Source organism: Piliocolobus tephrosceles, chromosome 4 (genome assembly GCF_002776525.5).
Source record: "Piliocolobus tephrosceles isolate RC106 chromosome 4, ASM277652v3, whole genome shotgun sequence".
NCBI classification, from domain to species: domain Eukaryota; kingdom Metazoa; phylum Chordata; class Mammalia; order Primates; family Cercopithecidae; genus Piliocolobus; species Piliocolobus tephrosceles.
The window spans coordinates 162,956,942-163,097,606 of NC_045437.1; the positions used below are offsets into that span (position 1 = coordinate 162,956,942).

Genomic DNA, 140,665 nt, shown 5'->3' on the forward strand with positions numbered 1-140,665 from the left:
GTATCTTTGGCATCCCATAGAGCATCCTGTGAAAGCTCAAAGGACAATCCACCACCCAGCTTTGTGCTGTGGCTCAGACTGCAGTTCTGTGTAGTGGCTGCAGGGTTGGTTGCTGACTAACTTCCCTCCTCTCATTTTCCCACCCTATTGAAAAGAGAAATGAAAAGAACCTCAGGGTATACAAACGTGTCCTGGTTTCGTCCAAAAGATTCCACTTGTCATTTCAAACAATTTTTCTTCTTAATGATGAAGGGTGATTCTGATTTTTGGATTAGTAGTTGACCTGAACTACATCTATATTCAAGGCAAAAATATCCATTGCTTGTTTTCACTCACTTTTGATCCTGGGCCACACCCAGCTACTTTGATATTGACAATCCTCTATTTCTTTGTGTTGTCACAAGTATATGACCCAAGTGCTCTAGAGTGCCCAGAACTATTTGCCCCACTGCCAAGGTCAAGTGTAGATCTAAGAGGTCCTAAAACAGCTGCCTCTGCAGAGGGCCCAAAGGACAAGAGCTAGAGAGCCATCCACTTGGTGGAGGTTTCCAGCCCTGTGACCAGCAGGTGCCCCTCCTTCTCTTGCAGCCCCTTCAATGACCGGCCGATGTGCAGGATCTGCCATGAGGGCAGCAGCCAAGAGGACTTGCTCTCTCCATGTGAATGTACAGGGACCTTGGGGACAATTCATCGGAGCTGCCTGGAGCACTGGCTGTCATCCTCAAACACCAGCTACTGTGAACTCTGCCACTTCAGGTTTGCAGTCGAGCGCAAACCCAGGCCGTTAGTGGAGGTCAGTAAGTGGGGCACGTCCTGAAAACTTATCTCTAATGAGCAAATGATGTCTGTTTTTATGCCTAGATCACAAGCCCTGTATAGCTTTACAGCTTTACTGAAGCACGGTAATAGCTATGTGAGGGTGTGTGCATGTGTGTGTGTGTGTGTGTGTGTGTGTTTGTGTGTGTCTGAGAAAGAGAGATGTAGACAGACACAGAGAAGGGAGAGCTTGCTAGCTCACTTGGGATCCATCAGTAGAAGGAAAGTAGAAGAAATCAGTATAAGGGGAAACAGCCAATTTAGAGACTTGATCTCCGTTTTTCAATCCCTGTGAAATGGAACAAACAGATCAAACATCTTTGTCTTTGCACACCATCTGCCCAACTTGAAGCAGCAGATAAATGGGCATTTGGGTTGCATATCCTGAGAAGTCTTCATGAAAAAGTATAGCTCTATAGTTTAATGGATATAGATGTAGACGTCCTGGGTTCTGTGATCTCGGGTTTGTTACTTTACCTCTTGGAATTACTATAAGGATTAAAGGAATTAATATTATAAAACACTTAAAAGAATACAGGGCACATATGCAAGTGTTTGAATAAAAATATCTCACTTGGGAAATTACACACAAACTTCCTTCAGCCAGTAACCTAATATTATTGAACTCTTGGCCAGGTGCGGTGGCTCATGCCTGTAATCCCACCACTTTGGGAGGCTGAGGCAGGCAGATCATGAGGTCAGGAGATCAAGACCATCCTGGCTAACATGGTGAAACTCTGTCTCTACTAAAAATACAAAAAACTTAGCCAGGCATGGTGGTGGGTGCCTGTAGTCCCAGCTACTCAGGAGGCTGAGGCAGGCGAATGACATGAACCCGGGTGGTGGGGCTTGCAGTGAGCCCAGATCACGCCACTGCACTCCAGCTTGGGTGACAGAGCAATACTCCACCTCAAAAAAAAAAAAAAAAAAAAAAAAAAGGTTGGATATTGGCAACAGTAAATATTTTAATATATTATGAGCCAGAGATAGCTAAAGGGAGCCAAGACATTGTGTCTATGATTCAGACCTGCTCCTAACCTCCTTATTTCAACAGCTAACTCAGTGAAGCCCTGGAATGAAAACTAGTGCTGGCAATCAAGAAGCGCTTCTTGTGGACTATTTAATAAGTGCGTTAGTGCCCAGGCTTAAGATGCTAGAGAGCTCTGTAGCTCTGTATATACATTCTCTTGGGTTTGACCTTGAAAATTAAATCAAGACCTATAACCGGGGCCTGTTTTAGCTATTATGACTTACTTGGCAAATGGCACAAAACTTATTTGACTTTCCCCAGTACACTCCATGCTTTGCTTAAGAGTCGGGATCTAGTGACCTTTTAATTTAGCCATCTTGCCACTTGACATCCACTTTCAGAAATTCATATTCAGAAAGGGCCTGTGGGGAATTTGGTCTTGTGCCAGATTCATTGGGATTTAACATTTTAGAACTTATCTGCAGAGGGGAAAATATAATTAAATAATAAACAAAGGAGTTGAAGATTTCTCAAGCCTAATGGCAAAAGTAAAAAGAAGCTTATTTCTCCTTTTCGGAAACTTTGTAGAACCTCCTCAGTCTGATATTGCAGGGAAGCAGGTTTCCCAGAGTGAGGAAGCCCTGCTTTGAAATAGACTTCATCCAGCAATCTTTTTAACTAGTGCTTCCCCGGTAAAAATCCCAGTGTATATGCACGTAATGTATAACAAAGTAGGGTGTGTGTGTATCTGTGTGTGCACACATGCATGTATATACCCTAATTTTTCTCAGATGAAATCCATGTGGCAAATCACCTAGTGATCTCTCTCAGTCTCAGAGAGGGTAACATGTACCCACACACAGGGGTCTTCAGAGTTGCTGATGTCAGGTCACAGACTCATTCCTGGATCTTAGGCAACTGTCATTAAACAAGGAAACAAGGCAAATGACCTTGAGAATGTGTGAGGTGCTCTACAAGATTTAGGGCCTTGCCTACAAAAACTTCACCCAAACGGTCACCAGTGATGAAATTTTCATTGCACAAATGGAATGTGACAATTTTCAGAGTTAATGATGATTGAACAAGTTGAAAGTGAAAGGCAAACCTTCCCAAGCTGGAGGAGGCTGGCCGTTTGATCATCCCATGGCAAAATGAACTTGCTGTTTGACCACAAGCAATAAAAAGAAGTTGTCTTTGGTTTCTCAGCTGGAGAACAAATGAGAACCAGGTGCAGGCAGAGTTTTAAACAAATGACATTACTAATTGACTTTTCCCCTCTTATCAGAGGACAGTTTATTCCTAGTGAGCATCTCTTCTCAATACTTTCACCTCAAGATAAACATGCATCTTTTTTTTAAGCAAATCAGCGAAACCTGCCTATTTGGGTTAAGGATTAGGAGTAGTGTTACTTTATTTCTCAGTTTTATTGTTTTAATTGCTTAATCATTACTTTGTTTACCAGTTGGATCTGCCTTCTCATTAAAGCAAGGAAATTCCGTAACATTTAATGTCAAAATCGATGTGACAATAACTGCTCTTGTTGCTCGAGGAGGCAGTTTAAAAAGTCATTTATAAATTTTATTTGTCAGCATCTAAACGCTAACATTGGTTGGAATTACTTTTAACACCTCAGACTTCCAGTTGTCAATAAACCCTCTCAGTCCTTCGTTCTGCATAACTGTTCATCCCCCTTCATGCCACCATTCCTAAGACATTTCTTCACTCCTTTTCTTATCTCTGCAGCCCACAGTTGGATGTTCATTTTTAACTGGGCAGGAACCCAGGGCTGTTGTATATACACTGGCTGCTATGTGAAGTCCTTTTTTCTGCCCGTAAGGGTGAGTTTCTACTCATGATGGCAAATCAATGGGCTGATTTTCATTGGAACCTCCAAACTGGGCATGCACTCCTCACTTAGCCACTGGCCATCTGTGTGGGTTGGTTCAACTTCTCTGAGCTTCCCTGTGAAAGAGGGTGAGCAAAGAGCTCTCCATGACATCTTTTGGTCTCTATTTAAGACTAAAAGTTATTGTTCAAAAAGTGTGTATTCTAAACTTGAACTGGATATATTGTATGACGTATAATTAGACCTCAGTGAGTTGACTGTGTGTGTCTACTTACCTCTCTACCTACTTTACTTACCTTACCTACCTACCTACATGGCCAGTCTAAATCTTTTGGTCTCTTTTACCCTAAATATTGGTGAATCCTTTTATGGTTAGTAGATATCTATTTACTACATTCTACTGGATCATTATTCATATTTTCTTGGTGCAAGGTAAGCCAGTATAACAAGACCTAGTTTCAACCCAAGAGCACTACATTGCAATCATCTGTATTAGTCAGATGTGGATGAATTTCTGATAAAGTCCAACTAATGCAAATCTCATAAGGTCTGAGTCCAATCACACAAAGCTTGAAAGAAAAGCATTCAAACTGTAGATAGCAAAAAGATAGCAAAAAGGAAGAGCGAATGTAACACACATAAAAATACCATGACTTGTTCCCCTGAAATACGTGCTTTGACTACAGCCTTTTGCCATTAATGCATTTCTGATTGACCAGTTTGCCAAGGAAGCCCATTTTAGGACGAGCAAATGGCATGCTTATAACGTCAGTTTCTAGTAATGGAATGTTTGCCACTAGGCTTTCCTAAGACATGTATTCATAACATCCACCCTTGCCCGGAAAACTCATGAAGTTATAGATCAGCTCAACAATGTTGTGATTTAAATGAAACAGCCAGGAAATAGTGGGAATCTGGAGGAAAGGCCTTCTAGGATCTGATTTTCCTCTGATCAGGGAGACACAGTGATTTTTCACAGTGGAAGTGATTAAGTTTCCGTATTCCTATTTCCTTTACACACAACCAGTTGATTGTTAAGAATTGTATGAACAATTTAAAAGCTGTTCCCTGTGAGTCAGAGGTTTAGCTAAATTGAAACTGAGCATGTTTTCACACATAGCAGTTACCCAGAATAATGGGATATAAAGCTAGGGAGATGAGGATTAAGGATTTTTTTTTTTTCAAACTTGTTTATTTATTAATCTTTTTTATGAAGTCACTGGAGGACAATGGTTTTAAAGTGTGCCCAGGATTCAGCGTAATCTCCAGGTATACCATGGGAAGCAGAGTTGAACAGATATGAAGAAACTACTTTGTACCTTGGCACTTGCTATTTAATAGATTCAAGAATTCACTTAGCTCCTAATATATACAGATAGATTATGTAGAGATTATATATATATATATATACACATGCACATATATGTACACACATGAGACTTAGGTGGGGACATTGCTGGACTCTTATTATAGTTGGTTTGTTTTGGTTTTGATTTTTAATATTCATTGAAGTAAAAATACGAGTTTTGGTTTCAGAGTATTCACTTTCATCAGCAAACACTTGTGGCATTGGGGTAATTAGGCAATTATGTCATAAGGGATATAAAGTGCTTCAAGAAGATTTATAGGCATGAGGACCCCACTCCATTCTTTATATGAAGGCAGACAAGCCCCTTTGTTCATTCTAACCCATTAACGCAGCCTCGTGAGTAAGTTAGTTGGACCAGTATCATAGCATGTCATAAGTGCATTGTATTGGATCAGTACTTTTATTGAGGAATTTGAATGCCTTTGGGTGGGACATGCTTTCTTCTGTTCCCCAGGCCTTGCCTTTTGCTTGCACACACCCAGCCCTCCACCATCTTACATTCCTTCCTGCATTTACAGTTGAGGTTCCAGGACTGGGTGACTTCTCTCACCTTTAAAAGAGTTGTCTAATACCCTGTGCATTTCTTTCTACCAACACCTCATCTTCCTTTCAGGGTATTATAGACCAAACCTAATGATCTCTTTCCCATTGTGCCCACATTATAAGTGAGCTGAAATGATTGATTCAAAATCACAAGGGAAATGAACCTCTAAGAGACAGTGTACCAGCATGTACGGTGGTGAGAGTACAGTTATAACATCTTGCACCTGAGTATGCTTTAGTGTCAGCTGAGCACTTTCTTGACCTCTGACAAGGTCGCTGAGCAGGCCATCCCTCGGGCCACCTGCCTCCACGTGTACTCGTGGAACCATACGTTGTGCCAGCAGTGGAGATGACATGTCTGATGACCACACCCCAGCAGTCCTTGATCCTGCAGTCGTCCAGTCTTGAATTTGTTTCTTGTTTTGGTGGCTAATTTGGCAGTTGCTTTGTTACTTAAAGCTTAGATACAAAGAAGCTGTTTGAAGGTATCCATTAAATTCACAGCTTGCTTCATTAAAAATCACTTCATTAAAAAAACAAGCCAACCAAAGTGTTCACATGACCATGCCAGATGGAAGTGAGCTAACTGTTCAGTGTCTGTGTTTTCAGCCCATCCACTGCTGGTAAAGGATTAATTTGGAGGGAAAATCCAGTTCTGTGTATAAAAAGAATTACATGACCAGATTCTATTATTTTCAATGATTCTGATCCTTGCCATGAACTTGGGTTGGATACAAATGAGAACCCACATTCTCAAGAGGACCTCTGTCCACCTTGATAGCAGCCCTCTTCGTCTTTGTGAGGACTTCTATGAGCAGAGACACAAAGATGCAAAACACCAAGAATTGCTTCATATAACATGTTCATTTTAATCTATGTTTTAAAAAATACAGAAGAGGACAAAGAATAATATAACAAACAGGTGTGTATTCACTACGCAGAATTAACAAACATTAGCATTTTGTGAATGACATTCCCTTCAAAGGAATAGCCTGTTGGGGCCAGGGAGAAAACTGTGGTCTTCACTGATTCATCCCTAGGTGTTCTCAAATAGGAGAGGAAATTCAGCCAGGTTTTCCTTAAGCACATCTGGGCCAAGAATAAGAGGAAGTGAACAAAAAAGACAGATCATCTTGAAAGATTCCGGACCCTTTCAGCTAACTCCAAATGTACAAATAATTAGTACAGCAAACGTTGACAGCTATGGAGTTCACTTCTTTGAAAGGCAGACAATTAGAAGTTATTCCACGGGTGTTGGGGTGGTAGAGGTGAAGGTGTCATGGGCTGCTGGCAGAAAGCTTTGTAAAGGAGAGTCTGAGAGAGGAGAAGTGAAATGTCACTGAATAACTACAGCTGGTAATCACCTTTATCCTAAGTCCTGCTGAAATAACAAGGCACAATTAACTCTCAGGAATTGCCCTTTGTTGGGTACAAGGCACCTGGTTGAGCTGAAGGGAAACATAAATTGCAGAAGCCCTGGTGCAGATTTCAGAAGCAGAGTTATAGAATATGCATAATGCTCCCTGCTGGGGGCTCCTGCCAGCCCCCCACAAGTATCTTCAGTTTCAAGTGTCGACAACTGACTTTTAACTCCAAAGAAAGAATACATAGTTTTAAATGAATAATGTGTGAAATATTGTGAACAATACATGATTATAGCTAATCCCTCACACCGCCTAATAATCAGTTGTAAACGAGTGAGCAGAGAGAAAGTACGTTCAGTTAGGCACAGGGAGATCAGTGGCTGTTTATTCACTGAATGAGACCTGCTATGCCTGTTTGTGCAAATAATTTTACTTTCCAGAATAGGCACAGATTTTGATTCCAGTCCAGTGGCATTAATTAATGTGAGTCCATCTATGTTTATCAAGATGTTCACACCCTGGAGTTTTCTTCTTCTTAAATTTTGTTTACCCATTTCTGAGGCAAAGGAAAAATATTACACGCAATATTCTTTGCAGTCTAGTTTTATAGAGTTGGGGGATAGATTTACACTGTGATGGATATGTGAGAAGGAAGTTATGTTGTGCTTGTATACACTTTATATAATCATCTTATTTCAATGTCTCAGGTATCCTTCTCATAGCAGATATTATCCTGTTCTATAGATAAGGAAGCTGCAACTCAGACCTAAGTCACTCTTCATTGATCTTAAATACTTTCAGGCTCAGGGCTAGTAAGCGGAGAAGGCAAAAGAATAATCCAGGTGGTCCAGGCACGGTGGCTCACCCTTGTTATCCCAGCACTTTGGAAGTCTGAGGCGGGTGGATCACCTGAGGTCAGAAGTTTGAGACCAGTCTGACCAACATGGTGAAACCCCGTCTCTAATGAAAACACAAAAGTTAGCTGGACGTGATGGTGCGTGCCTGTTATCCCAGCTATTTGAGATGCTAAGGCAGAAGAATCACTTGAAAACAGGAGGCTGAGGTTGCAGTGAGCCAAGATCATGCCATTGCACACCAGCCTGGGCAACAGAGTGAGACTCCATCTCAAAAAAAAAAAAAAATTAAAGAAGAATCCAGGTCTGTCTCCAAAGCCCACATTCTTTCCACCACACCTGGTGTCCTAGTCCATTCTGGCTACTATAACGAAATACCATAAACTGAGTGGCATAGAAACAACAGAAATGTATTTCTCACAGTCCTGGAGGCTGGAAGTCCGAGGTCGGGGTGCCGACATAGTTGGGTTCTAGTGAGGGTCCTCTTCCTTGGTTGCAGACTGCCAACTTCTGACTATGTCCTCATGTGGTAGACGGGAAGAGCTAGTTCTCTGGAGTCTCTTTTGTAAGGGCACAACTGTCAGTCATGGGTGCTCCATCCTCCTGACCTGATCACCTCCCAAAGGCCCCACTTCCTAATACCATCACCTTGAGGGTTAGGATTTCAATGTATGAATTTTGGGAGACACAAACATTCAGACCATTGCACCTGGCTTCCTTCCTGGCTCTAAAGTACTTTCTTTCATTTGCTCATTGGTATGAACCTGTGCACACACAGAGCTGAGGGTTTCTTTGCCAATACCCAGCCTTTCCAAGAAACTAGATGTGCTTCAGAAGGGGGAAGATGGAGAAAAAATTATGAGTAAAGCCCTTGTTTCCTCTTGACACCAGATTTGTCTATTAAGTCAGAGAGTTAGCAGGGAGGGAAGGATGGAAGGGTGGAGCACAGAGGATTTTTAGGGCAGTGAAACCAGTCTGCACTATAATGGTGGATTCATGTCATTATACGTTTATCAAAACCCATGGAATGTTCAACACAAGAGTTAGCTCTAATGTAAGCTATGAACTTTGGTGACGATGTGTCAAGGTAGATTCATCACTAGTGACACATGTACCACTCTGGTGTGGGCTGCTGACAGTAGAGGGGACTGTAGGGGGCAGGGGGAGACAGGGATGTATGAAAACCCTCTGTACTTTCCATTCAATTTTTCTGTGAACCAAAAACTGCTCTGAAAAATAAAGTCTGTTTTAAAAAACACCCTGAGCTGTGCCAGATCAAGTGCTGGAAGAGTAGAGTGGCAATTCTTTCCCGTGCCTCTCTGTACTCTAGTTGGAAAGCAAAGCTTGTGGCTACAGCACCCTATCAGAAGCCAGAAAAATCATTCCTCATTTCCAAGTGACTTTACATAGCCTTTCTTTTTTTCTTCTCATTTAGTTACTCTTCCTCTGCGTTTGAGTCTTCATTTTACTGAGTCATTATGTCACCAATTCCTTAGGAGGAATCTTTTAACCCAAAATTGTCAGAAACCTTTCCCTCTTTTCACGAAGGGTTGTGAAGGTTAATCAGTCCTCATGTGGCTGTACACACCTGTGAGACAAATTTCTTTAAAAACTACCATCAAGATAATTCAGATTGGTAAACCTTATTTTGCAACCCATAAAGGAAAACACTGATTTTTCTCTTCAATTATTTGTGGCTTTCCCTCAATTCTTTGCTTCATTTTTTTGACAGGTGCAGCAGATTTGGGGGAAGATAAGAAAAGACCCCTGTCAGGTCTTCAGGCTTTGCCTTCCTCCTCATTTTTCACGGAATGTGTGTTTCTGTGGCGTGCCTCATCACTGCCCGCCTCCTTTCCTGAAGAGATAGGAACCCTGTGAGATTGTTTGGGATAAAACGGTTTCTTTGCAACCCATTATTACAGAGTTAGAGGGATAGATTTGCACTGTGATGGATATGTGAGAAGAAAGTTATGTTGAGATTGTATAACATGAAAGAGAAAAAATATGCTTTTGAAGCTTTTAGTTTGGAATACTAAAAAAAAAAAAAGTTTAATTCTTAGATGTGCCACTTATGAAAATGTATAAAGATCTGTTTGTGAAGATTGAGGTCAGATTACAAGAAAAAAATGAAATGTTTTCTACTCATTATTTCATCATTGCTTCACTTCTAGTGATGCTATTATAAATAGAAAGTTGGAATAAGTAGTGAGGTTCAAAGTCTTTTAGGGCTCTGAGGGAAAATGGCTAATATAGCTTATATGAAATGCTGGCACGTAGGAGCAGCAGGAAAGTTGTAAAATAGAATTTATAGGCATTTAAGGACTTATATATATCTGGGAAGAGTCAGTAAAGCAGAAATTGGGAAATGAAGGGAAAATATGCACCATCCTAGAAAATAAGGTGGCCCTTCCTCACAATTCACCACTTCCAAAGGCGTGCTCTTTGCATTATGTAGCTGGTAGGTGATGGGAGAATAGGCATGAGAGATGGAGGTAATAAATGGCTCCAATATTTTTCTAAACACTGATTTATCTGCTAAAAATCTATGACTTTAATGTTGAATTCATTTATCAAAATATACCTACTTCAGCTGTTTCTAAGATATATCTTATATGTATCTGAAAAATCACTCTATTAGATGAAGATGTGGCAAGATAAAGGAAATACCTACATAAGGGAATGTATGCAAGATGGAGGGTTTCTTTAGAGAAATCTATAGGATACTTCAGATTTTCCTTAACTAAAGGGTCTTCCAGTCTCAGATTTTCTGAACAGCTTTATCAAGATATAAAAATTCACATACCATACAATTCACCATTTAAAGTGTACAATTTCATGGTATTTTGTATTTTCACAGTTGTATAGTCATCACCACAGTTGATTTCAGAACATTTTCATCACCCAAAAAGAAACCTCATACACTGCAGCCTTCACTCTCCAGCCGTCCCTTCTATGTCCCCCACCCGCAGCCTAGGCAGCCACTAATCTGTCTTCAGTCTCTATGGATTTGCCTGTTCTGGGCATTTCCTATGAATGGAATCCTACAGTATGTGGACCTTTGTGATTGACTTCCTTCACTTAGCATAATGTTTACAAGGTCCAGTCTCAGATTTTATAGAAAATGTATACTTTCCTTGCTATATTTTTTATTTCTGATTTTATTTTCCTCAGCATCCTGGTTACCTTAATATACTCCTCCTACTACTATTACTAGTAATTATTTCCTGAGGCCTTACCCTGTGCACTGTTCTGGGTGCTCTAATGGTCTCCTATCTGTGAATATAAATGAGGAAGCTCACCCAGAGGTGTCAATGGTTCCTTCCCCTCTTAAACTTTGGCTTTCTCCCTATCACTGTTCATCTTTTACTTTCTTCTTTTATGGATATCATTTGCACATTGAACTTTTTATATTATCTGAATTTTTGCCATTCTTGCTCAGTAAGAGCCCTCTCCTTCCTTTAAGCCCATTAATTTAATTTGGATGCTTTCTTGATTCTGCTGTCCTGTGTTATCTAAAACTATACAGTTAATTTTTTAATCTCACATTTTGCACCCAAGGTTGATTTTTTTATTTTTATTTGAGGAATAAGGAGAAGGTCAGGGTCTAAGGATAAATGATGATTCTCAGAAGGCAACCATATCTGCATTCTTAAATTTCTTGGCCAGGTGCAGTGGCTCACGCCTGTAATCCCAGCACTGTGGGAGGCTGAGGCGGGCGGATCACCTGAGGTTGGGAGTTCGAGACCAATCTGACCAACCTGGAGAAACCCTGTCTTTACTAAAAATACAAAATTAGCCGGGCATGGTGGTACATTCCTGTAATCCCAGCTACTCAGGAGGCTGAGGCAGGAAAATCGCTTGAACTCGGGAGGCAGAGGTTGCGTTGAGCCGAGATTGCACCATTGCACTCCAGTCCAGGCAACAAAAGCGAAACTCAAAAAAAAAAAAAAATTCTCAAACTTCAGAAATTCAATTGAACCGAGGATTGTCTCAAGGCAGTTTAGGGAAATGCTCCAGAACAGTGCCTCTTACCCTTTCCTGTATCTCCGATATGTGTGAGAATCTGATAAAAGCTTGAACCATCTCCCCCAAAATATACACACATCCATTGTCCAAATACGGGTTCAAAGGGATTTTGATTCACAGATTTTCTGAAGGCCTATACCCTAAGTCGAGTACCCCTAACCTAGAAAGGTAATTATGTAAACTATAAAACAGAGATTTTTCTAAAAGTGTCTCTTGCACTCTTAAAATGCCTTAAGTATGAAAAGTGAGAGAAGGTCCCAACACTTCATTGCATTTTCCCTCTTCCATGAGAAGGCCATAGTGTACTTCTGTGGGTACCATGACAGTGGATATGATTTGTTAGTCTTAAAGGGAGAGCTGGTGATTCAGTTATACACATATACAGAGACTGGGCTAGTTATTAACTTGGGTTCCTTAATGGTTGGCTTGGTACTGCCATAGGGACACCTAGGGGTTGCGTGTCTCAGGATCACTCAAGCTAAAAATGTATATGTGTTTCCCAGTTGGAGTAGAGCTTTCCCACAGACTGCAACTCTATTCATCCAGCTGGTTTCCTGCCTGCCCTTCTATAAATGCCAGTCCCTGATGTCATGAATCATGTCATTTGAGCTGTTGCCCCTTACCTCTTAAGAATGTCTTTTCTGAAGACAAGTCTGTTTTATAGCAAAGTGATCTATAAACATTAAACATAATCAAAGGAAGTAAGGCCAGCAAAATAAAGAACATTGCCCTCTGCTCAGATAACACAGCGAGGTGTCTTCATCTGGTAATCTGATATTCTGGGCCCCATACCCAATGAAAGATATCCAAAATGTCCAGGGGAGTGGTAAACACAGATGACTGGACAGAAAGAGAGAGATATGAGGATGCTACTAATCTAGATGTGAGGATGCTGCTGAGGGGCATGTCTGAAATCCTGAAAATCATGAACAACTTAGACAATGTGAACAGGGAGTGCCTCACACATTCCAAATTACTTAAATGGTGGTGGGCTCCCTTTGAAATTCAAAGAGTTTAGAACAAAAATGAGGAGATTTTTCTTCTAATCTCCTCCATCGTGGTGCATGAACTTAAGCCACTGCCTCAAGTGGAGCCTTGAGTAATTCCTATTCCATTAGTTGCTAGGATGTATCTAATGTCAGCCAAATCAGCCAGGCCCTCCTAAATATGTGGGGCCCTTTTAGGCAGCAAGACATTGGACTATAGGGACTGCAAATCCAAGAGTTCCTCTGTTTTCATGGTCCTTCTATTTAGAAGAAATTTCCCCTTTTTCAAAGTGTTCCCATTCTTGCTTACTTTGGGAGCATGTGGTGACATTGTCTGCTCTGTCATCTGTTTTACATGTGCATTGTATTTCCTTGAAATCCCTCCACCATACTCTGCTTGGATAGTTTTCTTACTCACATCCTCACTACAGCTGAGGGACACAGATATGTAAGTGTAATACCATTTGGAAAACCTGGTTTTGAATGTTATTTCTTCCTCTCTATTCCTTCAAACATCCATATTATCAAAATAGAAATGTATTGTTCATATTCCTGTTATTTATCATATTATCATCTTTTGTCTAGTGCGGCAGCGGGGTCTCTTATTTGGTACACTGTCCTGGTACAGTGTATCCCATGATCATGTACTTCTGCTGGAAGTAATTATTCAAATGTTCAGAAACCCAGACTCCCACAGCAGTCTGACAGAGTGGTCATTAGACAACAGTAACCTTCCAGTCTGGAGGCCAGTGAGAATTAAAATGAAGCAAGGTCAGGGGAATGAGAGCTGCTATTTGTGTTTATAAAAGACCATACAGGGCCAGCCACAGTGGCTGACACCTGTAATCCCAGCACTTTAGGAGGCCAAGGCGGGTGGATCACTTGAAGTCAGGAATTCAAGAGCAGCCTGGCCAACATGGCAAAACCCCATCTCTACTAAAAGTACAAAAATTACCCGGGCGTGGTGGTGCATGTGTGTAATCTCAGATACTCAGGAGGCTGAGGCACGAGAATAGCTTGAACCTGGGAGGTGGAGGTTGCAGGGAGCCAAGATTGTGCCACTGCACTCCAGCCTGGGTGACAGAGTGAGACTCCATCTCAAAAAAAGAAAAACCACACAGTATGAATTTATTGTTCCCAAAATAAATAATATCTACTTTTGGTACTATGCATTTTATCAATTTCTTCTAAAAACTTCTGTTTCCTTACTCTCCATTCTATCTCATGTTTCTTGCTTTACATTGATCAGATATGCCACATAATTCTGAAGTATCTTCTCATATTTCAGATAAGCAATCTCCATTTGGCTGTTGATCACTCCTATGCTGTAATGATCTAAAACAATTAGAGAGAGATTATTTTTATTTTGTGTATGTCTGAAGTTATAAGTGAATATATAAAATTATTTGCCATCTAATCCTGTTGTGCCACTGATTTCATCTTTGGAAAAAAAACCATTGGTGTGAGTGTGTGTAGCATTGTTTGAATAATGTCAGAGCCAAATTATAATGTCCCAGGCATAAGCATAGTATTTATGGAGCATTATAGCCCATTAATTGGCTTATTGGCCTAAGTCCTCCAGGGAGCATCACAAATCTCTAAGGTGTCCTTGAATATGACTTTATGCTTCAGCCAGATCACAGCTGTGAGTGTCAAAGTAACTGCTATGCACATGTGTGTGGCAAAAATTACTGTATTTAATGGGAAGAGTCCAAGCAAATGGTCTTATATATGCATTTCAGTTATATTCATTTGATGTCTACCCAAAGTGATCCTCTGGCTTAGAAGGATTTGTTTATTTCTTCAGCTAATATTTATCAAGCACAAATTAGACATTTAAGAAATAGAAATGTAGCTGTGGACAGGCCAGAAGAATCTCATGTACTAACAGAGCTTCCCTGCTGGGGAGGAAGGAACAGAATTAACAAGTAAATAAATAAACAAGATTGTCTCTGGTAATGGTGGTAAAATTTATAAAGGAGTAATCGAGGCTTTGTGGCAAAGAAGAACTGGGGTGAGAGTTTGTGTGTGCTGGTTTGTGAAGGCCCATCTGAAGAGGTGTCATTCAAGCAAAGGTACAGCTGTTAAGAAGGAACCTGCCGTGGGTAAAGGAGTTCCAGGCAGAGGAATGGCCACTGTAAAGGCTCTGAGGTAGGAGCTAGTCTGGTGTTTCTGAGGCAGAAAGAAATACTGCAGGAGAGCATTGCATGAGAGCACAGAGGAGCTAGACCAGGTGCTTAAACTTTTCTGGACCCTTTGGCAATGTGTTGAAGCGCATGGATCCCTTCTCAGAATCATGTTCTTAATTGCATAAGATAAAATACACAGGAATGCAAAGGAAGCCATTTACACTAAAATACAGGTATCAAAATATATAAAAGACACAGTTGTAATATAAATTGTAAATGACACTTTAGCATGTTTTGTAGCAGATCTAATAACTAACATTAAAATAATGATATTTCAAGATATCTGCAACAATTGTAATGTGATACAAAATATCCATATTTCTATTTCTACTGGTGACAAAGTCGCAGGTACTGCTGATGCCACCTAGATTTTCTGCGTTGCTCAGTGGAATCTTCTATTTCAATTAGAGTTTGTGAAAATAAAGATGTGATTCTTATTTCCCATTCAAAATCATAGATCCTGTGAATCCTATCTGTGGATAGGACTCCAGGGTAAAAACACCTGGGCTAAACTACGCAGGGCTCTGTAGGCCATGGTAAGGTGTTAGGTAAGGGTGATGGGGAACCATTGGGAAATTTTAAACTAGACAAGTGTCATGATTTGCTGCTTTATAGAAACTGGATTCTAGGATAACAGGAGTGGAAGGGTGAGAAAGTAAGGAGACTATTACATGGTACCATCTTTTAGGTAAAAAATGAAGAAGGTTTGGAAGGGAATAGCAGTGACCAGGGAGAGCAATGCAAACATATTCAAGATGTATTCTGGAAGAATTGATAGCATTTGCTGATAGACTGGATATAGGGGGAAGGGGAATGAAGAAAGGGAGAAATAAGGATGGGACTGAGGTTGTTTATGAGAGCCACCAGGTGTTGGTGTCCCCACATGCTGGTATGGGCCACCCTGAGAGAGGAATCTGTTTGTGGGGGAGTTGGAATGGTGGATGGTGAATCTCATGTTCTGCGGTGGATCTTGTAAAGCTTGTCATGTTTGCTGCACAAATGGAGACATATCAAGTAAGCAGCTGGGCACACAAACTTGAAGCCTAGAAAAGGATTGGCCTGAAATCCTTTAGTTAAGCCTGATGTTTTGAACTAAAATGAGAACTTAAGAGTTCTATAGCATTCCTCTGACAAGAGAGACTGCTTCACCACTCCACCAAAGCCACTGCATCCTTACTCTGTTGAGGTAGACTCCCATTTTTGACTCCACAACAGAGCTAAAGAACATCATAAAGCCACACAGCATTTGGGGGAACCAGAATGTGGGGCAACTGGAAGTGGTGTCCTATCCCCTGCCTCCGAGCCCATATCTTATCCCCAGCAAGGTGCTGCCTCTTGAACTTTATCCATTGCAGGAGGAAACAAAAATTGGGATCAAGATTTTATGTAGTGTGAAAGTAAGTGAAAAGAAAGAATTGAAAGAGCATTAGGCTAGAGGTTTCAAATACTGGCTCCTCACCATATAACCTTGAACAAGGAACTTAACCTCACTGAGCCTTCATATCCTAATTCAAAATGGGAACAATAACAACACCTGGTGTTACCAAATTCAGTACAAATATCTGGTACATCATAGGCACTCAGTACGTATTTTTGGTTGAATTGGAGTTGTATAACTTTTAAGAAGACATGTGGTATATACACTTCTCAATTATTTCAAGGTAGGTTCCTTCTAGAAAAAAAAAATATATATATATATATATATATGGTAATTGTGACTAAAACAGCACAAGGGATCTTGAATAATTTACTGGGTTTCTCATACGACTTCATGACCTATGGAAAAATAGATGTTCCATGGTTACTTACATCTTAGGAAAAAAAGCTTGAATTGAAACTACAGGTTTTTCATCTTGTAGCAACAAAACAGTGTGTAGATATTTCTCTTGGAAACCTAAGAAGAGCAATATGTAAGAAATGCTATCTCTAGTCTGGAAGGCTAAAAGCAATTAACTTGACAATTTGATGTTTATATGCCAACAAAGTTTCTCCTTTCCAATCAGTTTAACTAGTCTAACTAATACGTAAGATCATTTCTGGTCAGGCCTAGTAGCATCTCAGATGTTTGTTCACTCATTTTTCTTTTTTTAATCAAGACTTATTTTTTAAATCAAGATTTTATTTGTAAATCAATACTCTTGTTGCCCAGGCTGGAGTGCAATGGAGCAATCTCAGCTCACTGCAACCTCCGCCTCCTGGGTTCAAGCAATTCTCCTGCTTCAACCTCCCAAGTAGCTGGGATTACAGGCATGCACCACCACATCTGGCTCATTTTGTATTTTTAGTAGAAATGGGGTTTTACCATGTTGGTTAGACTGGTCTCAAACTCCTGACCTCAGGCAATCCACCTGCCTCGGCCTCCCAAAATGCTGGGATTACAGGCATAAACCACCACACCCAGCCTATTCATTCATTTTTGTTAAACATCTCCTATGTTCCAGTGCTGTTCTTAGATCAAGGCATATTAAAATAAACAAAATTGAAGTGGGTAGCAATACATGGGCAACTAAACAGACAACTAAAGAAATAGCATCGTTTCGGAGAGCATTCTGTGCTCTTGCAAATATAGCTGAGTAATATTCACAGGTACTGGGAGTGTTTTCCATGAGAAGGTGCCGTTTGAGCTGAGACCTAAATAACGAGAAGCTGAAAAAGAATATGCGCAAAGGCTGAAAATGAAGGGAGAGATAGCAGGAGACATGGGAACTGGTAGGAACGGATGAAGTCAGGGCTTATAGCACCAGGTAGACAGTTTGGATTTTATTATGACCATGGGAGAGTTTTGAGCAAGGAAGCAACCTAATTTGATTTATATTTCTAGAAGCTCACCCTGACTGTTGTTTTGGGACTGGACAGTAGGGTGGCCAGAGTGGAAGCAGGGAGGCTATTGCCTCCCAAGTAGGAGATGATGGTGACCCAGCCTGGGATGTCAATAGTGGGGCAGAGAGAAGCAGCCAGACTCCAGGTGTATGTCGTAGGCAGTAGCAATAGTACTTACCATGTCCTGGGCAAGTCCCTTAGCCCAGGAGGAAAGACACAGAATGGAACAGGGTGACTAAGCGACAGGGGTGGATGGTCATTTACTGATATGGAGGAGACTTAGGGGAAAGGAGTTATGAGGTACGTGCTAATCAGGAGTTCTGCTTTGGACAGATTAAGTTTGAGTTGTCTATTAGTCATCTAAGCAGAGATGTTGACTGGGTCATTGAATGTGCATGTCTAGAGATTTGGAGAGAGGCCAAGGCATGAGCAAATACTCTGTAAAGTTCTCCTTTGAGATGCGTTGTTACAAGCCTGGTTTGATGGATATCTGAAGCATGCATCTCCTTAAGGTCCCCTGGAGTCAGAATTTCCTTCTGTGCGTCTTCAGCTATCCTGGAAACTCATTGACAGACTGTTGAGTTCAGGGATTTAAAACACTAGTAGGAGTTTGTTTTTATTCTCTGCTTTGTTTCAAGTTAACTGTAAAGCATGATTTTCAACTTTCATCTTGAATTTTAAATCATGCAAGAAACCTATCACTTACCTTCTGATCATTACACTGCCACCCTCACATTCCGGCTCCCCAGATAAGCGAGAATTTAGTGTAGAATGTGTTGGGCTTGCAGAATAAGACCCATCTCAAGAAAGGCAAGGTTAATAACTCTGCCAAGTGTCAGCTTAACAGGAGACTCGGGCAGATAAACCCAAGTGAGTAAACATTGTGAGACCATGCCTTTTTTTTCTTCCAGCTCCATAAATTTATTATGGTTTCCTTTCTATCAGTTTCTTTCATTCTTGTGGTGGTTTCTCATTAAGGAGATTCATGGGGAAGGTTGTAATCGATCAGAGCTATTAGCCACCAGAGTGTAATCTGGTTCTAGTATAAACTGACCTGCACAGTGTCCTGTCTACCTTTGGGATTTAAGCTGATTAACTCAGAGCCTGGGAGGCAGAGTCTAAAGTTCTGTAACACAGCACCTCCAGCACCTCCTCTTCCCCACCAACCAGTAGGGGATTTAACATATTGACACTGTAATTAAATCCAAATCCACACTTAACCCAACTTGAAAGTAGCCACTGGTACCTGGCTTACCTTAGATGTACATTCACAGCCAGTGAATGATGCTGTGGCAAGGTAGTAGAGTGCTGCTTTAATCCCCTCTTCTGTCTCAGGCCCTTCAGTGTTGATTATGATGGGGCTTTCTGGTTTATTTGTTGTACTTATTTCCAAGAAGTGATCAATCTCATGGTTCAGAAACAAGTTAAGTGATTAGAATGAGATTTCTACAGAAAAATAGGCAGCTGCTGGGGCTTTCAACAGCATGATCTCTGTACTGCATGTTTTTGATAGAACCAGAGAACAAGATGCCGGAAGGGTGCCCTTGGCTGCCCACAGAACCCCTGGCAGCCGTATGGGTGGGTCTACCAGGAGAAAAATGCCACAAAAATTACTAGTCTCAATCATTGACCTTGCCTTTTAAAATATAGTTAACCACCAAGTATAAGCTGAGGACTAAGATCAAACTTAAGACCCTTCAAGAATGGCATTTGAGCTGCAAAAGCTGTCCACAAGTGGGCAGGATATGTTATTTGGTATCTCACACCAGAGGAACTTCGGTAAGTAAATATTCCTTCTTGTACTGATAAGTACAGTTAAGGTGTAACCTTTTTCCTCCCCTTCCATCCAGCTACTTCCTGACCCCATGCTTTACTAAGAACTATGATATAGAATAGTTAGGGGCACAGTCTTTGGAGCTAGGCTTCATGAACCAAAGCCACGACCAATCTTGTGTAAGTTATTTAAATTCTCTGTGTCTCATTTTCCCTATCTATAAAATGGCAATGATAATGATTCTAAGATTATTGAGGAGTAAATGAATTATTAGATGTAGCATATAAGATAGTGCTTGGCATATAGTAGGGGCTGAAGAGACGTAAGCTCTTCTCATTCATTTAGCATGAGGTGCCTGCTATGAGGCAGACCCTGTGCTAGATACCAGTGATGTAAAGGTAAGTTTGAATAGGAAGACAGACACACGAACAAGCCTGCCTTCTGCCTCTTCCTGTTCTTTATTAATGCTTAGGAGACGAGGATACTACTACAGAACAGGTATAATAGTCAATGTATATACCCCATAACTGATAAGAAAGGTAGAAGGTATAAGAGCCAAAAATGTAATAGGACAATAATCGAGGAGGTCAACCCCTTGTCTATTATGAATTAGGTCACAATGCATGATAATGTAGCTGAGATTAAACACCCAGAAATTAGACCTCATCGTGGTTTGGCAAAAGAATTGACACAGACCAGAACAAGAGCCTAAGAAAATTTTCTAAAAGTACCATGATCACATCCTGGCCAGCCAACTAAACATTCAGTTACCAGATGTACCCAATAAAACAGCAGGACTTAAATATGTCCCACCTAGCTGAAAAGTTAAAAAACCTTGCAGACACAAGCATACACACACAAATGCCATTTGGTACAAAAAGAAAACGTTAGTAGGAAAACAAGGAAGAGACCTGTGAGGCTCTTCCTCATATGTCTTTAAATTTCACCTCTGATACCCACTTGCTATCTCTCCTTAGGTGAGTTATTAAACTTTCTCCTCCCTGGTGTTTATATCTATGGACTGGGGATACTGTTATCACCTACTACGTAGGACTGTTGTGAGGACTCAGTGAGATATTGTATAATAAACTCCAAGCTGTAGCACTGAGCCTGCCCCAGCCTTCTCTCAGTAATAGCTGTTTTGCTGTTTTAGTTTGCTGTGCGCTAGCTAGACATCTACCTCCCCTGACAGCCTTGTCTGTCCTTCTCTCTCTGTGTGTGTCTGTCTCTCTCCCTGTTTTGTACACAAGTAATATATACACATATATTTATACAAGGAATCCATGTTCATTTTACAAAAACAAGAAAATAATGTACAAAAAAAATTTTAAACCACTCACAGTGCCACCACCAAGAATAGCTGTTATTTTGCTAGGTGTCCCCCTGTTCTTTATGTGAATACACTATGTGTGTGTAAATGTAAATGTCTGTCTCTGTGTAAATCTGTCTTACATATATAGGATCATACTATACATTCTGTCCACTAGAATTTTTTTCTGCTCAGCAATATGTCATGCCAGTAAATATAAAATGTACATTAGCATTTGAAATTGCTATTAATATATAGTATTCTATGTTAAGTAAATTCCATAATTTATTTAGACAATTCCATATTGCTAGAAACATAAGCTGTAATCAAATTTTTCTCTGTTATAAACTTTGCTTGTATTAATATTCTGTATTGATTTATGGATATATCTGGATACTTAGTGGCTCTTACCATAGCCAAGGGTAGTTTTCTCTTTTCCTCAATGAGGATGGATGATTGCTACTGATCTTGCTCACAAACCTGCCTTTGTATAATAGATAACATTTGGAGCTCTGCAGAAGATACATAATTTAACATGATAGTACCATGTAAAGTACTCCATACCTAAATACAACCAGCAGCAAACAACACAAAGAGTAAGCTGAACTCCCCAAAACTAGAGTTAACAAGGTACAGAATTCATCTTATTGGGTGATCATGGACATATAAATACGGAAGATCAAAGCACAATTAGAAAACAGGAAACTGGGAACAAGCAATTATAATCTCTAGTTTGTCTTTGCACATTTATTTTGCATCAGGCAGAGATAAACACTGATTCATAATTACCTCCTCCCCTCCTTCCATATCTAAGTCATTTCATTGGGTAATGTCAAGGGCCACATAAATAAGTAAAGTACTGAATTAGTTTTAATAAAATGCATCCAGAATTCCCAAGCAAAAGAAAGGAAGGGAAGTCTTAGCTAATGAGGTCAGCATTTCTGTGTACATAGGTAGCATATGTATTCAGGGCCTACTGTTCCAAAATGGAGGTACAGAGAAGAGTACACCAGATGTCTATCTGCTTCCAGGGAAAACCCAAACCATGAGGAGAATTGGGTTGGTTTGCTATAATTTGGTCACCATTGTTTAAGAATCTGGATGTCTGAATGTCTTGCAATTTTAATTTTTGAATATTCACTAACATCTAAATAAGAGTAGAGATCTTGGCCGGGCGTGGTGGCTCAAGCCTGTAATCCCAGCACTTTGGGAGGCCGAGACGGGCGGATCACGAGGTCAGGAGATCGAGACCATCCAGGCGAACACGGTGAAACCCCGTCTCTACTAAAAAATACAAAAAACTAGCCCGGCGAGGTGGCGGGCGCCTGTAGTCCCAGCTACTCGGGAGGCTGAGGCGGGAGAATGGCGTAAACCTGGGAGGCGGAGCTTGCAGTGAGCTGAGATCCAGCCACTGCACTCCAGCCTGGGCGACAGAGCGAGACTCCGTCTCAAAAAAAAAAAAAAAAGAGATCTCGATCCTCTTCTCAGTTCAGCTTCTCAATCACCTGGCACCAACATTTAACTTTACTGAGCCTCTGTGAAATTAAGGTACAATAATGCCCTATTTCTACTCTCCACTTGATAGTGATATTCCCAGTACTTAGGCAAGAACATGTTAATTAATAAGAGCTCTTTGAATTTCTTTGAAGCTGCTGAGATGTCTGAGGTGGCATGACAACACATGCAGGATTAATATCATTTGCACTTATTTTGGTATTTACATTAAATATTTATAATGCAGTATTTAAATTCACAGACAAGTCAGCTCCCCATTATCTATGTTTTAATATTTATTTCTGTCCACTTTTGAGGTGAAACTGACTGTATTCACCATCTCAACCCATGTTTAAGGTGGATTGTCTCTGAAATGTGGAATGTTGGGGATTCATGCAAACATTTGAGGAAGGGCACCTCCCAGAAAACTTTCTTTGGTGCCTTTTACCACCTGCCCCTTTTACTCAGTCATTGGGGTTTTGCCAGGCCTTACACTGCTCTTTCATCAACTTGTTTCCCTCTTTGCAGCTTTTCTATTTTGTCCTTCCATCCTTGAGCATGGCCTTCCCCTCCCTCTCCTGTCAGCCCCACCCACTCTTGTCTCACCCATCATGGTCCTTCCCTTCCTCCCAGTGGTTTTGTAGGATTTGCTGCCCTGGCCACTTGGGCTGTCTCCTCGGTGGCCAGTGCTCCTGTTTGGCAAGCCAGCTATGTGGCACTGCTGGGCACGCATCAGCAGACAGTCAATGCTAGGTCCCTGTTTGTTGGTAGGGACGAAATGGAAGACAGAGTGTGCTAGTGTCTCTCCTTACCCCAACCCCATCGTCTGTGTTTGACCCCACCCCTTCTCTGGACAACTTGGCCTCTGTCGTTACTACATGGAACAGTGAGATGGGAATGTCAAATTATCTGTAGAGTGTTTCAATGCTAATCTGAAGAAAAGCTATCAGGCCTCATTAGCCATGTGAATTGACACCAGTATGTAAGCACTGAATTACATACATTGTCGAATGGATTTTGGAAAGCATTATAGCAGGCATTAAGCAGGTACCCAAATGGGAGGACAGCCATCCTATTTTCCTAACTGTAGAAATTATCTTTAGTCTTTCAACAAGCATGAGGTTTTCCCCATCCTTTTGGGGATTGGTTCAGTCAAGATGGTAGCATAATCGAGATGTCAGAGATGGTCCTCAGTGAGGAGGTTCAGGATCCAAAAGCCAAGAGAGGGCATTAATGAGTTAATGGCGTCAGGTGAGTCTTATTCTATGTTGGCTTCTCCCCAAGACCATCCTCAGGCTCAATTATTCACTAAAAGGAGTCACAGGACTCAGAAAAAAACTGTTATACTCATGGTTATGGTTTATTACAGCAAAGGGATACAGATTAAAAGCAGAAAAGGGTAAAGGTGCATGGGGCGAAGTCCAGGATAAACAAGACACAGGCTTCCAGGTGTCCTTTCCTAGTGGAGTCAAACAAATGTGCTTAATTTTTCCAGCAATGATTTGTGACAACATGTGCGAAGTATTTGCCAATCTGGGAAGCTCACCTGAGCCTTAGTATTCAGGATTTTGACTGGGATCAGTCACACAGACATGCAATATCTGCATGACTGACCTCAGCTACTCAAACTCCAGCCTCCCAGGGCAAAAATAGGTGTTCACCATAAATCACATTGTTGACATAAAGTATCTGATCATACTAGTATTGTGGTCCAAGGCCTCTGGCATGCAAAATACTCTTATCAGGCAAAATATTACTAGGACTCAAAGCTCATCTCTCAGGAGCTGGTCAAGAGCCAGTCCTAAAAATAGGCCTGTCTTGGGAATGTGCAGGGCTTGAGCAACCCAACCCTTTCCTGTACACATTCCCAGGGTCAAGACACTGGAAGACTTTGGACACATGACTGAACTTCTCCTACCTCAGCTGTTACCTTCCAACAGTAACATTCTCTCTTCCTTCCACATGGTATCATTGTGATTCAGAATAGTAACGACTATTTTCACAAAAAGTAGGTCATCTACAGCAAGGAGACTATAAATTATTATTGTTATTTGTATCATATCATTATTATTCAGGGGGTGGGGCATAGGAATGAGCCCTGAACGCTTCCTTGTTATCTCATAACAAGACAGAAATGCCTTTTCCCAAGGTTCTGAAGGCAAAGATAACTTCAGAGCAGCATTTCTCCACTCCACACTGGCATTTAACCTTCTCCCTTGCTCTTCTCTGTCTCCCTTTACCTGGCAGTGGCTGAGAAATCCTGGCCCCCAGCATGAGAAGCGGACTCTGTTTGGCGACATGGTGTGCTTCTTGTTTATAACTCCCCTGGCCACCATCTCAGGCTGGCTGTGCCTGCGGGGCGCCGTGGACCACCTGCACTTTAGTAGTCGGCTAGAAGCCGTCGGGCTGATTGCACTCACTGTCGCACTCTTCACTATTTACCTCTTTTGGACACTAGTAAGTATGGGCCGTGGCTGGGGTTCAGGCCATTTGGGGCTGGCAGCCTCACCGCTGGCACAGGCCTTTCCTCTTGTCTGTAATACATCTCACCTGCCTGGTAGAAAGCAGACCTTCAAATGCTGGCAGGAGCGTGAGATTTGGTTTATGACTATGTGCCTTTGTCTGTGTGTGTGTCTGTGATGCTAAGGCAGATCACATAAAGAAAAAGCTCAGCTTCTGGGTGTCCATCAGTCAAAGACAGACATACCTTGGACGTTTCCCTCCTCTAGTACTGTAGGACTGCATCTGTTATGAGGCATGGCATTTTCTTTCTCTTGTTTATATTTCTCACTTTTGCTGGGATTGTAGTATATTATGAATGATGCACTTGGCTGCTGTTGCTGTCACTGCCTGCACAGACCATGAATCCTCCCTGCTGGTTATTTTCTTCTTACGTCCTGACACAGCCTAAAGTCTTTGTTGGACGTGGAGGCGCACTTTGCCTGATGATTATTCTGTGTGTTGGGATATTGACTCTGCTGCCCATAAAAGCACTAATTTATCTAGCTGAGAAGCTGCCACCAAAGAAAGGCCATTTCTCAATAAGTGTTCTCGCTCTGTATGAGGAAGAATTTTTAAATATCCCTGTTTACATCCTTTTAACTTTTAACTTCATGCAGTACGTTGATTGCTTGAGTACTAGTTGACAGCACCCACAAAATGCAACATTTGATCTCTCTCTTTATGCTTTCCTCTGGGAGCTGCAGGGAAGGACATCACTGTCTCCTAGAATATTTTCAGAAGCTGGGCCCCCTGCTTCCTGGCATTACTCTCCTGTGCCTGCTCGTTTCTAATCTGAGCACGTTCCATTGTTATTCAATATGTATTTCCTGTCTAAAATGTACCAATTCCCATATCCCATAGCACAGTGTCAGCATGTGGAAGCTGCTTCTAGCACACACTTCCTCCCTTTCTCTGTCTCCCAGACTCTGTTCCTCCAGCTGCCACTCCCAAGACCCTGTTCATTTCCCTCTTCTTCATCATATGGCTCTTCCAGCTCTGTGCCTCCCCTCCAGTGAGAGTGTTCAAACAGTAAGGAGATACATTTCAGTTTCAGTAAAGAGGGAGTGTTCTAATGCTAAGAACTTACCTGAGTCTTACGGTTGATTTAGACATTCTGTTCCCAGGCTAATGAAGCCCCAAGCAAAACTATTATTGCCTCCTTTAGAAGTCTACACTTCCGGCCAGGCGCGGTGGCTCATGCCTATAATCCCAGCATTTTGGGAGGCTGAGGTAGGCGGATCACTTGAGGTCAGAAGTTCGAGACCAGCCTGGCCAACATGGAGAAACCCTGTCTCTACTAAAAATACAAAAATTAGCCGGGCGTGGTGGTGCACGTCTGTAATATCAGCTATTTGGGAGGCCGAGGCAGGAGAATTGCTTGAACCCAGAAGGCAGAGGTTGCAGTGAGCCAAGATCATGCCACTGTACTCCAGCCTTGGCGAGAGAGTGAGACTCCACCTCAAAAAAAAAAAATAGTCTATGCTTCCAAAGTACGTCCTGGTTCATTTTTAATCAGGGAATGAAGCTGTTCCAGAAGCTTCCATTGTGATGGGAGAAGGGTTAGAAATAAGAAATGAAGGAGTCTAAGCAGCACCATCTAACTCTTGGTCCACAGCACCACCCTGGGAAAGTCATCTGACCTCTGTGAGGCTCAGTGTCCTCATCTGTCAAGCGGAAATACTGGTAATGCCCATCCTGCCAAATTCCCCTGGTGTTATGAGATTTAAGTCAACGTGTATATGGGAAAGTACTTTGGAGAATAATATAAGCTGTTGCCATGTTTAGAGGTTTTCTAGTCTACAGTTCTTTTTAGAAGAGTGCCTATGATGAAGGATGGATGAAGTGAACTTAAATGCTGGGCTTTCAAAACCAATGTAAGGCCTTTCTGAAATCCTGCTTTGTAAAGCATACACTCATCTAACAAGAAAGAAACAGGGTGATAGGTGGCTGGAAAGGAAGGAAGAGAGAAAGAAAAGAAAGAAGGTTATCTTGAGAAAAAATGGATGTGACCTTGTTTCATCTCCCATCTCAGGTGAAAGAAAGGTTTGGGTGGAAAAGGTACCTAGACTAGGCTGTTTCAGGAAAATGGTAACATACTTCATTCCAGAAATATTTCTCACGGACAGTGCTAGGCATGCATTTAGAATCCAAGGGCCCTGTGTTTAAACCCAAGATTTAGCATCCTAATAACAGTGTAAATTCAAATAGGATACTTAACCTCTCTGTTCATCCTTCCTCTTATACAAAAAAAAAAAAAAATACAGGAAATAATTGATAACCACTGGGTCAATGGGTTATTGCAAAGAGTACGTGAGATAACATCTGAGAACATACATGCAAGCACCTAGCAGAGTGTTGGCCCCAGGCTCCTTCCTGTGGCTTCCCTGCTCTGTCAGCTTCCACCCTCCCCCTGGCCTTTATAGAATGCAAAGTTAGGGTAGGGCAAGAAGGCATCTCTCCCCTTTGACTGGTGTGAAAAACGTGCTGTGGAGTCAGCTCAGCAATAGGTTACTGAACATAGAATAACTCCATCCCAGATAAATGCTGTACTGAGCAGCCCTGGCAAGAGCCATAATTCAGAAGCTGACAGCACTTGGAAACTGCCCTGCAGCAGAAACCCATTGTAAACAAGCTGTCAAGCTTAAGGAGAATACGCTGTGAAAATGTCTTAGGTAAACAAACACGGTGTCAGTCCAAGCCTGGCTCCTCAGAGGAGCCGTTCCTGGAAGGGCCTCCCTGGTACTGTGAAGAAGGACAGGCGCTCATGCTGCACGCCTGAGAGTGCCTTGGAGTTTCTCGCAGGCACACATGGTGATGCAGGTCCAGCCTTAACACACCCTCAGGGAGTCCCACCTTCTGGAACCTGCTGTGTTCCAGGAGCACACCTGGGCCCCAGGAGGCCAGGGCCTTGGCCAGCTCCACCCTAAGAGCTCAGGTAGAGGTATCCCAGAAACATCACTGTCCATGTCACAAGTGATTTGAAGCCCGTGGACAGACACAAAGACAGCTGGCTGACAACTGAGTCCACATTAAACATGAAGAAATTGTCGGTAATGGACTTGGTGTTAGTCCCAGTTTGGAGTTTGGAGGAGAATTGAGGCACCGTGTGTAGGAAGTCTTTCCACTCACTGCATCACTGGTGCAGCCAGTGTCCAGCACAGAAGGGAATGAACGAGCGACCGGGTTCCTCAAAGGCTGACTCCTGGTCCCATGGTTTGATTGTTTAAATTTTTCTTATAAAAGGGGAACCGCCAATGGAATGTTGTCCCAACAAGACTCACTGTGGGGCTGCTTTAGACACATCCCCTACAAGGCCTACGAGCAGCTTGAGGGTATTCAGCGGTATTTCCCCATGACCAATTCACTCCTATACTCCTTTTCCCCAGTGCAGTCAGAGATAGGTGAGCTGGGCACATTGCTGGGGAGGCTGTTTGCCAAGGCCTCGTCCCACTGATATCCCTATATCCCTAAGTCACACCGTCACTTCCAGACAGAAAGGGCAAAATCAAAATATATAATCAGATATCACAGATTTCTGTGTGGCATAATAGCATGTAGTTTTTTTTTTTTTGAGAGGGAGTTTTGCTCTTGTTGCCCAGGCTGCAGTGCAGTGGCGTAATCTCGGCTCACCGCAACCTCCGCCTTCCGAGTTCAAGTGATTATCCTGCCTCAGCTTCCCTAGTAGCTGGGATTACAGGCATAGACCCCCATGCCCAGCTAATTTTGTATTTTTAGTAGAGACAGGGTTTCTCTCCATGTTGGTCAGGAGGTCTCGAACTCCCAACCTCAGTTGATCCGTGTGCCTCGGCCTCCCAAAGTGCTGGAATTACAAGCGTGAGCCACTGCGCCCGGCCGCCTGCTGTGACTTTATAGGACACCTTTGCCCCAGCCGCAGTCACCTCCCTTATGGGAAGAGTAGATGCTAACATTTTCTAACCCTTCTCATAGTATTCATGTGATCACAGCTTTCTTTGTACAGCAGACTTGCCCATGATAGGAGGTTAGTTAGATGAATAAACTAAGAAACTTCAGGAAGCCCATCCCATAAGGAGTAGTATTTTTAGAATAGTGGCCTTAGACTCTCTTCCTCCTCTCTCCTAAACTCAAAACTTTAAGAAATATCTAAGTGAAATTCCTGACATTATTGTTTTAGCATCTTTTTATTTTATGTTTTCTTTTTCCTCGCTGCCTTATTCTTCTTCTAAATTAGACCTCCTTTCTTTCCAGTTATATTGCATTGCAGGGATGCAGTGTCTTGGAGCATCTAGAGAAGTAGCATTAACCCAGGGCAATGCAAACCTGTGGTCTCCTTGGCGTTGTGCTCAACTGCCTTTATTTTCCCTGACAAAGAAGCATCTTCTTATGATGCTGGCTTTTTATTGATTGAATTTGCCTGCAGACTGTGGTGATTAACCACAATTAAAATAGATTAATGTATAATAAGATCTCATCTGTTTGTCTACACAAGTGGGCTGAATTTTAAAATTTTCTGGCCAAAGAACCAGGAGACCTGCTAAGTCGTTGACTCCCTGTGTTCCTTGAAGCAGTGCGTCTCAGGCTTGAATGCACATGCGGATCACCTGGGGATCTTGTTAAAATGCACTCTCTAATTCCTTAGGTCTGGGTGGGGCCTGAAATTCTGATATTCTAACAAGCTGCCACGTGATGCAGCCTGCTGCTGATCCAGGACCTCGCTGAGAGCAGAGCCTTAAAGAAAATAGCCCAATCCCTCTCTGTCTCTCTTTTTCATCTTCTTCTTTTTTTTTTCTGTTACCCTGTATCTAAAGGGTGTCACAAAATTCTTTCTTATATTTAAGACACACAAAATAACAGGCCGAGAACACTAAAATGTAAGCTCTGTGCCCTGTGCTAGGTATTCTATATGCATTACATCAAGTATCATTATTCACATCTTACAAACAAGGGAACTGAAGCTTGTTGACAGCAAATAACTTCCCCAAGTCATGCAACCACTAAGTAGAGGATGCAGATTCCAGGCCCATGTGCCTGGCTCTGGAGCCTGCTGCCTGCACTCATAGCTACTTCTCCAATTACTAATGCCAGTGTGTGCAGCTCTCAGCATCATGGATAAGGGGACTCTTTATCTGAAATCCAGCTTTCCCGTAATGTTCCCAGATTCCAGACTTCTTATATTGCCAGAGTTCCTTATTAGTATAATACTTGTCTGCATTCCACCTCTTTCCTGCCGTTGGCCCTGAACAGCTGGCTTCCCAGCCTGCCTCTCCTATATTCATGAGTGACACCAAGCAGCAGCAGGACAGAATAGATACAAGAGAATCAAGCTTGAAAAAAAAACAAAACAAAATGATCCACTTTGGCATGTTTAGGGACTTTTAAAGAAAAGCACATCTGTGTGAGTTTAAAAGCGTATATTTTCATACTCAACTCTCTCTGGCACTCAGCCTGTGACATCTGCTTTCTAGCCTCAGAAATTTGAATAAGTGGCCTTGAATTTCATGACCCTGCCGTGAAGACTAAAAAGCCCATTCTGATCAAGGGCCTGCACTTTCATCTACTTCCAGAAACTCGAGCCCAAGTCATCAGACCAGCCTACTTTCTGACCACCACAGACCTCTAGTGGGATCAACACAACCCATCCACTCCCAGATAATTAAACAGCCCAGACCTGATTTGTCACTCCAAGCTCATGGGCTCCTTCCTTTCCAGCACTTACCTACACATCAGACTCTGAATTTCTTGGACAGTCCATCAATGTTTTATGCCGGCCTTCTCCAAAACAGACTACAGGTTTAAGCATCTCATTCCAATGTATGTACATAAAAAGCGAGCACCTCGGCCGGGCACGGTGGCTCACACCTGTAATCCCAGCACTTTGGGAGGCCGAGGTGGGTGGATCACCTGAGGTCAGGAGTTCGAGACCAGCCTGACCAACATGGTGAAACCCCGTCTCCACTAAAAACACAAAAATTTGCCAGGCATGGTGGCACATGCCTGTAATCTCAGCTTCTCAGGAGGCTGAGGCACAAGAATCACTTGAACCTGTGAGGCGGAGGTCGCAGTAAGCTGAGATCATGTCACCACACTCGAGCCTGGGTGACAGAGCAAGCCTCCATCTAAGAAAAAGAAAAAAGGAGAGGCTTAAGTTTGAAGCAGTGTTGCAATCAGAAAATATAGGATGCTTATTCGCTCATTCATTCACTCAGCAAACTCTTTTGAGCAACTTCCTAAGTGCCAGGCACTGTAACAGGTGCTGGGCATGCAAAGATGAACACAACACAACCCCTGCTCTCAAGACGCTTCTAGTGCAGGGGGAGAGAAAAACATGCACAGTGCTGTTCAGGACACTCAGTGCCATGTGGGTAAGCTTGAGGCACAGTGGGCACCCAAGGGAGTCATGTCCCACCCCCTCAAGAAGATTTATTAGGGGAGTTAGTTCCCATGCTGCGATTTCCTTACTGGAAGCTGTAGAATGCTAGAGCTGGATGCAATCAGGAATCACCCATTGGGGCCATCAAGCTGTTGTGCAGGTTGTCCACAGGACAGTACAAAGGGTGTCCTTCATATCATAGTATGAATGAGATCCTTTGAGTTATGCAGAGTCTAACTTGCAGGAAGGTACGTGAAGCCCTAGCATCCCACTCATTTAACAGAGAAGAGCCTAGGCACCTGATAGACACATTGCCGAGGTCACACAGCTGGGCAAGGGCTGGCATTGTATCCACCACTAGTCCAAAAATAAATCCAAACTCAGAAAGAACCTCATTTTCCCATTTATATCCTGAATTTACCCAGTATGAGGAGGAACAAAGGAAGCCACCATGCAAGCCCTACCCATGTGTCCACACATAGGGTGCTCTTTGGCTGCTGCCCAATCTCTCAACACTCACTGCATGCCAGAGCCATTTTGCCCAGGGTTCTTGCCCTGCTTTAGTGCTTCCAGCTCTTTGAAGCTCTTTCAAAGGACATATTTGTTTCTTGTATTGATTATCCACTTCTGCTCACTTGAATTCTTTTCTCTTCCTTTTCCTCTCCCACCCCCAGGTGTCATTTAGGTACCACTGTCGATTGTACAATGAGTGGCGTCGGACCAATCAGAGGGTGATTCTCCTCATTCCAAAGTCTGTCAATGTACCTTCTAACCAGCAGTCCTTGCTGGGCCTCCATTCGGTCAAGAGGAACTCGAAGGAGACAGTTGTTTGACGTTTGTGTGGTTGGTTGGTTGATTCATTTTTTGGGGTTTGGAAGTGTCTGCACTGGGGTCATGCACTGAGCCACCCCCAAGCCCTTCCTTAAGCCTGTGGGTCTAAGAACATCCAGAGCGCGTTAGCACATTACCCCGAGCAACGACCTCCGCCAGAAGAAAGCAAATGCTGTTTTACTTCAAATCATGGATGCTGCAATCATATGATATTTGCTAAGCTGCCAAACATGTTTATTTAGCAGATACTGTATGGAATTTTCTGAACACCTCTTTAACGTATGAGGAAGGTTGTCCTGCTACGGATGCAATTCAATTCTTCCTTTTTTATTACTATTTCAAACATATATACATATATATATATATATAACTTAGATGATAATCAAAATCAAAAAGCCAACATAAAAACTGGTTTCTTGGTTTGGTTGGGTCTTATTTGAGTTAGTTTATTTGTTTCTCAGTTTCTCTTATGGATTCTTTGGAGTACTTTGGTAGCCTGAGTGGTCTTTTTCATCTTTTTCTGTCTGTTACTCAAGGAGACAGCATAACAGATGCAGAACAAGTCATATTTGAAGAATGTTTTGTACTAAACTTCATTTAATTATTCAGTTTTTAAAGGGAAAAAGGGCGTGGCAACTCTCCACATAGTGAGCTGTTTATTTAAATATCATTAAGGAGAAAAAAAATATGGTGAGACGCTCGCTCCTTTCAACTTGTTTGGTACTGACAGCTGATAGAAGCTATTTTCTAATAATAAATAATCCAGTGTGTGAAAGACAAAACCCACTGATTGCAATATTCTTTTTTAATCGTAAAACCTGTGAAGTTTCTCAAAGCAGGTTTTAAAAGGAAAAGCAAAAAGGTTGGTGTTCTCACTCCCATCTCGTTTAGTGCATGTCTTAATTCTGCATTCATAATGAATTGGAGGATCATTAGACATTTCTAGGAACCCTAGACCTGTTTTGCATATCAATTAGCATTCCCATTGCTCTATTGAATTTCTAGCTTGACAGGTAGATGTGGCAAAAAAAAAAAAAAAGCCTGTCCTAGCAGCCCTGCACTTAATTCTAAGACCCCTTTGTCTGATTTTCTTAAAAAGAGCCCCACACAGTGCCTTCCCCCAACCATGAGCCAATTCTGTCACAGTCCGAAATAGACTTTTTCTAAGGGTTTCGTGTCCCTCTTTTATCCGTCGCAGGGTAAAGGGTCTGATCCGCAGCCTGCATTGTGCGCGCGCCGAGGCAGGAGCGGATGTCTTCTGAGGAGAGCGCTGGCCGGGGTTGACTCTCAGGCTCCCGGCTGTCCGCCCGCCCACACACAGCGAGGAGGGGCGGAGCCCTGCTTCGGGAATGCTTAAAATATGGAATTCTAGAACATGACCCACATTCTGAGTATCACTCCAGCATCTGCCCTGTGCTCCCCAAGTGGGAAAACGAGAAGTGCAAAGGAACAGGCAGCGAGGAGGGTAGCGATTTTTGTCTGCAAATTGATGGAGTTGATGCAGGTGTCCCCTTTGTCGAGGAGCCCTCCATTCACTGGCTGCCCCCAGCGCTGCCTGGGGAGGGAAACAGCTGTACTGCTCTCCACCGCAAAACTCAGATGTGTTTTATGGCTTGTGACAATAGATTTCCTCCCCACCACGCTTCACTTGGACACTTCAATTCCAGTAATATCCGTCTCAGCCCTTCTGTTTACTCCGCCCTGCTCACCCCCCTGGGCTGTCATTAGCTGCACCATCACCAACAGTTTCTTAATTGACCTTTTTAAAATGCTGGACACCACCGGCTGCACACAGCTGCCACACATTAAATTTCCAGAGCAAATAGTCCAACTTGGTAGCTGGTGAATTGCAGCCCTGTAATATACTTGATAAATGACGTCCACTCAGCCTTAGTCCCTGAACTGTCAGGTGAAGGAACCGTGACGCCTCTCAACTGAATGCCACAACATTCATGAGAGGACCATCTCCCTTCTCCTCCCTGCTTCTTCCATGAATTAAGGAAACAAATTTCCAGGATGATTTCCTGTCAAGGTTGGTTGCAGAGAATTCCTGCCATCTTGGTTCATGAGATGAGACGTGACACCATCAAAGGCAGCCAGGTCCCAGGCAGTTCAATGGGGATCCTGAGTTAGGAAGGGTTTGCACATTAATACTGTGCCTGTGCCACACCTCTTTCCTTCGTGTTTGCATCCCTGCCCTATGAAGTAAAGCAGAGTCCAAGATGCAAGGAGTAGATTGCGTGTGGGATGGTGGCAGGACACCCCTGGCAGCCAGGCAGAGCATCAATGCCTCCCTTCCCAGGTCACCAGCTTGGGACCTCCTTGTGAGAGGCTCTGATCTCCATCGGCATCAGGGCCCATAGGGGATTCTGAACTCTTGGAGGATATTTCATCCCCTCCAAGCCATGCTCCCTGGAAAGGGCTACACCTCCTGCAGGAAGGGGTGCCTTTTGTGCATGGGTACAGAGGCACGGTGCAGCTTACCAGCACCCTTGCTAGCCTAGACCTCTTCCTGTACTTCTTTTTGAAAGATCAAGAATGAAGAGGAAGAGATGAGGAGTGGGGGTCCTTTACCTAAAGGACCCTGGTGGTTCATTGCTTCTCTTCCACGGACTTTTTAAAAAACTCCCTCTCTTCCACACTCCTTGCTGTGATTCTGCCCTAATCATTTTTCTTGAGAATATCATGTAGAGATAAATGTGTGTCACACAGTGAAGCCAGAAGGTGAATTAACAACTAAGACAAATCCAGCATGCTCTTGCCTGCCCTGCATGTGTGCTCATTTGGGGAAGGACAGAGGACACAGGGCATCGACAAATTCTACAGCTCCTCAGAGAACAGAGCAGAGACTCAGATGAGCTGCAAAATCCATTCAGGAAAAATAAATGGCATGATTTGGAAGTTACTTTGATTTGTCTTTCATTGTCCTAGTCTCCCCTGCCCCAAGTGCCTGGGCCCTGCCATGGATTAACACTTTCAGTGGGGCTGTAGCCATAGGCATTTCATTTTCAGTGAAAATAATTCATCTGGGGCATGGAGGAGCCAAAGGAGAAAATGGAATTGAAATCGCAGCCCAAATGACCCCACACTTGGGCAAGCAGCCAGCCTCTGGTTCCACTTCCTCCTAGGTCCTTATCGTTCCCGTCGGGACACTGACCCTGGCTGGGCTCTGGGTCTGCACCTGCACTGTGCATCTTTCTCCCACGTTTGAATCCCCTCAGCCTTGCCTGACACTCCACACAGCTTATGGAGCTGCCCACAGCCCACACTAGGAAATGCCCCATGGCCCAAAGAACCTGAGGAGGAAAGACAGCTAGGAAATGAAATCAGGAAATGCTTCCTTTCCGCTTCAATCCAGAGTGTTCCTAGAAGCTTCCTGAAGGTCTGCCACACAACTTGTAGTCCCTAGTGCTAGAAGAGAAATGTAGAGTTGTGATTCTGATGCCTGAAGTAAAATGGGAGTTGAGCCAGTACATGGGGACAAGGTTCAGGCTTATTTTAGGACAAGCAGTTAGGGACCATGATGGACTTGGCTTGACATCATTCTTCCCAGCCAAGCATATGAGGACCTGCTTTCTGCAGACAGACCACGTGAAGCCTGGTGCTGCTGAGGTTGGAGTCATGAGAAGTTGGTCCTATGGCTTGTGATATCTGGACAACTGCTAACTCTCTCAAAATGTGTCGGTTCTGCAGAAATACATGGGCTACGATCCACCGATTCTGTTATTTTCTTTGTTTGTTTGTTTGTTTGTTTTTGAGACAAAGCCTCGCTCTGTCGCCCAGGCTGGAGTGCAGTGGCACGATATCTTGGCTCACTGCAACCTCCGGGTCCTGGGTTCAAGCGATTCTCCTGCCCCAGCCTCCCAAGTAGCTGGGATTACAGGTGTGTGCCACCACGCCCAGCTAATTTTTGTATTTTTTAGTAGAGACAGGGTTTCACCATGTCAGTCAGGCTGATCTCGGACTCCTGACCTCATGATCCGCCCGCCTCGGCCTCCCAAAGTGCTGGGATTTTTCTTTTTTATTGCTGCCTTCAGATGATACATTTTTTTGTTTTGTTTTTGTTTTTGTTTTGTTTGTTTCACAAAAGTCCCAGTGTCTAGGAATTGGCTTTAGGACATTTTGCCTTCCTCTTGCTATTTCAGTCATTCTGGGGTGATCCTGACTCCTCTTCCCAACACGATAGAGTAGAAGAGAACCAGCTAGGGAGTAAGGCTACATGAAGGTTTTTTGTGAGGTTTTTTTTGAGACAGGGTCTCACTCTGTCACCCAGGCTGAAGTGCAGGGGCGCAATCTCGGCTCACTGCAACCTCTGCCTCCCAGGTTCAAGATATTCTCCCACCTCCACCTCCCAAGTAGCTGGGATTACAAGTGCCCACCAACACGCCTGGCTAATTTTTGTATTTTTACTAGAGACAGGGTATCACCATGTTGACCAGGGTGGTCTCAAACTCCTGACCTCAAGCAATCCATCTGCCTCAGCTTCCCAAAGTGCTGGGATTACAGGCATGAGTCACCATGTACCGCCAAGACTACATGAGTTTGAATCCTGACTCCACAGTGTCCCCGCTGCAGATTGTGTACAAGTGACCCCATCTATCTTAGCCTCAGTTTTTGCTTCTGTAAAATGGGGATAGTATCTACCTCATACAGTCCTTGTAAGATTCACAAGGCCTAGCTCCCCCTTCATAATGAACAGTGGTGCCATTCCCTTTCTATCCTTCCACTCACTGTTGCTACCGTCTAGGTTATTTTGCCCTAGCCAGGATTTCAAAGAACAATTTCAATAATCAATTTGAAAGACCATAAACAAATTGTTTTAACTCTTATTCAAAAGGAAGTGGGATTAATGTAAAATAATCAACAGATACTTATTGTGCCCTGTGCTTGGGAATAAAAAGAACTATTAAGATAACTTTCTGGAGGTTGAAATTACTGATTTGATTGAGATCTTTGAATTATGGGTAGATTTTTGTTTTCCTTGTATTTCCTGATACCCAGAACTAGGGTTAATTGAGAATTCATTACAGATAAAAATGTGCTGGTTCTGGGTCTAGTGCTACAGAGGAAAACGAATATAGCCCATCCGTTGTCTGTGTTCCCAGAAATGAGACATTCGTGAGTCACTGAGCTCATACATCCAGTGCTTTCTTGAGGCTCCGAATTATCTGCACAAAGACAACAGAAGTAGAGTTGGCTCAGGGAACCCTGCTTCGTTATGAGACACTCTTTTTTGGAATACACTTTTCATCTATCAGTCAGGGCCATAGTTTTCCCATCAAGGAAATGAATATATGAGTCTTTATCAGAGGTTTTAGCTTATCTGTGAACATCATGTGCAAAGAATTAAGTTAATCTTACATTCTTGGGCATGACACTATTTCTGTGACCATTAGGTCCTTGTTTTTTATTCCACAAATACGTATATAGTGCCAGGCCCTTCCCATGAGCCATGCAATATCCAGTACTTTGATTTTTTTTTTTTTTTTTTTAGACCCAATCTTGCTCTGTTGTCCAGGCTGGAGTGCAGTAGGGGGATCTTGGCTCACTGCAACCTCCACCTCGGGGGTTCAGTCCGTGGCATCTGTTTCTAGGGCCCTTTGAAACGGCTGTGGGGGCCCAAGGCTCCTTTCTTAGCCTCCTAAGTAGCTGGGATTACAGGCGCGCGACCATCGTACCTGGCTAAGTTTTGTATTTTTTTTTTTTTTTTTTTAGTAGAGGCAGGGTTTCACCATGTTGGTCAGGCTGGTCTCGAACTCCTGACCTCGTGAACCACCCGCCTTGGCCTCCCAAAGTGCTGGGATTACAGGCGCAAGCCAACGAGCCCAGCCCTATCCAACACTTTAAAAATTACCTCTTGGCCAGGCGCGGTGATTCACGCCTGTAGTCCCAGCACTTTGGAAGCCTGAGGTAGGCAGATGGCTTGACCCCAGGAGTTCAAGGCCACCCTGGGCAACATGGTGAGACCCTGGCTCTCCACAAAATACAAATATTAGCCAGGTGTGTCGGTACGCACCTATGGTCCCAGCTACTCAAGAGGCTGAGGTGGGAGGATCACTTCAGCCCCGGAGGTCGAGGCTGCATAAGCCGAGATCGTGCCACTGAATTTCCTGCCTCGTCGATAGAGCGAGACCCTGTGTCAAAAGAGAAAAAAATAAAATGACCTTATTTAATCCTCATAACCTTATCTAGTGCCACGTAACAGAACTTAGTGGTCCAAAACAACCACTTTATTGTATCTCATTATTCCACGGGTTGATCTGGCCACAGCTGGGCAGTGCCTCTGCCAGGTGTCTTACACAGTCCAATGGCACTGTGCTGCTCCACGTGGCCTGCCTCTCCACGTGGCATCTGTTCCTAGGATCCCTTGAAACGGCTGTGGCGGCCCAGGGCTCCTGCTTAAACACGGGACTAGGCAGTCCCAGGGCAGCACTTACTCTGTATCCTATTGGTCAAAGCAGTCACAGGCCCGCCTCTTGTGGGAGGAGCTACATGCAGACAGGGTGGGACAGAATTTTTTGGAGCCCGTCTTTGTCTGTCAGTTACCAGCCCATTTTAGGGACGGGGACACTTAACTAAAGAGGTTGTTAATTGCCCAAGGTAACAGAGCTAGTAAGAGGCACAGCTGGGATTCAGACCCATGCAATCAGAGCATGGACTCAGCCACTAGTTTTAAAAATTTTCTCCTTCACTTCTAATCTCCACTCCTGTCTCCTTCCTTCCTCCATTAGGCACCCACTCTCTAATATGTTTGATATTATAAATTGAATATGTATGCATCTTTGCAAAACATATTGTTTTGTGAGTATATGTCTTAATTTACATCAACGATATTACAACTATTTTTTTTCACTGAACACTGTTTCTTAAGATGCCTCCATGTTGCTGCGTGTACTACCTCATTGCTAATGGCTGCTTGAGATTCCATTTTACTTTTCCATTCCCTTAATGTTACCTCCAGCTCCCTGACCGAGCCAACAGTGCTGTGATGGACATCCTCGTACCCATTCACGTATGAGCCTGTCAGAGAGTTTCAGTGCATCAGTATCCATCAGTGGGACTGCTGGGTTATTGGACGCAGACATACTTAACTTCACTATTTTGGTATTGTTCTCCAGGAGAATTTCACTTTAGACACCCCTCCCTGCAGTAGTAGCTGAGTTTTCCCATGTCTCCATATCCTTTCCAACACAAGCTGTTATTTATTTGTTCATTGTCGCCAATCTGATAGTATAAATCTGTGTTTTATTGTTATATTGCTTATTTGTTCAAATTTACATTTCTGATTTTTTTTTTTTCCTGTTGGGTTCCCTATCTTTTCCTTTTTAGTCTCCCTAGTCAGTTTGATGTCAGACCAAGTCATCTCTCATTTGTTCAACCCTCTCTTAATTTTGTCTATGGTATTCTTTGTTGAACAGAAATCCTTAATTTTGACATAGTCAATTGTGAGTTTTGCTATGTAGTTTGTACTATGGGTAGTCTTATTTAAATTTAAGAAGTCTTTTCTCATTCCTGAAGCACAAAGTTATTCTCTCATATTTTCTTTCTTTAGCTTTAGTCTTATCTTTCACCCTTAGGCCTCTAATCTGTCTGGAGTTCACCTTTGTATATGGTATAAGATAGGGATCTATTGTTATCTCCCTAAAGCAGGCAGTTTTTTCATTATCATCCACTAAACAATCTACCCTTTGCTCATTCGTTTGTAGTGTCACCTGTATCATATATCCAGTTCCATATAAACATGGGTCTCTTTTTGGGCACTCAGTTATGGCTTCAGTCTTTTTTGTCTGTTCCTGCATTATCTCACCATTTATCTTACTGTGGTTTTTTTTTTTTTTTTTTTTTTTTTTTTTTTTTTTTTTTCTTTTCCTGAGACAGAGTCTCGCTCTCTCTTTCCCAGACTGGAGTGCAGTGGTGTGATCTTGGCTCACTGCAGCCTCTGCCTCCCGGATTCAAGCGATTCTCCTGCCTCAGCCTCTGGAGTAGCTGGGACTACAGGCATCCACCACCACACCCAGCTAATTTTTGTATTTTTAGTAGAGACGGGGTTTCCCTATGTTGGCCAGACTGGTCTCGAACTCCCAACCTCAGGTGATCCACCCGCCTCGGCCTCCCAAATTGCTGGGATTACAGGCGTGAGCCACTGCGCCCGGCCTTTACTGTGGCTTTACAGCATGTCTCAGTACCTAGTGGAGTGACCAACTCCTCCCCAACCCCATTACAACTTCACTCTTCTTTTTTTCAGAATTGACTTAGTTATTTATGATCAAGCTTTTTATTCTTGTGTATAAATTGTAGAATTGTTAAGTAGTTGAAAAGGTCTTAATGGAATTTTTATTGGCGTTGTAGTGAATTTATAATTCATTTCATTAAAATTGACATCTTTACAATTTTTAGTAATCCCATATAATGATCATAGCATATCACCACATATTCAGCTGCTTTCTGTGTCCTGTAATAGCGTTTTAATCTTTTCCAATAAAATTCTTGTGTGTTCTTTGTTAACTTGATTCCCAAATTTTATAGTTGGTGCTGCTATTATACATGATATTGGCCGGGTGCGGTGGCTCACACCTGTAATCCCAGCACTTTGTGAGGCCGAGGCAGGCGGACCATGAGGTCAGGAGGTCCAGACCAGCATGGCCAATATGATGAAACCTCATCTCTACTAAAAATACAAAAATTAGCCAGGTGTTCTGGCATGCGCCTGTAGTCCCAGCTACTTGGGAGGCTGAGGCAGAAGAATTGCTTGAACTGGGAGGTGGAGGTTGCAGTGAGCTGAGATCACACCACTGCACTCCAGCCTGGCAACAAAGCGAGACTCCGTCTCTAAATAAATAAATAAATAAATAAATAAATAAATAATATCTATCTTCCATTACATTTTCTAGTTAGTTAGTGCCATTGTAGATGTACACTAGTTATGCTGTATCTTTGTTGAACTCTGCAGGAGTCTCATAGTTTGTTGAGCCTGACAGTTTGTTTACACCCAGCTAGGTCTGCTGTCTCCTGTGTTAATGTAGTGACCAGGCTCTCCACAGCTCTCCCATTGCTGTCTAGTTAGCAGTTGTGTTTGCTGGTTTTCCAGTCTTAAAGGGTGTGTTCTGTTTCTCCGCCAGTGTGATTTTTTTCCTATATTCTATTTCCTTTGTATTCTAATACTCTGTGTTTTAAAAATTCTTTTCAAGAACATTCAATAATAATTACTATGTATAATCAATAGCTGTTTATAAAACTGTATAATTATAATCAATTACATATAATTCACAAAACATTGAGAAAGTTGTGTGACTCTCTACTTTTCATTTGCCAATGTAGTATGATACATTAACGTTGCACCATCCTTTCATTCCTGGATAAATCTTAATAAAATTTCCTACATCTATCTGTACTCATATATGGAAAACCAAGAGTTCACAGTGACACCACCAATTCCAATTCAATACCACAAAAGTGAATTTTTTTGCCATTTCCATATTTCTATCCCCTTTTCCTAACAGTGAGAAAACTTGACTTTCATTGTCTTTGATTTACTTGCCTATTTAATCAATTCCTCTGTGTGTAAGCCATCGCCCGGCTTCATAGCCATCCCCTCCCCAGCACGGAAGGCCTCCTCACCACTCTCGAGCTCTGACACCCTGACCAGGCTACCCCCAACCCACTATGAGGACACCCTCCTCATCCCAGTCCAACTCTGGAGCACCCAGTGGGTGTTCCTCACCTTCATTCAGCCTGCAGTTATCCTCTTCTTCATTTGATGTTTTATTTCCATCCTCTCTTTTACTTTTTGTCTAGGAGGGGAGGATTAATGGTGTATCCACTAATCTTTTTGAAGAGTAAATTTAGAACTTTCTTAATCTTCTCTTTCTCTCACCCTCTTTTGTCCTCTATCTCATTGATTTTAGCTTTATCTTTATGTTTTCCTCCTTTCTTCTTTTATTTTATTTATTTATTTATTTTTTATTTTATTTATTTTTTTTTTTTTTTGAGGCGGAGTCTTGCTCTGTCGCCCGGACTGGAGTGCAGTGGCCGGATCTCAGCTCACTGCAAGCTCTGCCTCCCGGGTTTACGCCATTCTCCTGCCTCAGCCTCCCGAGTAGCTGAGACTACAGGCGCCCGCCACCTCGCCCAGCTAGTTTTTGTATTTTTAGTAGAGACGGGGTTTCACCGTGTTAGCCAGGATGGTCTCAATCTCCTGACCTCATGATCCGCCCGTCTCAGCCTCCCAAAGTGCTGGGATTACAGGCTTGAGCCACCGCGCCCGGCCTCCTTTCTTGTTTTAATTCACTCTTGTTTCAGTCTTTCTTTTTTTAACCTTTGGATGAGTGATTTAAAGCTATAAATTTTCTTCTAAATACTACTTTATCTCACACAATTTTTCAAAATTTTCATTGTTTAAATTTTAGTTCAAAGTATGTTTTTTAAGTTTCTCTTTCTTCCTTCTTTAACCCAAGAATTGTTTAGTAGCGAGTTTTTTAGCTTCCAGCAAATGAACAGAAGGGAGGATGTTATTCTTTCATGCTTTAATTATTTTAATTATTACACTATGATCAAAGAACTATGATCTCTATGATGTAGATTCTTTGAAAGTATGGCATTTTTGTGGCTTAATACAGGATTGATTGTTGCAAATATATATGCATATATATGCTACATATATGCATACATACTATATATGCTACATATATGTGTCTATAAATAAATAAACTACAGTTTATTAGGTAATTTACATCTTCACTTTTTTCATGCTTTATCTATCAAACTCTAAAAGGCGCATATAACATTTTCTAATTACAATTGCTGATTTATTTATTTCTCCCTTTAGTCCTGTTAGTAGCTACTTTATGTATTTGAAGCTATGTTGATATGTTTATCTTTATTATTATATCTTCTTGACATATTGTTTCTCTTACCAAAATATAATATCCTAATATTCTGCTTGTCCACTTCGATGTTTTAAAATTCTGTTTTGTCTGATATTAATATTAAATATTTCTATAACCTTTCTAACTCAGGAATAGAAAACCAAACATCGTATGTTCTCACTGATATGTGAGAGCTAAACTATGAAGACTCAAAGGTGTAAGAATGATACAATGGACTTTGGGGATTTGCAGGGAAGGGTGAGGGGGCAAGGAATAAAAGACTACAAATACACTGCTCAGGCAATGGGTGCACCAAAACCGTACAAATCACCACTAAAGAACTTACTCATGTAACCAAATACCGCCTGTACCCTAAGAACCTATGGAAAAATAAAAAATAAAAAAAGATAAAAGAATACTAGGAAAAAAATTAATAAACATTTCTATAACCTCTTAAATCTCCTATAGACAACATACTGTTAAATATTATTTTTAAAATTTAATTGGCAAATATTTGTCTTGGGATTGATGAGTTTAATCCACTTACATTTATTTTACTATCATGTTGGTATTAATTCTACCACCTTTTTTCTTTCTTTCTTTCTTTTTTTCTTTTTTCTGAGATAGAGTCTCAGTCTGTTTCCCAGGCTGGAGTGCAATGGTACAGTCGACTCACTGCGACCTCCACCTCCAGGATTCCAGCGATTCTTCTGCCTCAGCCTCCCAAGTAGCTGGGATCACAGGCAGCCGCCACCACACCCTGCCGATTTTTGTATTTTTAGTAGAGACAGGGTTTCACCACGTTAGCCAGGCTGGTCTCGAACCCTTGACTTCAAGTGATCCTCCCGTCTTGGTCTCCCAAATTGCTGGGATTACAAGCGTGAGCCGCCGCGCCCCGCCCACTACCACCTTTTTTCATGTCTCATATTTTGCCTGTGATCTCATATTCTCCTGGGGATTTTGACTACCTTTGCTAGTGATGAGTATTCACGGTGAGAAGAGCTGAATCCCTGGTGGATCAGCAGGGAGGGCGGGGCACACACCGAGGGTGGGAGATCCTCTGGTGTTGCCGTTTGGACTCAGCCACTCCCCATTTGCCACAGGTTAGCATGTGACCCTGCCCTCGGGGAACCTCCACATACCTCCATCCTAGCGGAAGTTCCATCTCCCTGAATCGCAGTCAGCTCGCCTTTGAAGACGAGAAGGCTGGGGAAGAGGAAATTCCGTGCGGCTGGCAGATCTGCCTGCACATATTTTGTATGCACCTACCCGAGTGTGCGTGGAATGCAGCCCTAATCTTACCCCGCTGCCCGGGAGCCACCGGGCTGCTGTTGCTCTCTGTTGTTTTCTGGGGTGTGATGCCTCCACGGAGAAGCATTTCACAGGAGGGAGACAAGGACGCTGCTCTCGGCCCATACCGTCCCCTGGCTGTGGTGTCCTGTTCTCCACCCGCACCTTCTGTAGACCCCGTGTTCCCTCTTTTGTTTTGTTTGGTTTTTTTTTCTCAGACTCACTAACCATTATCTCACTTATTCAGCGCTTGCACGAGTGACTGGGGAAGGGGACCAAAAGTCAGGGTAAGTTTGCCATACTATCTGCCATCAGCCCTTCTCCAAAAGTCCTTCTTGGAATCCTGCAGTTGCTATGGGGACAGGCCATGGGAAAGAGACCAATAACCTTGGCTCTGGTGCCTCAGCCCCATTCAGCCAGTTTCTCTCTGCTTTATAGAGTGGGGATCTGGGCTAGATTTAATTGGGAGGAAAAGGATTGCGCTCTTAAAAATGATACTGTTGAAATTTGTTAAGTCCTTTTTTGTTCTAAAATTCTAGGTAGCCTCATCTGGCTCCCTGGTTCATGGGAACTCTGTGTTTACCAAAAGGCAGTGAAGTGCTTGGTAGGAAAAAGCCTGCACCGCGCGGGTCTGTCTTACATACAAATGACACCCACACAGCTCTCCTGGCTCTCATCCCTTCCCTAGTGCCAGAAAGGAGGCAGCCTTGACTTTCACCCAGCTGCAAATAAGTAACGCTCAGTAGACATCTGAACTGTGTTTTACTCTCAGATAGGGCTTAAAGACTGCTGATGTTAGGAATTTTTGTTAAGCCAGTCTTGAGATTTGTGAGAGAGAATGTCTGGAAGCCACCATGAGGGCAGCTCTGCAGAACACCGGTCCCAGTGCAGCCACGGCCAGGGAGGTCAGGCAGGCGGCAAGAAGGCCTGCGGTGGGGATGTCCCCAGCAAAGGGTCGGCTACATTACTTTACAATGTAAGAACTGGAACTGTTTTCCTGGCCATTAAACAGTACACTCAGACAGGCTTTTGGGCACATGGCAATTAACTTTGCTAACGTATAAAATGTCACTGGGTTTTCTCCATCACTGACTTTCTGTGTCACTCCCCCTCTCTGGTAACTGCAGGGGTGAAACTTTGTTAGATACCTCTGGTTTGGCAGCTGAGGGTGCCCACGGCTCAGCCATGTCCATAAGATGCCACATAGTAGGTGCCCTGCTCACTCAAGGCTTGCCTCTATAAGGACGTCTCAGCCACTAGGGCCAGAGAGGCCAGGCTGAGCTGGCCCAGAGATGGAGACGAGATAAGGAGAGTCTAGGGAAGCCATCTAAGTCTCTGTCATCTGGGTATTGGTGGTTCTATTCCAGAGTCCGTGTGAGGGCCCAGGACTCCGTCCTCCTGGGCAACATCTTACAGCGCAATTAGCAGTCCTGAGGTAGGAGGTCTGCTATGTGAGGAGAGATTCCCCAAAGGCAGGCACCATTCTGGACAGTACGCCAGGGTCACGGGGCAGCTCTGGCCGGGTCAACCTTTGCAGCTCCACAGACTCTTGGCATTAGGAGGAAAAGGAAAAAAAATCTAACATTTGTTAGTAAATCTGCTTCATCCCAGATGAGAAGGACTAAGAATCAGTCTCAGCCATGGTCTGCAAAAGACAAGGGACTTCAGTTTTCTTGTTTTCGGTTTTTTTTTTTTTTTTTTTTAAAGACAGGGTCTTGCTCTGTTGCCCAGGCTGGAGTGCAGTGGTGAGATCACAGCTTACTGCAGCCTCAACCTCCTGGGCTCAGGTGATCCTCCTACCTCAGCCTCCCGAGTAGCTGGGACTACAGGTGTATAACACCAAGCTTGACTAATTTTGTGTGTGTATGTGTGTAGAGAGTGGGTTTTGCCATGTTGCTCAGGTTGGTCTCAAAGTGGAGATCTCACCACTGCACACCAGCAGTAGATCAAGACTCTGTCTCAAGCATAAAATAAAAGAAAATTAAAAATGTACTGTGTACTTGAAAGTTGCTTTAAAAAGTAGATGTTAAATGTTTTCACCACAAGAAAGCTAGCTTGATGTAATCATTTCACAATGTATACACAGGTCAAAACATCACATTTCACATCATAAATACATCTATTTTTGTCTGTTATACCTCAATAGAGTGAATGGGAGAAAAAAGAATATTATGTGACATACACCGCATATGCAAATATTATCTTTAGTATATTCTGAAGAGTAAAATTGTATTACAAACTAAAAAAAAAAAAGTCATGCTATAATGCTATGTCTGGGATTCACTTTAAAATAATCCAGTGGATGACAGAGTAGAGGGTGGAAGTATGGATGAAGTAAGATTGGCCATATGTAGGTAATTGTTGAATTCCGGTAACAAGTATATGGTGTTCATTATACTACTCTCCAGTTTCACATAGGCTTAGGTTTTCCATTTGTGAAGTTACTTGTATTAAAAAAAGAGAGAGAGAGTTGGGCACCACTGCCTGATACACGTTCTCTCTAAAAGAACTCACTGCTCTGCAGGGACAGGGAGCTGAGCAGAGCGGAGCCTGTAGCTCACAGGCTGTAGGCTCAAGGTTGGTCATTTTCCACAGAGATGTTAAGTATATGAAGTCAAACATGATCAGAGTAGTACAGTAAGGCAGTGGGCTGACTGTGCAGTAACTGTAGGTAGGGGGAGGGAAGCAGAGGTCAGAGAAGAGGCCTCAGGCTCAGTGCCAAGAATGATGCTTTTGGTCACGGACAGAAGGGCTTCAGAGCATCCCGTTAAAAAAGCAAACTCACATCCTGCTGAGATTGGAGGGTGCCGATGAGGCTGTCACCCATCTGACAGTGCTACAGTGATGGAGGCATCCCACCACACTCTAGAAACAAAAAGAAGACAAATGTCAACAAGATCCTCTGAAGCCTCGATTCTGCTATTATCAAGTGTGCGTGTGCACATGGCTTAGTTTGAGGCAGGGGATGCAGGTTCCGTGATGAGAGGGACGGTTCTCATTAGCTTGTTCTCGAGGCTCTCTTTGTGCACCACAAGGTTAATACAGGAAATATGAAAGGTGCTCAGACTGCCAGGAGCAGCTGCTTGTGGGCAAGTCAGCCCTGAGTAAAGCTTCCCCAGGTGCACACCGTGACTGTCCTGCCAATTGTTCATAGCACCAGGCATCAACTTACTCTGGTGGCTGATGGGGGCCACTAGGAGGGCACATGCTCTGCAATCCATCCCCACGTGGGCCATGGAGGGTGGACCCTGTGTCACAGGGCGGAGCAGAGTCTTTGCCACCCAAATGACGAAAAAGGAGAAAAGCTTGTGAAACAAAGCCCTCCGTGGCCCAGGTGAAGAAAAACATCTAGACAGATGAGCAAAACGTGGTTCCTCTCCTAGCGGAAAACTTATCATTTTAAAAGGTTATTCTGACCCAGAAAATAACCCTCTTGCCCTCCCCCGCCCCCACCCCGCATACATACATCATGCATGCACACACACTGAAAAACTCCTGTGGCACAGACACAGTCACACACAGCATTAGAAGAATCCTGGGCCAGGTCAACTCTGTTGCCAGTATCAGCAAGTCTCTAAGTGAGCCTTCTAAAACCCTGTGATCCCCTCTCTTCCCTCTCCCACACCCCTGATGACAGCTCCTTGTGGCTAAGTTCAGCGCCACGTAAAGAAGTGCCTGCAACAAGCTTGCTTGAGGAGGAAAAACAAGGCGGCAGGTGTCAGAAGCAAGTCACCCCCGGGAGAAGTTGGGGAGAAGTGGCCACATGCCCCTCTGGGGTCAGGATTAGAGCTAAGAAAAAGACTCATTTGTCTCTACAACTCCCCAGTAGCTCTTCTGAACATAAGAGGGGTCACAAGCCCAGACAGGGTCAATTTGTTATGAAACAAATCAACGGAGGGCAGGCAGCACATATGCTCACATTTCCTGCCTCTCCCATCTCTTCTTGGAACTGAATGAGCCCCTTCAAACAGCAGCCTTCTGGAATCCTGTCAGTTTCCTCATTTTCCCCGGAGACAGTATCCGCGCACTAACTTATTTCCCAACTATAACCATCCAAAATCAGGCCGGGTGCGGTGGCTCACGCCTGTCATCCCAGCACTTTGCGAGGCCGAGGCAGGCAGATCACTTCAGGTCAGAGTTCAAGGCCAGCCTGGCCAACATGGTGAAACCCCCTCTCTACTAAAAATACGAACTAGCCAGGCATGGTGGCATGCACCTGTAATCCCAGGATTACAGGAGGCTGAGGCAGGAGAATCTCTTGAACCCCAGGAGGTGAAGGTTGCAGTGAGCTGAGATCATGCCACTGCACTCCAGCCTGGGCAAGAGTGAGACTCCGTCTCAAACAAAACGAAACAAAAAAGTCATTTGCATCAGGTCATCCATTTCCTACAGAGTCTGCTGAAGAGCGCACACAGAAAAATTGCCTAAGAGCAAGGTGCCCTGGAGTCCACCGTTAAGGGGCTGATCTCATTACCGTAGTTTAGGATTCGGGTGCCAAGGATGACAAAAGGAACCGCCTTCCTTTATTTCATAATTCAGTGTTTCCCAACCTTCCACTGTGCATTTTGGGAAAGAGTTGCCAAAACCCCATAGTTATTTCTCCCAGCAACCTGGGTGGGGAAGGGAGGAAAGTCAGCTCGGGCTGGGCCACATGTTGCTCTGGCGTGCCAGAGGCTTTGTCCGCTGGGGATACTTCAGTCCCCTTTCCCAGCTGAGGCCTTAAACTATTTGTTTAAATGAAAATCTGAAATAAAACTACAGCTATCATCAAGAACAGGCAGGAGATCCTGTCAGCTTAGTTTCATGGATCAAGCAGAGGGTCAGTGTTCAGTGTTTGTGCAGAGCACAGGCGTGATTTTCCAGCAGCAGAGGACAGCCCCGTGCAGCCCTGTGAGCTGGGGAAGGTGGACAGAGGTTGGCCAACTGGCAGGAGCCAGAAGATTTTCTTCATGTTTGGGTCTCAATGGAAAACTCGGAAGGGACTGCCAAACATGTTCCGGGAATCTTCTCCACTTCCCAGTTGAGCGCTGAGCACTCGGGGCACCTCCACAGTCACAGTCATCTTCGGTTTTTAACAACAGGGGCAAAGGTTCCAATGTGACCGACCTGTCTCAAGTACTGACAGTATTCACAAATGCCTCCTTCCTGCCAGAAATGCAGAGGGGCCCAACAGGCACCCGGCACCTCCACACAGTGGAGACAAGCCACGTGACTGAGTGTTTAAAGCAAAAAGAAGGGAAATCAAAGCATTGAAAAATGATTTGGAACAAACAAGCACGACGGAGGCTACTTCGGGGGAAAGCTGACGTTTGTCTAAAATGGAAAAATCCAAATGCACTTTCCAAAGCATCAAGCTGGGAATAGTCATTGTCCCTCATATAATATTCAATTTTCAAAAGGAAAAAAAGCAGATGTTGCCATTTATTTAACTTAGGTGTTGCTTTTACTTGTCCAAACCAGGTATATGGTGGAAGAGGACGTGAATTATGATTCCCTCAGGTGGGGATCTCTCTTGGAAAGCACTAGGCCCTCAAACTCTAAATTAACCAGGCACTCCCACGTTCTATCCCAAACCCCATCAGAGCAGGGAGAGCCAAGTCTCAGGGAACTTCAGGGGAACTCTGGATTCCACGCAGTTGGCTGAGCGATGTTCTCGGCACACATCAGCATGCCGTTTCCACGAAAGCACTCTGGACTGACCTGGACTCTTGAGTTTGGGGGCCTGTAAGTACCCAGGACCACTCAGGGAGACCAGGGAAACAGACTGAGGCTGCAGGACTGTGGCCCCTCTTCCCCCACTGTTCTATCTGAAATCAAGTTCTGGCTGGAGTCTGGACGAATTCTTCCAAGGTCAGAGCAAAATGGCCTATCAGGACCACCAGCTGTATCCCTTAGCTAATGCTCTGATTGATGATGGCCAGTTTTTAATAAGCTCAAATCGTCTTAATGGGAAGTCAAATAATTAATTTGGACCTCTCCCTTAACATCCACAACCCTGGAGCTGTTGTCATGACTGCAAAGGTGAGAACTTCACCTTTGAAACTCAGCCTCCTACCAGACAATTCTTTCCTAAGGACCATTTCCCATAAGAGACCAGCGCTCCTGAAGCCTGCTGTGTGGTGCCTTCCTTTTATAACAGCACTTGACCACAGTTGTTGCTCTGCACATCTGTGTGAATATTTGACTGATGCCCCTGCCACCCCAACCGGGGTCAGGCGGAGATTTCTTTTCACTCACCATTGTGTTGCCAGAGCACAGCATGGCACTTAAGAAGTCATTTCTAAATGTTTGTTGTGCGCCAGGCACAGTGGCTCATGCCTGGAATCCCAGCACTTCGGGAGGCCAAGGTGGGCGGATCACCTGAGGTCAGGAGTTCGAGACCAGCCTGGCCAATATGGTGAAACTCCATCTCTACTAAAAATACAAAAATTAGCTGGGCATGGGGGCGCACACCTGTAATCCCAGCTACTTGGGAGGCTGAGGCAGGAGAATCACTTGAACCTAGAAGGCAGAGGTTGCACTGCACTCTAGCCTGGGCGACGGTGAGACTCTGTCTCAAAAAAAAAAAAACAAAAAAAGTTTAATTAATATTACTATTTATTAATAAAATGAGTAAAATGTGGTATTTCCAGTATTCTCAATGGCCTTCCTTGTTTAACCACTCAGTTGACTAAACCCAGGAAAAATGTGAATTCTGACTGGCACTATTTTTGCTGGTAGACTTACAGAAACCAGCAATAATTAACAGCCCTGCCATTGTACAACAGGAGAGCCTCACCTGACTTCCCATCTTAATTCCCCTGATCAAAAAATTTTAAGTTAATCAGTTTTGAATTCCTATTTCTTTACAACCTACTATATTGGTATGACCATCTTACATGGTCTCATTTATTCCACCATCTACTCTTTGTAATAGGATCTTTAGTTCCAATTTACAGATAAGGAAACTGAGATGCAGGATTGTTAGCTTTTTTTAGGCTCACATCACTAAGTGACGGCAACTTAGTTGTCATTAACTACTTCTCTTATCAGGCGTTTTCCATTCACAGAACTAGTTCAAAGGCAAAAACAATGCGCTGTTTATTCTTTCTACATGAAGTCTCTCTATGCAGAAGGTCCATCTATGTGGGAACGTACAAATTTGGGACATAAGCCATGACTATAATTGAATTCTCTATCATTAAAAAATCATTTATTTTATCTCCTTTCCAATCAAAGCTAAATCACTAGTTCCAATAATTCCTGTTATTCACAGGCTCCCCACCCTCCCCGCCCTCCCCACCCTCCCCGCACCAGGATAACTTGGATGTACTTGCATACCCTCTGGGTCGTTTTCAGCACTTCCTAGACACAGTAGTAACACATTGCATCACTGGGGTCCAAACTGCTTTCACCTACTTGCTGTGGGGTGTGTTAGCTTACCTAATGGTGACTAACCCCCTAGAGGAGACTTTTAAATCAGAACACTTACCTCCCTCCCTGATGTCAGGGAAAGTGCATCCTCGAACAGCCAGTTTAGGAAAGGTCGACCAGGGCTGTGGCTTTCTGCCTTATCTGAGAGTTTATGATGCAATAGTGGGAGGAAGGCAGGTTGAGCAAGAGCTGGAGCTGTGGAAAATGGAATCTTTTTCCTGCTCCTAAGTCCATCTTCATACGCTGAGAGGTGCAAATCAGCTAATATACAAGAAAGCATTTTCTAAACCTCACCATGAAAACAGTATTTATTACATTTGCCATTAATTTGAAGAACATTAAAAACAACAGAGATTTTAAATAGGGATTTGGGGATTATCCGACAGTTGGAATTGTTCCCATTCATTTCGACAATGAATAGCACCGTTTTCATTAGGAAACTGGCGATGTAAATTATTTTCTGACAGCTGCCCGGGATAGCAGAATAGGCATAGGCATCAAGGATAACAGAACTGTGATCAGACTGAGTTCCTCGAGAAAAGAACTGGCTGTCGTCTCATCTTGGTATTCTTGATGCCTTGCTCGGCAGTGCCTGGCACAACTAAATCTCCCAGTGAATGGTTGGTGAAGGAATGAACAAGTGAATAAATGACAACCTGTAGGCCTGTTATCCCATCTACAAAACAAGGGCAACACTAATAACGCAGTATTGTGAGCTGTAAGGTAACGTGTGATGTGACAACTCAGGCAGAGTGAACATTCAATAAACGTTTGCCCCCTTTCCTTCCACCCCGCTGCCTCTTGCTGGGTCTTATGTTGCTTTTCTGCCCTCCTATGTGAAAGTGTCCCATGTGTCAGAGACCAGCACGGGCCGGTGTGTACTCCTCACGTCAGAGCAGCACTGCGTTTCCAGACCCTGCCCCTGTTGGTTTCCCCAGTGTTCCCCAGCTGTAAGGTCCGGTAAGGGCCCAGCTTCAGGTCCCCTCTGGGATTTCTGGTATACGGTCAGCCTGAGTGACCCAATGCATTCACCTCTAGCACCCACGCCCTTCTTTCTCCAGGGAAGGCCCCCACCTAGTAGGATTGTGATAATACGCATTACTTTTCCTGGTAATGAAATGCAACATATCTCGGGGTGGAACCCAGGCCTACTATTTCTTTTATGACACAGTATGAATGTTTTCAGCTCTTGAATTTTTTTTTTTTTTTTTTTGCAGAGTTCAAATTTCATAACAATTTTCCTCTTAGCAAGACAAAAATTTTTTAAAGAGAAATGATCTGATTCAGTAGCCGGGAAAACAGTTCATAGGAAAATTCTGTGAAAATTCTATGATCCCAGAAAGAGCTTGGGTTGAGTCCCTTCCTGGCGTCTGCTGGTTGGAAGAGGCAGCGTAACAAGGCAGTGAAAGCTGGCAGTGAAGAGGAAGGCTGGGTCACGACCCCAGTCCTGGGAAGAGAATGAACTAGCTGCCAGGGTCACAGTCACACTGCTTGCTAAAGGGCAGGGGGAGAGGGAGGCTCATTGGCCTAAATGTGGACAATGGAGAGAAAATCAGAAGAGAAAAACAAGTGATCTGGGACTGTTTGTGAAACTAGATAAAAAACAGGTCATCTGCAGATCACTCTCAACCACTGCGTTAGGAAGCCAGAGAAACACATTCAGCCGTCAGACATTTGTGTCCCTCTGGTCACAGTGGACACTTTAAGTAGCACTTGGGGCTAAACTTAAGTCATGGGACACAGGACTAGAGAAGGGGCTGTGGAAACATCCGCATGTATTCAACAGACCAAACCAGACAATTTGAGAGTCATTATCCAGACTGAGTCACAAAACACTGAAGAAAACTTCGCACTAGCAAAGGGACCTCCACCCTATCACAGTGACACAGTGAGGTCTGCCCCCAAAGACAGATCCATGCAGAAAACCAGCAGATGCTGCAGTGGGAGGATTAGGGCCACCAGCTGGAAGCCAAGTGGGTCACAAGATAAGTCTTAAAAGGCAAGTGGGAATTTATTTTTCATCAAAAAAAAAAAAAAAAAAAAAAAAATCAACACTAGTATTTAAGAAAATGACATATAAATGCAGAGAAATCTTCCGGTTTGACAGACTGCAGCTCATTTGGAGTAATACGCAGCCAAAGTAAGTATTTAAAAACCCAAAATGGAACAGAAGCGGCATTTCTCTAAAAGCAAACTTGGCTGGCATTTAAACTGAGAATTCCAATTCAGATTGGTGGAGGAAGCACTCACATCATAAATCTGGGTGAATATGTGTTTTATTGTTATTAAGTAATTAAGCTACTGAGCAGGCTGTCTCCCTAAATTGAGAGGTGTATTTTGTCTCTGGAGAAGTGTCAGGAGAGGACAGGATTTACGTGCTGTTAAAAGTGAAAGAAAATGCATTATTGTGGCAGTGCGGGGTAGGAGGGAGGCGGTGCGGGGTAGGAGGGAGGCGGTGCGGGGTAGGAGGGAGGCGGTGCGGGGTAGGAGGGAGGCGGTGCGGGGATTCTACATCAGACCCAGAGTGTAGATCCGATGCATGGCTCCAGGGCAAACTGGTTACCGATCTGCCTCTAAGATTGTTCTCTGTCCTCACTCTGACCCTCCAGGACAGCAAAGCAGCATCCACTGTTCCCCGTTAATCCCTCTCCCCATTCCATACTGCTAATGTGAAGCTGTCTCCCCGAGAACTTGAAATATGACTTCTGTGAGTTCTGCATGTATTTTGCCACGTATTTTCCTCATTTTCATCAATCTGGCTCTGAATGTCCCCTCCAGTAAGGCAGCCAAATAGAAGAAACACAAAATTCTAACAACTACCTCCTTCAGTACCTTTTTTTCCATGGAATTTTTTTTCCCCCTAATTTGGTAGACAGGGAAGGACAGTCAGTCCCAACTTCAGAATTCTGGGTTTTCCTGGATAAACACCGCAGATCCAAGAACCTTGCTTCAGGGACTCAACAGTTTGAACCCTACGAAACATCCCCTCTGGCAGCACCTCCTAAGATTCCACGTTGTTACTTCATGCAATGGAATTAAAAAGAAACAATCTGCATTTTGTTTAGAAGCCAATGATCCAGAAGGTATGGATTATTTAAAGAGTCTGTTCAATTTCTCTCATTTTATCATGTGTTTTGGCAAGAAGGGGCATCCAAATAAATGTCTTTGTAATTTAGGATATGATGAAAAGGATGCTGGGTAAGATTGAAACTCAGGAGGAACATGATTTAGAATAATCCTCTCTCTTAAACATACACAGACACACACACACTCATGTACGACAGCAGATTAAAATGACACGGACGACCCCTCCTCCCACGACAAGATTGAGAAAATGGAACGAAATTTTTGTTTTAATAGAGCCAAGCTTTAAAGAAAGAACAAGAATGTCCAGGTGCCACAAAGAACTCAAAATCTGGAATATAAGCCTTAAGGGCTGGTAGTTGGGAATAGGAAACGGCTTTGGGTCCTTGCAAGGGAGAGAACCTAGAAACCCAGAAGTGAGATTGTTGAACAAAGCACAGAACCTTACATTGCTCCCTGCAGCCCCACGCTACCAGAATACTGCCTGTCAGCCTAGAGCAAAGACAAACTACCGGCGGGGTAGGGGCGCAGCGCTTTTCGGCAGGATGAGGAAGCTACGAGAAGAACAGAAGAACCGTGCATGTAAGTGTCACAGTAGATTTGTATTACCATGAGGTGCGAAAGTGACCCAAAAATGGTCCTGGGACTCTGGCACAGGAAACTCCCAAATTCCTCTGCAGCAATACCATCAAAACCCTGGGACACAGATCACTCACAAAACAGCCCTTGCTAGAGATGTGTTCACAACCCTAAAAACTCCATGAGGGCCTGGGTGACAGAGCGAGACTCCGTCTCAAAAAAAAAAAAACCTCCATGAGGAAGCCAACTATCATTGGGAGAGTCAACGGACACAGCTAACAGAAAAACTGGCATTCCCCAAAACTCACGAAAATAGAACTGAAACTATAAAATAAATATGGTTAAATGATTCATAAAAGAATATAAAAACTATAATAAAAAAGTATGAAAAAGATCAATTTGAGAAAGAATCAAAGACAACTTCGGAAACAAAAATAAAGTCTAAAAAGCTCAATGACTGAAATAAACAGAGGAGACAGGGCTGAGAACAGAATCAGTGAGATAAATACAAAGGAGTTAACTGAGAATATAGCATGGAGAAACCTAAATTATATGAAACAGGACAGGTTCAACATAGGTATAAAAGAAACCCCAGAAGAAAAGAATAGACAGTGGGGATGAAATAATACTCAACAAAATAAGAACATCCAAAATTTTCTTAATGAAGAACACAGAGATGAGACCTGAACAAAGGGAATAAAAATAAATTCGTATCCAGGCGTGGCAGCAGGCGCCTGTAATCCCAGCTACTCAGGAGGCTGAGGCAGGAGAATCGCTTGAACCTGGGAGACGGAGGTTGCGGTGAGCCAAGATTGCGCCATTGCACTCCAGCCTGGGCAACAAGAGTGAGACTCTGTCTCAAAAGAAAAAAACAAATAAATAAATTATAATAAATCCAAACCTCAACAGAGGTGAAAACAAACACTGAAGACAAAACAAGGGGAAAACGTGAATCATGCCTGTTATCAAATAGTTAAATAATCCAAAAATGTGTATACATGCTGTATGCCTAACGTCGATTTCATGCAGAGATGCTGATTTTAATATACGGAATGGCAGCGTGCCCTCTGGCTCGCTCATGTTCTGCGGGAATGGGCTTAGGTGCAGCTCAATTTCAGAAAACCTCAATTTAGTCCAGTTTGTCAGTCTAAACAGACTCAGGAATCTACTACTGCCACACATCCAGGGGCACTAAACTATGTTGAGCCCTGCAATTGTACTCTCAATTTCCGAAGCATACACACTATTCTACTATGTTACAACTGCCAATTTTCCTTAATGCCCAAATTAATTAAAGTGTTGGCTTTTATAACCTAATTTATCCAGCAATAAAAGCACCTAGAATGTATTTTGATGACAAGAACCCCATCTTGTGGCAAAATGTTTCACAGCTGAGTTTGGCTGTGTGCTGTATTCCCATTCTCACTCTGAAGATAAATCTGCGTTGAGAAGTTATCATTTGATCTGCTTTACCAGACAGAATTTCTAACCCAGCATTTATTTATCTTGTGTCTGTGATGGCACCAAAGTATGCAGTAAATCTGTGCAGCACAGTAATTCTGGGGCTTTGTGAGTTATTTTCAAGTGAAAGCTGGTCGTCTTTGTGCAGCTTACTGCAGGAATATTTTAAGAGAAAAACAAACACTGACTAGGGTTAGCTTCTGAAATACAATCTGCCCAGTCTAGGAAGGGTTCAGGTATCTGCACTTCCTGTAAGATGAATTCACTTAACTAAAGCGATCAAAACAAAACCTCCCCAAAGCCACACAAAATGACACTACAATGAGCACCATATATAATAAAGCTACCGCACACACAGCACACTTGTATTTCATAGCATTCATGTTATTCCTCTAAAAGGTGGTTTTTAATCAATTTCTCTGCCCTTCCTATTTTAAAAGACAGAATTATATTCTAAAATATTCTCCCCATTTTTTCTTTTACTAGGAATGTCCAGCATGGAAAACCATAACAAAATGCTCTCTAAGAATACAAAAACATTACCTGGACATGGTGGTGTGTGCCTATAGTCCCAGCTACTTGGGAGGCAGAGCCCAGGAGAGGCCAAGGCTGCAGTGAGCTAAGACCACGCCACTGCACTACAGTCTGGGCAACAGAGTGAGACTCTGTCTTTAAAAAAAAAAAAACAAGGAATGTCTTCCTCAATATTTTCTACTGTCCCTATTTGGTTTTCCTGAAGAAATTTTGAAAGGCCTTATTGTTAATAAGCTAAAAAATGTAATAAAGCATTGAGCATGATATCTGACTCAAAAACATTAGTTATGATTACTGCTTTTATTATTGTTGTTATTGACAATTAAATACAGAAAGACCCCAAAATAGCTTATCTTCCTCAACTGGCAAAGACTTAAAGAAAAATCCAGTTCAAACAAGTCAAATTATATTTTTATCAAAAGCAAAAACTGAAACAATACTTTTCTCCCCTCAAAATCTGTTTTTAAAGGGTTAAAAAGGACAGTACATCAATATTAAAAGAGCTTTTTTTATTTGTTAATGTCACATAAGAAATTTAAGCAAGTTACACTATCTTAAAAAACACAATGGATGCATTTTAATAGAGAAACCCTCCACGTCCCTCCCCCACCCCCTCATGAATTAAGAATCTAAGAGAAGCAGTCACCATAAAACCAAGTTTTGCGGAATCCATCATCCAGAGTGCTTAGGTTAATATTGCCTTCTTACAAAATTTCTATTTAAAAAAAAATTGTAACCTTGATTGCTTATTACAAAAAAATTCGGTACAAAAGTTCAGTATATTGAAAAATGCGTCCCCCTCCCTCACAGCACCGTTTTATATATAGCAGAGAATAATGAAGAGCAGATTGCTGGTCTAGATGAAGCAATCTTCAAATTACACTGAGACTCACAGTGGTTTATTCACCCTCCCCTCCTCATCAGAACTTAAAAAAAAAAGAAAAAACACACGTACAAAAAAAGTCAAAAAATGTGAGGAACCCCTTCCAAACAGTACACAGTTATTAAGTTCAGTGTCAATAATTCACATCTTGCAACAAACTGTACGGACATGATTTCTTTTACAAAACTTTCAGTGTCAAAAAGGAAATTAAGGCCATCAGATTTGCAGCTTAAAAATTCACATAAAGGAAATATAAAAATACTCTGTGCTTCTGAGAAGGCTCTGCACTGTATACAGGTAAGGATTACCATACTTCTTTATTTTGAGGAAGACAGTTGATGAGAATTTTACATAATTGCACAGCTTCTATTGGATGTTCTTGGGGTTCCCTGATGAGGAAAACAGAAGGAAAAATTAATACTAAAGAAACAGATGACAGTATTTTAAAATAAGACAAAACCTTTTAACTGCAGGGATGCTACAAAACCAAATAAGGGCCCTTTATCATCTCTCATCTTTTCTAATCTTTTTTTTCCTTTTTGTTTGTTTGTTTGTTTGAGACACAGTCTCACTCTGTTACCCAGGCTGGAGTGCAGTGGTGCGATCTTGGCTCACTGCAACCTCCACCTCCTGGGTTCAAGCGATTCTCCTGCCTCAGCCTCCCGAGCAGCTGGGACTACAGATGTGCATCACCACCACACCCAGCTAATTTTTATAATTTTAGTAGAGGCGAGGTTTCACCATGTTAGCCAAATTGGTCTTGAACTCCTGGCCTCAAGTGATCCACCTGCCCTTGGCCTCCCAAAGTGCTGGGATTACAGGCAGAAGCCACTGTGTCTGGCCTCTAACCTTCTTTTTGGACTTTTTTCTAGAATACCCACCCCCACCTCCAGCAAATTCCAGAACAGTAATTGTCAACTCTGGCTACACATTCAGATCCTGAGAAGTTTAACAAAAAATTCTGATCTAGGTCCCTTGATCAATCATATGAGAATTTCTCATTTTACTGGGAAAGGGTAGCTATCTATATATAATTTTAAAGTAATTCTAATATGCAGCTCAATTTGAAAACCACTGTTCAATAACTTCCTTTGATAACTTAAGAAACAGGAGATCAGTGGATCAGCTTTAACAACCACATCGCAGACTACGGCTTGCTTGATCCTGAACTTACACACCCCAAGCCATCTGCAGTGGATTTGTCCTCCAAGGTGAAGTCAACGTGGCGCCTCTATCCATTTCTTTATCACTCATTAATTTCGTACAACCTCACAATATGACTTGTGACTCACCAATGACTGAACTAAAACTAGTTTTTTGAAGGTCACCAAACTACTTCTAATCAATTCAAAACGTGATTGGATTCATCCTCAAATATGAAGTTCACACACCTGTTCTGCCCTTCCATCTTCCCTCTTATGAACCTTGGTATCATTATTTTCTGTGATCACACAAACTAAAAACCTCATATATCTTTATTTTTTTTCTTCTCTCACCCTCAAGTTTAGTCACCAAGCCTTAATAAATCTCCATTAGATATTCCCTTAGTGCTTCTGGAATCTCCCCTCCGGAGTTAGTCCCTCTGATTCAGCTTGGCCAGTGGTATTTTAAAATGCAGTCTTAATTTCTCCTTTGTTCCAAATTGTACAGAAGCTACATCCCTAAGCATTCCAGACTATGCTAGTTTAATCCCAATCTTTCAACTTCATTTCTCTCTCACAAAAACCCTACAAAATAACTGAATGAACGGATATACTTGGTGCATTAAGTCTCTTTTTTTTTTTTTTTTTTTTTTTTTTTGAGGTAGAGTCTTGCTCTGTCGCCCAGGCTGGAGTGCAGTGGCGCGATCTCGGCTCACTGCAAGCTCCACCTCCCAGGTTCATGCCATTCTCCTGCCTCAGCCTCCGGAGTAGCTGGGACTACAGGCACCCGCCACCGTGCCCGGTTAACTTTTTGTATTTTTAGTAGAGATGGGGTTTCACCATGGTCTCGATCTCCTGACCTCGTGATCCACCCGCCTCGGCCTCCCAAAGTGCTGGGATTACAGGCTTGAGCCACCGCACCCGGCCGCGTTAAGTCTTTACACATCCTCTGTAGTGAGTTAAAGATCACCATGAATTCTTTGCCATTCCTCCCACCAACAGGGGGAGACTATTTACCCCCACTTTGAATCTGGACTGGCCTCGTAACTTTGACTAAGAGAATGTTGTAGAAGGGACAAAGGGCCCAACCTTTAAGAAACTCAGTACTCTCTTGAGATTGAGACTGTCGTGGCCAACATGGTGAAACCCCATCGCTACTAAAATATAAAAAATTAGCCAGGCGTGGTGGCACATGCTTGTAATCCCAGCAACTTGGGAGACCGAGGCAGGGGTATCTCTAGAACCTGGGAGGCGGAGGTTGCAGTGAGCTGAGATTGTGCCACTGCACTCCAGCCTGGCAACAGAGCAAGACTCTGTCTCAAAAAAAAAAAAAAAAAAAAAAAAAGAAAGCTGGTACTCTCCACTTACTCTGTTAGACAATTGCCATGCTGTAAAGAAGCTTTGGCTGAACTCTTAAATTGTAGAAATCCACACAGAAAGAGACCTAAAAGATATTCCAGCCCACGTCAGCCTCTGAGCTGAACGCAGCCTGCTTGATTGAGTTCAGTGCGCAGCATGTGGAACAGAAACACTGCCCAGCTGAGCCCAGTCAAACCACAGAATTATGGGAAGTAAGAAATCAACTGTTTTAAGCCACTAAGCTTTAGGGTGGTCTGTTAGTGAAGCGACAGATAATTCCAACATCCTCACAACACCATCATCTGCCTTCTCTCCAATACTCAAATAATTACCCATCCTTCAAATCAGTGGACAAGCATCACCTCCCAGAGTTCTTCTCAACTACTCTGCTGGCCTGGAGTACCTCCTCTAGCATCTGACATGCTATAACTCATGCTGAGCCACTTGTCTGGCGCTGTGAGTTCTCTCTTACATAATTATTTTACTTCTAGTAATTATGATGTTTCCTATTTAAGCACAGAAAATGGAACTTGTGCTTGTTTCTTGTAAGCTAAGTGCAATGTATATGTTTTAAAATATTCCTCCTAAACGTATGAGAAGGTATCTACGTAAAAAATTCATGCTACTTCATGCAACCCACCTCAAGTGGTTCTCAACCCTGGGGATTAAATACATGAGACAGTGTTTATTTAGATCAGGACTAAGGCTAATGAAGCAAAGCAGACTTCAGACTAAAAATCTGGAGCCATGGAGACAAAGTCTTATCAGGATAAGGGTAGACACTTTGATTAATGATCAGACTCAAACAGCTTGAGAATATAAACTGAAGGCTCATTAGTTATTAATAATTCCAATTTAATTATAATTAAAACCAAGTTTGGAGTTTCTTTATTTCAAGGGCTCTGAAAAGCCCAACCATCAGCTAAAATCTATCTTGCAATTAGATAATGATTAGGAACTTAATAGAGCAAGAATTGTGTTTCACACTGAAGTTGAATATTACTTTGTTTTTTTAAAGTTTATATGCAGATGCTTGCTCTAAAATTAGTGATCTGAACTTTTTAATCATAGAACCCCACAGAGTAAACAAGTTTGGGGGCAAAACATCCAATCCATAGACATGTTTTACTATAACACATAATGCACATTAGAAAACAAAAGACAAAACTGAAATTTGGTAGTATGAGAAAAAATAAAAATAAAAGTGTCAACATATTCTTCCAGTACCCTAAAGTATCACCTTGAATATCCCTTTGGGGAATACAAACCCCACTTGGTAGATAACTGCTCTGGTTCATCAACTGATAGGGGAAAAACCCAAACACACTCTTGGTCTTCATGTAATTCTGTTAATAAAATTTTAAATAAAATATATTAAATAAATAAAGTAATACCTGCTGGTGGAAAAGTTCTTCCTCAACAACCACTCCAGCTGCTTCTTCCTCCTCCTCCTCTTCTTCAGGTATGGTTGTTTTAAAGACTGTACTTCTTTGAGCAACCTCCTAAAAACAACAGTAGTTTAATTTTAAGTTTAAAAACACACTTAGAATCACCACGTGCGGGGAGAGGGACCTTTTCTTTGCTTAAGAGACAGCATTTCTTGCCAGGCACAGTGGCTCACGCCTGTAATCCCAGCACTTTGGGAGGCCAAGGAGGGCAGATCACCCGAGGTCAGGAGTTCCAGACCAGCCTGGCCAACATGGTGAAACCCTGTCTCTAGTAAAAATACAAAAATTAACCGCGCATGATGGCACGTGCCTGTAATCCCAGCTACTCAGGAGGCTGAGGCAGAAGAATGGCTTGAATCAGGAGGCAGAGATTGCAGTGAGCTGAGATCGCGCCACTGCACTCCAGCCTGGGCATTGCAGCAGAATGGCTTGAATCCAGGAGGCAGAGATTGCAGTGAGCTGAGATCGCGCCACTGCACTCCAGCCTGGGCATTGCAGCAAGACTGCCTCAAAAAAGAAAACAAAAAGAGACAGCATTTCTGTTTATTATTATTACCATTATTCATCCCTTTTTTTGGAGACAGAGTCACTCTGTCACCCAGGCTGGAGTGCAATGGCATGACCTCGGCTCACTGAAATCTTCACTTCCCAGGTTCAAGTGATTCTCATGCCTCAGCCACCCCAGTGGCTGAGATTACAGGCATGCACCACCACGTGCAGCTAATTTTTATGTATTTTTAGTAGAGATGGGGTTTTGCCACATTGGCCAGGCTGGTCTTGAATTCCTGGCCTCAAGTGATCCACCCACCTCAGCCTCCCAAAGTGCTGGGATTACAGGCATGAGCCTCCACACTCGGCCCCTGTTTATTATTTTTAAAGGGATGGGGTCGGGGGAGCAGTATATCAGTAACTTTTGGTTACTGAACTGAAATTTCTGCATAACTAGTAGCAGTTCTTATACCTTCCATATTTCCTACAGGGGAGGAAGTGCCATCCAATTTGAAATACCTGCTGAGAAGTTTCCACTGCTTTGTATCCTATTCTGTTACTAAGAATTCTACAAATTATTTGACATACTAAATTCTTTATACAACTCAACATTAATTCAGCTTAAAGATTTTAGATCCTGGCAAAGAGAAGGTGCTAAATAAATGCTAACCAAGGAAGATAGCCCATTCTGAGTCTCTCAATTAGCCAATAACTTCAATTCTGTGACACTGGTCTATCTTTACAAACAGAAATAGCCATTTCACAAATATTAGTGTTTTAACCAAATTAGTAATAAAAAGAAATGTGATTCCTTAGATCAACCACCATTCAGGATGTCAACTAAGAGAAGCTGGAAGCCAACTGTGATCTCAGGGACCATCAGCAACAGGACCACCTGATGAGTGAGAAGAAAGCACAAGTGATTCCCTTCAGCAACTGATACCTCTTGAATGAAACAAAATCAAGACAGATGAACACTGTACACGATTTACCAATAACGGACTAGTGAGGTTCCAATGTATTCTGTACAGAAATAGGTCTCCTATCATTCACTAAAGGTATGGCAGAAAGTAACTGTTTCCATTTTCTACTAAAAAGGTCAAATACAGATGACTTTCCTGTGGAAAAGGCTGACTTGGCACAAATGCAGCAGCGTTTTTGCTTAAGTACAAGGCTAACCTGATGATCTGGCAGCAAGTAAATGAATGTGTCCTCATGAGTGCTGCAGAGCATATAATTTCATTCTGTACCCTGTCCTAAGGTCACTCAAGAAAGAGAATGCTACAGGGGAAGACAAAATATTACTTCAGTAAAAGCTTATCTAACACAGACCAGCTAGTTTACAATGGCAGAGAAAGAAAACCAAAACCCAGTGTCACAGAAACGAGACTTCGATTTGAAATATGCCCAAGAATGTGTTTTGTAAATAAAGTAAGGTGGCAGAGTAGTATTTTGTGGATTTTTTATTACTCTTGCAGGACCAAGGAAGATGGGCCATTCTGAGTCTCTCCATTAGCCAGTAAGTTCAATTCTGTGACACTGGTCTATCTTTACAAACAGAAATAGCCATTTCACAAATATCAGTGTTTTAACCGAACTAGTAATAAAAAAAAAAAAAATGTGATTCCCTATATCAACCACCATTCAAGATATCAACTAGGAGATAGCAGCATATAAAGCAGAAAATAAACTATTAAAAAACTTTGAGAGTACCCAGCTTTTCTCAACTCATCTTGAAATGAGGAACGAGTCAAATAAAATCTTCTATAACAAAATTACCACATTCCAGCTTCTAGAAGCTCGTGGTATACATCCCATATGCAAACACTGGCTCTTAAGGCTCATGATGTAACTTAAGACTATTAGCCTCAGTAAGAAGCTCAAAAAACAGCAATCTGCCCATCTTCATTATTATGAATTACCTTAACATAACTACTTTAAGTGTAACTCTGCTGTTAAGCACTTTTCATTTGAAAACATGCAAAAACCAACTAATCTAATACAGAAAGCCTGTATAAAAAATGCGTGAGCTAATGTCTAAAAATCTAGGTGGAAAAATAATAATTTAGAACCAAAAAGCTATTGGGAGGTTTAGACCAAGGAAATTGTTATTAGTCAAGATGCTACTAAATAAATGTGTTTACCCCACGTGTCCTGAAAAGTCCACATAAATGGTCTTACATGACAGGCTTTACTCTCTCTATAAAAAGTAGCATTGGTCTGCCCCTGCTCAGAGCCTTGGGCACCTGAAGGTGCACTGATCTGTGCAGTGGTGCCGGGAGCCGGCTGCACCTGCTGATGCTACTCATCCCTGCACAGCTCTGTGCTCAGTCATATAATGCTGGAAGCCTGGCATCAGCCACGGTAGGAGTATTTACACCACAGAAATCAGCAAATGCTACAAATCAGGGCGATCTTATGTGGATGAAAGATGATTTTTATATTTTATATATTACATCCCTACATACATAAGTAATCATTCGCACATACAAAAGTTTCCATTATATCTATATTCTGGAAAGTTTGGAAGGACTGCTTAATTTTTTATTTCTCTCATAAAAAACATCTTTTCTTTTTTTGCCAAGGTGACATTTGCTGTTTTTAACCACCCAGTGCCCCTTCCCTCCTGGGTAAGAGCCCCTCGGTTTACCTGGGTGCACACCCCCCATGGAGCACACGTGTGTTACAAGCAGCCCAGTCCGATGTGGCTGTAGAGGGGAGGAAGAAGGCTTCAGCTCTAATTCCACCCTCCCAACTCCAGAAACTGGTTTAGAGGCGGGCACGTGACCCACCCTAGTCCAGCGTGAGTGAAGCCCAGGATGGGTGCCTCACAGGGGATGAAGTTTAGCTTCCCTCCATAATCCAAACACTCAATATTAGATTATTTGGTGGGCTGGACTGCCCATTCTTTTAACAAACTTCTACTGCCTTCTGCTTGCTAGGCTGTTCTGAGAGAGTTCTGTCAGGAACGAGGAGAGAAAGTGGTATGAATACAGGTCTTACTTCATTAGACAGTCACTTTTGGTATGGATTCCTTTAATTGGGTAAGACCATGCTTATCTGTCAGTAGTACCGGACCACACTACCAACAATCTGTAAACTCCACCATAAAGACCATTTTTTTGAAAGAGCACCTTCCCACAAAAAGCAAACAGAAAAGACGTACCTCTGGGAGCAGCCGGCAGCTATCCTGCGTCCGTCCCCAAGGGAGGCAACCAGGAGAGAGAGAACAGACAGATCCCCGGGGACACGCTGTGAGCATGGATCAGGGCCACTATTTAAATTTTTTATTATGTGAGCCCCAAAAATTCCCATTATTTCTAAGCCATTTTAATTGGGTTTTCGGATATTTCCAATGCCCCAGCAAGAGGAAAAAATACATAAAAAACACAACTGACTAAGCCAGTTACCAACAACCTTACTGCAAACTAAACTAGTCTTCATGGCGGGGATTGTCTATAGATCGTTGCTAATGTGGTCCGGTCCCTACTGACAAGTATGGTCTCACTGCATTGAATGAATAATGTCTACTGAAATAAGACCTGTATTCATAATACTTCCTCTCCTCAATTCTGACAGAACTCACTTAAAACAGAGCCTCGCAAGCCAAAGGGAGAAGTTTGTTAAAAGAATGGACCAACCTTGGCCGGGCACGGAGGCTCACGCCTGTAATCCCAGCACTTTGGGAGGCCAAGGCAGGTGGATCACAAAGTCAAGAGACTGAAACCGTCCTGACCAAGATGGTGAAACCCCGTCTCTACTAAAAATACAAAAATTAGCCAGGCGTGGTGGCACATGCCTGTAATCCCAGCTACTCAGGAGGCTGAGGCAGGAGAATCACTCGAACCTGCGAGGAGGAGGCTGCAGTGAGTCAAGATCACGCCAGTGCACTCCAGCCTGGGCAACAGAGTGAAACTCCTTCTCAAAAAAAAAAAAAAAAAAAAAAAAAGAATGGACCAAGCAACCAATCAAATAATCTAATATTCAATGCTTGAGTTATGAAGCGGAGCTAAGCTTCAGTTAGCTTTACTAATATTCATCAGTAATGCTAGCAATACTGTCTGAAGATACATCTCATGTCATAGTATCTGCTACGTGGTTCATGTCACTGTATCTATTTTTAGGGGGCATTTAATCCTACTGCTCCATTCCAAATACCCTCCTATAACAGTGTCTCTAACTTGGAACACATTTTCACACAGAAAAAAAAAAAGAAAGAAAGAATGACTCGATTCCATGGGTCACGAAAGTTCATTTAATCTGCCACGTACCCCTTATAACAGTGCTTTTCAGTCTTATCTGAGCAAATCACTACTCTTAACAATGTTTCACAAGAGACATGTTTACAGTAAGGGATAGACGGGAAGATAGCCATGAACAGAACTTTTTATGCAGGCACCTCAGACTCCTATAATGAATGCTGCTATTGCTTTATTTCTCGGAACGTAAGCCATGGTCCAAGTCTGATTTTTTTTAAAAACTGCATCCAGTAAATGCTTCCTGAATTCCTGTTATGTGCCAGGCACGATGCCAGGATGTACCAGAACAGGCCCTTGCCCTCAGTGTGCTTCCTCTAGTGAGCGAGAACAATGTGATGAGCACCACGCAGGTTAGAGGCCCGCCTGTGCACTACGTGAGCAGACAAAAACCCCTACGGGGACGCTGTGATTTGACCCACTGACCACTCCATCTTTCGCAGACACCTTCCTCCCTTGGTTTTCCTGACATCACACACTATTTTCCTCTGACTTCACTGGCTTCATCTACTACCTCCTTTGCTCTTATTCCTAATGTCAATATTTTCTAGGGCTCAATTCTGGACCCTCTTCTGACGAACTTTATTCAGCAAGTCCTGTAATTTACTTTATTTATTTGAGACAGTCTTGCTCTGTCGCCCAGGCTGGAGTGCAGTGGTGCAAGCTCAGCTCGTCACAACCTGAGCCTCCTGGGTTTAAGCAATTCTCCTGCCTCAGCCTCCTGAGTAGCCTGAGGCACGCTCCACCATGCCCGGCTAATTCTTGTGTTTTTAGTAGAGACGGGGTTTCACCAAGTTGGCCAGGTTGGTCTCTAACTCCTGACCTCAGGTGATCCACCCACCTTCGGCCTCCCAAAGTGCTGGGACTACAGGCATGAGCCACCGTACCAGGCCTGATACCACAGTTTATCTTTGTTACATTTATCAGAAAGTCACTTTATCTTATTCCCTGGCTCCCTTACTCTCTTTAGAATGTGGGCTCCATGATGCCAGAAACCACGTATGGCTTTTTTCCTGCTTATTCCTAACACAAAGTGGCTGGCATATAGCAGATACTCAGGATTTTCCAAATAAATGAATAACCCTGCACTTGTAAATATGGTTAGCTTCCCTACCAGGTTTGCCAGCCTAACATTCCCACTACATATCTCCTTTCAGCACCACTCAGACTGAAATGCATACCCAGTCAGGTTGTAAGGTACAAAACAGCAGCGCCTACCAGCCTGGAAACTGGGTGAAAAGGTCAGAACCAGTAAGCATGTCAGAACAAGGTTATGACCAATGGCTCCCTTGCAAGGCAACTTACAGCTCTCATGGTAGGCAAGATGAAAAAGCAGTATTACAACTAAAAGGAAAATGAGAAGTACAAACCATCCTGAACTCACAACACAAGCTCCATTAACTTGTTTATGGCAATAGCAACAAATTCTAAACAGAGGCTCAGTGACGCTTTGTACAGCACCAGGATAAGGTGATTCGCTGGAGAAAGACAAGCAGGAAGCCATGTTTTACTGGCTTCAAAGCACACTTTAGCTGCTTTAGACTACTATTGGTAGGGGTATATGCAGTGTGTTTACATGGCAGTGGAGAAGGTAAGGTACTTTGACAAGGATTCTAAGACTGACACACTGAAAACACACACTCCAAGCAGATGTACGTTCCACAGTCTTCAAACTCTTCAAACTCACAGTTTCATGAACATTCTGAGAGCTAGTAACAAGGTTAATAATGTAAGCATTTACTAGATAAATGTACTATGCCAGACACTATTCCAAGCATTTCCCAAGTACTGTCTCATTCTTATTATTAGCTCACTGATACTGTGTCATTAATATCCACTTCTAAATGAGAAATCTAAGAGAGGTAAAGTAACCTGCCCAAAGTCAGAAAGCTAATGTGCAGTGAAAACAGAAACTGGACACAGACAGTCTATTCTGGAGCTTGTGCTAATAATCCGTACTCTGTAATACACTCCTATTTATTCCTAAAATTTAAACACAGCTTCAGTTCCATGTACTTAGCAGCTTTGGTCTGTTTATGCAATCGGTTACTGCACGTTTCAATCTGATCTTGATTATACTTGCACAGTGAACTTTCAAGTGAAATTAACACTGTGGTGGTCCTGATAAACTGGTCATACCTCTCCCTGAGAATTTTTCAGTATAACCTTCACATCTTCGCCAGTGCCCCACGAGTTCTGGTTCTTCCAGATGAGGTCAGTGGGGGGGCTGGCTGTGACACCAGCGTTTGCAGCCCAAATCTGTAAAAAACAAAGGATATCAGTACACCCAGAACCCAGCTCTCCCACATGGCAATGACAGCAATGCGACGAGACTCAAACACTTGAGTCTAAAAGTCTGAGAACTATGCCCCAGCTACAGAGTGCTATACATAGCTATGTGGCCAGAACTCACAGAGCTTCTCAGGCCTCAGCTTCCCCATCTGATAAGAGGATGACACATAAGGCCCTGAAGTAAAACTGCCTACACTCACATCCTAGTTCCTTTACACACCAGCTGACCCTGAGCAAGTTACCTTCCTTTAGTCATCCATAAAACACGGCAGAAATGGCACCTGTAACAGGTGGAATTATTGAAAAGAGCAAGTGATAACCCACACTCAGTGGCTGGCTAACTCAGTGAATGGCAGCCTCAGCATTCTATTACTCTATGGGTTTTATGGGCCATCCTTCCATGTTAGACAGCCTTCTGTGACTCCCTCTAATAATGTTCTCTGGCTGCCTACAGCAAGAAATAGAGACCTTCTGCAGCAAACAGCCTATCTAGAATAATCTTATGGAAACTGGTACATCTCCAAACAGAGACAGTGTCACAATACCCTAGAGTATCTGAGACTGCACTCCAAAAAGAATGCTGGAAATGGATAAATCACTCGCTGTTCAAGGGAAAATATAATTGCTGTTGAAATACGCCAAACAAAGAAATTACATTCTCCTTCTCGTGAGCATGAAAATTCTTTCTATATATCTACTGGCAAAAAAGAATGGATACAGTAAAGAACACCTGGCAGTCAGAAAGCCTAGGTTTGAATTACAGACAAACCACTACACCTCTAGGAAGCTCAATGACTCTAGCTACAGGAATACTACTAGCCCTGATCTTTTAGAAAGATCATTTAAAAACAAATAGAAACAGAAGTTTGTAATTCATACATTGTTATATAACATAAAAGACTTTATGACTGCAAAAGGAAAGCTGAAGATGGCAGAGACAAGTATACTTCAATGGGGGCCGGGTGTAGTGGCTCCAGCCTGTAATCCCAGCACTTTGGGAGGCCGAGGCAGGCAGATCACTAGAACAAAGGAGTTTAAAACCAGCCTGGGCAACATGGTGAAACCCTTTCTCTATCAAAAAAAAAAGAAAGGGTGAGGAGGGGGGGTGGTAACAGGAGAAAAATCTATGAATTACTGATTAGGAGAGAGCCCTTACTTCTTAGATGTTCACCTGAAGAATCCGGATCTTTCGGCCGGGCGCAGTGGCTCAAGCCTGTAATCCCAGCACTTTGGGAGGCCGAGACGGGCGGATCACGAGGTCAGGAGATCGAGACCATCCTGGCTAACATGGCAAACCCCGTCTCTACTAAAAATACAAAAAAAAACTAGCCAGGTGACGTGGCGGGTGCCTGTAGTCCCAGCTACTCGGGAGGCTGAGGCAGGAGAATGGCGTGAACCCAGGAGTCGGAGCTTGCAGTGAGCTGAGATCCGGCCACTGCACTCCAGCCTGGGCGGCACAGCGAGACTCCGTCTCAAGAAAAAAAAAAAAAAAAAAAAAAGAATCCAGATCTTTCATCAGCATTATAAATGGAAAGGGGCACAAGATATTAACTGGGATGAAACTGAAAAAAAGAACTGAATCTGGTCCAACATTTAGACGATGTGGAATGTTAGTGTTTTCCTAATTGTAAGCATTATTTCTCACTAGCGTATATGTAATCACATAGTTGGTTTATGCTAATAATCATCATCATAAAATGTCAATATCCTTGCTGGCTAATTTAACCTAAAAATAATATGTCCTATAGCCATGTCATTTAATACGGCAGCAAAATGTGGCTTGTTAGCACTGAAAATGTGGCCAGCCTGGAATTAATGTGTTGTAAGGGTAAAATACACAGAAGATTTTGAAGACTTAGCTAAATTTAAAAAACAAAAAACGTAAAAGTATCTGACTTTTTAGACTGATTACATGTTAAAGCAATATTTTGGATATATTGGGTTTAATAAAATATAGTTCTAAAATTCATGTCTTTATTATAACGTGGCTATAAGAAAATTTAAAATTACACATGTGGTTCTCATATTTCTATTCTAGAGTTTTAAACTGATCTTTGCTTTTGCCTCTGCAATTTTACAGAAAGACCACTTAGCACTACCATGTTTCAAAGAGCTGCTTATCACATTTAATGCCAGTTACTGAAGAAAAAAAGTATCACATTATTTTATATGATAATTGAGTTCTCCACTAGACCTCTAGAATCCATGTATTTAGTCCCTGAGGTAGTATACCCAGTAGAAAAAGTAGATGATTGGCATAAGGCTTCCATACTACTTTTGAGATAGAGAGCACACTCAATTCTGAATCCTCTGAACTAAAATGTCAGATTCTTTTTACCACAGTATACAACTTCCGTAAGACATGTAATAGGACTGAGCAATTTTCTCTCACTATAGTGATTACTAAAGAGATCAAAGAATATTGTAGTTAGGATAGTTGATCCCATTTTTACCCATTATTACCAAATTAGCATCTGCTATTTTCACAAAGTGGCATCATGCTCTCTGAATATACCTTTTGAAAGAGAAGTCTGAGCTTTTGATGGTCAATAGTAAGGTATGTATCAACATAAAATTTTAAACACATTTAAAACACAGGTTTAATATTTTTTAAAGAAGAATATACAAAAGGAAAGAGACTGTCACCTCTACATTCTTTTAGGATGAAAAGAGTGACTTCTTTGAAATCTGTATCAAAGTTAACATATTTTATCATTAGCTAAATCTATCTACTAAGTAAAAGCAAAAGAATCTTTTATTTAGCACCGGGCGCGGTGGCTCACGCCTGTAATCCTAGCACTTTGGGAGGCCGAAGCGGGTGGATCATGAGGTCAGGAGATTGAGACCATCCTGGCTAACACAGTGAAACCCCGTCTCTACTAAAAACGCAAAAAATTAGCCGGGTGTGGCGGCGGGCACCTGTAGTCCCAGCTGCTCGGGAGGCTGAGGCAGGAGAATGGCGTGAACCCGGGAGGCGGAGCTTGCAGTGAGCCGAGATCGCGCCACCGCACTCCAGCCTGGGCAACTAAGCGAGACTCCATCTCAAAAAAAAAAAAAAAAAAAAAAAGAATCTTTTATTTACTCAATGAAACATACTTCTCTAAAAAGTAAGCTAATAACATTTCCGTAACTATTAAAGATGCAGTATTTCAGAACACACCAATTAGAAATCAAGACTCAGAATGCCACTTAGTGATAATTTACAAGGGCGCCTATAATCTAAGGACTTTTATTCAAAACCTACGTTCCTACCCCAACCCCAAAGATAGCTAAGGGTGAAGTAGGGCCTGAACACCAAAATACTACCCAGATGATTTGGAAGCTCACCCAAGGGTGGAGATTGCTGTTATAGACATACGTGAATGCTAAATTCTTAACAGTTCTTTATGCCAAGCAGTGTCTCCTGAATGACACTGGGCTACAACTATCAGTCAAGAGATAGCTTTTATATCTACCGGAATAGACAAGATAAAAATCATTCAAAGGTCAATTCGTCACTACTCTCAATAAGACAGAATTTTAAAAATCTTTTATAGCACTTGTAATGACATAATATAAAAAGTGCTTTAATGGCCATTTCTAAAATGTTTCTCTTTTAGCCAAAAAACTTTTTGAGTTACTTTGTTAGTTAACACAATGAAGTTAAATTAAATGATGACTAGATTCACTTACTGTAACAGTCTGGCCTGCCTTCAGCACATATCTTGAGGTATATTTGTAACTGACTGATGTGTCTCCAATTTTTCGGATCATCTCCCAGCCTCCCATTGGTTGATCCTACACACAGAAAGCAGGGAAGGAGGGTGTTACTTCAAAGATACAGAAAATTGTGGAATAATCAAATAAATTAATCCATACAGGCAGTTAAACTAAGACCACTTTATGTCATCTTCCCACGTTTCAGGTTTTCCTACTATAAAAAGAAAACATGATTTTGTCATTTTGTCAAACAGTAACTTCAACAACGAGTTAATTAGTAAGGTACTTAACTTTCAAGAGGACAGAACTGGAAAAAAAGGGTATGAACCAAATTAAATCGTCAAATTCACTGCTAGATAAGGTGCGTCTTTCAAATTTACAATACTACCTAGCTGTCATAATCACAATTGTAAACATCGAGTATTGGATTACTTCAAGCTTTTAAAATAGACACATAAGCTTAGAGACAGAAGAAAATCTGTCATTTTCCTTTTGCATCGGTCCCACTTCTGCCCACATTCAACTCTCATACATGAAAGCATACAGGGCTCAAAAAAAGGGTCAATGGGCCTGGGCCGTGGTGGTTCATGCCTGTAATCCCAGCACTTTAGAAGGCCGAAGCAGGTGGATCACCTGAGGTCAGGAGTTGGAGGCCAGCCTGGCCAACATGGTGAAATCCTGTGTGAAAATACAAAAATTAGCAGGCGTGCTTGCGTGCACCTGTAATCCCAGCTACTCAGGAGGCTGAGGCAGGAGAATCACTTGAACCCGAGAGATGGAGAAGCCAAGATCATGCCACTGCACTCCGATCTGGGCAACAGAGCGAGACTCAAAAAAACAAACAAACCAAAAAACAGGCTACAAAGAGACCTTAGAGGTTATTCTCTTTAGCATCAAAACTGTTAGTGCTTGTTAGTGCTACTTCACTCATCCAAATTATGTATTCATCCACATGCAAGATAGTTTTAATAACTGTGATGAGAAAAGACTAATTTTCAAAACTATTTTTAGCAGATCCTGAATGTATGTTTCAAGAAGAGACGTCCATCCCACTGCCGCCTGCAAGCTCCCAGACCACGCCTTCCTCTAATATCATCTCATAATCCATCGTGGCCTCCAGCTCCCTGATGCAGAGCTAGGGAAGGCCTACACTAGTGAGCTCCCGAAAGCCCCAGCCCTAAATTTCAGAAATCTCTGCCATGAATACTTCATGTTTACTTTTAAACATATTTCGGAATAAGGCTTCACGCTATTTTTCACATTAAGTATTAGCATTTGTTCATTTATTTACTTGCAGGGCAAAATACTCCCTTAATATCTGAGTGCAGGCTCTTATCTCCTTCTTTCAGTAAGCTTTTTATTAAGTTAATAACTGAAAGAATATCCACCATTTTCATCCAGTTGCTCCAACTTCTTCACAAATCTGGCTAGGGCAGAGAATAATAATAATTCATCCTCAGAACCACTGTGATAAAAGGAACATGCTTTTCAAAAAACCCCTGACCCTCTAAAGAAGGGTTAATGAAGCAAATCTTTTTTTTTTTTTTTTTTTGAGACGGAGTCTCGCTCTGCCGCCCAGGCTGGAGTGCAGTGGCCGGATCTCAGCTCACTGCAAGCTCCGCCTCCCGGGTTTACGCCATTCTCCTGCCTCAGCCTCCCCAGTAGCTGGGACTACAGGCGCCCGCCACCTCGCCCAGCTAGTTTTTTGTATTTTTTAGTAGAGACGGGGTTTCACCGTGTTAGCCAGGATGGTCTCGATCTCCTGACCTCGTGATCTGCCCGTCTCGGCCTCCCAAAGTGCTGGGATTACAGGCTTGAGCCACCGCGCCCGGCCAATGAAGCAAATCTTTAAACTACTAGGGTACCCACCTCTTCCTCCTATTTCAATTTTTATTTTATTTTATGAATTTAAGTAAAAAGGACATAAACGCTTATTCCATGAAGACTTAAATGAATCCAAACAAAAACTAAGGAGCTATCACAATTGCAAGAGAACCTAGCAATCCGCAAAGCTTTGCTAGAAAAAAAAGGGGTCTATTTTATTTATTACCTGTTCAGAAGTGTTCTTCAAGCGGATAAATTTCCCATCAACATCAATTTCTTCAATGCAAACATTTCCAGTGGCTGAGGCGGAATGAGAGATGCTAACACTACTACTCGCCTCTGATTCTTCCACATCAACCCTCTTCCGCTTTCCTCTAGTTGTACGTACACTGCGACTTGAGGATGCCCGGGATACTGTCACACGGGAAGAAGGGCTTGGAGACAGCTTCAACCTATAGGGGAAAAATAAAACAATTCATTTTTAAAACACATATGCTCTTCTTGCCTTAAAAAAAACACACACACACACACACAAGGGCTGGGCACAGAGGTTCATGCCTGTAATCCCACAGCACTTTGGGAGGCCAAGGCGGGTGGATTGCTTAAGGTCAGGAGTTCAAAATCAGCCTGACCAACATGGTGAAACCCCATCTCTACTAAAAATACAAAAATTAGCCAGGCGTGGTGGTGGGCACCTGTAATACTAGCTACTCGGGAGGCTGAGGCAGGAGAATGGCTTGAACCCCAGAGGCAGAGGTTGCAATGAGCCGAGATCACACCACTGCACTCCAGTCTGGGTGACACAGTGAAAACCTGTCTCAAAATAATAATAATAATAATAATATCCCACCCATGCATTTCTAAAGCAAAATATTACTTACAATCTGTTAGCCAAAGCCAACGTTTACCTTAACTAATGTAAGCTTCTTCATAAGCTTACGTTTATTTTGCTTATTTATTGTTATTTATTTTTTTAAAAAATAACAATCTGAATGTTTTCTCTAGGGACAGAAGTAATATAACCATAATGCAAGAAGTTTGGTAAATGGGCAGAAAGTCACCTGATCTACCGCCACCCACCACAGCCACTGTTATAGTTGGTGTACGTTTTTCTCTTTTCATACCTGTATTTTCTTATTATCACAATGGATATATATTAAAATTATCTGGCTTTTTATCCTAAATCAGCCACTTTCCTTTTGGAACGTTTTTTTTTCTTTCTTTGAGACAGAGTTTCACTCTTGTCACCCAAGCTGGAGTGCAATGGCACAATCTTGGCTCACTGCAACCTCCACCTCCCGGGTTCAAGCAATTCTGTCTCAGCCTCCCAAGTAGCTGGAATTACAGGAGCCCACCACCATGCCCAGCTAAGTTTTGTATTTTTAGAAGAGATGGAGTTTCACCATGTTGACCAGGCTGGTCTTGAACTCCTGACCTCAGGTGATCCACCTGCCTTGGCCTCCCAAAGTGCTGGCAGGAGTCACCACACCTGGCCCTTTTGGAACTCTTTTCTGAGAACAGGCGTCAAAAAGATTTATACATTGACCAGATTTAAAATATATATAATATAAAGCCAGCCGGGCGAAGTGGCTCATGCCTGTAATCCTGGCACTTTGGGAGGCTGAGGTGGGTGAATCACTTGAAGTCAGGAGTTTGTTTTTTTTTTTTTTTTTTTTTTTTTTGATATAAAAAAACTCAAAAAAAATTTATTTTAAAGCATGTTACAAAATGTGTGTGCCATATAATGACATGTATGTAAATTTTAAGAACAAAAAACCATTTATGTCTTGTTTATATAAAAGTGCACATGCAGGAGAAACATTACCACTTTCAAAGGAAGAATGCACACCAACTTCAATATGATAATTTCCCTGAGAGAAAGGAGTAGAGTGGGTACTTCAACTGAAGTCAGGAGTTTGAGACCAGCCTGGCCAACATGGTGAAACCTCGTCTCTACTAAAAACAAAATTAGCCGGGTGTGGTGACACACGTCTGTAATCCCAGTTACTCAGGAGGCTGAGGTAGGAAAATCACTTGAATCCAGGAGGTGGCAGCTGCAGTGCAGCGAAATCACACCACTGCACTCTAGCCTGGGCGACAGGGTAAGACTCTGTCTCAAAAATAAATAAATAAATAAATAAATAAATAAATAAATAAATAAATAAATAAAATGTAAAGTCTCTTTCAGCCAATTTGGTATTTTACAATACATTAAATCACCAAAACACTGAAAATCTCAAAGGAAATCCATCCTGACGCAGTTCAGCATTTAAAGTAATAATAATAAACTAAGAGTACTTGAGCAACATTTTCTGTGTTGCAGTAGAAATATGATCTATTACCACCTCTATTCCTAGGTGTTAAAAGAAATGACCAAGAAAATAAAGTTCTTTTAAAAATGCTATTTATTTTTATTTAAATAAAAAGGGTGAGGGGCAAAAAGTGGACCATAAGGTAGGGTGACCCTTAGGTTCCTTACCTCTCTTCTTCGCCTTCTAAGAGTTTCCTGTAAGCACTGATTTCCATGTCCAGGGCTAACTTTACATCAAGAAGCTGTTCATAGTCATTCAGCTGTTGCTGCATTTGATCCCTTATTTCCGCCATCTCTCTCTCTTTGTCTGTCAGCATGCGACGAGAGTTGTCTTTTTCTTTAGCAAGCAAGTCCTCTAATTCTTGAATCCTTTCCAAACATGCTCTAGACTTAAGATATAAGGAAACATACTTTCTAGGAACATTCTAACATTAGCACCAGGCAGCTATTTTAAACCATTTCCTAGACTGGAAAACAAGTACGACCCTATGGAATCTGCAATTCACTAGAATTCAAGAGATTTTAAGAAATTAAAACCCAAAATTCCTCAAATACAAAACACAGACCTCAGGAGAGTTTTGGCTGATAAAAGAATAAAAGACATATTACATAAATGTAAGTTCTGTAAATACACATATAATTTTTCTGTACTTAGCCAAAAAAATTTTAAGCTGTGGTTTTGGTAAAAGTCAAGTCTGGCTCCCTTACAAAGCCTTTACTTCCTAAAGTATAAATTAAAGAACTTAAAAAGATATAAACACTGACTGACAAAATAAACCTAAGAGTGGGTAAAAGTATCTTTTAGCAGACTGCTGAGGAATATTCAGAAACCAGGGCCAACGGACTCTGGTTACTATGTGGAAGGCACTACCTACCGTCCTGTTAGGATTGCTGGGCTATCTCATGTTCAGTTAGCACACAAAGGACACACAATATACAGTGATTTGTAAAGTATTACTGTGAATATAGAAGTTGTACATTTGGCATAAAAAAATTAAAAATCACACATCCTACATCAGAAAATTCATCTTAGAAATCTTGTGGCTCGGCCGGGCGCGGTGGCTCAAGCCTGTAATCCCAGCACTTTGGGAGGCCGAGACAGGTGGATCACGAGGTCAGGAGATGGAGACCATCCTGGCCTACACGGTGAAACCCCGTCTCTACTAAAAAATACAAAAAACTAGCCAGGTGAGATGGCGGGCGCCTGTAGTCCCAGCTACTCGGGAGGCTGAGGCAGGAGAATGGCGTAAACCCGGGAGGCAGAGCTTGCAGTGAGCCGAAATTGCGCCACTGCACTCCAGCCTGGGCGGCAGAGCGAGACTCCGTCTCAAAAAAAAAAAAAAAAAAAAAAAAGAAATCTTGTGGCTCGCTGGTAATTACTCTTCTGTGTTTCTCCATGACAGAATTCATCTCAGTAGCCTCAGAAAGTGACAACTCAAAAAGACTGATGGATAGCTTAGGCCCTCAGAATCACAAGTACCTGCAACAGAGCAGGACAGAATGGGCATCTAATGCGCAAAAACTAAATCTAGAAGGTTAGAGATAAAAAGGAACTACCCAATACATAAAAACTACACTCTTGCTAGTAAATTTACTTTTCACAGTAGTACAGGTTCAAAATTTTGAAACTGCTTTAACATATACTGGGGCTGAACAGTTAAGTAAACAGATGATAAAAACCAGGTTTCTCACTCTCAGAGAGAAAAGATATAGGTACGTCAGAAAGGAAGCCAAAAATGAATCCTGTGGTACTAGATGCAAGTCAGAGACATCTGTATGAATTCATGTTTATCTTAATACAAATGATTAGACAGAAAAAGTCATAAATATGTATGTGCGTACACATGGGTTAGCATACATAAAATGTTACCTACTTTTATCAGTGAGAGGGCCAAGAAGCAGTAAGAACACTCAGTGCCCAGATCTTAATTTCTATATACCATTCTCCAAGAACCAGGGCTCCTTGGAGAATGGATAATTCTAGGACTGGAGCAGGGAAAATGTAAGATAAGCCTAGAGCATGTTATAGTACCAGAAAGCAACAAAGTGCTCCCTCCAGAATGTGGCGCTTAAGTCCTGCCCTTTACCCTTGAGGGTAGGCTGGACTTAGTGACCTATTTCCCATGAACAGTGTATAGAAATGGAAAAATAGTAGCGCTGTTGACAGTGGAGAAACCTGACAAACACTATCTTAAACCAAACATCACCAGTGATGTCATGTGGTCATCACATATGTGCAATCCCTGATACAATGTGACAAAACGGGCACTTAAAACCCAAAACCCCAGTCTAATCACGTGAAAAGCACCAGACAAATCCAAATTGGGGAATAGTCTACAGGATACCTGGACAATCCTAATCAAGACTCAAGCTCATAAAAAACAAGGAAAGCCCAAGAAACTGTCACAGACCCGGGGAGGCATGTGGAACCTGGAACAGAAAGAGGATAACACAAAAACTGGTGAAATCCAAATAGTCTGGAGTCAAGTTCACAGTAATACACCAATGTCAGTTTCTTAGTTTTGACAAATATGCTACGGTAACATAAGATGCTAACAACAGGAGAAAATGGGTGAGAGAAAAACAATAACTGTCTATAGTACTTTGCCAACTTTTCTGTAAATCTAAAATTATGCCAAAATAACAAGGTTATTTTAAAAATAATCAAGAGTCACTCTAAACCTGTTTGGGGGCAGAGGGGTGCCCTGGTTCACGTGCACACACAAAAAAATATTTTTAAAGAAAAAAAATTGACCAATCAATTAATTAAATTCCAGAGTAGTAGTATAATAACTTGACATTCTATTTAGACAGGCACTCCTCTTAAGATGGATATTACAAAGGTAGTCCCTGAACCTCAGAGAACTTGCATTTAACTGCATTTGCAAAAATCATGCTATAAATGGAAAATCCATTTCCCCGCTACCATGTTCCTTGTATTTTCTTTTTCTCCAAAAGAAAATTTAAAAAGTCATGTAAGTTCAGAATGCCTCCCTTCAATCTCTTTGCTTTATTTCATATATCAGAAGTAGAAGACAGAATGGGCAAAAAGGTAGAATCTAAAGGAGAGCTGATGAGAGATATAAACTACCCAAGATTCACAGATAACCTGAGCTGAGATTTATAAACCCAGTGATGTCTCTGACTGCCTTTGATGTTGTAGAGCTCTTTAAGACGAAAAATCAAAATCTAGGTATAGAAGTTTTAAAGTTACTCTGAATCATTCTGTATTTTAAATAGAAATAATTAAATTCTATTTTCAGTAGCTGCACTTACGCTTGTAGAGTAAGATATAAGGAACACAGTATGAGAAGTTAAACCTAGATTCTCCTTTCGAATTCTGCCATTAACTACCTATGAGGCTATAAGTAAGCTGTAACTTACCTCACTAAACCAGTTTCCACATAAGGAAAATGAAGAGATCTAACTAACTAGATTACCTCTCATATCTTGCCACTAACCCTGAATTTTATGACTTCTGATGATCTTGGGGTTAACTTTTTTTGTAGTATGTAATATAATTGTACTGGTTTCCTAAGGTCTAGCTGCAGCCAAAGTCTCCAGAATCTGGGTGTTAGAAAAACAAAAATTAGAGGTGTTTTTAAGTACCATGCTGTACTTTTCTCTAAGGCAAGCAGACTCTAACCAATCAATTCATTTGGCCCCAAGTCAAAAATCTAGAAATGCAATAAGCAATGTAAAATTTTTAATTCCAAAACATAACACTGGTACCATCTATATATTATTTAAATATATCTTGTAAAACCAGTATTTTAAAAGCCATGTCAATTTCAAGTAAAATTTAAGAAGCACGTTAACTAACCTGAGTTATTTAATCAAAAGGAAATTCTTTTGGCCTAATAGGCAGCATGATGAAACTGATATGACTCAGCAACAAACATGATTAAACAATAGGAAAATATTCAAAAAGATAACATTTTTCTTTTTGATTATTTTTCTAAGGCTAAAATTTATCAACTAATAAAAATATTCCTCAAACTATACTGTTTACCATAAAGTCTGTTACCAATAATGAAAAGAGGAAAAGATTGACCCCCAGAAAGAGAAATTAAAAACTACTTTGGCTGAACTATCTGCTAACGAGTTAGCTCCTGGAAACCCCCAGTGCACTGCCTAACAACATTACTTAAAAACCACTAAGCTAAGGTTAACAAAAAAAACTTGCAGCCAGCACAGTGGCTTACGCCTGTAATCCCAGCATTTAAGGCAGTAGCTCACACCTGTAATCCCCTCCATTTTGGGAGGCCAAGGTGGGCAGATTACCTGAGGTCACGAGTTGGAAACCAGCCTGGCTAACATGGTGCACCCCGTTTCTACTAAAAATACAAAGAATTAGCTAGGCATGGTGGTGCGCGCCTGTAATCCCAGCTACTCAGGAGGCTGAGGCAGGAGAATCACTTGAACCTGGGAAGCGGAGGTTGCAGAGAGCTGAGATCGCGCCATAGAACTCCAGCTTGGGCAACAAGAGCAAAATGCTTCTCAAAAAAAAAACCACTTGCAAAATGGGAATTCAATTAACAGGCAAACAGGGAAACAGCCTTGAACCTGGGTCAGAACACACAGCTACCAAGTTTCAGAGCCCACTACTACTTATTAATAACACTAGACTACTCTCAGTCTCCTCATCCAAAGTACAGTGAAGATCAACCTAAAGACAAGATTTGTATTAAGTAAATCAAATGGATTAAGCAGCGGCCAAAAAAAAAAAAAAAATAGTAGGAAAAAATAAAATCGAGGGAGAGACAGTAACTAGTAGACAACTTACTATTAGCAAATGGAAAAGAGTAGTAAATGCCAACTCAGTATAAGAACAGAGAGGCCCATTTTTGGAAAAGTACCTGTGAAGACAGTGATATAGGCCGGGTGCAGTGGCTCACACCTGTAATCCCAACACTTTGGGAAGCCGAGGCGGGAGGATCACCTGAGGTCAGGAGTTCGAGACTGGCCTGACCAACATGGAGAAATCCTATTTCTGCTAAAAATACAAAATTAGCAGGGTGTGCTGGTGCATGCCGGTAATCCCAGCTACTAGGGAGGCTAAGGCAGGGGAATTGCTTGAACCCAGGAGGCGGAGTTTGCAGTGAGCTGAGATTGCGCCACTGCACTCTAGCCTGGACAACAAAAGCGAAATTCTGTCTCAAAAAAAAAAAAAAAAAAAAAAATACAGTGATACAGTTTGTGTGTTTGTGTTCCCATAAATTTCATGTTTAAATCCTAACCCTCAAGGTGATGACATTAAGAGGTGGGGCCTTTGAGTGGTGATTAGATCATGAGAGGAAAGCCCTAGTGACTGGGATTTGTGCCCTTATAAAAGAGGGCCAAGGGTGCTTCTTCAACCATGTGAGGACAGAGCAAGAAGGCACCGTCTATAAATCGGGGAATAGCCCTCACCAGGCAGATACCCAATCTGCCAGTGCCTTGATCTTGGACTTCCAGGCTCCAAAACTGTGAGAAATAATTTCTGACATTTCTGTTGTTTATAAGCTACCAATAGTAGTTTGTTATAGCAGCCCAAAAAGAGTAAGACAGATGGTGCAATGGAAAAAAAGATTATCTGTTAAATTTCTAAAAGTAAATCTTCTTCGAAGAGAAAGAGGTATAAAAGGAAAAACTGGGAACCAGCAGAGAAACCCATTTATCAGTCTGCAGCCTCTGGGCAAGTCATTAAACTCACCTAGATCTGTGGTTATATGGAATGAACTCAGAGGTGCTCCCGGCTCTGCTATTATATGAAAATTTTCAAAACACTATCAGCACAAAAAGGTTTAAAATAATTTAAAAATCTGTGCTGTAAGTAACAAAGTACATGATAGGCAATGTAAAAGCCCTGATGTTAACTAAATTATTTTGTATCACCCCATTTTATATGGCTCATTTTTTTTGAGACGGAGTCTTGCTGTGTCGCCCAGGCTGCAGTGCAGTGGCGCGATCTCATCTCACTGCAAGCTCCGCCTCCCAGGTTCATGCTATTCTCCTGCCTCAGCCTCCTGAGTAGCTAGGACTACAGGCGCCCGCCACCACGCCCAGCTATTTTTTGTATTTTTAGTACAGTCAGGGTTTCACCGTGTTAGCCAGGATGGTCTCGATCTCCTGACCTCATGATCTGCCTGCCTCAGCCTCCCAAAGTGCTGGGATCACAGGCGTGAGCCACCGCGCCCAGCCATTTTCTGCTTTATTTCTAAGTTCCTGCAATAGATGTCATCAGTTTTATAATTAGAAAAATATTTTACTAAAAATGGTAAAAAGAAAAAGGAAGGAAGAAAAGCCTAATCAAGAGTAAAATAAAGTTGATTCTCATGTGGAAAATCAAAAACAAGACTTTCTCCCCTGATGAAACAGAATCTGAAGTTATTTCCAAAACAATTAAGGTGACGAGTTAATTGCTGAATCATTCTGAATGCAGTATATGGAGTATATGTAGTTTGTGTCCACACTGACAAAATTGACCTGAAGTAGTGTCCATGCCTGCTTAAGCAGCACCTGAAGCACACCGGCACACCCTGGTAGGCAGCCAGTCAACAGAGTCAGCGATAATGCCATTTGTCACTTAGGCGTACCAATGAATGAATGAGTTACTAAATTCTTACTGGAATATGCAAATTAAAGCTACTTTCCTGGATCCTAATTATTATATACTTTAAGCACTACAGAATCTGTCTAGAAACACAAAGCATTCACCACCCACAAAGAATTTTTGCATGTTTTTCTTCATTTCAGTTTTCAAATGATATAAAAAAGGAATGTGTTGAGAGTAACTCTGTAGAGATGAAGCTATTAGACAGGTCAGAAGACCCGGGTCCTAGGGTAAGTCCAGTGAATAAACTAACAGGCTCCTTCCTCAAGGTCAAGTCCCGTAGCTCTATGTAATCTACTAATTAGGAGCAACAGTATCTACTCAAAGGATGTGTATGCAATACAAAATGAACAACTCTAGAAAAGTACTGTGAAGACCAAAGTGCAGGATGACACCATCCTCTGCGATAAACAGAGGGAGGAGTGACATCAGCCCAAACAAAGCAGGTAGGTGCCCATGGTGAACGTAACCTTCAAGTCTAACTTCTTACATCAAGATGCTTATTTACCTCTTTCTGTAGATTAGAAAGCTGGGATGAAAGGCTCTCGATTCTCATGCGGCTCTCCATCAGCTCTTCCCTGGCACTGTTGACAGTAGAAGTATTCATCTCTGATGACAGTCTGGCATTCTCAAGCTAAAAGAAGAAGCAAAGCATAGTCAGTCTTATCTAGAACTGAAACAAATAAGGAAGCATGATTCACCTCAAGGCATTTCAAACCTAACTCCTGCTGGTAACTGGTTGATGAAACACAGGAAAAGCATCATGCAGTTTGCTAACATGGTGTGAATGATGGTAATTCTGTGTGACTTCTAGAGTCACTTCCTAAATAACGAGCTTTAAGAATGCTAATATACGTAGGCCTTTACCCAAAGCTTATTACTTCAATATTTCATCTATTAAACCTTTAATGTCTAAGATAACACTGATAATAAGGAGACTGGGCAGTAGCAACTCAACTGTGGTGATGTTTGTAAAGAAAAGAAACATCACATATCCCTAACCCACCAAATCCAATACAGTATATAAATCAACAAGCAGAAAATACTAGTTTATAGATTCATTCAAACCAGATAGAAATGCTTCCTTTCAGAAGCAAAAAAAAAATAGCTCCTTGAGTAAAATACAAATCCCGTAACACCACTGTGTATGTGTGTCTCCTCCCTGGCTCCCTGTGAGGCCACAGTCTGTGATTGATCCTTACTTTAGCTCCTTCACTGTTTAGCTCAATGTGTGATACTGGATAAATGTTATACAACTGAAGTTACTGCTTATAATAAGATCTTTCACTTTCACTAATTACTACTTCATACAACAGATAAAAAGCAACATGAACAGTTTAAGGCCATGCAATGAAAATTTTCAATAACTCTGTGACTCTACTAAGTCAGCCACGAAAAAGTCTTTTTAATCAAATCATATAAAATTTAAAACATGAGGCAAAATCATTTACCAGGGAAAGCCTGTACTCGTTGGTGATTTTTATGAATTCTTTCATGGTCAGCTAATGTAAGTGGGAAGTTTCTACAATATATTTTTAAGTGAATAATAGTGACAGAGGAAGAAATAGCAGAGACTTTTCCATTTGGCCCTTATGTAAAAAAGCCCGAAGTGTGGTAGTCTCAATCTACGCACAATGATGACATGAAAATGAGATCTAATGCAGTCTGACATTCATTCACTACTACATGGATGTGTATGTAGGACAGCATGATCAGTACTTGTTATTGGAGGAAAGTTATTTCACATGGCTTGGGACAAAAAGACAAAACCTTACCTCTAATAAAATTGGAACAACTCTACATTCTTCTAGTAATTTTTAGTAACATTTAGTTTATAGAAACTGCACTTTTTAGAAAAAGCCAATTTTCTATATATTTCATGGAGACCAGGGGAATCATTTTTAAAAACTAGAACAAAACAAACATCAAGCCATGTTCGCCACGGGAATTGTGAAGTAATGATTTTAAGTGTTCAAAAGAATCTTCTGAAGAGTGCTCACTTTGGCATGGTAAGTCTGCTCCAGCTCTTCCTTATACAGCCTCACTTGGGCATCATGTTGCTCTCTCATCTCATGAAGGGCCTGAGCCAGCTTGTACTCATACTCAATTTGACGCCCAGAATCCACCTCTACCAAGCGCGTTTCATGCTTCCTTCTGGTCTCGTTAATCTCCTGAGGAAAAAAGAAACAAAAAACATAAAGCCAAGTTACTTACCATGGCTGCACTGGTACACATCTGAGTGACATCACAGCCATCTGAAGTTTTACACATGAACCTCCTCCTGTTTGTCCTCAGGCAGTCATCTGAATAAACACTTTTTTGCCTCTTAGTTTTCAGTTGAGAAGGTTTTTGAAATGGAACTAATGACAGAAGTGGTAGCATCTCAAGCCTTAGGAACTTTCTATTCCTTTTGAGGAGCAGAGCTATTTATTTTTCTGAAGCCAAGGAAAGGCCTGGGTGGCCTACCAAAACTACAATGCAATCAAGGATTTATAGACAGTAAACAATACTAAACACTAAGCAAATATTATTTTTCTAAGTTTTTCACTGATAATCTTAAGAACATCTCTGAAAAAACGGCACATGGAAAGTTAAACTTAACAGTCATGATCAATTCAAATAAAGATTTATGTATAATGAAACTGTTTTCTTTTTTCTTTCCTTTTTTTAGATGGAGTATCACTCTGTCACCCAGGCTGGTGTGCAGCGGTGTGATCTCAGCTCACTACAACCTCCGCCTCCCGGGTTCAAGCAATTCTCCTGCCTCAGCCTCCCGAGTAACTGGGATTACAGGTGTGTACCACCATGCCCGGCTAATTTTTGTATTTTTAGTAGAGATGAGATTTCCCCATGTTGGCCAGACTGGTCTCAAACTCTTGACCTCAGGTGATCCATCTGCCTCAGCCCCTCAAAGTGCTGGGATTACACATGTGAGCCACCGTGCCCAGCCATAAAACTATTTTCTTAGACATAATAATAGGCAGGACAAGCTAATTTACATGATTGCTTTTAAAGCTGGTATTAAGCTATCATTATCAAGTGACACAGGATCTTATTAACAATATTAGTTGACTGACTATATATGAAAAATTTACCATTAAAGAATAGAAGTAGTTGTCATGATCCTTTACTCTGTTTTAAGGAAATGTCTAAATAAAATCAGAATGGAAGGCTGGGTGTGGTGGCTCACGCCTGTAATCCTAGCACTTTGGGAGGCCGAGGCAGTCAGATCACCTGAGGTCCGGAGTTCAAGACCAGCCTGGCCAATATGGTAAAACCCCGTCTCTACTAAAATACAAAAATTAGCCAGGCATGATGGAGAGTGCCTGTAATCCCAGCTACTAGGGAGGCTGAGATGGGAGAATCACTTGAACCCAGGAGACAGTGGTTGCAGTAAGCCAAGATCGTATCATTGCACTCTAGCCTGGGGAGCTGAGCTAGACTCCGTCTCCAAAAAAAAAAAAAAAAAATAGAATGGCATTATCTGAAGAAGCCACAAGAGGGAAGTATAACCCACCAAAGTTGCTATTTGTGTATGTTTGTGCAGGTATTTTCCTGTGCATTTCTTCATCTTTCTCTTAACTACTACACAGAAGCATGCACTTGACAAAATCAGAAAAATCAGGAAGGTTCTACTATCACCCTCCCAGAGATCACATCTATTTCATGAAGCAAATAATACCTAAATCATGAAAACACTGAAGAGAGCAACTGCTAATAGTTGCTCTTTGTCTACCTCCTTCTTCCTCTTTTGTCTTTCTCCTTCCTTTTTCCCCCAACTGTTCATAATAAGGAAGTTACATATTACTACTGAATATATATCATGAATGTAAAAAAAAAAGTTAAGGCCAGCATAGTGGCTCACACCTGTAATCCCAGCACTTTGGGAGGCTGAGGCAAGTGGATCACCTGAGGCCAGGAGTTTGAGACCAGCCAGGCCAACATGGTGCGACTTACTAAAAAACAAAGGAAAAAAAAAGTTGTGAGGGTGTGCACCTGTAATCCCAGCTACTCATGAGGCTGAGGCACAAGAATCACTTGAATTCGGGAGGCACAGGTTGCAGGGAGCCAAGATCGTACCACTACACTCCAGCCTGGGCAACAGAGTGAGACTCTGTCTCAAAAAACTTTTTTTACATTTTTTTTTTAAAGTAAAAAAGGCCGGGCGTGGTGGCTCCCACCTATAATCCCAGTACTTTGGGAGGCCGAGGCGGGCAGATCACTTGAGTTCAGCTGTTCGAGACCAGCCTGGTCAACGTGGTGAAACCCTGTCTCTACTAAAAATACAAAACTTAGCTGGTCATGGTGGTGCGTGCCTATAGACCCAGCTACTCCAGAGACTGAGGCAGGAGAATCGCTAGAACCCAGGAGGTAGAGGTTGTAGTGAGCCAAGATCACACCACTGCACTCCAGCCTGGGCAAGAGAGCAGGACTCTGTCTCCAAAAGCAGTAAAAAAAAAAAAAAAAAAAATTAAGAAGACTGTCTTAACATCCATTCTGAAAAAGGCAAAAGCCAAAAATTCAAAGATGCTATGCAAACACTCTAAAAATATTAAATTACTTTTTACTGATGCTATTTTTTATATAGAACCAGTGACCTTACAAAGAAAAAAATACCCTACTTCTGGTTGTCTACACACAACATCAGAAATAAATAATGATAAATCACAATTTTTACAAAACAAAAATGCAAGTCAATCTCAACTCAATATAAAAATATCTGCTTTAACAAAGCAACACTAGTAACAATTACATGACAGCACTTGCTACAGTATCCAAAGAGTTTTCACACACAGTATTCCACTTTGATCCTCACCACTCCTTGAAGAAAAAAATAGCAGTATCAGTATTTCATTTTAAATAAGAAACTGACGCTAAGAGTTGTCCAAAGTCTGACTGCTTGTCTGGTGCACCTTGTACTAATACCTATTTTGTTTAAAGCTTGTCATTTTAAAAAACAGATTTCTATTGTTTTTCCTCCAAATAAAAAAATGGTTTGCTAACTGCTACAATGAATTCCTATTTTATTATTAGTGACTGTTTTCAAAATTACACTACTTCTAAAAACATTAAGCCTAGCAGATTAACAGCATGTTTTCCCCATGAGTTGATTCCAACCCTCTCCAATTTTCATGAAATATACATTCCCCTTTCCTCAATTGTATTACTTCCTTTGTTTGACAACAGTTTTGCCCCTGTCCCTTGACCACAGCAGTTAAGGCTTGTAAGTGATATTTTAAGATTTCCACATGAGTGGGCCGGGCACGGTGGCTCATGCCTGTAATCCCAGAACTGTGGGAGGCCGAGGTGGGCTGATCACAACAGGAGATCGAGACCATCCTGGCTAACACGTTGAAACCTAGTCTCTATTAAAAATACAAAAAATTAGCAGGGAGTGGTGGCATGGGCCTGTAGTCCCAGCTACTGGGGGGCTAAGGCAGGAGAATAGCTTGAACCTGGGAGGCAGAGGCTGCAGTGAGCCGAGATCACGCCATGCACTCCAGCCTGAGCGACAGAGTGGGACTCCGTCTCAAAAAAAAAAAAAAATTTACACAACTATAAATGCTGTAAGTGGCCGCATTTCCAGATGTGAGCCATAGGAGAAGGCAAACGTGATGGTATGTAACCTCTGTGATTAGCTTACAGAAGACAATGTGGCTTCTGCCTTGGTAGCTGGTAGCATATATTGATGTTCTCGTGTTTTTTTCTCTCTCTCTCTCGCTCGCTCGCTCCATCTCTCTCTCCCTCCCTCTCTCTCTCTTTCTTATCACTGACCCTTAGGGGGGCCATATCATGAGCAGCTCTATGGAGAAGACCATGAGGTGAGGAACTGACACTTCCTGCACACAGCCCTGTGAATGAGCTCAGATGCCATTCCTCCAGGCCAGGTTAAAAGCTGTACTGCAACTTCATGGGACCCTGAAACAGAACCACCCAGTTTAGCAGCTCTGATTTCTGACCTTCAGGAACTGAGAGATTAATACAAGTCTCTGGTTTTAGGTTGATGAACTTTGGAAGTAATTTGCTAGGCAGGAATAGATAACTAATGCTTAAACATGTTGACAGTAATTAGCTGCTGTGACCAAGCCTTTATAAGTTAAGATGAAGTGAGGCTGGACGCGGTGGCTCACGCCTGTAATACTAGCACTTTGGGAGGCCAAGGTGGGTGGACCACGAGGTCAGGAGATCGAGACCATCCTGACCAACATGGTGAAACCCCCGTCTCTACTAAAAATACAAAAATTAGCTGGGCATGGTGGCGCATGCCTATAGTCCCAGCTACTCGGGAGGCTGAGGCAGGAGAACCACTTGAACCCGGGAGGCAGAAGTTGAAGTGTGCCGAGATCGTACCACTGTACTCCAGCCTGGTGGCAGAGCAAGACTCCGTCTCAAAAAAAACAAAAATAAGATGAAGTGAAATCACACCTGTTTACAGTAACAGCTTGAGTTCTTAAATGTGATCTTTCAGCAGCAGTAGCTTAAATAATCTACCTGCAAAATTTCTCCCCATCCCCAAACCTTATTATTTATTTTCTTTCTTTTTTTTTTTGAGACGGAGTCTGACTCTGTTGCCCAGGCTGGAATGCAGTAGCACGATCTCAGCTCACTGCAAGCTCTGCCTCCCAGGTTCACACCATTCTCCTGCCTCAGCCTCCTGAGTAGCTGGGACTATGAGTAGCTGGGACTACAGGTGCATGCCAACACACCTGGCTAATTTTTTTGTATTTTTAGTAGGGACGGGGTTTCACTGTGTTAGCCAGGATGGTCTCGATATCCCAACCTTGCGGTCCGCCCGCCTCGGCCTCCCAAAGTGCTGGGATTACAGGCGTGAGCCACCACACCCAGCTTTATTTCTTTATTTGATATATTTTTGTGGCAAAGAAATCATAAAGAAAATATAATTACATGTTTAGCTATGACAAAGTCATTCTAGAACCCCTCCATTCCTTTACAAAGTAAAATTATATATAGTTACCTCTTCATACATGTTTTTGCGAAACTCCAAGTCCTCAGTAAGGCTCTGACAACGATTCTCCAAATCCACTTTAAGTAAAGTTTCATCTGCTAACTGTTTTTTGGCAGCAGCTAAGGAGGCTTCCAACTATTACAAGGAAAAAGAATTGTGATAAAAATTACATGGCAATCATTTAATAATGAACTTAAGATATCTATGGATCAAATCAAGTGTTAAAATTCCTATAAATGTATCAATGTATAATTACTTCATTTTAACATTTATCACAGAACTGGGTGTTCATTTGCTGGCCCCACCCACAGAGTATCATACCAAATCACCCATCAAACTGTTAATTGGCAACAGGGAACAGAACAGAGACGTATGACTCACTCACATTTCAAAAATCAAACTAATTATTTTAGCTAACCACTTTCACTTTTTCCTGTGTGGAGAGCAGCATTATGGTATCTCTTTTCTTACTTATTTCCTAACAAAATAGGCTTTGACAGCAGAGACAGAATGAATGTGCATACAATAGGGAAGAAGAAGGGAGCCACAAGATCTGGACAATACAGATATAACGCCTGGGAGGTAACAATGTTTTGCATGTTAGCTACCTCAAGACTTTTCTTCAAGTAAACCATCAGAAAAGAAATAAATACAATTTCAAAAAGAAAATACATTTGAAAATCAATCAATCGGCCGGGCGCGGTGGCTCAAGCCTGTAATCCCAGCACTTTGGGAGGCCGAGACGGGCGGATCACGAGGTCAGGAGATCGAGACCATCCTGGCTAACACGGTGAAACCCCGTCTCTACTGAAAATACAAAAAACTAGCCGGGCGAGGTGGCGGGCGCCTGTAGTCCCAGCTACTCCGGAGGCTGAGGCAGGAGAATGGCGTAAACCCGGGAGGCGGAGCTTGCAGTGAGCTGAGATCCGGCCACTGCACTCCAGCTCGGGCGACAGAGCAAGACTCCGTCTCAAAAAAAAAAGAAAATCAATCAATCAAATAAACTATGGCTTAAGGCAGATGAGGCAATTAACCTGCCACATATGGCTCAAGAGTAGGCTTGACCTTACCTGGGCAATCTGATCCTTCAGATCCTCCAAATCTCCCTCTAAACTTTTTTTGTCACCAAGTGCAGTAGCAAGAGCTGCATCTTTAGAATTCAGTGCTGCTTCATATTCTCGAAGCTTGATCTGGGCGCCATTGAGATCAGATTCTTTCTTAGCATAGCTGGAATAGATTTAAAAAGCACAAGACATCAAACCATACTGATGACTTGAGGTCTTCTCCCTCTCTGCTGAAGGGACAAACAAAGTAAGTAGTTTAAATAAAGGCTCCCATCACCTATCAAAATTAGAGAAGCAATTCACAGGCATTGGATGTAGAGTTTTTGTTGGCTAACATTCTCTTTCAATGTCACGTGATTACTAATGACTATGGGTCAAAGACGTCCATATAAAGACCAATGTACCAGAATCCTGCTTGTCCCTGAGTGAGACTACACATCCCTCTTGTTCCATCAAGAGGCACACTAACACAGAATATTTCTGAAGAAATGAAAATTCATTATTTTTTAATACAAAGCATATTATAAGCCAAAACGTACAGGAACTATAAGTCAGGATATCATGCTAGGCACAGTGGCTCACATCTGTAATCACAACACTTTGAGAGGCCGGTGTGGGAGGACCGCTTGAGAGCAGGAATTAAAGACCAGACTAGGCAACATAGCAAGCCCCTGACTGTACAAAAAAAAAAAAAAACAACAAAAAGGAGCCCGGCACGGCGGCACACACCTGTAGTCCCAGCTACTCGGGAGGCTTAGGCGGGAACATCGCTTGAGCCCAGGAGGTTGAGGCTGCAGTGAGTCATGATTGCACAACTGTACTGCAGCCTGGGCAGTAGACCAAGACCCAGTCTCAAAAAAAAAAAAAAAAAAAAGAAAGAAAGAAAGAAAATCAAATTACACTAAATGAGAAGAAAGTTATTCTAAAAAGTAATTTTATAACCCAATGCATGATACTGAAACTTTCCTGATATTAATAAGAACTAATTGACCCCAAGCTTGCAAGTACCTCCCATTTTGTTACATAGAGTTAACAATAAATAATGGCCTCCCTAATATTTTGCATAAAAATTATTTCAGTTTATACAACTACCAACCAAAAAACTGAGGTTCAGGGCCGGGTGCACTGGCTCATGCCTGTAATCCCAGCACTTTGGAAGGCTAAGGCTGGCGGATCACTCGAGGTCAGGAGTTCGAGACTAGTCTCACTAACATGGTAAAACCTCGACTCTACCAAAAAATACAACAATTTAAGCCGGGCATGGTGGCGCCTGTAGTCCCACCTACTCAGGAGGTTCAGGCAGGAGAATCACTTGAACTTGGCAGGTGGTGGTTGCAGTGAGCCGAGATCGCGCCACTGCACTGCAGCCTGGGTGACAGAGGGAGACCCTGTCTCAAAAAAACCAACAAACAGGTCAGGCACGGTGGCTCACGCCTATAATCCCAGCACTTTGGGAGGCCGAGGCGGGTGGATCACCTGAGGTTGGGAGTTCAAGACCAGCCTGACCAACGTGGAGAAACTCCGTCTCTATTAAAAATACAAAAAAGGCATGCAGGCGTGGTGGCGCATGCCTATAATCCCAGCTACTCAGGGGGGCTGAGGAAGGAAAATCACTTGAACCCAAGAGGAGGAGGTTGCGGTGAGCCGAGATTGTACCCATTGCACTCCAGTCTGGGCAACAAGAGCAAAACTCAGTCTCAAAAACAAAAAACAAGCTGAGGTTCAAATTGAAGTTTCTTTTTCTCTAAATATCACTTTTTTTTATTGAGACGGCGTCTCACTGTCACCTAGGCTGGAGTGCAGTGGGGCTGATCTCCACTCATTGCAACCTCCGCCTCCTGGGTTCAAGTGATTCTCATGCCTCAGCCTCCCAAGTAGCCGGGATTACAGGCGTGTGGTACTAGGCCGAGCTACTTTTTTGTATTTGTAGATGGGGTTTGTCTATTTTGGCCAGGCTGGTCTCCAACCCCTGGCCTCAAGTGATCCGCGGGCCTCAGCTTCCCAAGATGCTGGGATTACAGGCATGAGCCACTGCACCTGGTCTCTAAATATCACTTTTTTTTTAAATGGAGTTCTAGATAATAAAATTATAGTTCATTTGGATATAGTTTGCCCAATAATTATATTTTAAAGTATTTCTCTCATCCAAATAACTGTTAACAGTAGTTACAAAGAGAAGCCTTAATAATATCAAAATTACTGCCAGGCTTGGTGGCCCATGCCTGTAATCCCAGTACTTTGGGAGGCCGAGGCGAGTGGATCACCTGAGGTCAGGAGTTCGAGACAAGCCTGGCCAAAATGGTAAAGCCCCGTCTCTACAAAAAACACAAAAATTAGCAGGGCATGGTGGGGCGTACCTGTAATCCCTACTACTTGGGAGGCTGAGGCAGGAGAATTGCTTGAACCCGGTAGGTAGAGGTTGCAGTGAGCCGAGATCGTACCACTGCACTCCAGTCTGGGTGACAGAGTGAGACTCTGTCTCAAAAAAAAAACAATAATATCAAAATTATTAATACCTGTTCTTAAAACTGCTATTGTATTTTTCTTGGAGAAATAGGATTTAACTAAAAAAACTGCTATTGTAGAAGAGTACTTTTACTTACTAATGTTTGAGGACTGGTTAAAGGAGGAATCTTTAATAACAATCTCAAAATAATATTGTAATATTAAAACAAAGTGAAGAAATAAACTGGCCAAATGACGATCACATATGAAACGATTTAACAGCATTCACTTTTTATTCATCATAAAAGCTCAGCAGTCATCTCACATGCTTAAATCTCATGCTTTAAAACACCACAAGATGGCAGGCTTTAACTGAAGACTAGTCCAGAAGAGGGAAAAATTAACTGTTAAAATAAAATTCCATACTGTAATAATTTACAATCAAAATGCCTAGTTCACACAACTGCTGGGTCTCCACAGGAATGAACTGACACTTGTGAAGGAGCCTCTATTTTGTCCCACTATAAAATTACCAGAAGGGCTGGGATATATGTCATAATACATACGCTTGAAAATGAAACCATATTTTAAATGCAGTATTACACAATACTTACAAAAGCTACTGACTCAAAATTAATTACTTAACGATTACAAACAGTAATTTTTAAAGCTCAGGTCATAATGTGGTACTTCTCAATGTGATGCTGCCTCATGGCAGGAGAATGACCTGTGCCTTCCAGGGACCAAAATGGTCCAGCAAGAATGATACCGCATAAAGCATATCAACTTTACAAGTTATTGTATGCAGCAACCTGTAAAATTGGCATATTTTATGCAGTATCGTTCTTGTTTATTTGACTTCACAGATTTAATAGGTAATATAAGCAAATAGCTCAAAACTCAGGATGTCATACTACCAAGTGAAAGATACTGCGGGCAACATCTTGTGGAGTGTAGAAAACACAAGAAGTCAAAAAATAATCCAAGGCAGTACACCCAGATGACTAGAATATGGTGATTTCTTCCATAAAAATAAAAACCAAAGAAGATAAGGAGGACAGGGGATAAAGAGAGTATTTACTTGCGGTACCCCGAGGGCCACCCAATGATGCCAGTGGAAATTTCATAGGAGCTTTAATTTCAGTCAAGACTAATGCTTCCACTGTTCATTTTATGTCAAGTTCTTAGTCACGTAAAACACTGTTCTATGAAAATATAAACTGTTCTGTTATAAATTATTTCCTGGCAAAGTGTCATGGCTCACGTCTATAATCCCAGCACTTTGGAAGGGAGACTAGCCTGGGCAACATGGTGAGACCCCATCTATACTAAAAATAAAAAAAAATAGCCAGGCGTGGTAGCACATGTCTGTAGTCCCAGCTACTAGAGGGGCTGAGGCGGGAGAATCACTTGATCCCGGGAGGTCAAGGCTGCAGTGAGCCCTGATCGTGCCACTGCACTCCAGACTTGGTGAGGCAGTGAGGCCCTATCTCCAAAAAATAAAATGTGTGTGTGTATATATATGTATATATGCCTGTAATCCCGGCTACTCCAGAGGCTGAGGCAGGAGAATTGCTGGAACCTGGGAGGCAGAGGTTGTGGTGAACCGAGATTGTGCCACTGCACTCCAGCCTGGGCAACAAGAGTGAAACTCCGTCTCAAAAAAAAAAAAAAAGATACAGTGTAGGGTCCAGTATCCCCTCAATCCCCATCCCAACAGTCCTAGTTTTCTGCAAAACAGTTTGAAAACTCCTGACCATCAAGCAATATTCAAGCTCCTTGGCATGGCATGTCCCCCTACAAAGCCCTGCAGGTCTAAGTGCTAAAGACCTTCTGAGCCTGGGACTTCACTCTCCCCTGCTCCGTGCCATGTATTCCCACTCCTAATTCCATCTAATTCATAACCAACTGCCATTCAAAACTAAGACCAAGGATGGAACAAATGTCATCCTTCCTCTGTAATGCTTCCCTGCTTTACCTCTCCTAGCAGAAAAAAGTCATTTACCTTTCTGGGCTCCACAGCACTTTGTGCGTCATTCTCATATGGTGCATGGTACATACATCTTTTTAAGATTTAAGATTCCATGTCTGTCTCCTACACTGGAATGTGGGTAAAATGAGATTACCTTCAGATCCTCAGTGCTTGACAATGTCTGGTATAGGGTGGGCATTCTCAATAAAATTTCTGTGTTAAAAAATGAAAGAAGCAAACCACAGGAAAGCAGCACTTACAATTTTACTTTAGTGTAACAACTCAGGAAAAGATAAGTACTCAGCCTCTGTTATAGAGGACCAAGGTTATTCTGAGACCCAAACAGTCAATCTAGATCTGCCCTGCAATGCCTGTACAAGCCACCACAGCCTTCACAAGCAGGTGGGCGGCAGGCATTGTACCAGGCACTGAAGAGAACTCAAGAGTCAGCTACTGCCCTTGGTGCAAAGTAATTTATAGTCTCTTCTCATAGGAGGTTATGAACACACTTTTGCTTTTTCTAACCCACACAAATGTACAGTGGCATTTATATGCACTCTTATACACAAGTGCACAGGAGTTTAGGGACGGGGGGAGAGGCTCAGTCCAGGTCCTTAATTTTGAGATATATTTACTTAATTCAGCAAACATTACTGAGTATCTACTATGTACTAGCAGGAACAGAAAGATAAATAAATAAGACAGGGTCCCAGCTAAGTGCATTTTTAGTTTTTCCCTTCCTTCTTCTGGACCCTCAGTACCTTTACTGCTCAGGGTTAGGCACTACGCCATGTCACCACACATGTGTGTAGCTGTCTAGGTGGCATAAAGGCTTATCTTGCAGATGCTGAAGTAAACTGATGAAAAGGGACTTGTGAGGCTACCTGCACTGGGAGCTCAGGGCAGACAGTTCTTGAAGCTGTCCTTACACTGTGAGCCCTTTAACTCCACAAACAAATTGTCCTGTGTTCATATGTTTTTCCTCTTCCTCCTTAGGCCACAATACTAACAGTGAAAAAGTCAACACTTCATAAAGTGGCTAATAAAGAGAGAAGAATTGACTACTATCTCTACCTCTTGCACATACAGCACTTACAGTGCACTGATCATACAAATCCCTTATTTGAGGACGTGCTGAGCTACCTCAAGAGACTGAAAACCCTTTGAGGGCAAGGCCCATGACTTATTATTCCTACATCTTCTACACAGAAAATTCAGATAATGACTTTTTTTTTTTTTTCTTTTTCTTTTTTGAGACGGAGTCTTGCTCTGTCACCCAGGCTGGAGTGCAGTGGCCGCACCTCAGCTCACTGCAAGCTCCGCTTCCCGGGGTTACACCATTCTCCTGCCTCAGGCTCCCAAGTAGCTGGGACTACAGGCGCCCACCACCTCGCCTGGCTAATTTTTTGTATTTTTTAGTAGAGACGGGGTTTCACCGTGTTAGCCAGGATGGTCTTGATCTCCTGACCTCGTGATCCGCCCATCTCGGCCTCCCAAAGTGCTGGGATTACAGGCTTGAGCCACCGCGCCCGGCCTGATAATGACTATTTTGGTAAATGTCACAAGTGCGCGTGCGCGCGCACGCACACGCATACACACACACACACACACACACACAAAACTTCTCTTTTTTCATCCTATGTAAAATGTATCACGTCTTTCCCAGGAAGGAAAAAAAATCCCACACACAGACACACACTTCTCTTTTTTCATCCTATATAAAATATCATGTCTCTTCCAAGAAGAAAAAAAATATTAATAACTGATGCTTCTACAATCTCTAAAATTCATACCATACACATAACATGCAGAAAGTCATTCCAGGCCTGCAGTAACAATAACTACTTGAAAATGAAATAGGGGACCAGGCCCGGTGGTTCATGTCTGTAATCCTAGCACTTTTGGAGGCCAAAATGGGCAGAATGCTTGAGTCCAGGACTTCGAGACCACCCTGGGCAACATGGTGAAACACCATTTCTACAAAGAATACAAAAATTAGCTGGGTGTAGTGGCCTGCGGCTGTAGTCCCAGCTACTAGAGAGACTGAGATGGGAGGATTGCTTGGGCCAGGGAGGTTAAGGCTGCAGTGAGATATGGTCATGCCACTGCACTCCAGCCACTATCGCTTGGGGCAACAGAGCAAGATCCTTATCTTAAAAAAAAAAAAAAGGAAAGGGAATTAGTAAGCATATTCCAACCATAAACACCTGAAAAAATAAGACTGTACACTTAAACAGGGAACAAAGAATTAGTGTGAAACAAATCAATAAGTAAACTTGCAGGGACAAATACAACATAATCTGAAGCTCATTACAGAATAGTTTTAATTAATTTGGGTAATGCCAAATTATTGCCCACCTGTTAACATTCTCTCGGTCAGTTTGCATCAGTACCTATCCCTAACATTTCACTTCAGGCCCATGCTTATTCAGAAAAACAAATATATTATAGGAGATGAAAGAGAAAAGCCATTTAGTTTTTTAACTGTAATCAGCTAACAGAAATCATTCTATACAAAATTGTTATTTCTAATCAAAGCCACAAAACAAGGATTTTTAAATCCCTTAAAACAGAACCACTGTATATAGAGAGCCAAGCCAACTAGCCCAGCTGGCTAGGCTCTGTTCCTGCTTTCATATACTGTAAGATTCTTCTGAACAGCTGTCTGGTAGCAACTGAACACCACTATAGTGCAGTATTCAAGTGACTATCACACAAAACCACTTCTTTGAAACAAACAAACAAAAAAATTCACCGTAACATAAACAGGCACAGGAGTGTGGAGCAGACTCTTGCAGATTAAGTCTTAATTAAAATGACTGATTCATTTAAAAATAAAAAGAAAAACCGATAACCACTACCTTTGTCACTCATCTACAATGTGCTGACCTGGGTGTAAAGTATTTCTGAAACTGTTCCAATATCCATTCTCCAGTTTGCTGGGTGTTATAAGGCAGCTATTCCTAAAGCAACAGAAGTGGTAGCTTTCTGGTCCTGAATAGTAGCTATATACTGTTTTTTTTTTTTTTGAGACGGAGTCTTGCTCTGTCACCCAGGCTGGAGTGCAGTGGCCGGACCTCTGCCCACTGCAAGCTCCGCCTCCCGGGTTTACGCCATTCTCCTGCCTCAGCCTCCCGAGTTGCTGGGACTACAGGCGCCTGCCACCTCGCCCGGCTAGTTTTTTGTATTTTTAGTACAGACGGGGTTTCACTGTGTTAGCCAGGATGGTCTTGATCTCCTGACCTCGTGATCCGCCCGTCTCGGCCTCCCAAATATACTGTTTTTAAAACAGTTCACTGGTTCCATTGGTGGCCTCACACATAAAAGCTCCCAAAGAAGGACAGTTCTACAACAATGTTCTGAGCATCATTACTGCTCCCCTAGCCTCTCTAAAAATCGTTTCTAAGCACCTAAATCTCATATTGTTTCCCTTTCTGTTTAAAATCCCTAAGTGCTGCCGGGCGCAGTAGCTCATACCTGTAATCCCAGCACTTTGGGAGGCCAAGGCGGGTGGATCACCTGAGGTCGGGAGTTTGAGACCAGCCTGGTCAACATGGCAAAACCCCATCTCTACTAAAAAAACAAAAGTTAGCCAGGCGTAATGGCACGCATCTGTAATCCTAGCTACTCAGGAGGCTGAGGCAGGAGAATCGCTTAAACACAGGAAGTGGAGGTTGCAGTGAGTTGGGATCGTGCCACTGTACTCCAGTTGGGGCGATAGAGTAAGAATCCATCTCAAAAAAAAAAAAAAAAGTACCAAATCCATCAAATTTAGACAAAAACAATGCTATAGAGCTATCAAGAGAACAGGCTGGATGCAGTGGCTCACACCTGTTAACCCAGCACTTTGGGAGGCAGCGATAGGTGGATCACTTGAGGTCAGGAGTTTGAGACCCGCCTGACCAACATGGTGAAACCCCGTCTCTACTAAAAATACGAAACTTGGCCTGGTGTCATGGCGGGCACCTGTAATCCCAGCTGCTTGGGAGGCTGGGGCATGAGAATCACCTGAACACGGAGGCAGAGGTTGCAGTGAGCCGAGATCGTGCCACTGCACTCCAGCCTGGGCAACAAAGCAAGACCTAGACTCAAAAACAAAAAAAGAGACATCAAGGGAATAAAAAAGGCTAGGCACGATGGTTCACACCTGCAATCCCAACACTTCGGGAGGCTGAGGCAGGACTACTTGAGCTCAGGACTTTAAGACCAGCAACATAGTAAGACCTTGTCTCTGTGAAAAAAATCAAAAAATTAGCTGGGTGTAGTGGCACACACCTATAGTCCTAACTACTCCAGAGGCTGAAGTGAGAGGATCACTTGAGTCTAGGAGGTTGAGGCTGTAGTGAGCCAAGATCATGCCACTGCACTCCAGCCTGGGCAAGGGTAACACCCTATCTTTAAAAAGAGAGAGAGAGAGAGAAAGAGAATAAAAAGAAGCTCTTAGAAATTTAAAACACAATAGCAAAAATTGGAAAACAAAATTGAGAACATCTCTTAGTAGAGAAAAAATATTTTTTAAAAAAGGGAAGAAAACCAAAGGATCAATGTAAGAGATCCAACATTTGAGTAACAGGAGTTCCATATGGTAATAAAAGAGAAGGAAATAATTCAAGAAAATTTCCAACAACTGAAGGACATAAATTTCAAGATCAAAAGAATTCAATCAGATGATCAACACAATGGATGAAAAGAGATCTACAACAAGGAACATCCCTGTGAAATTTTAGAACTGGACCAAAAGAAGATCCTACAAGCTTTTAAATTTTTCACTCATCATTACTTCTGTAGCCAATGAGAGCTAGAAAACTAAAGAACATGGCTTCATTTTCTTTCTCTCTCTCTCTCTCTCTCTCTCTCTCTCACCAGGAACTCCTGACCTCAGGTGATCCACCCACCTCAGCCAAAACATGCCTTCAAAAGTCTAAGAAAAGAGCATTTATCACCTAGAATTCTATACCCAAACTATCAATGCTTATACAATACAACTAGACTGGAAAAAAACACAAGGTATCCAAAGGTAATTTAATGAGATAAAATTCATTTAAAAAATGATCCTAAATTATTTGATGTTTTAACAACTGGCATAGACTCTATATAATTGTACAAAAAAAGTAAGTGGGAAAAAACACTATTCTTACAGGTGATCAAAAGGTGTGATAGCGAAGAAAAACTAATCACAATATATGACTGAGTTCTGCTGGGGACTATAAGTATTTCTGCTATAACATATGTGCTTCTGACAACTCTTGCATTCTGTACAGATTAAAAATAACACAGCAGACCAGATGTGGTGGCTCACATCTGTAATCCCAACACTTTGGGAGGCCGAGGCAGGCAGATCATGTGAGGTCAGAAGTTAGAGACCAGCCTGGCCAACATGGCAAAACCCACCTCTACTAAAAATACAAAAATTTGTAGGGCGTGGTGGTGCACGCCTGTAATCCCAGCTACTGGAGAGGTTGAAGCCCAAGAATCACTTGAACCTGGGAGGTGGAGGTTATAGTGAGCAGAGATCACACCACTCACTACACTCCAGTCTGGGCAACAGAGCAAGACTGTCTCAAAAATAAAATAAAATAAAATAAGGCCGGGCACAGTGGCTCATGTCTGTAATCCCAGCACTTTAGGAGGCTGAGGCAGGCGGATCATCTGAGGTCAGGAGTTCGAGATCAGCCTAACATGAGAAACCCCATCTCTACTAAAAATATAAAATTAGTTGGGTGTGGTGGCACATGCCTGTAATCCCAGCTATTCAGGAGGCTGAGGCAGGAGAATCACTTGAATCCAGGAGGGTGCGGTAAGCCAAGATTGCGCCATTGCACTCCAGCCTGGGCAACAAGGGCGAAACTCCGTCTCCAAAAAAATAAAAATAAAAAAAAATAAAAATAACAGAGCAAGTAGAAAAAATAGTGTTGGAATAAATAGACCACTCAAAACCTATGCACTCTGAAACAGAGCACCAGCAATAACATAAAGAATTAGTATCTCGGCCGGGCGCGGTGGCTCACGCCTATAATCCCAGCATTTTGGGGGGCCAAGGTGGGTGGATCACCTGAGGTCAGGAGTTCGAGACCAGCCTGATCAACACGGAGAAACTCCGTCTCTCCTGGACAAAAAAAAAAAGAATTAGTATCCCAGGAGATAATCTGGACAGCCCAGGCAGTCAGTTTAGTGTGGCTAGAGCTGCGTCAAAAGATGTTTTAAAATGCACCAAAAGAAGGCCGAAAAAAAGGCTGGGCACAGTGCCTCACACCTGTGATCCCAGCACTTTGGGAGGCCGAGGCAGGTGGATCACTTGAGGTCAGGAGTTCCAGACCAGCCTGGCCAACATGGTGAAACCCCGTCTCTACTAAAAATACAAAATTAGCCGGGCGTGGTGGCGCATGCCTGTAATCCCAGTTACTCAGGAAGCTGAGGCCAGAGAATCGCTTGAACCCAGGAGGTAGAGGTTGCAGTAAGCCAAGATCACGCCACTGCACTCCAGCCTGGGTGACAGAGCAAGACTCCGTCTCAAAATAAAATAAAATGAAAAACAAAATGCACAAAAACAACAGAGTGGAAATGCTGGTTTGGAAAAATTTAGACAATAGCAAAACAGAGCTCTGAACACAAGAATAAGACTGGCTACAAAAGCAAAGCTAGAGGTGCACCTCTCTGGGGGAGAGAACCTTGGGCATGGGCACTCACTTTTAATTTTCTTAAAACAGAGGTGAAAGCAGAGCTGAGGATCTTCTTTCCTTCTGAAGATTAATACTATACTCTAGCTATTCTAGCTCACCTTTACTAGGATTTACTAGGACAAGGCACATATAATGCAACACAACTTCCAATTACAATAATATCATCTCTCTATTTACCTGTCACATATGAGCTAATTATAGAAGTATTTGTGTCAGAACACACTGAATCAATACTTTAGATACCAAACAATGACCTAAACTAAAATGTAATATATGACTATTGGGAGGATAAGGAGAAGAAAAATGTGTTATGAAGACAATAGAATAAAAGAGCTCAATTCCTTGTTGTCCATAGTACAAAGTCAACACGGTCGCACTATCATCTAGATACAAGAATAAATAGCAAAGGAGCACCGAAAATAGCTGAAAGTAATTCTTCTCATGAGCAGCCTTGGAGAACTCTTTTGACTCCTTAAATTATGTGAACACACACACACATACCACACTGCTAGAAAGTTATAGGTTTTGGTTTTTTTCCCAAGGTACATTCATATTAGAAAACTCTGAATCAGAGAAGTCAGGGAAGACATCTCTAAAGAAATGAATATTGAGAGGAAACCTGAGGGATAAGTAACCCAATGATGACGGAAATCCAAACAAAGGAGGCCGGATGCGATGGCTCATGCCTGTAATCCCAGCACTTTGGGAGGCCAAGGCAGGTGGATTACTTGAGGTCAAGAGTTCAAGACCAGTCCTGGCCAACATGGTGAAACCCCATCTCTACTAAAAATACAAAAAAAAATTAGCTGGGTGTAGTGCAGGTGCCTGTAATCCCAGCTACTCAGGAGGCTGAGGCAGGAGAATCACTTGAATCTGGAAGGCGGAGGTTGCAGTGAGCCAAGGTCACACCACTGAACGCCAGCCAAGAAGACACAGCCAAGACTCTCAAAAAAAAAAAAAAAAAAATCCAAAGGACACCCCAAATGCAAAGGCCCTATTTTAAGAGGAGCACAGTAAAAGGGACTGAATAAAGGATTTCATGGCTAAAGAGATGTAAGCAAGTTCAACTGTGGTATGAGATGAAGCTGGAGGGTCAGACTGGGGCCAGCCCATGCAGTGAAAGAACTTTTAGGTAGGATAACCTGGGCAAATATGTCCCAGATGGCCCAGGACAAGTTCCATTTATGCAAACTGTCACTGCATAATCATTAACAGCTCCCTCTTTCACACACAAAAGTATCCCAATTTAGATGCTAAATTATATGGTCACCCTACTATTAGCAGGGTCTTAGTCTTAACCCTAGAAGCTACTGTTTCAACCAAAGGGGGTGAAATGATCACATTTTAGTACAGAATCTTAGAGGGATAAGAGTTCTGGTCCCCGTCCAGTGTTTTGTTACATAAACACTGAGTAAGAATCTAGTTTAAATTGAACCTTAAGAATGCCTCCTTCCTGCCAGACATGGTGGCTCACACCTGTAATCCCAACACTTTGAGAGGCCAAGGCAGGCGGATTGCTTGAGCTCAAAGTTCAAGACCAGCCTGGGAAACATGGCAAAACACTCTCCCCACAAAAAACTAGCCAGGCGTGGTGGCGTGTGCCTGTAGTCCCAGCTACTCCAGAGGCTGAGGTGGGAGGATCACTTGAGCCTGGGAAGTCCAGGTTATAGTGAACCATGCACCACTGCAATCCAGCACCCGCCACAGAACGAGACCTTGTCTCAGAAAACAGGCCAGGCGCAGTGGCTCAAGCCTGTAATCCCAGCACTTTGGGAGGCTGAGACGGGCGGATCACGAGGTCAGGTGATCGAGACCATCCTGGCTAACACAGTGAAACCCCGTCTCTACTAAAAAATACAAAAAACTAGCGGGACGAGGTGGCGGGCGCCTGTAGTCCCAGCTACTCGGGAGGCTGAGGCAGGAGAATGGCGTGAATCCGGGAGGCGGAGTTTGCAGCGAGCCGAGATCCGGCCACTGCACTCCAGCCTGGGCAACAGAGCAAGACTCCACCTCAAAAAACAAACAAACAAACAAACAAACAAACAAACAAAAAACCCCATGTATCCTTCCCTTCACTGCCAACATTCTTGAACAAGTGTTCTAAACTCATAATCTTTTTCCTCTCAGTCTCCCTTTAATTATGGCTAGGGGTTTCCTCTATTAACCAAAGGCTCTCCTCTCAGTCAACAATCACCTAAGGCACCAAAGACACCAATGACAATGGATTATTTTTAGGCTTCATCAAACAAAAAACTCTTGTTCCATGACTCAACTCTCTTTTCTCACCTTTTAAGACGAAGTGTCCCTCTGTCACCCAGGCTGGAGTGCAGAGGCACAATCTCAGCTCACTGCAACCTCCTCCCACTGCAACCTCTGCCTCCCAGGTTCAAGTGATTCTCCTGCCTCAGCCTCCACAGTAGTTGAGATTAAAGGCATGTGCTATGACACCTGGCTAATTTATGTATTTTTAGTAGAGACAGGGTTTCGCCATGTTGCCCAGGCTGGTCTCAAACTCCTGGCCTCAAGTGATCCATACGTTCAGCCTCCCAAAGTGCTGGGATTACAGACATGAGCCACCACGCCCGGCCTCACCTCTCTATTACTTATCATCCCCACTGTGGGTTTTCCTTTCTCTAGCCAGTCCTCATATGCAAGTGTTTTCCATATCTCTTGAGTACTTCAAATTGCCAACTGACATTGCTACCTAAAGTCTGGCAAACACCACTAATTCACTGACTTAAGAGTCCTCCAGGGCCGGGCGCGGTGGCTCAAGCCTGTAATCCTAGCACTTTGGGAGGCCGAGATGGGCGGATCACAAGGTCAGGTGATCGAGACCATCCTGGCTAACACGGTGAAACCCCGTCTCTACTAAAAAATACAAAAAACTAGCCGGGCGAGGTGGCGGGCGCCTGTAGTCCCAGCTACTCGGGAGGCTGAGGCAGGAGAATGGCATAAACCCGGGAGGCGGAGCTTGCAGTGAGCTGAGGTGCGGCCACTGCACTCCAGCCTGGGCCACAGAGCGAGACTCCGCCTCAAAAAGAAAAAAAAAGAGTCCTCCAAACCTGTTCCTTCCCCACCAATTTCGGTTAAGAGCAATATTGTCTACCCTGGCACCCAAGCATGGAAGCAGTCACCCTAGACTCTTCTCCCTAGTCCCTTATGTTCAGTATCTCTTAAATCCACCTTCTCTCCTTTCTTCCACCTGCCTCAGTTCAAGGGCTGCCTTGTTACTCCCCAATTGTTCTTACTACTGTTTGTACCTCTCCTCTTTTTTTCCCTCCACAGCATAGCCAGAATGATCATGTCACAATTCTGCCTTAAAATCTTGGGTCTACTCATTACTTAAAATGCAATCCCCTTCCCCACCCCATATATTACATATATATATATATATATATATATGGCTCCAGTAGGCCAGGTGCAGTGGCTCACACCTGTAATCCCAGCACTTTGGGATTAGTGGCTGGGCGTAGTAGCGGGTGCCTGCAGTCCCAGCTACTCGGGAAGCTGCAGCAGGAGAACGACATGTATCCGGGAGGCAGAGCTTGCAGTGAGCTGAGATTGCGCCACTGCACTCCTGCACTCCAGCACTCCGAGGTGAGTGGATCACCTGAGGTCAGGAGTTCACGACCAGTCGGGCAAACATACCGAAACCCCGTCTCTACTAAAAATACAAAAATTAGCCAGGTGTGGTGGCAGGTGCCTGTAATCCCAGCTACTTGGGAGGCTGAGGCAAAAGAATCACTTGAACCCAGGAGGTAGAGGTTGCAGCGAGCCGAGACCATACCATTACACTCCAGCCTGGGCAACAGGAGTGAAACTCCGTCTCAAAAAAAAAAAAAAAAAAGAATATATATACCTATATAGATATATGTATATGTATACATACATACACACACATATATATGGCTCCAGTTATATGAATTAGTTGACATTCAGGACAACTCACTCTCCTAACATTTTCCATTTAGAAGCAAACGCCTACTTACCTCCCAACACTTAGCTCAGATTCCCCTGGTATGTCTTTCAAAATTTCACAAGGCTCCTAGCCTGCCTTAGGTAGCAGTCCTTGTTTCGCCACAGCAACACCTGGATGCTGGTGTCATAGCACTTGATATATTTTATTAGTATACTGCACTTACAGTAGCACAATCCAGTAGTGTTGGTTTTGTCTTCCCCACTAGACTTGACTACTTCCCCACTAGTAACTTGATAATGGGGACTGAGTATCCCATCTCTCTATTCTCAGCATCTGATTCAAGACCTGGCGTATAGTACCTGTTCCACAAAAATGTGTCTTGAATAAAAAATGAAAGAACACTCTGTCATGAGTATTAAATATTTATTTAGAGGTTTTAATTTCTTTTAAATTATTAAGGCATGGAATAAAGTGGGAAAGTAGCTTTTTAAGAAGAGAAAAAAGATAAAAGCGATCTTTCAGTAATTCATCTTCACCTTTCTTTCAAACAGCTGTTTCAACTACTGACAACTACCCTTCTGACAAATCCAAAATTACCTTCCTTGAAGGCTACAAACTATCAATGTGAAAAACATGCAACTAGTAGCATTTCCAAAAGTAGCACCCAAAGGGATCTGAAAATCAACTATCCTATCTGAGACTTCAAGTACCAGCCATAGATAATGATGCTCTGAGCCTGCTTCACGTGGGTAAACTAGAGTAATACCTGTAGAACAGTGTTGTACAGATCAAATAAGGTTATGTATGTGAAAACCCTATCACAATGCTAGAAGTCAGGCTACCATCCTTTCTAGCTTCCATTACTCTGCTAAGTAATCACAGGCAAAATATTTAACCTCTCCGAGCCTGAAGTTTCCTCACTCATCAGCAGTTATCGTAAGCTTAAAAGATAACGTCTGGCCGGGCGGGGTAGCTCAAGCCTGTAATCCCAGCACTCCGGGAGGCCGAGGCAGGCGGATCACAAGGTCAGGAGATCGAGACCATCCTGGCTAACACAGTGAAACCCCGTCTCTACTAAAAATTACAAAAACTTAGCTGGGCATAGTTGCAGGCGCCTGTAGTCCCAGCTACTCGGGAGGCTGAGGCAGGAGAATGGCGTAAACCCGGGAGGCGGAGCTTGCTGTGAGCCCAGATCGCGCCACTGTACTCCAGCACTCCAGCCTGGGTGACTGAGGGAGACTCTGTCTCAAAAAAAAAAAAAAAAAAGACAATGTCTGTAAAGCATCTACTGTAATGCCTGGCAAACAGAATTGGCACAAAATAAATATCAGCTCTTTTTTTCCTGCATCTTTTCCCCCACACCCCAAAAGGGAGTCTTGCTTTGTCACGCAGGCTGGAGTACAGTGTTGCAATCTTGGCTCACTGCAACCTCTGCCTCCCAGGTTCAAGCAGTTCTCCTACCTCAGCCTCCTGAGTAGCCAGGAGTACAGGCGCTCATGACCATGCCTGGTTAATTTTTTTATTTTTAGTAGATACAGGGTTTCACCATGTTGGCCAGGCTGGTCTCAAACTCCTGACCTCAGGTGATCCGCCCACCTCGGCCTCCCAAAGTGTTGGGATTACAAGCATGAGCCACTGGGCCCAACCTAAGGGTGATTTTTAATTTTCCTCTTGGTGTTTGTGTTTTCTCCTTTCCTATAATAAATATACATTTCCTGTGTAAAAATTTTAATTTTTGGCCTGGCGCCGTGGCTCACGCCTGTAATCCTAGCACTTTGGGAGACCAAAGTGGGCAGACTGGCTGAGCTCAGGAGTTCTAGACAAGCCTGGGCAACATGGTGAAACCTCGTCTCTAGTAAAATACAAAAAAAACAAAAAAAACAAAAAAAAAAACAAGGAAAAAAAAATTAGCCAGCATGGTGGCATGTGTCTGTAGTCTGAGGCAGGAGAACTGCTTGAACACGGGAGGTGGAAGCTGTAGTGAGCTGAGATCATGCCACTGCACTCCAGCCTGGTGACACAGTGAGACTCAGTCTATTAAAAATAATAATAATAATTTTTAGGCCAGGCACGGTGGCTCACACCTGTAATCCCAGCACTTTGGGAGGCCAAGGTGGGTGGATCACAAGGTCAGACGATAGAGATGATCCTGGCCAACACGGTGAAATCCCGTTTCTACTAAAAATAAAAATTAAAAAATTAGCTGGGCATAGTGGCAGGCGCCTATAATTCCAGGTATTTGGGAGGCTGAGGCAGCAGAATTGCTTGAACCCGGGAGACAGAGGTTGCAGTGAGCCAAGATTGCACCATTGCACTCCAGCCTGGGCAACAAAAGCGAAACTCCGTCTCAAAAAAAAAAAAAAAAGAAATTCAAATGACAGCCAAAGCACAATCTCCTTATCAAAGAGGTACACTGTAAAAAGGGTTTAAAACTGATTTTAAAAACTTCCCTGATCCTAAAAATAATTGGGAACTTCAGCTATACAGGGTCCCATTACTCAAGTGATACCTGAGGCTCATTCTCAACATTTGTACATGAAAGAGACTTACACTAATGGTATTTTTAAAAAGTCTAAAGAATTTCTAACTCAGACATATCAGAGGTGACACCATCTATACAAATGAAAGAATAAATATAACCAGCAACTGTGTAAAGACAGGAAAAAGAAAAGACCCATCATATTTTAATAGTGCTTTATCTTTCATTCCGCCTGTTTATTTCCTTGAATCTGGGTATGCAAAATATTACCTAGTCTCAACTCCAAAAGATCTTGCTTTATGAAATATCTTTTGAAAGCATGGGAAGGAAATGTCATGACAGTTTAATTATTTGGGACCTGCTTCCTAGACTTTTAAATCAGTTTTAGGGGTTTGGTCCTTCCAAGTGTTCCCTTGAAAATTAAAGTAACATTTAACATAACTCTGTTATAAAAGAACTATAAAAAGCAGTTTAACTAGTTTTATAACTCTTATATTTTAAGAGTTATAAAAATATAAAAGTTTGATAACTCATATTAAGGCTAGGGTGTATACTGTCAATCTGCTTCAAACAGGGCAAAATCAGTACATTAAAAAAAGATATAGTAAAACACAGGATGATGAAGGTTTGTTTTTTGTGGTTTTTTGTTTGTTTGTTTTTGTTTTGAGTCTCACTCTGTCGCCCAGGCTAGAGTGCAGTGGTGCGATCTTGGCTCATTACAACCTCCGCCTGCTGGGTTCAAGAGATTCTCCCGCCTCAGCCTCCCGAATAGCTGGGATTACAGGCGTGCGCCACCACGCCCAGCTAATTTTTGTATTTTTAGTAGAGATGCGGTTTCACCACGTTGGTCAGGCTGGTCTCGAATTCCTGACCTCGTGATCTGCCTGCCTCCCAAAGTGCTGGGATCACATGTGTGAGCCAAGGCACCCGGCAGAGGTCTTCGTTTTTCAACTAATCATGCTATGTGCAAAGAAAACGCTCCTAAAAAAGATTAGCATGTTTTTGACCGGGCACAGTGGCTCACGCCTGTAATAAAAATACAAAAATTAGCTGGGCATGGTGGCAGGTGCCTGTAATCCCAGCTACTTGGAGGCTGAGGCAGAAGAATTGCTTGAACTCAAGAGGCGGAGGTTGCAGTGAGCTGAGATTGTGCCACTGCACTCCAGCCTGGTGACAGAGTGAGACTCTATCTCAAAAAAAAAAAAAAAAAATTAGCATTTTTTATTATTTTAGGTATGAAAACCAAAGTACATGAGTATTAAAACAACCCTGAAGATTTTGTTTCACCTATGGGCATTTCCTAAAGTTCCTTCTATAAATGACCAAAATATGTAGAAAGCCAACAGAGTAAATATATAAAATATAGGATAAACTGCCAACCCCTTCTTCATTAAAAAATAGTTTGTCAGATTTACATATCATTATGCTGCATAATTTGAGCTAATAACAAGCCAGAAAAAAGGCCTAAATTTCTTAACTCTCCCTGAGATTCAGAAAACTACTATTTACATCATAATTACACAGATGAGGAAATAAACGCTAAAGGACTTAAAAGTACTGGTGGGGTACGGTGGTTCATGCCTGTAATCCCAGCACTCTGGAAGACCGAGATGGGTGGATCACCTGATCTCTGGAGTTCGAAACCAGCCTCGTCAACATGGCGAAACTTCATCTCTCCTAAACGTACAAAAATTAGCCAGGCATGGTGGCAGGTGCCTGTAATCCCAGCTACCCATGAGGCTGAGGCAGGCGAATCGCTTAAATCAGGGAGATGGAGGTTGCAGTGAGCTGAGATCGTGCCACTGCACTCCAGCCTGGACAAGAGAGCGAGACTCTGTCTCAATAAATAAATAAATACAAAAATCCACAATCTTTTATCTATACTTTCAGAGTTTGAAAACCTAAAATTTTGTTAACACATTTAGTGGCAAAACCTGACCTGAAACCAGGTCTATTTTCAATCTGTCTTTCTCCACCTGCCATGACAATATCTCTCCCTCAGAAATGTTTCATGATAGAGTGCTAACTCTTATCTACCCTAACTCTATCTATAAACCCCACTGGGGGTGTCATGTTCAGTATGTGCATCGTATTACCGTCTTAAATTGGAATTGCTTTTACTTCCAAAGCACATCTGGCCCCCAGGGTTTTACAGAGAAGAGAGGGGACCTGTATCACTGAAGGAAAATAAATGTCTGAATCCACAAAACCAGTTATTGAAGATTGATATAAACACTTAACTTTCTGTTACATCTGTGTTTCCCATATAGTTAACAGGGAAATTCTGAAACAAGTCAATTTCTCTGTACTTTTTGTTTAAAGTTTTGAGTGATGGCATTCATCATCATTCTTGGAAACTGTTCTCCCAAAAAAGCTTTCAGCAAAATATAACTAGGCTTGGACTGAATCAGAGTAACTGTACCTTGCATATGAGATCTGTTTTCCTATGGATTCAGACACCACATGCATGGAAACTGTTGCCAAATTCTCTTTAGACCAAGCATTTCCATGCTCTGCCTTCTAAGGTATCTTGTGTGCTGAGGAACCAAAAAGAAACTAAGCAACTTGGAATCTATAATTCTCTCAAGGCTGTTTTCTTAATCTAAATCTACCTAAATGATGATTATACTTAATTACAAACACTCTGGTTCCAAATAAAAAATTAAATATAGGCCAGGCATGGTGGCTCACACCTGTAATCTCAGCACCTTGGGAAGCCGAGGTGGATCACCTGAGGTCAGGAGTTTGAGACCAGCATGGCAAACATGGTGAAATCCCATCTCTACTAAAAATACAAAATGAGTTGGGTGTGGTGGTGCACACCTGTAATCCCAGCTACTTGGGAGGCTGGGTCAGGAGCATCACTTGAACCTGGGAGGCGGAGGTTGCAGTGAGCCAAGCTCCGTCTCAAACAAAAAAAAAGAAGAAAGAAAGAAAAGAAAGAAACACATTAACAACCCTGGATGCCAGAAGACAACAGGGCAAAATAATACTTTCCAAGTTCTGGAAAAATGTTAACCTAGTATTCTATACCTAGCCCAACAGCCAATCAAGCATGAGACTAAACAAAGCTATTTTCAGACATACAGGACTCAGAAAGTTTACCTCCTGGCATCCTTTCCGAATAAATTACTTAAGGATGTTTTTCAACAAAATATGAAGAAACCAAGGAAAAGGAAAATACACCCAGGGTAGAGTGCAGTGGTGTGATCTCAGCTCACTGCAACCTCCACCTTCCTGGTTCAAGCGAAGCCTCCTGCCTCAGTCTCCAGAGTAACTGGGATTGCAGGCGTCCACCACCACACCCAGCTAATTTGTGTATTTTTAGTAGAGACGGGGTCTCACCATGTTGGCCAGGCTAGTCTCAAACTCCTGACTTCAGGTGATCCACCTGTGTAGGTCTCTCAACGTGCTTTATAGGCATGAGCCACCGTGCCCAGCCAGGAAGCTGTCTTTAATAAGTTACAGGAATGAGCCACCGTGCCCAGCCAGGAAGCTGTCTTTAATAAGTTACAGGACGGCCGGGCGCGGTGGCTCACGCCTGTAATCCCAGCACTTTAGGAGGCCGAGGCGGGCAGATTACGAGGTCAGGAGATCCAGACCATCCTGGCTAACACGGTGAAACCCCGTCTCTACTAAAGAATACAAAAAATTAACCGGGCGTAGTGGGGAGCGCCTACAGTTCCAGCTACTCCGGAGGCTGAGGCAGGAGAATGGCGTGCATCCAGGAGGCGGGGGTTGCAGTGAGCTGAGACTGCGCCACTGCGCTCCAGCCTGGGCGACAGAGCTAGACTCCAGCTCAAAAAAAAAAAAAGTGACAGGACATCAGTACACAGCACACCTTAACCAAAGACAACTCCAGGGAAGAAGGTAGATTCATGTGATAGATACTATGATTAGGTATCTTCAAAAAGTCTGCAAACACACTGAGGGCAAATTTTTCTTAAGAAAAACGAAATGCTACTGAGGAATAAATCCATATAAAAAAAGTCATAATTCAAATGAGGAACAAACTAAAACGTGGCATGTTTTGAGCAAATGATGGTATGTTGGAGGGAAAAGGAGTACACCTAATCCTGGCAATAGGAATATACATACAGTAGCAGAGCACATACATAATCCCAGAACACTACTTACCCTGGGAGAACAGATACCGTCAACCCCTCAGACAGGCCTTCCTTAATCACACTAACCCTTCACTCTGCTTCATTTTTATTCCCTTAGCATCTGCTATTACCTAACCTATATCACATACATTATTTAATTGATTCTAATACACATTATTCTCATTTTTTAACCCCACTGAAACCAGCATGCATTTTAGAATCCATACATTTACAACTAGTGTCAGCCAGGTGGCAGCCTTGTTACCGTGTGAAAAACCTGTGGATAACTCCTGGAAAGATTACAAAAGCGCCAGCATCAAAATGCTTCACATCAGACAAAAGACAATCTTTATTTGCTTGCTGGGATATAGTTCCCCCACTACACTCTCAGCAACAAAGAACAGTAATTCATTTTTTAAAAAATCTTCGTACCCTCTAACATAGAACAGTGACTGGTGTACAACAGATAATTGATCTGTGTGAATTTATTTATTTATTTATTTTTTTTTTTTGAGACGGAGTCTCGCTCTGTCGCCCCGGCTGGAGTGCAGTGGCCGGATCTCAGCTCATTGCAAGCTCCGCCTCCCGGGTTTACGCCATTCTCCTGTCTCAGCCTCCCAGTAGCTGGGACTACAGGCGCCCGCCACCTCGCCCGGCTAGTTTTTTGTGTATTTTTTAGTAGAGACGGGGTTTCACCAATTAGTCAGGCTGGTCTCGAACTCCTGACCTCAAGTGATCTGCTCACCTCGCCTCCCAAAGTGCTGGGATTACAGGTGTGAGCCACCATGCCCGGCCCTGTGTGACATTTTAATATCTATGAAATCATGATGGGTTCAACAGGATGGTTCCTACACAGTTGGTCCTGATATTTTTATCTTCTTAGTGGTACACATCTAATGGCAAGTCTTACAAGCAACCATATCTAAAACTTGAAGGAATTCAGTGGCAAAAAATTTGGAGGAACATGGAAATAACAGTGTGAGTGAGCTGACCGCTCATTTCAAAAGATGAAACCAAGGCTTAGTAAATCCAAGAAGCAGGGACAAAGAGTGTCAAAGTGAGAATAAGGTACCTCCAGAAATTTCAGTTGGTAGTGCTAATGGCGAGCACGAATTCCAGACCCAAATTTTGCAAATCTTTAAAGCATGACATCAACACTTGTTGCCTACTGATGACAGGCCATTTTGCTTATCAGAAAATCAAAAAAAGGCCTGCAAAGGTCTGCAAGTGTATCCTTGTGCACTGGAATGAAAACTCACACTCGCTTAGGTGAATAATTACAAACTTTCCTTCGCTCAAACACTCAGCATTTACACAGCACCCTGTCACCTGCCCTGGTCTACTGTCTGCACAATGGCCGACTAAGGGGTACTAAGCACAGTCACTACCCAAAAGCTCGACTATACTATGTAGAGGCAAAAGCTGGGGAGAGGGGGCCGCTGCCTGAGGGGTAGGCGAACCGCAACTTGAAGAACAGTGGCCGTAACATGCACAAACCCGGCTTTCCTTCCCTGCGCAGAACCACCTGAGGGCTCGCACTATCCCCGCTGAGACAGGACACCTTTCCCCTGGTTCAAAGCTAACCAGCTAGCAAACCTAACTCGCCAGAGGCGGGCTGGAGGCGCGCGGATCAAGCCCCGCCTCTCTCTCCCGCCCAAAGCAGGCGCAGAACCTTCGCAAAATGTCACAGGGCCAGGACTGAGCGCGCCAAAGCGAGACCCACCCCCAGGAGACGCGGAGGCTCCGGGAAGGTCCCTCCCCTTCCTCCCTCTGCCCGCGCGAAGCTCATTCATTCTAGAGGCGGGCTGCCAGTCCTCCCCGGCCGGCCATCCCAGCACTGCAAATCCGCTAGACGCTTTGTCTCGCGCCCGCCGGAAACCCGGGCGCGCACTCGAGCGCGCGCCCGCGCTCCAGCTCCCCGCACCTGGGGCCTGCGGGCCGCCTCTCCGCGCCGGCTCCCCGGGTTCGAGGTGCTAAAGCGGGCGCTCGTTCTCAGCAGTCCCAGGCGCGCACCTATCACGTCCCAGCAGGTATCCAAAACCTAGAAATGGGCATCACGGCCCACATCGCTACAACTCGAGCCCTCTCCGCGACCCCTGCCCCGATATGAACTCTAGATTCTTTTTCTTTTCCTTTCTGGAGACCCAGACCCTGTTCCTCCCGAAGGACGCGTGCATCCTGGCCTCCACACTCCCTCCCCAGGGCACAACCGGGTGAGGTGGCCGCCGCGATTGCGCCCCCGCCCCTCCTGGGCGCTAACGCGGCCGCCAGCTAGCACTCACTTGAGCAGCAGCTGGTCGTGTTCCGCCTTGCACTTGCCCAGCTCGATCTGCAGCTTGGCGCGCTCGCGGGCCGTGTCGTCGAGCGCGCGTCGCGCGTCGGCCAGCTCGGTCTCGTAGAGCGCCTTGAGGCCAGTAAGCTCGCGGCCGCGCACCTCCTCGCGCTCCGTCACCTGCAGCTGCAGCGCGCTGTTTTCCGTCTCCAGGCTGCGCACCTTGTCGATGTACACCGCCAGCCGGTCATTGAGCTCGCGCAGCTCCTCCTTCTCCTGGAGCCGCGACAACCGCGTGGGGCTCAGCGGCGTGGTGGGGCCGCCAGCGCGGCTGCCCGTCCGCGGCGGCACGGGGGTCGCAGTCGCCATGGCGGGCGGCGGAGACAGCGGGGCGGCGAGGCCGCGAGCGGGACCGTGACCAGGAGGGGACGGCAGGGGGCGAAGCGGGGACCGAAGGCACAAACCGGCGACCTGCGCTCGCGTCTAGACGCCGGCGTTTAGAGGAACGGAGAAGCACCTGGGATGGCGGGAGCTCGATTACAGCACAAAGGGCAAAGGCGCGGGGGGGTGGAACTACGAATCAATCGATCGATCGCGAAATGCCCTTTGTAAGAAAACACACACACCCACTCACACACGCACGCGGGAAAATGCAAGACGAGGGTGACTGGAGGCCAAGCAGGGTCCGCGCCGCCGCCGTCTCCTGCTCACAGCACTTTGTTTCCTCTCAGGCTGCACGGAGCAGCGGGCGGGGGGGAGGAGGGCCGGGAGGGGCGGGCTGGAGGCAAGCCGTGGGGGGCGGAGGTGGCGCGGGCCGCGGCGCCGCACCCCCCAACATGGCCGGCGCGCCCTGGCGCCTACACGTGACCGTCATCGGCCAATGGGGAACGGGCAGCGTGCTTCGGCGGCCCAGAGGCCGGGCCTGTAAATTTAAAATCTGGCCCTCCGGCAACCGTCCGCTCGGCACGCCCGCCTGGGCGGTGCCCGGACGGGACTCAGGGCGGCAAGGAAGGACGCCCGGGACTGCCCACCCGCGCGGCGCTGGGCCCAGCGCCCTCCGGGCCCTCCCGCCGCCCCGCGGGGACCCCTTGGAGGGGCCGGGCCTGCGAAAGGCGGGAAGGAGCCCGGAGGTTTCCGGGGCGGATCTGCGCCACCGCCCACACTCGGCGGTTCAGGGAAATTCAAATATAAACGTTCCTAAAAGCCACACGCGAAACTCAGAGTCCCCGGCCACCGCGGGCGTGGTAACCTTATCCCCTGTTCCTCTGGAGAGCTCGGGAAACGGCTTGGAGGCTGGGACGCTGTGGAATTACGTAATAGGCACTTGAGTCCGAAGTTCCAAATGCACGGCTTGCAGGTTCCAAGTACCAGCCTTTATTTTTCTCTCGGGTGGAAAATTATATCAGGCAACTTCTTTCCATAAAATTGAGATCTGTGCGTCTTGAAGCCGACAGATTATTTATCACAGAAAAACCAGCAACCCTGATTTTAAATCATTTGCTACCAGTGTTAATGGGCGGTTCCTAATCCGTTTGTTTCTTAATTTAAGGGTTTGTAAAATCAAAAACAGCTCAGAAATGATACGATTAACATATGACGGTGAGTAAATACGAGCGCAAGCTGTTTCATACTCTCTTAAAATCAGATGCATGAAAATCTGAACTTGAGGAAATTTAAGATGAAATAATTTTTTGCTTTTAAAAAGAGGCTCCCGGCCGGGCGCTGTGGCTCAAGCCTGTAATCCTAGCACTTTGGGAGGCCGAGACGGGCGGATCACAAGGTCAGGAGATCGAGACCACCCTGGCTAATACGGTGAAACCCCGTCTCTACTAAAGAATACAAAAAACTAGCCGGGCGACGAGGCGGGCGCCTGTAGTCCCAGCTACTTGGGAGGCAGAGGCAGGAGAATGGCGTAAACCTAGGAGGCGGAGCTTGCAGTGAGCTGAGATCTGGCCACCGCACTCCAGCCTGGGCGACAGAGCCAGACTCTGTCTCAAAAAAAAAAAAAAAAAAAAAGAGGCTCCCAAGATGTCACTGGCAGCTACCTATAATAGAAAGCACATTTCATCCCTTTGAAAAGTTCCTAATTTTTAGGCTAACGTTTATTGGGACTGAGTGCTAGCACTAGGCTTTTCATGGATTACCCATCCACATAACCGCCCTGTGATGTGGGAAACTGGATTGTTTCTATTTGAAAATTCATCCGGGCGGGCGCGGTGGCTCACGCCTGTAATCTCAACACTTTGGGAGGCGGAGAGGGGGGAGGATCACCTGAAGTCAGGAGTTCAAGACCAGCCTGACCAAGATGGTGAAACCCCGTCTCTACAAAAATACAAAACTTAGCCGGGCTTGATGGCGGGTGCCTGTAATCCCAGCTACTTGGGAGACTGAGGTGGGAGATTCCCTCGAATCCGGGAAGGGGAAGTTTCAGTGAGCCCAGATGGCACCATTGCACTCCAGCTTTGGTGACAGAGACACCGTCTGAAAACAAACAAACAAACATCAAACATCTATTTTATAGCTGCCCAGCAGGCGACAGACGGGACTGCTTTTGGCAGGTCCCAGGATTCTAATTGACTCGAGTCTGGCCCTTAACTATACCCTAGATGGCCACCTTACCAACTGTTAGGAACGCTTCTGTAATTAATGGTTACTTACTTTAAAAATGGCAGAAATGAAGACCAGGATATTATTTTAACTATTAATCAAGTCATGTACATAAGAATTAGTGAAGAACACTGGGAGCTGCATATTCATCACAGATGAATTTCTGGCAGTCTGTGAATTGTGACCATTCTCCTTATTAATGATTCTATTTCCTGTCCGGTTTCCTGAAATATCTTCTTTCTTTTTTGGGGGGGTGGGAGAAGGGTGGCAGGGAGACGTAGTCTTGCTTTGTTGCCCAGGCTGGAGTTCAGTGGTACAATCTGGGCTCACTGCAGCTTCCATCTCCCGGGTTCAAGCGATTCTCCTGCCTCAACCTCCTGAGTAGCTGGGACCAGCGCCACGACACTCGGCTAATTTTTTGTATTTTAGTAGAGACGATGTTTCAATGTGTTGCCCAGGCTGGTCTGGAACTCCTGAGCTCAGGCAATCCGTCCGCCTCGGCCTCCCAAAGTGCTAGAATTACAGGCGTGAGCCACCGCGCCCGGCCATGAAATACCTCCTTTCTTAACCTCGTTGAGAATTTAAGAATCGAAAAGCTTCGACTTTAAGTATTCAAGTAATATTAAAAGGAACTTTAAAATCTAAATGACTGATGAGAAAACCGGCCGGGCGTGGTAGCTCAGCCTGTAATCCCAGCACTTTGGGAGGCGGAGGCGGGCGGATCACATGAGGTCGGGGGTTTGAGACCAGCCTGACCACTATAGAGAAACCCCGTCCCTACTAAGACTATAAAATTAGCTGGGACTGGTGGCACATGCCTGTAATCCCAGCTACTTGGGAGACTGAGGCAGAAGAATCGCTTTATCCTGGGATGTGGAGGTCGCCGTGAGCGGACATAGTGCCATTGCGCTCCAGAAGTGAAACTCGTCTCAAAACAAAAAAAGAAAAAGAAAGAAAGAAAAGAGAAGAAAATGGGAATGATTTCTACTTGCACAGGATTTGTATAGATTTAATAAAACAATTTATGCGGTGCGTTAGACATGTAATATGTGAAGGCTAAATAGTAACTCTTACTAATAGTAATCATGTGTTTCCAGTCAAAACCAAGAAAAAAGAATGGAAAATCTTGAAGCCTTAGCATTAGGTAATTGTGGCCGGGCATAGTGGCTCATATTTGTAATCCCAGCACTTTGGGAGGACAAGGCAGGTGGATCAGTTGAGGCCAGGAGTTTGAGACCAACCTGGTCAATATGGTGAAACACCATCTCTACTAAAAATACAAAAAATTAGCTGGGTGGTGGCAGGCACCTGTAATCGCAGCGACTTGGGAGGCTGAGGCAGGAGAATCGTTTGATCCCAGGAGCTGGAGGTCGAGGTCGCAGTGGGCCCAGGTAGAGCCATTGTATTCCAGTGTGGGCAACAAGAGCAAAACTCTGTAGCCAAAAAAAAAAAAAAAAAAAAAAAAAAAAAAAAAAAAAAAAAAAAAAAACAAAAAAAAAAAAAAAAAAAAAAAAAAAAAAAAAAAAAAAAAAAAAAAACACAAACACACACACAAGAATTAAGACAATCGTGCACATTTTTAGTCAGGTACTTTACAAAATATACACTTCCCTTATTCTCTAGGTGTTTCCTATACAATGCTAAACCTGGAATATGGCCTTCTGTACTCTCACACGGAGTCAAGCTCCCCTTATTCAAGTAATTCCTGAAATCTTATCCCTCCAAAGTTTCCCCAATGAAGTGGAAGTAACAAATTTGTAAGTTTGGTGACAACCCTTCTGCATTTACTAGGATAGTGGTGATTTCAAATCTCCTGCCTTTGTTTTCACTACACACCTCCATTTACTTGTCAAGGCACATGTCCTCATTATTGGTTAGACCATATATAACCCCACCAAGTCTCAACATGCCATGCCATCATTTCCCTCGCCCATACTCCTCCCACAACTACCTCACTACATGTAAAGAACTCAATTGACATTTGTCCTACTTTATGTATGTCATTTGGATCTGGGACAGAAAAATATAGGATACATAAGACATCTGTGGAGAAGGGGCCATACTAGGATTGGGTGAGAAGAAAGGGGGAGGAGAGACTGAAAGCTTAGCAGTAACCCACTTCTGTCTCCGGAGAGGGGAGTGACGGCTGACAGATAACTGAGTATGCATTGCAAACAAATAGGATAGCTAGGACTGTGACACAAAATGAAACAAAAACTTGCTAAATGATATCTCTTCAATATATGTTTGCTGAATGGATGAATGAAAAAATAACTGAATACATGATGTCCTGGAACAGGTTGTTTGATTACATATATTTTACAAACTTGGTACTTTTTCCAGTTATTATAAAAGTGTAAGCATTATGTTTTAGAAGGTTGAGTGATTATCCAGAATGTCTTCCAAGTCTGATTTTGATGTTTGTGTTTAAAAAAAAAAAAGCTTAGGAGTTTTAAAGTATATTTACCATCTTTAGGCCGGGTGCGGTGGCTCAAGCCTGTAATCCCAGCACTTTGGGAGGCCGAGACGGGCGGATCACGAGGTCAGGAGATCGAGACCATCCTGGCTAATACGGTGAAACCCCGTCTCTACTAAAAAAATACAAAAAACTAGCCGGGCGACAAGGCGGGCGCCTGTAGTCCCAGCTACTCGGGAGGCTGAGGCAGGAGAATGGCGTAAACCCGGGAGGCAGAGCTTGCAGTGAGCTGAGAACCGGCCACTGCACTCCAGCCTGGGCGGCAGAGCAAGACTCCGTCTCAGGAAAAAAAAAAAAAAAAAAAAAAAGTATATTTACCATCTTTAAGAGGATTGTTCTTATAGCACTGCCACCTGAAGGTTTTATACTGCTCAAAATTGTATTATTTTTTATGTATATATAGAGGTAGGGGCTTTAAATTTTGAAAATAAGAACAAAAATTTTAAAATTAAAAAAAATAGGAGTGAATGGCTGGGAGCAGTGGCTCACGCTTGTAATCCCACGACTTTGGGAGGCCGAGGCGGGCAGATCACCTGAGGTCAGGAGTTCAAGACCAGCCTGGCCAACATGGCAAATCTCCATCTCTACTAAAAATACAAAAATTAGCTGGGTGCGGTGGTGGGTGCCTGTAATCCCAGACACTCAGGAGGCTGAGGCAGGAGAATCACTTGAACCCAGGAGGCAGAGGTTGCAGTAAGCTGAGATCATGCCATTGTACTCCAGCCTGGGCAATGAAGCAAGACTCCGTCGCAAAGAAAGAAAAAAAAAATAGGGGTGAGGGAGAGTCAAGTGACAATAAACCAGATGGGATTCCCACAAGAATGAGGAATTCATCCTAAAAAGGGATAAGGAGAGGCTGAACAAACAAAAACAACATGGCGTATGTATATCTACTTCACGGAGCTTGAGTAAGAAATGAGTCTCCTTCAGGCCTAAATGCCCAGAGATTCACATGTTTTAGAAAAACCGGCTGGATACGGTGGCTCACGCCTGTAATCCCAGCACTCTGGGAGGCTGAGGTGGGCAGATCACCTGAAGTCAGGAGCTCAAGACCAGCCTGGCCAACATGGTGAAACCCCGTCTCTACTAAAAATATAAAAATTAGCCGGGGCTAAAATTAGTGGGCCGAAATCATGCCACTGCACTCCAGCCTGGGCAACAAGAGCGCTGTCTCAAAAAAAAAAAAAAAAAAAAAAAAGTCTTACTTATTTGCTCACTCATTAATCCATGCATTTATTCAACAAACATTTGTTGAACACTTACTACATGCCAAGCAAGGAATGTCTAAGATACATGATCCCTGCTTGGAGAAGCTCAAAGGCCCAGCTACGGGCAGGCAAACATGTATATAATAAATTGTGCCTCAGTGTCAAGTACTAAACAGGCATGAACAAAGCGGTGTAGGCATGTCAAGGATGGAGCAAGTTTCTGTGTGCAGGAGGAGGCAGCAGACAAGATGATCTCTAAGCTGGGCTTCTAAGAATGTCAGCCTCCAGGGACTGGCAAAAGGACTCAGAACCTTGTGGAGGGCTGTAAATGGCAACCCACAGCCCCCAGGGAGAATTAGAGGGAAACCCAGACAGAATCTCTAATTCCCCATGGTTTTATTTCAAACCACACCAAGCAGGAGGTGCTTTAAACTAGGGATTTGTAAAGTGGTAAGAGAAGTGTATTTTAGTCAATAATCTTAATTTAGGCCTGGCTTACATTAGTCAAGAAAAATGGAAAATTGATTAAATTACCATATAATTTTTAAAAAGTAAATTACTTAAACTATCATAACAGTTACGCCTTGCCTAAAGCAAAACAAAAACAGAAAAACCAATGAAGCAGGAAATGCTAGAGTACCTCCTATGTGCAAGGCACTCCACTGGATGATTGAATTTGGTTTTGTTTTGTTTCAAATTTAAAAAGAAACAAGGTCTTGCCATGTTGCCCAGGCTGGTTTCCAACTCCTGGGCTCAGGCAGTCCTCTGCCTTAGCCTCCCAAAGTGCTGGGATTATAGGCGCGAGCCACCATGCCGGGCGTAGGAGTTTTTTGTTTTTGTTTTTTGTTTGTTTGTTTTTAAGTATAAGATAGTTCCTTCCCTCAGTGAAGGCACTGAATTGTTTTTTATTTTTATTCTGTGTGTGTGTGAAAATAAAATGTTTACATGTGATTAAATAGGGTAAGCAATGATGCCATAAATTATGAAGGCCCAAGGGATTGACATTGATGACAAGTGTCAAATCACTGAAACTGCTAAAATTTAAAGAAGGAATCACATGGCGGGGCGCGGTGGCTCAAGCCTGTAATCCCAGCACTTTGGGAGGCCGAGACGGGCGGATCACGAGGTCAGGAGATCGAGACCATCCTGGCTAACACTGTGAAACCCCGTCTCTACTAAAAAAAATACAAAAAACTAGCCGGGCGAGGTGGCGGGCGCCTGTAGTCCCAGCTACTCAGGGGGCTGAGGCAGGAGAATGGCGTGAACTCGGGAGGCGGAGGTTGCAGTGAGCTGAGATCCGGCCACTGCACAACAGCCTGGGCGACAAAGCAAGACTCCGTCTCAAAAAAAAAAAAAAAAGGAATCACTTCAGTTAAGGACAGCATGGTAGAACATCCTGCAAGAGGACCATTTGAACTGGACATGGAAGTAGGGGAAAATGTATTCAGTTAATGATCTGAATTACACAAATTAGCTTTATAAGTTTTTCAGGAATAAAACTATCATATAAAATGAGATGACTATATTTTGTATGAAATATTTGTATTTGTGTACGTTGAGAATTTTTTTTTTTTTTTTTTTTTTTTTTTTTTTGAGACGGAGTCTTGCTCTGTCACCCAGGCTAGAGTGCAGTGAGGCGATCTCGGCTCACTGCAAGCTCTGCCTCTCAGGTTCACGCCATTCTCCTGCCTCAGCCTCCCCAACAGCTGGGACTACAGGCGCACGCTGCCACGCCCAGCTAATTTTATTTATTTATTTATTTATTTATTTATTTATTTATTTATTTATTTATTTATTTATTGTATTTTTAGTAGCGATGGGGTTTCACCGTGTTAGCCAAGATTGTCTGTATCTCCTGACCTTGTGATCCGCCCTCCTCGACCTCCCAAAGTGCTGGGATTACAGCCGTGAGTCACCGCGCCCAGCCATGTTGAGAATTTATATTGGTAACTGGGCAAGAATTATCCAGGATTTGGTTGCCCACATACTTGGAATTTACTGCTACAAAATATATTCTGTTAAAGTCTCTGAAAAGAGATGACACTGAAAAGTAAATAGGGACTTCTCCAATTTACATACAGAGTATAGGAGCAACTGAAACTTTTATATACTATTGATGGGAGTGTAAAATAGTACAACCACTTCAGAAATTGTTTGACAGTTCTCCAGCCTGACCAACATCGTGAAAGCTCATCTCTACTTAAAAAAATTTTTAAAAAAATTAGCCAAGCATGGTGGCGGGTGCCTGTAATCTCAGCTACTCCAGAGGCTGAGGTAGGAGAATCTCTTGAACCCAGGAGGCAGAAGTTGCAGTGAGCCAAGATCATGCCACTGCACTCCAGCCTGGGCAATACAGCCAGACTCCCTATGAAAGAAAGAAAGAGAGAAAGAGAGAAGGAAGGAAAGGAAGGAACGAAGGAATTATTTGACAGTTCTTTATAAAGGTAAAAATGGGTCCTGTAGTCCAGCAGTTCCACTCCCAAGACAAATGAAAGCATAAGTACACTAAAAGACTTGAACAAGAAATTTATAGTAGCTTTGCTCATAAGAGCTGAAGGGGTTCAGAACATGCCACCCCAGAATATGTCGCTTTGGCATATTGATTATTTTGAGCTGAAGCCAATTGGGAATTACAGCAGGTGTGGAAAAGACTCTCGGCCAGGCGCAGTGGCTCACGCCTGTAATCCCAGCACTTCGGGAGGCCAAGGTGGGTGCATCACGAGGTCAGGAGTTCGAGACCAGCCTGGTCAACATAGCAAAACCCCATCTCTACTAAAAATACAAAAATTTGCTGGGCATGGTGGTGGGCACCTGTAATCCCAGCTACTCAGTAGGCTGAGGCAGGAGAACTGCTTAAACTCGGGAGATGGAGGTTGCAATGTGAGATCACGCCACTGCACTCCTGCCTGGGCAACAGAGTGTGACTCCATCTCAAAAAAATAAAAAAGAAATGTATATAAACTCTCAGTCCTAACCACTTCTTCAGTCTTCGTGTTTTCTTATGAAGCCTCTGGTACACTAAAAAAAATTAAGTAAAATTTGTATACTTTTATCCTATTAAAATGTCTCAGGTTGGCCAGGCGCGGTGGCTCACTCCTGTAATCCCAATACTTTGGGAGGCTGAGGCAGGTAGATCACAAGGTCAGGAGTTGAAGACCAGCCTGGGCAACATGGTGAAACCCCATCTCTACTAAAAATACAAAAATTAGCCAGGTGTGGGGACAGGTGCCTGTAATCCCAGCTAGTCAGGAGGCTGAGGCAGAGAATTGCTTGAACACGGGAGGCGGAAGTTGCAGTGAGCTGAGATTGCAACACAAAGAAATGCATCAGGTCAGTTTAATTCTCAGGCCCAGCCACAGAAGCTAAGAGTAGGGGAAAGTTTTTACTCCCTACGTAGCCAAAACTGAAAAAGATTCAAATGTTCATCAACAGGAGAATAGAAAAATGGATTGTGGTATAAGTACTATTTAGCAATTTAAAAAAAGGAATGGCAGGTACACCAACCACATGGTTGAATTTCATAAACATTATAATGAGCCATAGAAGCCAGGTAATAAAGGGTACATCTTGTAAGATTTATTTATTTAAGTTTAAGAACAAGTAAATCTGGGCTGGGCGCGGTGGCTCAAGCCTGTAATCCCAGCACTTTGGGAGGCCAAGATGGGTGGATCACGAGGTCAGGAGATCGAGACCATCCTGGCTAACACGGTGAAACCCCGTCTCTACTAAAAAAATACAAAAAAACTAGCTGGGCGAGGTGGTGGGCACCTATAGTCCCAGTTACTGGGAAGGCTGAGGCAGGAGAATGGCGTAAACCCAGGAGGCGGAGCTTGCAGTGAGCTGAGATCCGGCCACTGCACTCCAGCCCGGGCTACAGAGCGAGAGTCCGTCTCAAAAAAAAAAAAAAAAGGCCGGGCGCGGTGGCTCAAGCCTGTAATCCCAGCACTTTGGGAGGCCGAGACGGGCGGATCACAAGGTCAGGAGATCGAGACCATCCTGGCTAACACAGTGAAACCCCGTCTCTACTAAAAAATACAAAAAAAAAAAACTAGCCGGGCGAGGTGGCGGGCGCCTGTAGTCCCAGCTGCTCGGGAGGCTGAGGCAGGAGAATGGCGTAAACCCGGGAGGCGGAGCTTGCAGTGAGCTGAGATCCGGCCACTGCGCTCCAGCCTGGGCGACATAGCGAGACTCCGTCTCAAAAAAAAAAAAAAAGAACAAGTAAATCTAATTTATGGTGAAAGAAATCAGAACAGTGATTTCCTACAGGGTTGAGAATTGACTGGAAGGCGTCATTAAGAAACTTTCTGGGCCCAAGGTGGTAGCTCACACCTATAATCCCAGCACTTTGGGAGGCCGAGGTGGGAGGATGGCTTGAGCTCAGGAGTTCAAAACTAGCCTGGGCAATATGGTGAGATCCCCATCTCTATTTAAAAAAAAAAAAAAAAAAGGCCAGGAGTGGTGGCTCCCAGCACTTTGGGAGGCCGAGGTGGGTGGATCACCTGAGGTCAGGAGTTGGAGACCAGCCTGGCCAACATGGTGAAACCCCATCTCTACTAAAAATACAAAAATTAGCTGGGCTTGGTGGGGCACCGGTAGCCCCAGCGACTCAGGAGGCTGAGGCTGGAAAATCACTTGAACCCAGGAGGTGGAGGTTGTTGTGAGCTGAGATCAGGCCATAGCACTCCAGTTTTGCGGACGACAGCAAAACACCGTCTAAAAAAAAAAAAAAAGGCGGGGGGGGGGCCTGGGTGTGGTGGCTCAGGCCTGTAATCCCAGCACTTTGAGAGGCAGAGGCGGGCGGATAACCTGAGGTGGGGAGGATAACCTGAGGGTCGGGAGTTTAAGGCCAGCGTGACCAACATGGAGAAACCCGGTCTCTACTGATAAAGTACAAAATGAGTCTGGCGTGGTGGTGCACGCCTGTAATCCCTGCTACTGGGGAGGCTGAGGCAGGAGAATCGCTTGAACCCGCGGGGCAGAGATTGCAGTGAGCCACGATCGCATGACTGCACTCCAACCTGGGCGACAAGAGGGTACCTCCGTCTCAAAAATAAAAATAAAAATAAAGGCCGGGTGCGGTGGCTCACGCCTGTAATCCAGCACTTTGGGAGGCCGAGGCGGCCAACATGGTGAAACCCCATCTCAACTGAAAATAGAAAAAATTAGCCGGGTGTAGTGGCGGGCGCCTGTAGTCCCAGCTACTCCAGAGGCTGAGGCAGGAGAATCGCTTGAACCCGGGAGGCAGAGGTTGCAGTGAGCGCAGGGAGATCGCGCCATTGCACTCCAGCCTGGGCAAGAAGAGCTAGACTCGGTCTCGGAAAAAAATAAACAAATAAAAACTAAAAAAATAAAAACAAATAAAATGGTTGGTGCAGTAGCTCATGCCTATAATCCCAGCACTTTGGTCGGCTGAGGTGGGCGTATCATTTGACATCAGGAGTTCAAGACCAGACTGGCCAACATGGTAAAACCCCGTTCCTACTAAAAAAAATTGGCCGGGTACGGTGGTTCACGCCTGTAATCTCAGCACTTTGGGAGGGCAAAGTGGGCAGATAACTTGAAATCAGTAGTTCGAGAACAGCCTAACCAACACGGTGAAACTCCGTTTCTACTAAAAATAGCAAAAATTAGCCGGGCGTGCTTTCGCATGCCTATAATCCCAGCTGCTTGGAAGGCTGAGGCAGGAGAATCGCTTGAGCCCCGGAGGCAGAGGTTTCAGTGAGCTGACATCGTGCCACTGCATTCCAGCCTGGGTAACGGAGTGAGTGAGACTCCTTCTCAAAAATATAAAAATTAAAATAAAAATTAAAAAATTAAAAAGAAAGAAAAGAAGAAAAAAAAAAAAAAAACCTTCTGGAACCACACGAATGTTCTATATCTTGAATGAAGTCATGGGTACATGGTACATACAATTACCAAGGCATTAAATTGTACACTTAAGATCTGTGGATTTTACTATATGTACAATACATTTCACCATGATAAAAAATGAAAATATTGGGAGGCTGAGGTGGGCAGATCACGAGGTCAGGAGTGCAAGACCAGCCTCCTGCAAGACCAGCAAGACCAATATGCTGAAACCCCGTCTCTACTAAAAATGAAAAATGAACCGGGCATAGTGGAGCACGCCTGTAGTCCCAGCTACTCCGGAGGCTGAGGCAGGAGAATGGGGTGAACCCAGGAGGTGGAGCTTGCAGTGAGCCGAGATCGCACCACTGCACTCCAGCCTAGGCTGCAGAGTGAGACTCTGTCTCGGAAAAAAAAAAAGAAGAAGAAAGAGTGAAACAAGTGACTTGAAGAGGGTTGTTGTCATTTTTGTCTTGGAAAGATTGGAGTATGAATAAAGTATTATGAAACAGATCTTTAAAAAGAAAAACATCGGCTGGGTGCGTTGGCTCATGCCTGTAATCCCAGCACTTTTGGAGACTGAGGCAGGTGGATCACCTGAGGTCAGGAGTTCAAGACTAGCCTGGCCAACATAATGAAACCCTCTTTTTTTTTTTTTTTTTTTTTTTTTTGAGGCAGAATCTTGCTCTGTTGCCCAGGCTGGAGTGCAGTGGTGTGATCTAGGCTCACTGCAACTTCTGTCTTCTGGGTTCAAGCAACTCTCCTATCTCAGCCTTCCGAGTAGCTGGGATTACAGGTGCCCGCCACCACGCCCAGCTAATTTTTGCATTTTTAGTAAGGCTGGGATTTCACCATGTTGGCCAGGCTGGTCTTGAACTCCTGACCTCAGGCTATTCACCCACCTCAGCCTCTCAAAGTTTTAGATTTACAGGCATGAGCCACTGTACGTGGTCAAAACCCTGTCTCTACTAAAAATACAAAAAGTATCCAGGCTTGCTTGCACGCACCTGTAATCCCAGCTACTCAGGAGGCTGAGGCAGGAGAACCACTTGAACCCAGGAGGTGGAGGTTGCAGTGAGCTGAGATAGCACCGCTGCACTCCAGCCTGGGCAACAGAGCAAGACTTGGAAAAAAAGAAAAGAAGAGAAGAGAAGAGAAAAGTTCATAGTCACTGTGGCATTCATTTGGGAAAATCACCCTGTGGTAACCTGAATCAACTTCTTCATAAGGTTTTCAGGAACCTGTTGTCATTTATAAGAAATTGGTTTCATTTCTCCAATAGTAACTTCTTAGTTGCTTTCATTTACTATATACTTCCTTTAACAGATTCAAGTTGGGTTGATCTCAAAGTGAAGGATGGAGAAATGAATTCTCTATTGTCATAAGGAAAAGGGAAGTCACGAAGTTAGAAGTGTCAGTCCACCATTTTTATTTTTTAAATTACAGTGAATCAAAATATCTGCTTCACTGCAGATGAATTAAGATGCTATTCTTGGCCGGGCGCAGTGGCTCAAGCCTGTAATCCCAGCACTTTGGGAGGCCGAGACGGGCGGATCACGAGGTCAGGAGATCGAGACCATCCTGGCTAACACGGTGAAACCCCATCTCTACTAAAAAATACAAAAAACTAGCCGGGCGAGGTGGCGGGCGCCTGTAGTCCCAGCTACTCGGGAGGCTGAGGCAGGAGAATGGCGTGAACCTGGGAGGCGGAACTTGCAGTGAGCTGAGGTCCGGCCACTGCACTCCAGCCCGGGCGACAGAGCAAGACTCCGTCTCAAAAAAAAAAAAAAAAAAGATGCTATTCTTCCTATGAACTACTATAGCAGTCATTTGGAACCCAATATAATTGCTTTTTTTTCTACCTTTTCAACTAAATCTTGACTCTAAGGCAGCAGAATGTCTCCCGGGGGGACAATGCAATGGTGCAATGATGTCATCTTTCTGTCTGCCAGGGCCCATATGCAAGTAGAACCAACACAGGACAATGGAAGATCTAAGTACCCTGATCTTTCACCAGACTCTTATTCCTCATAATGAATCTACCATATCAAAGAGATACTTGTGCATACTTCCTTTGAGTTAAGCACCCTAATGGACACAAATCAAGAGACACATACTTTTGAAACTTTTCAAAACATAAACATTTTCAAAACAAAAAATAATTACATGTGGAATGTATCTTATTTCCTGTTATTTTTGTCTAAAAATAAGAAATTGATCTGTAATGTTTATTTTAGTGAACATGTATCTATTCGTGCTCAGATAGTACCAAATATAGTAAATAACATGTAATGTAAGACTTACTGTCTCTAAATATCACCAGACTATTTCAGTTTCAAGTTTACTGTGTCATGTCAAATGCTTCATCAACTGGTCATGACAATTGATGGAGAAACTGGAGGAAATCAACCACTTAATTAAAATGCATACTTTAAATACTCTGTAGTGTGCTAAGCAATAAGAGAGCAAGCCATGGATGTAGCAGCTGCCTCAAATATAATCTAGTTAACATTAGACATGTTACTAGAGCTATAAGATGTTCAGCTAATAAGATACCTGCATCACATATTAACAAGCACAAGATGAATGTGAAGGTTTGGGAATTTGGTAAAATGAGATTACAGAATTGCACATTAGGAACAGAATTATTGCTCTGTGATAGATCACGGGCAATACACCATTAAAGTCCAAAAATGATCTGAATGTAGGAAAGTTAAGCCTTCAAACATCTGGTTGGGAGGCCAAGGCAAGTGGATCACGAAGTCAGGAGTTCAAGAGCAGCCTGGCCAAGATGGTGAAACCCCGTCTCTACTAAAAGTACAAAACTTAGTGGGGCATGGTGGTGGGTGCCTGTAATCCCAGCTACTGGGGAGGCTGAGGCAGAGAATTGCTTGAACCTGGGAGGCGGAGGTTGCAATGAGCCAAGATCGTGCCACTGCACTCCAGCCTCGGCGACAGAGCGAGACTCTGTCTCAGAAAAAAAAAAGAAAAATGAAATTTCGGGCCGGGCGCGGTGGCTCATGCCTGTAATCCCAGCGTTTTGGGAGGCTAAGGTGGGTGAATCACTTGAGGTCAGGAGATGAAGACCAGCGTGACCAACATGGTGAAACCCCGTCTCTACTAAAAGTACAAAAATTAGCCGGTAGTGGTGGCTGTAATCCTAGCTACTCAGGGGGCTGAGGCAGGAGAATTGCTTGAACCCGGGAGGCAGAGGTTGCAGCGAGCTGAGATCGTGCCCCTGTACGCCAGCCTGGGGGACAGAGTGAGACTCCATCTCAGAAAAAAAAAAGAAAATCTAGCTACAGATCTCATTCTGGCCTTTGGACTGGGAGCAACAAGAAGTGTGGAGAACGCCTTGGAGATAGAGTGGGCTAATTTTACCAATCACTAGCCAGATAAAACTGGGAGCATTTGAGGGAATAATGAGCTTTTGAGGATCAGGTAAATAAAAGCAAGAGAGCACAGGACAGCAGGACAGTCAGGCATACCCACGTGCAAATCCTACTCAGTCAGTCCCTTTGTGACCCCTAGCAAGTTACTTAACATCTGCAAACCTTCATTTTTTCATCTGTAAAAAGCAGAGAAAGAACTACCGTATAGGGATGTTGAAAGACTTGAATATGTTAGCGTATGCCAAGGGTATCTGACACAAGGGTAGTACTCAGTACATATTTATTTTCCTTTGTCTTCCCCTACAAAAATAGATATTAGGATCCTTGCTTCCCAATTTTGAAAGGAACTATTTAATTTAGCCCATAAGGCATTATACTAAAAATCACTGCTTGTTACACATTGCATTTTCAAAATGTTAACTGTTTTACCTTGCCATACTCACTAATGTTTATATTGGCATGGAGTCAATATTTACACAAATATTGAATAGTGTATGTAGAGATTGACTTACTATAACTTGATTCAATTTAACAAACTTTCAGTTACTGTTACTATAGTCGGCTCCAGAGAAATTATGAAATGATCAAGACACAGAAACTAAAAGGGTATGCCAGGAAAGACCTGCACTGTTAGTAACCCAACCTCTCTCCAAACACAAGACACTATGGCTTGAGTTTGGATTTCATAGCCAGTTGTATTGTTTTAGTGATTATTTCTTACATATCCTGGAACAGTTTGATTAATTTAAATTGACTTTTGTAATAGAAAGAATAAATCACTTTCAGTTGATGTTGTGAAACTATAAACAGGCACCTAGTTATTGCAAAAAATGGAAGGAGATAAGATCTATTTTTCTTAGATACACATAATATTATAATCTAGATTTTCCCTTTGTGTGTCCCCACACCACATCCACATTTTGAAGAGAAAAAAAAAAAAAAAATGCATGCTCTCTACATGACCACAAGACCAACCACTACTGCCTGCTAGACAGAAAAAGGATGGCATTAAGTGTGCAGCCATCTGCTTGTCACTGGCTCCTGGTGAGGCAAGAAAAGCTAATTAGCACCCTCACCCCACCCCCACTCTCGCCTCCACGCCCCACCATCTGGCTGGTCACTCCTTGCCGCCAACGTCAGTTTCTTCCTGCACCCTCTAGCTTGAGGAAGCCAGAGACATTTGCCTTCTTAGGAAGCGGCAAGAACAGGCTTCAGCAGCACCTTAAGCCATGAATTTCTAAAACTGAAAAGAGATTACATAAATTACCTCCTCTCTCCGTCAGCAATGCTCTCTCCTTCACTGATCCCTGTTATCTTACCTAAAACATCTTTTCCTCTTTATCCAGGAAAATAGGTCTGGAATCCAGTCTGTTTTGTAATTGACGGTTGTCTAATGATCAACAGGTACCTAATTCCTACACTGAGTCTCTCTCATCAATTTGATTTAAGGATTTGGGGGCAGAAAATGGGATGCCAAATTATTCAGTATATGTAGGGTATTTCACCATAAAGCCACAGGAAATGGTGAAAGGGGACATTTAATTGAAACAGTAGTGACAGCTCAAATCCCTTACTCATTAAAGAGATGTAGAATAAATAGGACGTCAGCTAAGCAGACTAAGATTTTGAGATTTCACAGAATAATCAGTGAACTTTCTAATGAGTAAACAAATACAGACTAGCTATCAGACTAGCTATCACCAGACAAGAAATATGATTAACCTAGTTGCCTGATAAATAATGCTATCTGGATAAACTGATGTTTGTTTCACTAAAAAAAAAGAAAAAAAGAAAAAGAAAAAAAAATCTTGCTAACGTAGGATGCAGTTTTTTTTTTTAAAAAAACACACGTTATTTTTTCCCTATACTTCTTTCTTGTTCTGACTTCTTTCCTCTCTTTTTCTAACTCATAGTAATACAAGCCATATACTTTTAAAAACTTAACAGTGCCAGCTTAAAAAAGGAAAGGCAATAGGAAAATAGAAAATAAACTTTGGAAATTTCAAAACTGTAAATATTGGCTTAGAATATGAATCTGATTAGAATCTTAGAGATAAGCTGTAGCTAAGCTTACTATGAAAAGACTTGCTCCATAGTTATATTTCAAAAGCAACAATGTAAACTTGGAAAAGAAGACAAACTATAAAAAACTATGGAGTTTTGATGCCAGAATTTTTACCTCGCTATAATAACTTGGTAGAAGAAATTGTCCAAGTGTATCTTTTTTAATTTTAATAAGAGAAGGAAAGGTAGGCCAACCGACTTTAGTCTAGAATAGTTTTCCAAGTTAGATGAAATAATGTTGTGACCCAGATCTGAACAGAATACCAGAGGCTTCCTACCTACAGGAGACATTTGCAATTTTTTTGACTGCTCGCCCTCTGAACTGTCTTCCTATGCTTGAGGAATTCCTCACCATTTGAGTCTTAGTAAGAAACAGGGTCCTGCTCCCACTCTAGATGCTAAAAATCCATCCAATCATGTCAGCCGCCTATTTCTTTTGCAAGCCTAGGTTTCGCCAATCAGGTGTACCAGCTCCAGACTTTTTTTTTTTTTTTTTAATACAGGATCTCGCTCTGTCACCCAGGCAGGAAAGTGCAGTGGCACGATCTCAGCTCACTGCAACCTCTGCATCACCACATCCAGCTATTTTTTCATATTTTTTACAGAGACAAAAAATGTTGCCCAGGCTGGCCTCAAACTCCTGAGTTCAAGCAATCCAGCTGCCTCGGCCTCCCAGAGTACTGGGATTACAGGTGTGAGCCACCACCCCTAGCTCCAGAATTTTGACTCTGGAGTCAAGTCACTCAAAGCAATGGAAGAAATGCACGTCCATTCTGGTAGCCACACCCAGTTTCAAAAGTCAGTCAGGGCCGGACGCTGTGGCTTATGCCTGTAATCCCAACGCTTTGGGGGCTAAGGTGGGCGGGTCACTTGAGGTCAGGAGTTTGAGACCAGCCCAGCCAATATGGTGAAACCATATCTCCACTAAAAATACAAAACTTAGCTAGGTATGGTGGTGCACGCCTGTAATCCCAGCTAGTTAGGAGGCTAAATCACGAGAATTGCTTGAACCTGTGAGGCACAAGTTGCAATGAGTGGAGATCACACCACTGCACTCCAGCCTGGGCGACAGAGCAAGACTCCATCTCTGGAAAAAAAAGGCAGTGGGGATGACAGCACCATCCTACGTGTTGGTGAGTGTGGCAGCTGTAGAGTCTCCTCCTCCTTGGCAGCAGCAATGACCTGCTCAGACACAATCTGGGACCCCAGTAAGCAGCCTCCTTTGACCTTGGACTTCTTGCCCTCCCGTGATTCTGTGAGCTACCCAAAATGTTTTCAGTACTGTCCTTTTCTGCTTATGCCAGAATCAGTTTCTGTTACTGATTCTAAAGAACCCTAAGGGACACAGAGCCTCTGGAATAGTGACTTATAATTAAAAAGAGAGAGGAACCAGGACATGAAGTATAGTTTCTTATAAGATGTGTAATACTCACAAAAGACATCTAATTGAAGATAAGATCATTAATTTACGTGTGTATTTTTCCGTAATGTAAGCCAGGGAGGTGTTTCCAGGAGGACACATGGGGGAGCAGGGAGGCTGCGGAGGACAGTTGAGAGGGGCGGCGGGAGAAGGGAGCTCCGGGCTGGGGGAGGCAGGTTTCACTGACAGTTGGGAAATAGTAAAGGGAAACCTCATCCCTTTATCGAGGTCTAGGCCCCAAAACTCTTTTTGCAAAATGCAGGGTTTGTATCTGAAGGCCTCTGGCCCATGTGCCTGCTGCCATTTCCTCTATCCCTGAGATCTCCAGAAGAGAAAGGAGCTCCAGCCATGCGTTCTTTGGACGTGGAGAGGAGCAGAGCAGGATGGAGCCTGCAGGTCATGCCAGGAGTCACAAGGCTGTGGCTGTCAGGTACCAAGCTCAGGCAGCGGGATTGTAAGAACACCTGGGATGGAAAGCCATGTGCGGAGGATGAGGATATGAGACTACCTCTTTTACAAACAAAACTCTTTTAGTCTAAGCCTGATTATAGTGCTCCCCTTGGCCGTACGTATGCTAAAATTGGAATGATACAGAGAAGATTAGCATGGTCCCTGTGTAAGTATAATGCAAATTTGTGAAGCCTCCATTAAAAAAAATAAAAAATAGGCCGGGCGCGGTGGCTCAAGCCTGTAATCCCAGCACTTTGGGAGGCCGAGACGGGCGGATCACGAGGTCAGGAGATCGAGACCATCCTGGCTAACACAGTGAAACCCCGTCTCTACTAAAAAATACAAAAAACTAGCCGGGCGAGGTGGCGGGTGCCTGCAGTCCCAGCTACTCGGGAGGCTGAGGCAGGAGAATGGCGTGAACCCGGGAGGCGGAGCTTGCAGTGAGCTGAGATCCGGCCACAGCACTCCAGCCTGGGCGACAGAGCGAGACTCCGTCTCAAAAAAAAAAAAAATAAATAAATAAATAAAAAATAAAAAAAAACTGGAGGCCGGCACAGTGGCTCATGTTTGTAATCCCAGCACTTTGAGAGGCTGAAGTGGGGGGATCATGACGTCAAGAGATCAAGACCATCCTGGCCAACATGGTGAAGCCCCATCTCTACTAAAAATACAAAAATTAGCTGGGCGTGGTGGCGCACACCTGTAGTCCCAGCTACTCAGGAACCCAACACAGGATAACGGATTATCGCTGGAACCCGGGAGGGGGAGATTGCAGTGAGCTGAGATCGCAGCCATTGCATTCCAACCTGGTGAAAGAGCAAGACTCCGTCTCAAAAAAAAAAAAAAAAAAGAAAGGAAAGAAAATACAGCTTGGACATATATCGAGGCCTTCTCTCTAGAAAAATAAAAATAAAAATAAAAATTAGCCAGGCCTATTGACTTTCACCTGTAGTTCCAGCTGAGGCTGAGGTAGGTTGGAGGATTGCTTGACCCTGGGAGGTCGAGGCTGCAGCGAGCCTTGAAGCCATGATTGCACCATTGCGCTCCAGCCTGAGTGACACAGCGAGATCCTATCTTAAAAAAAAAAAAAAAAAAAAAAGGCCTGGTTATAATAGAGCAATATTCTAAGTGTTTCGTTTGGGGTGATGAAAAAGTTTGGAAATAGTGCTAATGGTTGCACAACATCATAAATGTAAGTAGTGGCACTGAACTGTACCCTTAAAAATGGTGAAGATGGCAAGATTTGTTGCATATGTTTTACCATAATTTTTATTTTTCACAATTTTTACAAATTAATAATTTTATATACCAAAACCCATTGAACTGTACACTATGTGAGTTATGTCTCAACAAAGCTGTTTTTGCTTTTCTTTTTTAGAGATGGAGTCTGGCTTTGTTACCCAGGCTGGAGTGCAGTGGAGGCATCTTGGCTCACTGCAACCTATGCCCCACAGGTTCAAGAGATTCTCCTGCCTCAGCCTCCCAAGTGGCTGCTATAGCAGGCGTGCACCACAATGCCTGGCTAATTTTTGTATTTGATTTATTTATTTACTTATTATTATTATTGTTGTTTTTGAGACGGGAGTTTCGCTCTTGTTGCCCTGGCTGGAGTGCAATGGCGCCATTTCTGCTCACCTTAACTTCCGCCTCCCGGGTTCAAGAGATTCTCCTGCCTCATCCTTCTGAGTGGCTGGGATTACAGGCATAAGCCACCGCGCATGGCTAATTTTGTATTTTTAGCAGAGATGGGGTTTCTCCATGTAAGTCAGGCTGGTCTCCAACTCCCAACCTCAGGTGATCCGCCCACCTCAGCCTCCCAAAGTGCTGGGATTAGAGGTATGAGCCACGGCTCCTGGCCTTAATTAATTTTTTTTTTTTTTTAAGGCTGGATAATAGAATGTTAGGAAAGAGCATGTCATTTAATGTGATGATCACTGTAGTATAGAAAATAAGCAAAACTTGCCTTTAGCTGTAATACGTGATTATAACATTAAAGCCTCTGTGTGGTTGGCAATGGACTGCCCCAGTTGTCTCTGAGAATTTCCTGATGCGCCCTCAGGAATGGATGCTTCTCAGCCTTGTTTCTGCTGTGTGGTTCTATCCTATCACATCGTCATGGCTCACCAGTCCAGAGGTGATCCCTGAGTAAAGAAGGAACAATTCGCGTCTCTTTTCCAGGAAGTAGACATGTTGAAGAAGAAGCACTTGAGGCAGCACTCTAAGGAGAAGGTCTCTGCACGTGTGCATGCTCACAGTTCTCCAGATGTGCCCTGGCTTCTGTCCCCTTGAGGCACGGTCTCCCACTCTTCCCTGGATTCAGGGTTGCTCTGGTATTCTAGTAGTGCCTCCACCCCTTGGTTTTTTGTTTTTTGCCTAAGCTGTTTTAGTTTTTAGTCCCTTGTGACCAGAGAATATTTAATTTAATATAATACAGCACAAATCTTTAATATGGTATTATTTCACTGCTAACACAGAATTTCTGGCTTACGGTAAAATAGAGATCATATGATCATCTGCCACTTCCCACTGTCCTTTCTGAAGTACAAGAACTCCAAACAGCTACAACTGATGTTTTAAAACTGATGTTTTAAATTATTTGAAGGTAAGTTGACACAGTGTTTTAGAAAATAATTTAAGGACTTTGGGGGGAAAATATGAGGTCTGTTAACTTATATATATATATATTTTTTTTTTTTTTGTCCTGGGTAGTTTTTGTGGGTTTTGTGTGTGTGTGTGGTTTTTTTTTTTTTTTTTTTTTTTTTAAGTAAGAATACGTTATACTTCCTTTCAGAATTCCATCATCACTTGGGAGATTTCTGTGAATCATCACTAAAGCCATTCACTTTCTTATAACTAAACAAGAATCTTCTTCTGGAGTTCAGTATCAGATATGAATGTTCTCACTGACCTCGGGAAGCAAAAGTCCTAAATCATTATACGGCAGTGAAGGTACAAAAAAAAAAAAATTCAGCAGGAAATAAAGCAGAACTGTTGCCAATACATACAAGCTGCAGTAGCACTCACAAAACGTGTAGTGTCCATTCTAACACATTCATTGGACTGGATTACATTGTGTTGTAGACTCAGTTAACTCTGGAAGAACATAATAGGTGTTTATTGTTTAACGTATAATGCAAAACATAATTAAGTCTATAGTCTCCGATTCTTCTCAAGTTCAAATGAAACCAACAATTTTGGTTTTGTCTAACATTCAGGATGTGTTTCTAATTGAACTGAAATCACAGTAATCACCTCCACTTTCTCTCTTGGGATCTCTATCATGAAAATTAATTATATGGTTTTGCCCCTCCCACCCAACCCCCAGTCTTCTGGAAGAAGCAATACTTCTACTTGCTGTACCTGAAAATCCCCATTCAGGGCAGAGGTAGGTATTATGGCATTTGTCTGATCTCTGGTGTGCCCAAAAAGAAATGGCCTGAAACTGGGGGCATATTGAGTAAGATTGCAAATGGTGATTTGGGTTAGAGTTCCAACCTGTAACTCACTAGAACATCCTTTCATTGACCTCTACTCCAATTAATTAGTTTTTTTTTGTTTGTTTGTTTGTTTGTTTTTTGAGATGGAGTCTCACTCTATTGCCCAGGCTATGTGGTTCAGTATCGGCTCACTGCAACCTCTAACTCCCGGGTTCAAGCAATCCTCTTGCCTCAGCCTCCCAAGTAGCTGGGATTACATGTGCCTGCCACGACACCTGGCTAATTGTGTTATTTTTAGTAGAGATGGGGTTTCATCATGTTGGACCAGGTTCCTCTCAAACTCCTGGCCTCAGATTATCTGTCCGCCTTGGCCCCCCAAAGTTCTGGGATTACAGGCATGAGTCACTGGGCCTCACCTAGTGTTCTTTATTACTCAAATAATTGTTATAAGAGAAGATCTTAAGAGAACTCCTAGTCCTACATTTTTGTGAGGATGTCTTATAAGACCACACATTTCCGGATCTAAATGCAAATTTCAAACATTTCTTAGAGGTGTTTTGGTTCAGTTCAGTGAATGAGTCTTATTGTTACGTACAGGTAGTTGGATAGGCAGGAGCCAGACGGGAGAGGGCTCTCACCAACCCACTAAGCGTATCAGCAATTATGGCATTGCTTCTCTGAGTGCGTTAATTTGGCAGCACCAGGGAAAGGGCATTTCCTGATGGTCCATACCTGTTAATATCAAAATATTAATTGAATGCAGCCCCAGGGAAAAGAAACTTACTTCCTAGGCATGCATATTAAGAGACAAAAATGGCGAAGTGTGATCTTCCAGGTAAACTCCACCGGAAAAAGGAAGAAAGCCTCAGATGGACATGCTTATAACTCCCTAAACACACTGTGCTGTGCTCAATTCCGAAGGGTAAGGAGGGCACTGCGCATGCGGGCAACTCACCCTAAGGGAAGAATCATGGGCAAGAGGTGAGCTTATATAAGTCCTAGTATGGCCAGCGCGGTGGCTCATCCCTGTAATCACACCACTGCACTGCAGCCTAGTGACAGAGGGAGACTCTATCTCAAAAAAAAATGTCCTAGTATCACAGTTAAATGGGGGCACTTGACTCTCCCTTTTTGTTCTTTGGGTCTCTTCCAAGTGTGCTTTCCTTCTTTCCTAGTCTAAAGCCGTTTTAAATAAACTTCTACTCCTGCTCTGAAACTTGTCTCGCTTCTTATGCCCTTCAGTAGAATTCTTTCTTCTTAGGAGGCAAGAACCAAAGTTGCTGTGTACCTATACAGATCTAAGGCTGGATAGGCGGCTGGTAACTCAGGGTGACTCCGATCTCTTCCGCTGGTAACATTATTATCAACTGAAACTGACAATTCCCATCACACTGAGTGAGTCCTCGAGCACTAGAACCCTGACCAGTTCACCTGTGCATGCCTAGTGCCTAGCATCATTCCTGCTATTAGAAAGTTTAATAAATATTTATCAAATAAGCATATCATGTATCCTTCCTACTAGACTTTTCTCAGAGAGATTAAGAGCCACGTGGACTTAAACTTTAGATTGGACACAGATCTGACAAATTTGATGCACAGGGAAAGGACTTAAAACATTTATTTAACATATATTTGTAGAATTAAATAAAAAGTAGTATGTTAAGAAAAAACAAAGATATTTCAAATATAGAGTCTTCAGTGAAGTTGTAGAGACTGAAAAAGGAATATATTTTTTAAAACAACCAGGGTGGGCATGGTGGCTTATGCCTGTAATCCCGACACTTTGGGAGGCTGAGGTGGGTGGATTGCTTGAGCTCAATAATTTTGGCAATATAGAAAGACTGCATATCTACAAAAAAAAAATAATAAATTTTAAAAAAGCAAAAAACCAGGCCCGGTGGCTCACACCTGTCATCCCAACACTTTGGGGGGCCAAGGCAGGCAGATCACGAGGTCAGGAGTTCGAGACCAGCATGGCCAATATGGTGAAACCCCATCTCTACTAAAGATACAAAAAATTAGCGGGACGTGGTGGTGCGTGCCTGTAATCCCAGCTACTCAGAAGACTGAGGCACAACTGCTTGAATCTGGGAGGCGGAGGTTGCAGTGAGCCAAGACTATGCCATTGCACTCCAGCCTAGGCCACAGGGCAAGACTCCGTCTGAAAAAGAAAGAAAAAAAGAAGGAATGAAAAGAAAGAATGAAAGAGAAAGAAAAAGAGAGAAAGAAAGAAAGAAAGAAAGAAAGAAAGAAAGAAAGAAAGAAAGAAAGAAAGAAAGAAAGAAAGAAAGAAA

General features: G+C 43.0%; 2 protein-coding genes and 1 non-coding gene across 3 annotated transcripts in view; 2 read left to right on the forward strand and 1 right to left on the reverse strand.

Annotated features, from left to right (window-relative positions):
- The window catches only part of MARCHF3 (membrane associated ring-CH-type finger 3), a 151,500-nt gene extending 116,553 nt beyond the window's left edge, over nt 1-34,947 (forward strand). Inside the window, exons 3-5 of the mRNA XM_023197003.2 lie at nt 589-793; nt 24,608-24,817; nt 31,886-34,947. Coding sequence (XP_023052771.1) covers nt 589-793; nt 24,608-24,817; nt 31,886-32,044 — 574 coding nt within the window. The 3' untranslated portion in view covers nt 32,045-34,947. The remainder of the gene's footprint in view (nt 1-588; nt 794-24,607; nt 24,818-31,885) is intronic.
- A 22,809-nt stretch (nt 34,948-57,756) lies between these two features.
- LMNB1 (lamin B1) lies at nt 57,757-116,303 on the reverse strand. The gene is made up of 11 exons (XM_023197022.2): nt 115,481-116,303; nt 91,604-91,760; nt 90,543-90,668; nt 85,567-85,737; nt 84,075-84,200; nt 77,140-77,360; nt 74,887-75,112; nt 72,810-72,914; nt 68,985-69,104; nt 62,047-62,154; nt 57,757-58,540 (listed from the first exon to the last, which is right to left on the reverse strand). The coding sequence occupies exons 1-11, from the start codon at nt 115,837-115,839 to the stop codon at nt 58,499-58,501; spliced, it is 1,761 nt and encodes a 586-aa protein (XP_023052790.1). The 5' UTR covers nt 115,840-116,303; the 3' UTR covers nt 57,757-58,498.
- An 18,731-nt stretch (nt 116,304-135,034) lies between these two features.
- Nucleotides 135,035-135,139, forward strand: LOC111530981. Its single transcript, XR_002728085.1, has one exon. It is a non-coding gene; the product is annotated as a U6 spliceosomal RNA (small nuclear RNA).
- The last annotated feature ends 5,526 nt before the right edge of the window (nt 135,140-140,665 follow it).

What these genes read in the sequence shown, in the direction of transcription:
- LMNB1 (XM_023197022.2), bottom strand. Translation starts at nt 115,839, where the DNA reads ATGGCGACTGCGACCCCCGTGCCGCCGCGGACGGGCAGCCGCGCTGGC. An exon ending in GCAAAAACATGTATGAAGAG is followed by an intron (nt 85,738 to 90,542) that starts GTAACTATATAT and finishes TTTTTTCCTCAG; the next exon opens with GAGATTAACGAGACCAGAAG. An exon ending in TTTCTAATCTACAGAAAGAG is followed by an intron (nt 77,361 to 84,074) that starts GTAAATAAGCAT and finishes TTATATCTTAAG; the next exon opens with TCTAGAGCATGTTTGGAAAG.